The 121,896-nt window shown below is 42.3% G+C and overlaps 1 protein-coding gene and 1 long non-coding RNA gene across 2 annotated transcripts; both read right to left on the reverse strand.

The window, feature by feature from the left end:
* Positions 1-53,584: 53,584 nt before the first annotated feature.
* Positions 53,585-60,262, reverse strand: LOC135991713 (uncharacterized). The gene is made up of 3 exons (XR_010606541.1): positions 60,186-60,262; positions 59,052-59,164; positions 53,585-53,643 (listed from the first exon to the last, which is right to left on the reverse strand). It is a non-coding gene; the product is annotated as an uncharacterized LOC135991713 (long non-coding RNA).
* Positions 60,263-65,407: 5,145 nt separating this feature from the next.
* Positions 65,408-117,556, reverse strand: IRS1 (insulin receptor substrate 1). Its single transcript, XM_065640246.1, has 2 exons — positions 112,829-117,556; positions 65,408-66,577 (listed from the first exon to the last, which is right to left on the reverse strand). Exon 1 carries the CDS (start codon positions 116,449-116,451, stop codon positions 112,852-112,854), a length of 3,600 nt encoding a protein of 1,199 aa, XP_065496318.1. The 5' UTR covers positions 116,452-117,556; the 3' UTR covers positions 65,408-66,577; positions 112,829-112,851.
* Between the last annotated feature and the right edge of the window lie 4,340 nt (positions 117,557-121,896).

A 121,896-nucleotide genomic window follows, 5' to 3' on the forward strand; every position in this document is an offset into this window, starting at 1 on the left:
GAGAGGTCCATTCATCCCTTGGGTACCTGTTTGACATGCTGTGGCAAGCGAGAGGCTGGGAACTGATTCCTGTGTAGGCAACTCTTCAACTTCCAGCCTTGCAAATGAAATTCACAGATGTCAGGCAGTGCTTTTTTCTTCCCTTTGAAATACTTCCATGCCTTTCCCTTGTGCTTAAGTCTTTGTAGTCCCTATAGCCATTTTATAGTCCAACAGACCGGGTTGAAATGAAAAAATATGATGGAGAGACCACAGTTAACACTGTCCATGACCATGCTTGATACAGATCATGGCCCTGCTCCAAGATATGGAGCATGTTTCCTTTCTCAAGTACCACTGTTATGGTGACTGGGACTCCTGGCAAGCCATGAAGGAATCTAGCTAGTCAGAATGCTTTAATGCTGTTTTAGGACCATAAAGAATCAGAAAGTTCTGCCAATATTATTTTTTTTTTACAATTAAAAATAAAAATCTGGACAGCAACATTTCCACACAGGCTCTATTTTTAAAATGTTCACTTTTCCCACCTAATGATTAAGCTCAACAAGGAAAAATCAGAGAAGATAGAGAAGCTAGGTTTGAAAATTTTCTGCATATGGAATAAAAATTTCAAAAAGTTCCAGGCTGACTGACATTGCCATGCTAGAAAAATTGAGAGAGAAATACAGGCCAGCGTGAACTTTAACCTTAATACTACTGCAACTTTATCCACGTATTTTACCATGGTTTCCTAAAGAAATGAGGCTCAAACAGTCACATAAAGCCAGCTTGTCTGTGTCTGATTATAAATTCCCTCTCTTCCAGTAACTTCTGAAGCCATTGGCCAATTTTAACCAACTTTGCCAGAAAAGCAGAGGTCTCAGAAATAAACACCTCGCATTTCTAACAAGCCGATAAGTAACACTCTCAGAAGAGCAAGGGCTTTCATTACACTCCCACTAGGAATAAGACATGTCCTGGAAGCTTAGGGGCAGCTTTCTGTTATCTGTTTCACACAGTTCGGATAGGTGGTGAATAGACACAATGTTGGCAAACAGAGTAGCTACAACAGGCACTCACATTACATTACACACAAGACCTTGGCTATCTCCCATCAGCTAGACGGAGACGAAAACAACGGAAGAGAGACATCCAGTCTGGTAAGTCCAGCAAAAAACTGTCACTGATTTCAGCTAGTTGGGCACAATGGGCTCTCAGTTATAAAGTGAGCAACTCCATCCGCTTTCTAAGGCATGTCAGAGCTGCGGGGAGATAGTCTTGCGTGAAGCTTTCCAAAAGCTGCCTTCATTTGGTTCCATGTTATTCTGCAGCACAGACTCAGCAAGTGCACTTTCTGAGCTTGACATCTGTGCTTGTAGGAGAGGGAAGCCAGCACTCAGGTATACACAGGTGCTCATGTTGTAAAGCATGTGTCTGGAAAGCTGAGTGTACAAAAAAGAAGTGCCCTTTGTGCGCTCTTCTGGGAGCTGGGAGCCACATTAGCAGCTGCACAATGGAGGGAGATTAAGCAAGATGATCAGATAGGTCAATTAGATGTAGAAGTAAGTGAACAACCTCAATTCCAAACTTTCTGTAGGACCTAGGTTCTGAAAGAGCACAGAGCTTCACTGGTCCTCCTGTTTATTTGGAATTATGCAGGTTTTCCCACAATGAGGATTTTCCAGCTTTCCTATAATCAGTGTGATGCGCACTCTCTTATGAGGCAGTTGTTTCCTGCTTGGTTAAATAGGCTCATTATTTATTATAAATTCCACGTGTTTGCAACCACAACCAACTGATCTCACCCCTTGCATATAAATCTCTGCGGAGTTTCATCAGGTGTAAGAATTAACGGGCTCTACACTCACGTACAAAAGGGAGAAGGAATACAGAGAAGATGAGCATCTTCCACCCCCACCCTCTAACCACACGCACTCACACGGCTGTGCCAGACGGCACTGAGCATCCTCCCACCCACCGCAGCACATGGCGGCAGCGTCCGGGCCCCTCCCGGCAGGTACTTGAGTTAGCTAGGACTTAGGATTCTCAAATATTTCCACAGCATGCTGCAGTCACATCTGTGATTTCTCCCTCGGTTGCAAGAAAAAGTTGCAGAACAGGCCAGCAATCAGGCCACAAACAGATATTAATTCGAGAAACAAAGCTGAATTATTGAAAGTATGTGCTGAAGTTGTAGCAATACAAACAGCTGTGCATGCACCTCTTCCTCACTATATTGTGATTTCTTTCTCCATTCAGTTACACGCTTCTCCTGGGCCCTCCCACACTGGATACTTACAGAATCCCTTTCTTACCTATCTGCACCTTCATTTACCACTCCCTCCCTGCCATTTTTGTGCCTCCCTGCTCCTCCATCCAGAAGTCCGTCCCATCCCTGAGACATAGCACTGCTCCCTTTGTACCCAGAGTACCCAAGCTCTGGATTCCCCTGTCCCACTAACTACACCAGGCATAGGAATTCTGCTTTGAGATTATATACCTATTGCCTTTTGCTACCACATGAAGGAAGAAGTTTCTCCATCCACAACTTTTCTATTTAAAACGTCCCTGTGTTAATCTGGACACAGTTCACTTGGGACTAGTTAACCTCTTGTTGGGTTGTCATATCTCAGACAAGCTTTCATATTCCCTTTCCCTGAAAGCCAAACAGGCAAGTCAACACAGCTTTAGGACGCTTGAGAAAGAGCGATTGCTAGTTATGATTCTGCCCTAACGGCCCTCTCAGTCCAGAGGCCACCTCAGGCCATGGTGGCCACTTATAACCAGGATTTGACTTCAGTCAAAATTATGCAAGTCACTTAAGTTTTGCAAAGAAAGCCAAAAAAAATCACCAACGCTTCAGCACAGCTTCCAGTGAAAAGGCACGATACTGTTGCAGCATGTGAACAGTGAGAAAAGCTCCTTGTCAGCAGTATAGAGGTGGGGAATAGCATCGCCCCCAGGGCAAAGGCCTCCACACCTCTGGCATACTCCCTCAGAGAAAATGTGCTGTAAACTGCAGTTTCAGAATCAACACATCCCACCCTTTGTGACCCTTCACTGTGTTGCTGGCTACCTCATTTCAATGTCATCCTAGCTCCGTGCCAGCAAGTGGGGTTCAAAGTACCCTTTGACCACTGAGAACTGCTGTTCCACACAGACTTTACATCAACACAGACCTTGATAGAAGCTGCTACTGCAAACTGAAGATAGCACCTCCGGAGATAAGAAGGAAGAAAGGCTACAGGAAGAGCAGTGTGCAGTTTCTGGTTTTATAATGAACAAACAGCATGTCTGATTAGATGTTTTTTTTGAAGAGACTTGCATCTTTTCTGCATGCTTCCCTAAAGCAAACAGACTCTGCTGTAGAGGAAAACCCCAGAAAACTGCCAGCCATGATCTCTTACCCTTACAAAATAATAGAACACCGGAGCATTGCACGGTCTCTGTTTTCATAAACGCAGTTGTACAGCTGATTTACAAAACATAAAATTAAACTTAATTGTGATTTCTTTGTTTTTAAATGGCAGGATTTCCTTTGCAAGTAACTCTAGAATAATCAAGCTTCCAGAGCTTAGGAATGGCAATTCTTCTGCCAGTTTTTTCACTCTCCCAGACAGTATCTCTTCAGATCATCAGGATCACTGTTACTCATTCCTGGGTAATGTTATATTTTGGGACACTGCCCTGTCTTGGTTGTCTGGGCAAGGCTGAATCTTCTGTGCTCTAAGAAACAATCCAAGCCCCTGAATGCACTGCAAGGCAGACAGGTATTTAAAATCTGCTAGAAAATTCTTCCATCCTGTACAGATTACCCTAAGTAAATATTTATTTAACTTACTAAAGTATTACAGATAATCACTATAATTTTCTTTAAAGACATAATTTCAATTTCCATTTAAAACCACTTTATTAGTTTACCATTTAAGACATACTCAGCTGAAGCATCACATAAAATTGCTAGTGTAGATGCAAATGTCTTCTTCTAAAAATTGCCAGATAACACTGATTTGTAATATAGATGCATCAAACGAAGAGTGGGAATTAGTAGTTTCAAAGTATTTTTGGCATGCTTTCTTAGCAACAAAATTTGTTTTATTCCAAAAACTAAAAAATTGTCCAGTATTTATTCTTGGATACAGTGGGTTTTGTTTTTTTCACACTTTTTGCATGAATGAAAGAGATCTGTTACATGGTATTTCAAGACATTAACAATATCTCTTCCACAAACATCAACAGCACTGGACAAGAAAACCAACTTTTCCTCTGAATTGTATGCACAGAAGTTGTACAAACCTAGTAGGAAATCACCATCTGAGCCTGCTTGGCTCCTCCAACATTTCCTAGGACACCAACGCTTAGTACAACAGGAATAGAAGACTATTGTTTTTCAGGATATATTCAAATGTAACAGAGCTAACATGTTATAATTGCTCTAAGTCAGAAGGATTCAAATAACAGAAAAGTGAGGAGGCAAGTGAAGGCAACCGAATCCTATCACCAACCCAAGAAGTTACAGAATACAGTGTTCATTGGACTATGCACAGATCTGCTGGAAACGGTATCCCAGAAACAAGTATTTTCCAAGGGACTTTTAAGTCATACAGGAGCCAGTGATATGTGGTAGCAAAAAAAGCCTCCAAAACTACAGGAGGAGCTGATGATGATTATACTAAAAAGGAGTTAATTTAAAAGGTGAGAACAGCAGACAAGTTATTTATCCAAGATCTTTTAAGTCAGTACCATAAGGAACATGAACATGGAGTACTCTGTCTGGAGATGTATTAGGTCCAGAAAGGAATTTGTTAGTATTTTACATCTAAAGCCTCAATGTAGAGGATTGCTCTCTTTGGCATCTAGTAAAGTCATGAATACAATAAAGTTCAGAACTTTAATGAAAAATCAATTTACCAAATCACAACAAGAAAATCTATAATGCGGTTTAAAAAGAGCTAAACGCCTCTGCTGTAAGCACATGATAAATAGCAAGGTATCAGACGGGGTCTACCGAGATTGCCAAAGTAGCAATAAAATAGTTCAGGTGTCCTTTAACCCTCATCTCTCTCAAAAAGAATATGAGGCATCTCATAACATTTGCAGTGGGTATAAGGCAGGGATTGCAAACAACAGCAAAACCTGGCCTTGCAGTAAAACTTTTTAGGAAACACTGGCCCTTTTCCCAGAAGAGTATCATGATAGTTTAGTCTCTGTTCTTCTAATGTTCTGTTTTCCAAAGCTAGAACAAGAGAGAAAAGCCTCGAACTATCTGTGAGGATCAGGGGCTCAAAAAAAAAATTATAAGACACAATATTTGGTTGAAAAAATAACTTTGATAGAAAATGCTTAATCCACCTCATAATAACATTGAGGCACTCAGTTTCACTCAGAGGAAAAGCTGAACCAATGAAACCCAGTGGAAACACCTGGTCAGAGTCCCAAAGCCTGCAGTGCCTGAAGATGCAGCATCTGCAGCATGAGCTAAAGCCACAGACTAACTTGCTTTTTTAATGTTGAGGCTACAGACACACCTTTGCCATGTGAGAGGATCAGCCGAACTGATTCATCCCAAGAAGATGGGCTGGATGGCCAAGCCTGCAGCACAGTAATGGGGAAACATTGTTCCCCTGTCAGTGAAATGTTTGGGGTTTTTGTTCAACACAAGTGTTGATAACAGCATCTACATCTCCAATAAACTCATTCAGAACTGTTGGAATAGTTGTCCATAAAATGGAACAAAATCACCCCCAGCAGAAGCAGATGAAACTTCACCGAAATGGTGGCAAGTGCCCCTTAAGCAGCAGTTCCAGCACTGATGGCCTCAGGGATGACACATTTGCTCACACAAATCCTACCAGAAACATCTGAGTGGGTTGTAAAAATACAGGCGAACAAGACAGTTTCATTTCAATCATACCAATCTTCCCCTGCCTAATTTTGGCTCCTTTCTCTCAAATTTCCCAAATTTAGGCATTTTATAATAACTCTAGAATATAAGTAAGCCTTTTGGCAAGAAGTATGTTCTTCAAATCCCAGTCTCAGTGTTTGAAACTATACAATCCTAAGACCTCAATCCTACAAAGGATTCCATGCTGTGTACTTCAAGAATTTTACTGCTTCTTAAGGCGTCCTTAAAAATGTCTTCATTGTTTAAAATACCTTTCCTCATATTCCAGTTTCTTTACCATGCTACTGCTTTCTCTGCATTCCAGTAGAAAACGGCTCTCTATATTCCTTTTCCAGAGGTGTGGAACCTATAACAATTACCAGTTTCTGCTTGTCTCTGTTCTGCCTCATTTTTTCCTCCCCTGACAGGGGAGGAAAACCTGTCCAATGCTTAAACCAGTTACTCAAAAATAAATTAAGTGCAATTTTTTAATGGGTACTCATTTGAGGAAAAAAATTATTGCATTCTAATGTTTCATTTGATGCAAAGCAAGAGTATTTTAATAAATAATTCATATCGACAGGACACAAAATGTATTGGCCTAATACTTTTAGAAACACGAATACAATGAGACAGGATGTATGCACGCACACATGTACTCAGCTGTATTGTATTTTCAGAATCCCATTATTACACTATTCCTTATCATCTCTGATCTATGAGAGTTCCTGCCTGCACGAGGATCGAAGAGAGATTTCTTGCTAATGTATCTCTCAGTAAATTAGATAAGGAAAAGCAGAAGAGAGCATACCATATACTCCTCACTCTGTAACTTGATCAGTTATGCAAATACAAGTAACACCAAAAAGTAAATACTTATGAAAAATTATCATCTGCAGTTCTGTTCCTTTCTAATTTACCCTGAAAAAAAAAATAGGATCCATGGAAAGAGAACTGCAGGCGTGGGTCTATATTGGATATATATGATCAAGCAAAACCTGCAAGTTTTCTATATGGCTACAGTTCCAAAGCACTGTCCAAGAGAGAAGGTTGAAATATAGGCAGTCCACAAACACTCCTAGCACAAGCAAGGATCCTTACAACCCACAAAACACATAAACATTTTAAAGCATTTAAAAATCATAGTGATAAATTCATTATTTCTGGAAGCATAAGTCAATACCTGGGCACCACTTGAATTCTGATACTGGGCAACAAGATAAGCAAGGTCCACAGGCAGAACAAGCATGCAAAGAGCATCAGTGAACATGGGCCTGGGAACAGGCTCTATAAAAGGAACATGGCACTTTGAAATCCTCAAGATGCTGATGAGTTGTGAAGCATATGCACTCTGCTCCCTACCCCCAAAACATAAAATGCATCACTAGACTCATTCCCAGTACTCACTTGGCCAATGACCTTGGTGAGAAGAGCGTTAAGTCCCTGTTGAAAATGCAGATTTGCTACAGAAACTCTATAAAAAGTAAACTAAATTTAAAAAAAAAAAAAGAAAATCTGTAGAAAAGCAAATGTTTCTTTCATCTGTTCCTATCTTCCTTATTATTCCAATGTTGGATGTAGAAGAGTAAATAAATCTTATTTTATATCTGTGACACAATTCCCAGCTGTGGTTTCCTCAAGCCCTTCCAAGGCAGCTCTTTTGGCAACTTAAAGTGATTTGGCATCATCATAGTCACAGAAAATATATTTTATTCCTGAAAGGATTATCCAAAGTTTAACTGGTTGTTAAAGCACCACATCCACTGAGATTTAGAAACTGAACCCTTAGAGAACTGATTCTCTACTGCCTGATGGACAGCCCTCACACACGTTACGGAAATTTCCTCCAGTAGCCTCTGTTTGGAAACTGCCAGCTTTTTTTCTTTTCTTCCACCCCACAAAGCAATTATCTCAGTGAGAGAGAGAACTGGAAACCAATAACTTATCCAAGTCACTTAATGAAATGATGGAGAGGGTATAGGATTCCTGCAATGGTTGCAGAGCACGGGCTTTCCACCACCAAAAAGCAAAGATACAGCAACAGGTATTGTGGCAGTTTTCATGACTGGGATGCTTGTTCATGTGAACCATACTAAAACTCCATTTTTAGGTGCCACTTAGACTCAGCAGCCATAATCCAGTTCTGAGTCTGGATCCTCCTGCGCTGAACCCAAACTACTGCTATGGGGTGAAATCCATTAAAATCCTCAAACAGCGTTTCCATTGAGACTGTGACGCAATAATATTTCCATTTCTGTATCTCCTGAATAAGGACCATTTATTTTTACAGTGCACCTCCAGCGTTTCCCACACATTTACCAGCTGAAGAGAGAAATGCTCAACCCCATCCTGAATTTATCATCACAACACCTGCTCTCTGTCAAAGCTCATTGAGGTCCCCAAACAAATCATCGTCAATGGGCCTCCAACTACTTTGCAATTTTGTGTTGCTTTTCAGCACACCAGGCATATCCCAAACCGTCTAACCCACAACCAGATGGTCAATACATAGAGGAAGACACCCACTGACTTTAAAAGCAAACAAACAAACAAATCAGAATTACCAGTACTTAGTGTTTGGTTAGTGTTGCAGCATTTAGGCCAGGACCTTTAAAAAAAAAAAAGCCCGAGAACATATTCACAATGTAGGAAGCCATTCCCAACCTAGAGTTTATTTCTGCCCACAGGTTGAGTGGGGGCAGGGGGACAAATAAATCTAAAAAGCAATTCCTCCCCGCCCTGCTCCACAAATGCATTATTCATAAAGCTGGGGATTTTTTTTATTACCTGGGGATTTCATTTTTATTATGTTCAAAGGATTGTTTCAGTGAACACTCACTCCCCTGCAGGCAAATAGGCAGGGTTTTTTTACACTGTAGTATAAATTACAGTGAATATCTAAATAATACCGGCAAAACCTCAACAAAATCAAATAGCCAAAAACATTAAGGACAAATTGCCCTTGCACAATTTATTCCATTGTTTGTTGGAACTCCATAGAGAATCTGAGGCCCCTGGTACAGTGGATCTAAATTGATTTATTCTTGCTATCAAAGGGGAAGTCCATAAACTACTCCTTTGCATAAGTTCGACCTACATTAAAAAAAAAATCCTAAGAAGCTACACAAATGGCTATTCTTCCTTAACTTCTGAACAGAATGATTTCTACAGAGAAGTGAGGAGCATTAAGATATATGTAGTTATTCTCATAAATCTGATAAGTGAAGAGAAGGAATAACCACATTTTAAAACACACGGAGAGAAAACAATGGTTTTTTACTCTCATCAGAACATACTTCTGATGCTACCTCTGCTTGTTGTAATCACATTTCCAGCCTGAATCACAAATAATCCAGTAATCTATCTTGCTCTGAACAGCCAAAATATTTATTTTTATTTGACCTCCTACTAGGTGCATTCATGGGAAAACAACTGGATTCTACTTGGGGCATGTCCATTTGTGCCTGTATCCCAGAAACCTGAAACTGGGCCAGCATTCTTCTGATTGAATAAAGCTGAGTTGTCTGGGTTTAATCTGTTGTCAATATGCCTCGCTTATACAGTGAAATAGTTTCTTGTTAAGCAAGACAGAGATTTACTGTAGGCAAGATATGGACTTCAAATGCATCTGCATGGAAGGGAAGGAAAGGAAAGAAATGTATTAATTCTTCAAGAAACACTGGATAAAAGTACCGTATACCTTAGCAGGAAGCTCTTTTTCTATGAATAATCATGATCTTGAGTCAACAGACTTTGCCTACTTAAGCTATCTCTCCCATCAGAATCCAATTATAGCAAAGCCTACAGAAAACAGGTTTGGCACACTTTAATATTTTGGTATTGATCTAATTTAGCTCTGGTTTTAATTACAGTGGGGAGCATTTTATCAAGAGATAGACCTCGTTTGTTGGACTTCGAATTGCCTTTTTCGTTATCGTCTCTGATCTCACTATCTGGGTATTTCTGCCACACTTATTGCTGCAGTTTTAGGGGTTTCACCCATTTTACTATAAACTTCTTTACAGGAAAGAAATCAAACTCAGCTTCTCTAAGTAAAAAGGAGAGAACTCAATACATTTAAAAACTAGGCTGGGGTTTCTGTAGCAACCATTCCACAGTGATGCAACTGAATTTGACATCAAAGAACAAATGTAGCAAGTCATCCTGACAACTGAAATACTTGCTGTAAGAGGAATGCATACATATATCTGGAACAAAGACAGATTATCCTAAGTAAAATGAGCGTTTTATTTAGTAATACATGTATACTGTATCATCCTACTTGAGGCATCTTTTCCCCCATCAATGTGCACAACTGCCACAAAAATTAGCTGAAGTTATCCACAGAAACTGAGAGAATAGACCTCTTTAGTTTTCAAATGTACAGAAGAATTATCTCATTTTCCATTTAATGACATACAGAAGATATATGGAACTAATTTTCTTTCTTCCTGCTGAATTTGGCTTTAAACTCTGCAGCTTTACTTTTTACATTCATCAAAGGGAATGTCATCTCTACAACCCAAAATAGTTACATGTATTTATAAACTATATCTAAGGAGTTACCCCTGCTTAACAATATGCACCTTTCAGCTACAAAACCTTAAAGCCTGACAATAGGAAAATTTTGCTACACTATGCTCCCAAAATACAAATTGGACACGTTGATAATCTGGAATGTTTGCTGAATTAAAGGGGGATTATGAAATCATAGCAGTGATTAGAATCATACACTGCTGAAGGCAGATAGCTAGAGTGTTGAAATTTCTAAAAAGGAAGCTGTCAAATAGTAGGAAGCAATTTGCAATGATCCATAGCTTTGTGAATAAAATCGCAAACCTAGTGCTCTGTTAAGCTCCAAGAAGTGATCAAATTTGAATTCAGAGTTTATAACTCCAAAACCAAGTCCATTTCATGGGCTGCCACAACTTCTAGGAAAACGTAAGACTTCACAGAGATAAAGGAACATTACAAACTCACTGTAACTGAAACACAGTTGCTGGTGTTTCTTCAAACATGATAAGGCATGACACGCAGGGGAGTCTGCTTTTAAAAGTCCCTGTTGGTATTGCTACATGTGAGATACAACTGTTCTGTCCAAAAGAGAAACATGCAGTGCATCCCTCTCCAGTCTGAACCACAAGAACTGTGCATTTTTTTTGCTTGAGGTAGCATATACCTGTCACTTGCCTCTGATACGGAAAAAGAAAAACTCACCTGAAAATTGCAGCTTGTGCTCTTGAGTCTATTTGTTGATGAGTTTTCCAGGTAATTTTTCAAGCCTCTCCCCTGCCAGAAAACAGTATAACTCAATTGCTGGCATTAAACAAAAAGGTAACTAATACTCATTTTACAGACACTGGGAACATCCCAAAGGTCTTGCACAAAACACACATGGTAAAAGGATCAACTGAATTTGGGGTTTATGTAAAAAACAAACAAATATTTAGAATGCAGTTAGAAAGAAACCTAGTTCAAACTAGTTCAAGTGCTTTTCAAATGTCATTAAAATAAAAACTTATTTAGATTGCAGTATGCCAAAGATCTTGTCAGCTACACTGGAAAAATGGATGCTCTCCTGTATAACTAATGTACCTGTAATAAGATGTCAAGTGAGCATTAGCCCAAAAGAAAAAGCTTATTCTATTCACAATGGTCATTTGTGCAAAACTCAATCTGAACAGGCTTCTGACAAGAGACATCACTTAATGATTCAAAGTTACAGTTTTAGCATACCTGCCTCCTGAACAAGGAAACACCTTCAAATTTGATCCCTTAACTGAAGAACTTGAGCTGCAACAACAGTGAAAGTGCCACGTCAGCATGTGCAAGGCTTCATCCAAAAAGAAATTATTTCCCTGGAGCACATAGCAGGCACTAGCTATGGTGGGTGAAGCTAGAAAGAGGCCAAAAAACATGCTGCAGCCAAGGTTTCTGACTCCAGTTTTTAGCATTATATACTAGCCCAGGCAGCTGCTTCCTTCCCGGCTGCCCAGCTTCTCTGGGCTGTCCTGAGTCAAGGTGGGCACCTCTCCCAGTGGCGTTAGCAGGCACTGCGGAACCCTCTGGAGCCTGTCCTAGCCCACAGGCAATTACCCTGGCACCAGGAATATGTTGTAGCACATTTGTGCCTGATTCGGCCCACAAGCTCCGATCTGCAAGTAAGCTCAGAACAAACCTATCTCAACTCCTCCTGAAGTCCAGGGTAAAAATCTCACTGACTCCCCAGCAGCATTCTCCTCAACAACCTCACATGCATTAAAACACAATTCATCTTGTTCACCTGAGGCCCTGAATTGCATGAACTCTGCGAACTAAGGTATCGATTTTCTTTGTGAAGTTTGTTTTGAAAGGCATGGGTCTAAGGCCCAAGTGATCTGGAAAAAGCCATAAATGTAAGGCCACTGTAATAAAAAAATGCTGTGTAGAGTTGGGATACTCAAAACTTCAGTTGGACAAGCATCACACAGGTGATCATAAAGCCCTCTATTCCTCCACCCTACACGATTCCCCCCTACCACTGATCATCCCCTTCTGCCTTAGCTTAACTAGCTACAGCTTTGGCTGCCAGGGCCAGGCCAATCGGGATGCAAAAAATTATTCTCTCTCCTCCCATCACCTACGACATGGATGGCTGACTTGTGCAGGGAGAAATGTTGTGTCCAGCTAAAGAGCCAAGCGGCAAGAACACCAGAAGACATGTTTGGGTTACACTACAGTAGATGAGAACTGTCACACTCCCAGCTTCCTTGTCTTTAAAGAGGTAGAACACATCTCCTCCTGAGCCCCTTGCATTCATGGGAACTGGCCAGCATTCCCAAGAGCCAGAAAACAAACAAACAAACACACTGTGGCCCAGTTCAATTCCTGGACCACCAGCTGGCCATCCTAGATGTGAAGCATCAGACTCTTAGATCCTGTCCTCCATCTAGGATTCACTGACCTCACTCTCCATGAACTCTGCCAGCACAAGGCTACCAGGTGCTTTCTATACATTAACATTTGTCCTGTTGCACCTACACCAAGGACTACCCTCCAGCAGTGAACCCGGGCTATTAATGAGTGTAAACATGGTCTTGATAGGGTTGTCCCAATTTACATAAGGACATCAAGCCACTCTCCCTAGGTCAGTGGTATTTTAACATTTCAGCAAGTGCTGGATTTTAAGAGCCAGGATCCTGCAAGGCTTCAAGCAGTCTCAGAACTTCCCCGAGCTGTGAAGGGGCATTCCCAGCACCTGGCTGGCTCCACTACAAATGGTGTGGTTGTATGTGTACAAGGAGGGAAAGACTTGCCAAGCTTCCCCTGTGCTCACTTTTATTGCTGCCATGCCCCAGGTAATGCAAATGCCATGTAATTTGAGCATTTCTGTCCTTATTAGTTTACGTTCCCTATGATTTCCTTTGCATAGCTGACATCTTGGGTAGCCCGAGGCCTGCTTCATGTGCAGACTTTATACCCATATAACTAATAACGCGAGGTGAGTGGCTTTTTTATTTCAAAGCAATTCATTCAACACTGCCTCTCAGGCAGACCCAGCTACGAGGGTGCCTTGCAGCACGGCAATGTATTCCTCCTCCCACGGAGGCAAACCACGCCACTGTCCTCACAGGCCTGCAGCGTGTGTGCTGGGGCTTCGCAGCCCCCGCCAGCTGAGCACTTGCGTGAAAAAAAGAGCCGCAGTTCTGTCGATAAATAGTTTTAAACTACACATCCATAACCTCCACAGCAAAATGTGGCTGTGACATTTCCCTTTGTTTGCCAGGAGAAATCCCTTTGTGCCTTGAGGGGTGGAAGAAACAGCATTCAAAAGCTGTTTCCTCTGAGCCGGCCAGGCCCGCCAAGTGTGGCCCCCAGCCCCGCCACTGCCCCCCGGCCCCGCCGCTGCCCCAGGCCAGGCAGGGTCCCCACAGCCCCGGCTCGCCGGAGGCACGCACCCGCCGGAACGGGAAGGCCCTCATTGCACTCAATTGTTTTCCTGAATGCCTTTATGAACAACAGCGAAAGGAAATATTACAGCCTGGCCGGCGGCCAGGGGCCTGCTTGGTGCTGCAGCGCAGGGCTGCGAGCAGCCAAGGCAAACATGCTCCCAGCGCTGCCACAATTTTCGCCTGTGTTTCAAATTAACCGCTGCCTTTCACAGAGGGCTCTCTGGCCCTGGTTTCCAGACCAGGGGATCGTGGCCCTTTTGTTTCTAATACGGCCAGTTAGTTACAGCACTGCTGCCAGCTCACCTTGGCCATCCAGGCACCCACGGCTGGGCCTCCGCGCTGGGCCAGCCCCAGGCCCCACCGCCCCCCTGGGCCCCACTGGCAGGTGGGCAGGCAGAGCACAGCAACCAGCTGGGGCAGGGGGCAGCTGGGGGAAACCATGTGCCCCTCAGAGCTACATGCAATTTCACTTTGAATAAAGGCCCCTCTGCAGCTTAGGAGGTAGAAAAATAAAAGTAGTTTCCCTCCCGTTAAGTGCAGTGGGGCTGTGGGAGGGAGCACCCCAGGGCACAGCCAGCCACGCCTGTGGAGCCACCATGAACCCCATCACCCAGCCCCAGCAGCACCAGGTCCTGGGAGAGTCTGGCAGCAAGTCTGGACTCCCACGGTGGCCAATGGCTCTTAGTGCCAGGGGGAGAGGAGGATGAGGGCAAGTTAGAGTTCTCACCATTGCCGGGGCTGCCTCTACCCGCTCACCCCCTGCCCCACGCTTCCAGCGAGATACAAAGAGTATGGCTCCAGGGTGCCCCGTTCGACCCCCAAAACAGCCGTGTCCTGGTCACTGGCCAGCTGCCCATGGAGCAAAGCTAGGCTAGGATTTCACCTTTTGAGATGAGCACAGTGGGAGCGCATGTGAAAGCAGTTAACTGTGCAGCTATTTGGTCACAGGAATTTACGTGCTCAGCTGCCGAAACAGGAGGTTGTATGGTGAACAGGAGATGTTTAGTAGATTTGTAGCAATGGGTGGTGGGGCTTTTAAATGTGGCGATCTCTTTAGCTCCAGAACGAGAAACACAATGAGTTCATATCTCTAAACCCATTAACTTCAGAGCAAGTGCAATAGGGTAAAATCTGGCGTGGGGCAGAGGCAGAACCAGCCATGCTTTACTCTTAAATCCACTCATCAGTGGGATCAGAGTGGCACACAGGACGGCAGCTCACACACTACCAGGAGATCGGTTCCTCCCACCAATTTCCAAGCTCTACAGGCAAAGTTTGGGAATCACTATTTTACAAGCGTCGATAACTTCCAAGAAATCTTCCAAGCTCTACTAGCAACATGGTTTGAGTTTGCAAGAGGCTCCGTCACAGAGAGAGCTCTTTAAAAAATAAAAATTAAGGGGATCAAGATAAGAAAATAAATACCGCTGACCTAGCATTCCATTCCCAGGGTGAAACTCAGGCAAATCAAGCATTTCCTACAGCTCTTTGCAAACATTGCTTCTTTGGAGGTGGGATGAATGAAGCAGTGGACTGGGACTCAGGACACCTGGACTTCATTCCCAGCTGTGCCACTTATCTGCTGAGTAACCTTGGGATATCACTGTAAAATGACACTGAAGTCCTCAAAATCTATGAATGAGAAGTGTTGCGCAGGAACTAGGCTATTTCACCATCTTCCCACAGCACTGACATGCAATCCTCTGTCACAGCTGGCATTTCTGTCACAGCTTGCTTACAGTCCTAATCCTACAAAGAGTTCTCTGTGGAAGGGGCTTCTAATAGAGCAGTTCTGTTTGTGAGAAATGAGTCCAAAAGAGATGGATTAAGCCAGAGCCATACTCCTACCTGGATTTTTTATAGAGTTAAGTTCCATGTTACAAATTAAAATCCACAGAACCAAGACAGCATTCCAATTTCAGACACTCACTCTGTGGCACTGACATTGTTGCCTGTGTTTCTGAAGTCCCATTCACATGTGCAGTGATAGGAAAAAACAATAACAGTAGGTGATAACTAGATCTGTTCAGTCAGACGAAAGTACCAGTCAGATTCAATTTCTGTAGACCACTAGGACTTTTATGCCACTGGGAACAGTATCCATATGGCTGTAACACCAATTTCCCCCATTCTCAGGTAAAAGCTTCACAGAACCCCCAAAAAGGGAGAATCTGTCCAGTCCTGCCATGTGTTCTGCACTATAGGACACCTGTTTTCAAGCCAATCCTTGGCTGAAGCCAGTGAACCAATGTGCCTTATACTGTAGGACTGAGGCCTACATTTTAAAATCTTTAAGAGATACTTAATTAAGCTTTATCATCAGGACAGGATCAGTTTAACATCTGAATCTCCCAGGAGCCATATAAATGATTTATCTGTCTGAAGGCTTGGAATCCTACCTAGCCTAGGAAATGGAGCCTTGGACAGGCCATAGGACATATATCTTACCTTAAGGTTTGTAAAGTGCCCATTGCCAAGTTCCTAAATGTTGAGCTTCAAAAAGATCACTCAGAAAAACATAAGAATCACACTTATCTAACCCATCAATATCAAATCTTCATCATCTCTACCAGACTGGAATAATCAAACTCTTTTGTGACAAAACCTTTTTTTCTCTTCTGAAACCAATTCAAGCTTTTCATCGGTTTAAAAAGTGTGGTTCTGGCCAAGGTAGATAAGTCACCAAAACAGCAATGAGGGGCTATGTAAACAGTTATACTGCATTGTAGATAATTTTATCTATTTGCACAAGGTTATTTATTACCTGAACATCACCGGCATGTACAGACTGGATGTAACTAAATCATTTGACCATTTTTTTCCATGTCTGCAAGTTGTCCAACATTGCAAAATTCTCAGATGTATCATGAAAGACCATATAGGTCTACATCTCAAACAGAAAAAAGTCAAAATGAATGTCAGATATGTCAGATGTGCCTTCAGCTGCAACTCCTTCGCTGTAAGAGAGGATGAGTGCATTACTCATGTCATATCTTGTAAGTTAAACGAGCCTTTCATTCAAAAGCAAACTTTAAGGCTGATATGCCTTACAGAACACAAATTCTCAAATGTATAGATATTCACTGGTAAAATCGTGAGTCACAATTACTCCTTATATTACCATCTGCCCTGGTGGAATTTGAAGAAGAAAATACAAAGAAGGTCACAGACTGTAGGAATAGAAACATGTTCAGTTTCTTGTTGTGGCACTGTACAGGGCTTTGCCAAAGAATATACTCACACATGTGAGGTTGAGTATCTGGAACCTGTGAGATCTACAGGTCTGAAGCTGGAAACATCATCAAACACAAGGAACTCACCTTCCAGAGCAAATCCCCTACATGGGCTGCGCTTCTGCTGAGTTCCCAAAGTCTCCTGACGCAGGGCAGGCCACTATCGGTCAGCCTGAGATCTGAGGCTCCAAGAGGCATTGAGATCACATTCCCAAGATAGCCATACACCAGATGCAAGATTATATTCTTTAGCAAAGCTGCAGCAATACAGCAAAAATACATGTCATTCCAAACATTTCAGCCTCAACAGATATGTGTTTGTAGACCTTGGCATCATTGGAACATTTCCAGACTGTTCCACTCCCATCAGCTCTGTTCATCCCAAATCTCTGGATGGCACTACACCTCCGACATACAGGTACACACAAGATAAAGAGAGAACATTGGAATGAGGTTATGGCCCAAAGCTTCAGTGCCATGAATGACGGAGGCAAATGATTAGATTAGACCTGGATCCAGCTGTGATGTTCAACAGGTCCTGGCTGACACGTTGTACTGAGACGCGCTAATAGGCACAGGCAGATGAAGAGAGGCAGAAGAGGGAACTATGGGACTCCTCAGTAAATTCTTCCTTGCCAAGGTCATGAACAAATCACCAAGGTCATCCCTGTTTGTGGCGTATTTAGAGACAGCTAAAATAAGATGATAGGAAAAAGGCTAAGATAGAAGGTGTTTATGTTTTATTTGGAGAGTAGTTATAAAAAAAAACAGGCAAAGGGCCTTGTGGATCTGCTGATCAGCTCTTCCTATCAGAATAAAAAGGAGCTGTGGATGTTACCAGCCCAGACTAAGAAACATCTTTACCTTGAGGCATCAGTGCTCAGGCCCAACAGGGCATTTCAAGTGTTCCACTTAAGTACCAGTATGAAAAAGAAGAGTGATTGACGAGAACAGATTTTTTTTGGTTGCACATCCCAACAATGGAGCAAACTATGTAATCTTTACTCAAGCGAGAGCCACAGGCTTTAATTCTGCACATCATGGTAGACTGTAGTGAAGTAAAAGGAAATGTTCCTGCTTTATTCTGAAATGACAATCTGGACCTCATTTGAGAAGAGAGTAAAACATGATTAAAGAAATAAATCTTAAAAGATCATGAGGTAACCCTGCCTCTTGTCTACTAGAAGAAAAAAAAAAGGCTGCATGTTACATTGCAGATAGTATTTCATCTAATAAAAAAGTTTTGTTGTTAGCCCACAAATACACAGAATGTCATGGAGAAACAATTTGTTTTCCGAAACTGGTAGCAAGGAACAGAAGGAAGAAGAATGAGTTATTAAGCTTTGGCTTGCTTCTGTCATTGCAGGAAGGGAAGAATTGCCCAAGTCAGGGCTATTTCCTGGTATGGCACAGGGACTTTGATAGTCAGCTGGTAATACATTTACCAGCTATCTAGTTTTCCTAGAAGTGTATTGACCTGAGCTGACTCATCTGTGTCCCAGGAGGATGACTAATCATTCTGATTTACTATGCTGTGTCCTGCTAGCCATTTCAGCACTATTTACATTGGTGCCAGTACAATATTTTATACAGAGCCGACCAGGTTCTCTATAGGCACAGTTATTTAAACTAGATTCAAAACCAAGAAGAATTCACCACCAAGCATCTACGAAATTGAAATAAGTACAAAAGGACACTCTGGGCAACCTTTGGAAAAAAGCTGAAACTTTAAGGGGCAGGCAGAGTTACAGACAAGCTAATAAGCTAATTAAGCCTGAAGTTAGTTGATAATTGAAGGCATCTTCCAATGAATTTACAAAATCCTGAGGACTGCACGTAGTCTACAAAGAACCCACATGATTATTTTTTACAAGGAAGCAGTGAAGCACTGTGCTAAGGGTAACAATCTCAATTCTATTAAATTAATAGCTCTTGGTGTTGAACGCACTAGAAACCATGCTGTGGAATCTAGCAAAAAAAGGCCTCTTGAAAAAGCCAGCTAATAGTTCGGAGAGTGTGGGCCCACATGCCTTCATTTGGGCCAAAACCTTGTTTTAAATGAAGCTCTACTCCAAAAAAAAAGACCCATACTTGAGGTGGGCATCACTGCCCATATGTTGTTTACATGTGATACTGCTATCACCGTCAGGCAGCAGACAAAGAAACTTCCATTTGTGAGACTAAAGTAGACTAAGTAGAGGACTCAGCAAAGCATGAAAAAAGAGGTACAGCACAGCTGACAGAGAGCATTTTCCAGAAGCATCTAAAATCCACATGCAGCACCTCACTAACTACAATAGTTTGGCTATTCCCACTAGTATTACACTTGAGATTCCACACCGATTGTACCTTACTGATTTCCACACAAATTGTGCTTTTATTTTATTTTGCTTGCTTTGGAAGCTCAGCTTGGGATCCGAAAATCACTCTGGCAAATTTCTTTCTCCATTTCAACCCACAGTAATAGTTTGTGGGACAAATAAAGACACTGATTACATTTCTGCACCGGACTACCACACTGCTGGATTTCCTGCCCCAGAATTTTCTCTAGAAGTGGAAGGAAGAAGACGATTTTGCTTGCCCAGAACTCCTCTACTACCCAGTCTCAATATATGCACAAACTGTTCTTCTGAACTGGCTCTGAGCCCAAGGTGGAGAAGTATCACAGTGTCCTCCACTCCCGCCTCGGCACACCAGGGTGAGAAGTGCCATGGGAAGATGAACAGTGGGAAAGGGACAGAGAAGAGCTTTGAGTTTCTGGTGCAGGTAGGTGAACAGTGGGAGTTGGAGATAGGGAGGTCTCTGGAGCAGAAAAAGTTGGAAGTCAATATGGGCAGTTTCTGTTGAGGCACTTCTAACCAACCACCTGGTTAAACGATGGGTGCATATGCACAAGAGTGTCCAGCCAAGTCCTTTCACACATCACTGCAAAGCCCCTTCACACACCGTGTCTGATTCTCCCTTCCCAGCACAGCACATCCTGTCAGCAACGTGGCCATCGAGTGCTTCAGCACCTGTACCTGTGCTCTCGGTAACACCCCAGCAACCTCAGGCCAACGCGTGTGTAACAGAGTGAGACTTTGTGTTCACTTCTGTGCACAAAAGGGCACTGAATACCACCCTCTTTCCCAAACCCCAGCTCTGAACGGTTCTTCCCCGAACAGCTCCTATACAATTAGTAAGTAGTAGAAATGTCACTGTCATGGAAATCAGCAAGCTTGCAATACAAAGATGGGATGTACTGTGTTAAGGGCATCACTTCTCAGAGGAGAAGCACAACTTAACCTAACAATAAAAATTCCTTCAAATGAGTGGGAGGTGTAACAAATCCCACACAGAGCAGGGCACAGCACGGGCAAACACTGACTCCTCCAGGTAGCCCTGGATTTCAAGCACGAGGGGCTAACTCTTCTGCTCTCTTCGAACACATTAGTCAGAAAGTTCTTTCAAAATCACCTGAGTAGGAGTTAAGTCTGCTCTCTGAATGTGTTCTAGGCAAGAAAAAGAACTTCTGGGGATAAGTATCTTCCTCAAAAATTGGAACAATAGAGAGTAATCGCACCAAATCCCTATCTTAACCTCAAGCCAAGGGTTTTTATTTTATTTTGCACTTGTTTCTTTGAGGTCTGCAAGGAATCAAGGAATCCTTACCTTTCCCCCCCACTCCCCCACTCCCCCCCCCATTCATTTTTCTGTGCCTCTGCACTTTCTGCTTCTGGCTGACGGTTACAAACATACTTCTAGAAAGGCTCCTTTGTTCATCCTACCTTCTATTTCTGGCCAAAATAGAAGCAAGAATTTTCAAGCCCAACAAATTCAGAAGAGTTTTCTTATACTGATCAACACATTATGTTGTTCACACAGACTTTTTACACAACACTTATTGTTACTTGCATAGTCAAAAAACTTCACAAAAACAGATTTTTCTAAGCAGATCTCTTGTTTATAAATTAATATTTAAAGAGAATAATAAATTTAAAGAATGTGCCTGAAATTTGTAACTTTACACTCGTTTCTGAGAGAACTGGTTTGCTTATAGTGGCTTCCATGTGGAAAAAAAATACTGATGCAAACAAATGTCTGCCAGCTGCACATGAGAAACACTGTTTTATTACACTGAACTTTGTATTATTAGTGATGTTTCTAGTGACATCTTCAATCACTAATAAAAAATAATTTGTATTTTCTCAACTCACTCTCATGAAATGGTCTTTTCAAGTGGATCTGTCATTGTGGTTTCCTGGATTTCTTCAGCCTTGTTGGAAACCTTGTAAATTCCCATGGCTCATAGTAAGATAAGGAAGGAACTAAAAAATAGTAAATACCATTTCAGTGGTGTAAGCCCTTTTCTGCTCTTTTTTGGCTGAGAGTGCATTTTAGGAGATTATTATCGGCTTTTACACAAACTTCAAAACAGTTCCAGCTGGGAATCCTTCCGTATGTCCATTTTGCATCCTCAGTTAAACTCCCACCAAACCAGTCTTCACTAAAGATATATACTGGTAGACTAACGATTGGCTGAATTAAGTGGGTCTGAGCTGCTAGTTTATTTTACAGGAGTACTTGACAATATCAATACAATCAATGAATGAAGCAACGGGAAGGAAAATCACTCTTTAATATCGCATTACTTCCTACAGCTACAGAACAGAATGTGTGAAAGAAACAATAAAATAAAATCAGATCATCTATTTCTATGTGCAGTGACCAGATATTTAATATCTGCTATTTTTTTAATATTATTGTAGATGCTTTAAACACTGAAAACAAAGCACATACAGAATATTTTTACTACACAGAGGAACGACTGCAGGAATACCAGAGTGCTGAATGCTTTCTCAAGTTATACTTCTTTTTGCACTCAGACCACGTACTAAAATTGCTTGTGCTGCTTATTGTTTGTATTGCTGCAGATGAGATCAGAATGCAATCCAGCACAGTTGTGGAGAGCATGAAATACACAACAAGGACTATTAGTTACTGAGTCCAGTTTCACTTTTCATAAAGCACTTAACTGTCTCATATGCTGTAAACAATCCCATGACTTCTGGAGAACATGAATAATAGTGGAAGAATCCTGCCCTGTGAACAGAAGACCCCAGATTTCGCTGCAGTTGTTCCAAGAAAAGACATTGGAAAAAATTCTGACTGGCATAATGCTGTTAGAGGAATATTGACACTGAGTTGACCTGGTAACAGCACTCAGAACTGGAAAAGAGATTTAAACGGTGCATTCTGGTGAGGGGTTCAAAAGTCAGAAGTCATAAACCAAAATAATTGTGTATACCGGAAATTCAAACTATTTCACCCAGGGTCAGAATAAAGAACTCATGGAATTAGTTGCCAAGTATGAACATGGAAACAAGTACTGCAGTCTAAGTGGCCTGGAGACATCTTGGCACTTTTATGGAGAGAGAAGGGATTAAAGGATATAGTGACAAAACAAAAAACTAGGGGTTAAGAGAAACTTAAGGGGGGACAAGCCTATGAGGTCAAGTGGCATTTTCCTCTCCAGACGTTTCTTTTATGTCATTCTTCCCAAAGACATCATGTCAGATTGAATAAACAATCACTAAAGCTTAGATGAGGAATGGACTTCTACTGGATTAAAACAAGGACGAAGCAGCACTATCTTTTCCTTTGCTCCATAATAAAAGTAACTGCTAACAAACAAGAACAGACTTCTTTATCTACATACAGTGCCGTGCATTTGACCCACTCAATCCAATGTAGCACATAAGGTTTTCTCATATCAGCCTCTTCCTGTAACCTTATCTTCTCCAGTCCCATCAGAATACCACAACAGACTAGATAAAAAAATTAAACTGAAATAGCTTCATGTCAGAACATGACACAGCTGTCTAATGCACACTTCATTGGTGACACACTTCTTGAAGACCAGTAGTATTCCTATACTACCCAAGACATTTCAAGTATTAGCGTGGGCACGTCATATGCAATTGCAGGATGCACATGGAGCTAATGTAACATTGATTTAAGTGCCAAAGCACTAATAAAGGCACTATTTTAGACTTTTGTACCCTGCTCTCTTTTTAGAAGAAAACCTGTTCCCAGTAAGAGGTTGCATCAGATATGAAACCATTTCAATTGGAAGCTACATATCCATATAAAAAAAGATGTGTAAAGCAAGGTGTATTTTTCATTTAATGTGCCAGGTATTAAAGCAAGACTGTAGTAAAAGTTCTTACTATCTGACTCTTCTAGAAATTGTTCATAGAAGTGAATTAGTTCTTTTACGTTTTAGCTGCTTTCCTTTGCCTCTTGCAGATGTTGACACAAACTGCAACAGCTGAGGCACAAAGATTTCTCTAACCAGCTTTGTACTGGTCTGTGCCCAGGACATGTGAGAAACTCAACTATTCTGTGACACTAGCTCACCGCATTGTGCTGTGTCCCAGTTTGTTGAGTTGGGCTCTGATTCCTTGGTCTCCAATGTACCTGTGAAAATAATACCCAAGAAGGAGAGTAGGTAGATTATGCCGAGGTGACGCTCATCATAGAATTGTGAGTACACTGGCAAAACTATCTTGCAACCTGACTTTCCTAAAGAGCATAAACCAAATCTCATTTTCCAGAGACAGGCCCAGCTGGATACACATCATCATATAATCCCCCGGCCATTTCTTTTCCAGAAGGTGTGGGGGGATCCCTTTACTGATATTATGTCAAACACACAGTTATGTCTCAGCAGACTCAATAATGCTTAACTGGGTTGTCTCCAGATCTTGCTTGCTGACAGGCTTCCTCACAGGCAGAGGCACTGAATAGATTTTGTACCTTTCTAGTGCTGAGGAAAGTCCCCGAGCGAGCCTGATGCATGGCAGCAGCCTGTCAGGCCAGATGGACAGGGATTCTTCAAGCAATACAGGAGCTTGGCTGGGAGCTGATTCAGATCAGAAGCAAGTCAAAGCAAGAGAGCGTGGGGCAGGCTCACATTCAGGCAAAGTGATTTGTCCAGAAATAAGAAAGAAAAATGTCAATGTTTTTTGAATTGCAGGGGGTCTAACTGGAACAAATCTTGGAACTTTTGGAGCATCTCAATCATTTTATCAGAGATCCAGTCGTTTTTTACAAAAGACCTAAAAAAGGTGCTGTCTTACGCATTTTGCATAGAAACCAGCTTTGTCAGCTCCGATCCTGGGTTGTGGCATTAAAGAACATTCCTCTGACTCTACCCACGGAGACAGCTCTGTAACAGCAGCTTCCCAAAACCTTTCAGCTTTCAGTTACCACTAAAAACTGATGTCAAAATCTTTGCAAACTGTTTCATTAAAATAGGCAAATGTTTGTTTGTTTTTCCTCTTTCATCTTCTTGAAAACATTATAGAATCACACTTTCTTAAAACATCTCTGAGCTGCCCTAGAATTTCAGCTAACCTACATTTGTTTCTATCCAGTGTTAGTCTGACATCCCCTGTCTCCTCTGAACCCCATAGTACTATATAAAATACCTTCAAAACTTACCTAGGTTGCATATAACAGAGAAACTTGCTATTTTGGGACTGATAAAAAGATAATTCAAATTGTAATTATTAACCATTTACCTCTCGTAAAGCTTACCCTTTACAGAATAAAGCCATTTTCTCAAACTTGAAATTTGTTTTTTTAAGCCTAATTTGGCTTCTAATTTAATCTGCAATTGATTACTTCCAATATTCTGAAATCTTAGGGCATCAAAACTCCCCCTTAATTGAAAAGAACAATTAATTATAGCTTAGTATACAATTAGAAGCTACAAATTGGTAATATTTTGTCTTCTGAGAGATAACTGCTATAGAGACAGAAACATATTTGTGGATGGATACTTCATAGAAGTAGATGCAAGACGCAGTTCACCTGTCTAGAACCTGTCCAGTCGTGATTCTAAAAAAAATTACACACAGATATCCAGGCAGAGATTGAATAAGTTGAAGAAGGTAAAGTAAGATTATCATCTCCTCCTCCTACTAGTGTGATTAGGCGCACTACATGGGTCACAGACCCCACACATCCTACAGATTATCCATCTGACAACGTAAGGCCCCATAAGAGCAGCCTGCAGGACGCCCAGCACGTTGCTCCATACGCACCCTCCATGCGCACGGTCTGTCCAGCGGCCGGGAGCATGGGATTGCCTGTGCCTGGGGAGCCTGTGGGGGCTCAGGGCTCAGCACAGGGCAAGTAAATGGAAATGTGGGATTTTTCAGTGTTAGCTCCGATTTCACATGATGTGTTTGGGGTCTCACTGCTGCATAGGCTCACTCCTACCTGCTCTGGTTTGCCATTTTGGTCCAGGATTTTGTATGCTGTCTAGAGATATGTCGTTAATGGAACAACTCTCACGAGCATTCGTCTACATACAAGATCAGTGCTCGAGCGAAACAAGTTACTATCCTCCCCATACCATTGCTATGGTAAAGCAATTTGGAACAAAGGATTGGAAGCTCATTATTCAATAATGAGTGTCATTCAGATTTCAAATTCCGCCTGGTTCTGTTAATTACATGTCAACGATTTTTTTTTTCTCCTTTTCCAACAGAAAAATAAGGTGCTGCCACTGGCAGTCTGCCTGAAAGGTTCAAATGTCAGGGCAGTAATTTTGAATAGAATGGATTTGATTCAGCAGATGCAAGAATAAAAACAGCTATTAGAGATTCCCTGATAAGTTGCTGTGACAGGGAAAAGCTTAGGACTGCTTTCACCCACCTGCCTGTGTGACTTTGGCTCTGTCCTGAATGGTACAGCACAAAACACAACACCAGAAGTATAAAATACTTGGCCTAAACTCTCTGTGGCTTTTCCTTTGGCCAGGACCAATGGTTTCTCCTTCACTTTTTCAGCTGAGGGATTGACAAGGGAGTATCATGGCCCCGCTTTGGCCAAATGCTGAACACAGCGCACAAAGGGGCAGAGGGTGGTAGGCCAGAGCCAGCAGGACACGATCCTCCTGCATCAGGAAGGAAGCCCAGAAAGGGTAGTTCTGCTACTGTGAGGGAAGAACTGCAATTTTTGTATTAATTGCAGTTAGGGGGTCAGGACAAGGCTCAGATCAAGCTGCCATTGAGCAACTTGTCCACTGTAAGAGCACACAACAGTGACTCAAGCTTCTGACAACCCAGACGTATATCTGACTTCAGTACCTCACTGATGCTTTAATGCACTTTCTATATTTATCTTCTACATGGCTTTTAACAGCTCGTTCTTGTCCAGGTTATATCAAAATAAATTTCAAACACAGGAATGATTCTGCACTGGATAGCTAACACTACTTCTGGTTTGCTACTTCTGGCTGTCAATAAAGGTCTGAAGAGTCACTGCTTCTTATCCCTCCTGAAGGCTCAGAGACACACCAGAAAAGCAAGTAAAATTGCAAAAAATAAAAGAAGAATAAAACAAACATACCAGCATACCCCACAACTTTAAATACTGGAAATATGCAGAGACCAAAGAGAAGGTTTTAAGTAGCTGGATGTTATTTAGCCCAGACAATTCAATATCATACAGCTTCAAGTCATATAACTTCTCCCGTAAACAGAAATAAGTGTCCCATGGCATTTCACTATTAACAGCATTTAAGAAAAGTACAAGAGAGGAAGTATCCCCAGGGGAAAAATTCCCCTCTAAAATATGTTCACCTTTTTCAGCATCTCTTTTATCTGACAATTTATGAGGACAGCATGTAACCTGACCTGCCTCTAAAGAGAACACGTTTTGCCACACATTAAGTAGCTACTTCTGATGAGCAGTAACGAAGAGGTGAGGAGCTTTCTCTCCAGCTCCTCCGGTACCGTGGGCAAACAGCCTCTGAAGACTCCCTAGCAGAAACCTCCACCCAGGCACAGCAGAGGGCCCAGACTGAACAGGATCACAGGGTCAAGGATATTTTGCCTCTTTGGACCTCACCTTCCCTACTGTAAAAAATAAGAAGAGGCATCCTGACCTTCACTGTAAAGCATTTGAAAGAGAGAACTGGTAAACAAGAATTAGCCATCATTGTTCAGTGAGGATTCAAGGAGAGGGTGAAACCAGGGTTATAGAGATAAATGAGATGACTTTAAAATTCTTGGAGAAGACTGCCCCAGGAGAGGGATATTTGAAATAAGGGGCTCTGTATTCTCTCCCTCCTCCCCTGGGTACAATGGCATCAGAAAGTAGCAAAGATACTGATTCTTCCTCAGACCTGCATGTCTTCACCATAGCAACTGGTAACTAAATATTGTTAAATTAAAAACAGACTGGGACAGGTATGTCTCAATAAACACAAAATAGTCATGCTGTTTGGCCATTTTGTTAACCACTTCATGTTTCCTTAATACAATCACTCACAGGCTGCCTGATATCTTTAAATAAAGAGCTGTGAAAAGCACCACAAAACCAAAAATAGGACTTTTAAACAGTTTAAAGCTTTCCTGGGAAAAGTACCTAGCTGCATGAGACCAGCTCATGTGTCCAGAACTGTCACATGCATAAAGAAGGTCCTTTAAACATTGAAAGAATGTGTCCTGTCTTCCACCATTATGCATTTTACTGACCTCTTATGGCTGCCTTCCACTATTTATATGCATGTGTTTTCTACCTACCATTGTCAAAAATTCTTCCCCACCAATGTTTTCAGTTCTCCTGCTATCTTTCGAGACTTCTGCCCTAGCCGAGCTGTCATGCTAACCTGGCTTTCCAAAGGTGCTGCCTGCAGCTAGTTCTGTGCAGAAAAGCCACCAGCCTGGAAAAGCAACAGGGAAGGTTCAATTAAAGGCAGTACAGAAGATGTGCTTCATGTGTGACCTCTCTCCTGCTCTCCAATGACATATCAGCCTCCTTGATTATTCCTACAGATAACAGCAAAACCAACAAATGACACAAGAGAAAACGACTTGTCAAGATAGATCATGACCTGTGCCACCAATTTCCCTATTAAAGGGATGGTTTTGGTTTTTACTAGCACTTATTTTCCACTAGGGATGTAACAAGGCTCAAAATTCTCAATCTGTTTCTGTTGTCAGGAAACTTTTATTTCTGTAGTGGCATACAAGATTAAAAACAAAATTAATGACTAAAATCCTTTTGCCACCTGAAAGGACAAAATTTGCAGTCGAATATTTCCAGGATCTTTGATTTACACCTCTGCCTCCCAAAATGTGTTTTCGCTTGTCTCATTTGGGTATCCTCAGGCTTTTCCAGGCTCTTTCTATCTCTCTTTTTCTTTTTTTCCCCAGACATAACCAAATGACACAAGGAGAGCAGCATAACACTGTTCCCATAAAGATGAAAGCCCCAGGAAAAGTGGTGTATTTAACACCTTTCAAACAACCTAAAGAGCTTGAGAAGATGAGGAGAGAGAATTCTCTGTCAATGCATATTGCTCCACAGAGACCTTACAGCAGCCTTCCAGTACCTAAAGGGAGGGCTACAAGAAAGCCAGAGAGGGACTTTTAACAAGAGCATGTAGTGATAGGACAAGGGGTAATGGCTGTAAACTGAAAGAGAGGAGATTTAGATTAGATATAAGGAAGAAATTCTTCCCCATGAGGGTGGCGAGGCACAGGAACAGGCTGCCCAGAGAAGCTGTGGATGCCCCATCCCTGGAAGCGTTCAAGGCCAGGCTGGATGGGGCTTTGAGCAACCTGGTCTAGTGGAAGGTGTCCCTTCCAAACCCATTCTACGATTCTATAAGGAAAATCAACTAATGACCACTGGCCTTTAGGCTTACTTGCTTTGGTTACAGGCTTATACCACTGTTCACCCAGCATGGTCTGAATTAAATTCCAGGTAAAATGGTCAGAATCCTTCTGCACAAGGTCTTACCCTCCCGAAGGGCACAGCCTCTGTCTACTCATCCGTACGCAGATTCGCTGTACTTGGCTCTGTACGCAGAGTGCTAAGAAAGTAATTTCAGAAACAGTGTTCTAGAGTTCTTAAACAAACAGTATACATTGGAATAGTTACTGCCAAGGATTAAAATAATGCCACAGTGATTTTTTCCAGGCACTCAACAATACAACATTTTTTTCATTCAACAGCCTTTCATGTGACACTTTTATATAAAAATGTTTACAGGAAATAGCAAACTTCCCTTTTATTCTTCAGGTTATATGTATCTCCATAAAATGCAAATGCTGAGTGAAGTCATTGAACTACCTGACACTTAAAAATGAACACATCTAAGTATCCTGCTCAAGATCAAATGGTGGCTCCCAGCAGCTAAACAGGTATTTCAAACACTGGATAACTGATTTTCCTCCTGGCCTCCAACTGCCACTTTTAATGGGGAGTTACACAGTGAATCTTTATTAGCAAAGACTGTGGGCATTAGCGGGTCAAACAAAGGTGCTTTCCATTTGCACTTGTGTAGTGCCATGCCCAAGCCTTTACCTTTGTGCAGACTTTTACAACTTGAAATGAGGACTGGGAACTGTCACAGAGACAAAACACATCGAGGAACACAGAGTCGTGCAGCACACTGAAGTCCATGCACTTTCTACCAGACCTGTAAGAAATCTGGCAACAGCTGCTGGGGAGTGCCAGCCAAAACAACAGAATCCACTTCTGCAAGGGCAGAAGTGACGAAATGAAAATGTTTCAAATCATCAGAGAACTTCCAGAATTCTCCCATCTGAACAGTTCAATAATGATGTCAAAAAGTCTTTGCATTCAGTTTTCCCTTTCTCACATCTTCCCTCCAAAGTTTTAGGAAGGGTGTTTTTCCACAAAAGTGAAAGGCCAGAAAGTCTCAAAAATCAATTCACAATTAACACCTTCAGCAGCAGCACATACAGAGAGTGGCACACTGAGCCTCTGGCACAACAAACGGGAAGTTCCCAAAGCCGAACTCAATGGACACTGTCTAATGAGGCAATTTCTGTGGTAGACGCTTAGATTTCCTTCTGTGCTGGGCAAAAGACAACACGAAGCCCCTTCAGCTGAGTGCAAGCGACTCGTAAGCAAGCAGCAAAGCTTTCCTAAAAACCAGCTTTCCTAAGAAGGACCTATAATTTTCCTCTTTCATTCTTGGCAGAGAGTTGTCAGGGCTGTGCTCCCCTTCCTTCTGTCCTTCCTTGAATATGGGGTGGTTTTAGTCAAGTGATTCTATCATGGTCTTTTTCCTCTCGTTAAAGAAAAAAATCCAACCTGTCAGCACACTGACTGTAGTCACCTGTGAGAACAGTGAACAGGAGCAACTCAGGACATGCCATGTTGCTTGGCCAGCTGATGAGGAGGCTACATGCCCTCAGGCTATGCTGGCTGCCCAAGGTGCGTGTGAGTGTGCACCACAGCACTGCCACTCAGCCTGTCAGGGACACAGGGGTACTGGTACTCCAAGGGATACAACTGCTTGTGGGGTGGCATGTGTACTGGCTGCGTGACATGATGTCAGCTAAAAACTTTGGGACAGGAACCTAAAAACTTTGGGACAGGAACAATCTGTTGGGGCAGGAATTTCTCCCATGTCCTTTGCCAGTGGAGGAAATCCATCACCAAGCTACGCAGAGGGTACAAAGAAGCTGCAGGCTCTCCTCAGCCTCTTTCCCTCACTGCCAACTGTGGGAAGGGAGCAGTTGCTAGTAAGAAAAGGGGCTTAATATTCTGCCATGTTCCTTATCATGGCTTTTTCCCCCTAAGGCCTTGTCTCAGTTACTACGGGAGTAAATTGGCAGTTAAGAAATGCTGGCAGTTAGGAGTCCTACTGCTGTAGGGCTGCTCTGTTTCTCAGTTTAAATAGTCAGTATATGTTACATTTACCATCAGAGCTGCAGTCAGCCACAAAAGCTTCACTTTCAGCCTCACAGCTGCAAGGGGAGATCCCACACGTCTATGCAGAGGTGAATTTCTGGAGGGGATGCTGAGGTATCTGCTCTTGTGTCTCCCTGAGAACATCCAGGCAAAATACAAGGTTTCCAGGTAGCTGGGATAGAATCTGGTTCTTTTGCATAACAAATCCAACTGATCAGCAGTATGAAGTATTAGACATTTTAAATTGTCAGAATTTATCCAAATAAGATGGTGTTAATTTGAAATTACTTGTTCGAAATCTTCCCTAGATCAGAAGCCAGTTAAGCCAGGACCCAGCCTGCATTCCTGCTTCAAAGCTGATGATACTAAAAATGGAGGTCCAAAACCAAATTAAAAACCACCAACAATAAAATTTTCTACAAACCAGAAACTGCTTTCCACCACCTTGGAATGTGTTTCATTGAATGTAAAAATGAGAATCTTGGCAAAGATACCAGAATTTTATCACTTATTTTTTCCAGAGGAGTCCTGCAATATTTATTACCTGCATAGGATGAGCAAAATGGAATTCATTCTAACATTTCATCCAGAAGAGAGTTCATGAGAAAGTAACAACATGTTTTTTAATGAATAGAACCAACAGAAATGTGTTTGAGACTTCGCCAATTCAATTTTTTTAAAAGCTTATCCATTTGCAGTCATTGTAAACTTCATTTCCTCACACTCAGGGCGTGCACCTGACCACACAACCATACTGTACTTTGAAGTAAGGGTGAGCCTGCAGTCAGACAAACAAATTGCTTCAGCTCACATCTCTGTTTCTGGCATTTTTGTCTTTCTTCAAGAAACAAGTTGGATAAAAGCAAATCTCTTGAGGGGAAAAATATGTTTCCATTTAGTGAGGGACCATCACTTTATCCATCCTCAGTCTGAGAAATGAGTAGCATTGAGCTCTAGGACAAGAAAAGGAATGCACAAATGTTGAACTATGTGATGAACAGCATTTCTATTGGAAGGCAGGAAGAGTACCAAAATGCAAATAAATGACCTCTGCAGCCCGCATGAGGTGTAGTGCATGGGGTTTTCAAAGCAAGCACAACTTGGGTGTACAACAGGAAAATCATAGTTCCTTTTGAAATAATTCCCAAGAAAACCGACAGGACTTTTAGAGCCGAAAGTCCCACTGGGGGAAAAAGAAGCACCGCAGGTTACAGGAGAGATTGAGAGAAGCCAGGTACCAGAGGAAGGGACCCAGCACAGCTGTCTGGATTCAAGCAGGCTCTGTCATACATAGTCACATGTAGTCACCTGCCCTTTTGAAATCAGCCCCCATTTCCAGCTAGAAATGGGCCTCTGGGATGTAAGAGGGGAAGAGGCAAGCAGACAAGGAGGAACTTCCCTCCCCCTCGCCTGTGCTCGCTGGGTCTGCAGGCACGAGCAGGCTACAAGGGCTGTGAAGCAATAAAATACATGACTAGCTGATGACATGGTAGAGCTTAAAAATAACATTGCTGATTGGAAAACGTCAGTGTCCACTATGCAGGACACACTCTTGGGGCTAACTGCAAAAAGTTTCAGAAGTTCTCTGTGGGGGGAGTCTTGAAAGGTGGATAGCAACAGCAGATCACTTGGGGAAAAAAAAAAAAACAAACACAAAAAAGATTTCTAGGTTTATTCAGTCATCCTGAGGGTAGGCTGAAACTGGCTGCTACCTCAGAGCTGCAAAGGGATAAAACACTGAGCTCTCCAACATCTGCATTTCTACAGATAATTAGACATTATTAAAGTGTTTAACTATACAACAAAGGAGTTCAGGAGAGCCAGAGTGTCCAGGATTAAAATTGTTCCAGAATTTGGGCATGGTATACGGCTGAAGGAAAAGCCACTTCTACACAATCCAAAATACATTGTAATAAAATAGTTTGGGAGATATCTTGCTACTTTGCATGCACTGAATAATGGGTAGTTTCACAACTTCCAATGCCCATACTTAAGAGAAGCTTTTACAAACCAAATTCAATGACTTCTGCTCAAGGGACTCTCTTGCAACACTGCGGAACATGCAATATCCACAGGTATTGCAACATCTAATTGCAAAATAAAGGCTGTTTCCCTCTAAACCTCCTCATGCACTCCTTTCAGCCAACGACGACAGTGTTACACGGGGATAGTTTTCTCTTGGGTTAGCGAGCTGAATCAGCTCAATAATCATCTGACAGGCGCCCAACACATTCAACTCACGGGAAACAGGAGAATTGCAAGGCCAGGAGCTAAGAAGGGGAGTAAGGCCTCTGCTGCCAGTAACGCCGAGCTACTTCTCGCAGCTACTTCTGACGCTGCAGTGATACTCACAAACTGCTCAGCTGTCCCCTTGGCTAAAGGAGAGAGTTCTGCGAGTCAGTATTGTGCCCAGGACCTCCAGCATGGACAGGAAAGCGATGCTGCACTCATGCACATTATGGCCACAGTTAGAAAGCTCAGGGAAAGGGGAAGTTGTCACGAACATACATTGGCCCAGAAAAAAACAACTATCTGTGAGTGACAAGCTAACAAAGGGGCCTTTTAAATAACTTAAACTTGGAGATCAAGCACAGCAGTTTGTGACCACTGACCAAAGAACAGTAGGTATCTTGAAACAACTTGACAATGCGAGGTTTGCTGGTACCTCTTCCCTTTCCGCCATGTTCTCAGCTGGCCCCTATGCTCTGATCACCTTTTCCATGCACACTCTCTATTTTTCCTCTATATACACTAGCCAACTTCTACCTCTTTCTCCAGCTTCCATGTCAGAATCACTGGGAATGAAGCATCACTGTGCCTGATTATAGAGAGACAAAACGTGCTACTGAAACAGCTGATGTGATAAACTGAACTTAGCCCCTGGTGATCGTAGGAGAAAAACCATATCTTTCAGAAGAGTTCAGAGTGGGACCCAGCTGAAGGTCAAGGGGCTCTGGAGGATCCCCTCGGTCCATGGGTCAGTGACGCAGCCAGGCTGACGCTGGCCGGCAGCTTCAGGACTCCCGTTCCCCCATGCCGTTACCCTCCTCTCTGCCTCCCAGTCAAGGTGCCGCTTGTGCAGCCCAGCCCATTCTGCGGCAGGAGCTCCACTAATTATCCAGTTCAGCTCGTTGGCATGGCAGAAAGCTTAACTTCAGTTGTTAAAACTTACAAACTAAGCAGGCTGAGCAGGCCATGGTGGTGCACCAGAGCTGATGCAAGGAAAGCAGCAGGAGAAGGCAGTGAGGGACAGGAAAGAGCAGGATTGCTGCCTCTCACCTGGTAAACTGAGTAACACCATCAAACCGCACGTGACGTCTGCTGGTGGAGCACGTACCGAGACTCTCTTTATATCTCTGCATAATTCTGTCATTCGGCACTCAGGCACTCTCAAATAAGCGTGAGAGGAAGAGGTTACCTGATCACAGAATCACAGAATGTCAGGGATTGGAAGGAACCTCGAAAGATCATCCAGTCCAATCCCCCCGCCAGAGCAGGAACACCCAGATGAGGTTACACAGGAAGGTGTCCAGGTGGGTTTTGAATGTCTCCAGAGAAGAAGACTCCACAACCCCCCTGGGCAGCCTGTTCCAGTGCTCCGTCACCCTCACTGAGAAGAAGTTTCTTCTCATATTTACGTAGAACTTCCTGTGTTCCAGTTTGTACCCATTGCCCCTTGTCCTATCATTGGTTGTCACTGGGAAGAGCCTGGCTCCATCCTCATGACACTCACCCTTTACATATTTATAAACATTAATGAGGTCACCCCTAATACTTGATCAATCAAGTATTTCCTTCAGCTGCAGTTCTTTTTCCTACAGGAAGCCCTGGCTTGTACAGGCCACTCAAGAAGCAGACATCAAAGGACTCCTCTATCACTTAGGGTAATAGACTGTACTTGAACTCTACTCAGTGAAGTGAAACTTCTTAAGCTGAGAGCTGAAGTTAAATTTGTTATTCCTGGCTAAGAGCCCAAGAGGAAATGGACCAGGGCAGAAGTTTGTTTGCTAGATAGCAGTGAGAGATTGACACTTTTATAATAACCCACAAAAGCAGGGAGAATAGAAAGAGTAGCTGAAATTACTGATTGTTCTAAGATCTACTCTTAATGCTGTATTGGTTATGAGACCTCCTTTTAGTAATTGGCAAATAACGGAAAGCAGAAAGCGTGAAACATCAGTAAGAAGGAGTTGGAGCAAAGATTTTGCATGAGGCTGATTTAAAAGAATAGGAGGAAAAAGCACATAATCAGCCACATTAGGCCCTTTGCACACAGTAGTTGTTACTTCACAAACAGATTGGGATCAAAGATGCTCCTTCACCGACGACACACGGTACTGACAGCCAGTCCTGTCCACACTTAGCATTGCAGACCATTGTGTCCCCATAACCCGCCCATCAGTGTAAAAAAGGTGCTGCAAGGAGCTCTTGGTTGTTTGATAACATACACTACAACATCAAGCTAGGATCCTACTCCAGGGTGCTGTCCTGTAGATCTGCTTGCCAACATGCCCAGAGGTACGTAAGCTCATGGACCCTCTGCCATCCTGTGGCAGACAGCCTCAGCCAAGCCAGGCTCTCAAAGCTAACAAAATGTGGACCTTGGTTAACAGCAGCAAAAATTGTTTCACCACACCAAAATTCTTTGCTATGTTTCTCGAAATAACTGCACCTGACAGTCACACCTTATGCAAAAGCATCACATGACCTTCACCCGCTCATCTTCCAGGTGGAGCTCAATTAAGATATCATCTAAATTAGAAATCTGAAGTTGCATTTTGACTTGTGGATTAATGAGGGCTACCTTTGTATTATATATTAACAGTAAAAATATTCCTTTGTAACGTGCTGTTTCGGGATCTCCTTTAATGTCAATAACTTACAAGCTGCCGCTACCCTGCACAGGCACTGGCAGGTCCCAGAGTACACTTGGCACATGGTCCTTTCCTTCCATGCGGACATGGGAGATTGGGATCCAATCATCAGGCCCTCCACAGATGCAGAAAAAAAGTTTTCAGCTAACTACAGATATTCCTTATCCTAAAAAAACCCCAACCAACCAACGAAGCCAAAAAACAAACAAAAACAAACAAAACAACAACAACAACAAACAACCAAGGCATAAGGAAGCATCCTATGGATCGATGTGAGGCCATAAGCTGCCAAACTGACCCATACTGGGTCTGCCACACAGCACAATAAAAGATGCAACTTGAACATTGTCCAAATGCATTTCCTGTAGTTTCTGCCTGGGCCTTGGAGAGATTGTCTCTTGGGAAGGAAAGATTAATCAGCAAGCATTTATCCATAATTACGTAAATAGGCTAATTGGACAAATTTAGTAAAATAAGAATAGCTAATGAATTATTTTTGTACCATAAGAAGACAAAAAGAAACAAAAAGTAAAAGAAAAGAAAAAAAAAAAGAGAGCAAGCACCCTAAAGAGAAACAGGAAAGCATGAAATAATATTTTGGCTTTCTGCACAAGAACTACAGAATAAATCATATGTTGTTGATACATTGCTTTCGGATTCTCACCCAATAGCTATTATGATCAAATCTACAGCAACTATGTATGTAAACACAGAAGGAACAGGGCTGGTGGAAACTGTTTGGTTCTTCAAAGCCAAGAGAGCTGTAAACAGGTAACATCTTTACCTTTAAATTAACAGTTTTGGCTAATTGGGCTGTCACTTTCCCAGCTGCAAATCACTGAAGCATTTGCCTCCTGAGCCCAGGGAAAAACCCTCCAGAGACCATGAGTCAGTGAAAGAAAACTGTTTTGGGTCCCATGGCAAAGTAAGTACTTTGGACTCAAAAATAGATACATCTCTTGTGGGAAAAAAACAGCCCGGCTCCTTCCTCTCCCATAGATAATAATGCAAAATGTCAGATACCTCACAGCCTCTGTTCCCAGGAGATCAATAGCATTGCAATGATTACTTTGGTAGTTTTTTCCTTAAAGGTTAACTTGTGTCTAATTGCAAATCGTGACCCAACAGCCACCAAATACAGATCACTGCTTATGGGAGGATGAGGCGTGGGACATAAGGCTGCGATCGGTGTTGAACTGCTACAGCTGCAAAAAGCAGCAGGATTTGGGCACTTGGAAGATACAAAGCTGGGGCGGGAAGGCAAGGCCAGGAGATGGGACAGGCTGGGTGCAGGGGAGGCAGCAATGCCTGTGTTTAGTGCAGAACAGCAATGGGCTCCAAAGCAACGGGGAGGAGCCCACGTGCAGGGAAAACCTACCCGCTTGCTTGTGTTCGCACTTAGGCAGCAGAAAGCCCCTGGGATTCATTTACTGTGTTGACAGTACATCCTATAGGTTGAGGGCTGTACAGAGTGACAGTGGACCAGTGTGCTGCTAAATCTGGTTGGCTCAATTTGGGCTAAAAAAGTAATGTGGAGTGAAACCCCTTTACTCAAAGATAATATTCAAGGGTAAAAAGTATGCCATGTATACCTTCTTAATTCAAAGGCTTTCAAGCAGTGGGTTCAGTGACCCTAGTGTAAGAGCACCTGCCACGCTTGCACATTAACAGCTCTGACGGTGCCGCAGAGCCACAGGAGCTGCAGTGCTCTTGGCCGTCCCATCTGCCACGGCACAAAGCAGCACAGGTGAGCCCAAGCCCCCTGGAAAACTGCAGTCCCGGCGCAGCCAAGCAGAGGGTCCGAGATCATCACACAGCATCGTTGCAACACCACTGTGTCATGTCACAGCATTGCAACACTGCGTAAGGCCACAGCTCATCAGGTGCTACTGATTCTCAACCCTTCTTGGCCCCTCAGCACTGCACATTACACCTGTATTAACTTTGTGCTGAGTTTGCAGACAGTGATCTCTGGACCACAGACAGAAGCATGGACAGATGCAAGGACACTTCCCAGAAGTTATTCTGCTCCATTGTTCTCTTTTCACTGGATAATTCCTACATTAAATGCCCAGGAAAAAAAAACAAACAAACAAACAACCCAACAAAAAACAAACCACGCACACACATCCCAGACAGGCAGTTAAACTGAACTCCAGGCTGTGCGCTACCACAGCAGGCTCTGCAAAGCTCTTGCAGTCCCAGGGGAGTTAGGAAAAGGGGGAGGAAATATCACAAGAGGTGGCTTTGCTTACATCATTGGCACAGACACACTTGTTTACATTGGATTGGCCTCATCTAAACTTTGCTGGAGGTTGACCATAATATTTACAAGCTAAAAGAACAATTATGTAGCTGAGAGCAGCTAAATGGAACAAAACAAAACCAGAGAGGCAGAAATCATGTCATTTGCGAAAGTCAAAAAAACAAACTGAGCCATCAGACCACACATCCTCCCCACGCTATATAAATTTACACCGCAGCACTATTTGCGTTGCTTCACTGCAGTATGGATGTTCTTTGAGTTTATAAACACTTATGGTACTTATGTGCTCCATGTACTGATTTGTACCATAAAAATTTATATGAAAGGATATTTCCTATGCCTCATCTGTTTGTTTACAAAGTCCACCTTTAAAAGACCAATATTCTTTCCTTTGGGGCCTGTTTACAGCCTGCACCTGTGATGGTTTCTTCAGTTTGAATCTCATGGGCTGTATTTATTACATAACTGTTTTCCCTCTCTTAGACACCATTAATCATCCCTCTGCCAAGATCTTCTTCCCACACCAGGCTTTACTGTACATTCCTTGCATTTTCGTATGATGATGTCAGTCCAGAAGTGGAATAAAGATAAGAATGGCTCAAGATTTTCCAGCAAATGATCCCCGTTCTCCAAAGCTATATATAAAATAAAAATCTCACCATGGAATTCGGAAAGGACCAGGTTTGGGGATTTGTGGCCCTCTCATATTCCATTTCCTTATTTCCTGAAAACTAAGAGAACATATGCAAAATTATTTTGGAAAGATGACTGCAGAAATACAGAGACCAAAGCAAGCACAACATGGCTTTCTAATCGATGGTAAGCAACTAGGCAAGTATGCAAATCACATCTGCAAATGTTTTGAAAATAGTTTGTCAACTATGCTTGAAAAATTATGAAATTTTTTTCACACTTTTCAATGTTTGGAAAAGTGAGATTGTTGCATACATTTAACACTCTTTTTTTGCTACTGTAAATTATTTCTTATGTTTTAGAATAGCAAAAAGAAAAGAATGCTGAGACACAATTTCCATTAATTTGCATGTTTCAGAGATAGGATGGAGTCTGAATTTTTTTATTATGATCTTCAATTTTTGAAAGGAAGAAAAGCCTAATAATCTGGCAAATCACTATTCTTGGGCAAAGACTCAACCTCCTGTGGCTTTATTTGACTGAAATACTCAGAGTAGGGAGCTTCCAACTAAGTAAAGATCTCTGCCCTGTTTTGTTATAACACTAACACTGTAAAGAGTCCGTGTAACATCATAGCAACGTATCACAAGAGCTGTGCTGTAACATGTCTGCCTGTCTAATATCAGCTTATCAAATACCTGGGCAGCTCTGCCCTGCTCTTGAAGTGAAGAAGAGAGCTGTTTAGGCAGAACAATATTTGTTTTATTGACAGATTTTACTGTTATCTGTTACCCACCAGTGGGCTTCATTTGCAGTTTTCATCATAGAGTAATTGCTTATTAGAGACATTAGCAGGTTATTTGAAAACTATTATGCTAATAAGGAGCAATCATATTAGCAAGGTGTGCTCTTTACAACTTTATTTGTTTATCCTCAGGGACTAAACTTCTGAAATGCCGAGCCTTTTGTTACATACTGAAAGATGGCAAATTAAAACGTCTTAAGTTTTTTTTCATGTCTGAGAAATTCGTCCAATAATAATCAGTAGTTTTATTGCCATCATAAATAACAGGAGCTGTCTCTGACAGAAAGACATTCATAGGATTGAAGGCCTTCTGTACACAAACATTTACTTGCTAAGCAGCCTGGAAAAATTATGTTGCTGCTGTATTTGCATATTTTCTTATTATAAATGCTACCATAGCTCTAATATAGCAACTCTAATATAGCAACAATTATTAAGCCCAAAGGAAAGGAAGAAACTAATTGTAACATAACTTCTAAGACTCCAGGAAAGCACCTGTTTCGCTTATCCCTTGAGCTTTAGGGAGTTTCTGACCTCGAACTCACCAATAAACTCTTTTTATGATAACCTAGATGGGACTAGTTATATTTACACATCTCAAGATGTCTAACAAACCAAAAAGTGCATACAGCACATTCGGACTCTTGCGAGAAAATGCCTTCACCATTGGTACAGCTGAAAGTTTTTGCCATGCTGTTGCTGTTTATTACTTTGTTGTGCCGGGGGTTATTTTTACTGTACACAGCATACTTTTCAGGCAAAAATTAAGAAAACAGCCTTGCAATGCATACTGCCCACAAGCATAAGAGAGCTGCAGTGATTCCAACCTGACTACAAGCCAAAGCAGCAATGCTTATTGTTATTTATATTGCAGTAGCACACAGACCCAAATTTGGGATCAGAGCCCAGTACTACTAGGTGCAATGTAAACTTGTAGGTGAAGAACATCCTGACCCAAGAAGCTCATAATCTAAAATGATTTAAAAAACAATCAATGATCAAAAAAAATCAAAACCCAAACCCCAACAAACTATTCAGGAAAAAAAAATACAGAAAGTAAAAAGGAAAGAAGTGCAAGCAAACAGCAGAGCAGGGGAAGAAAACAAGGAAAGAACTGGCATGGGGACTAACCACACACAACTCTGCTCACCTCCTGCCTGCTGGATCCCCTCGGCAGTAACTGAGTGTAGGATGAGGCTTTGCATTAAGTAATCAGACAAGTCTGTGTAAAAATTGCAAGGAAATAGGCTGGATTTTGTTATGCAAATATACAGACACTAAGCACTGTAGGTATCATGGTGTATTTTCAACCTCTCTGTTTCTATGTACATACAGACCCACATGTGTGCTCATGTATGACTCATGATATAGTTAAGGTTAATTCAATCTCATTGCAGTATAAGCAAACCACTGAAAAAAGAGGTAACAATGAAGAGAATCAGACATATTGTATCAGAATCACATCTGTCTGTGGGCTGGAGTCCAAAGCCAGCAATCCCAGTGTATTTTGGAAACTCTTAGACCTGAAATTGGGTAAGCACACCACTACCTGAACTTTCACTTCATTGACTTCAGATGAGGAACGAGGGGCAGAAGTAGATGAATTCTTAAAGCAAAACTAAAACTCTTCTTGTAGTCGTCTTTATAACAGTAATGGCAAAGGAAAGAGAAATATGTAAAAGGCACAATGCTTTGTTCTGAAGCCTCAGCCGCTCTTCAGAAGAGACCTATGACTTTACATAATACTTAACAAATCAATGCTTGCTTCAAAACATGTCTTTTGACAGTAAAACTTGCAGATCTGGCAGTCTCCCAGTCCTAGTGCTGCTTTTGTGCCAGAGAAGTCTCTCCGAGTAAAGGCTGCTTTACTTCACAGCAAGTCCAAAGAGCTCCTAGGGCTGAAAGCCTGCCTAAATATCTGTGTGCTGGGTGCCCTTCCAGCCAGCCCCTGCTCTGCCAGGCACTCAGTCCCCTCGGCCATGCCAGGGGATCCCCTTCTGTGCCACAGGACTACCCTGCATCTGGAGTGTCAGGACAAAAGCCAGTTTTAAACAGCTGAGAGCACACAAGAGCATGCAATGTAGCCAGAGATTTTAAGAGATCATTTCAGCAACCTCTTAAAACAGGTCTGTGCCCATTAAGGTTCATTCTTCAAGTGTTTACTGTAAATGGTGTGCCTGTGCATACACTTCTTACATGCACTTCAGCAGGACACGTGGCTCACAACACACGATCCAGCAGAACCAGGAGCAGGACAGTCCTCTCTGCTTATCCCCCCCTGCCCTGGATTTTGCAGGTTGCTTCATTTCACCCTGCCAGGACACAAGGGTGGCAGCCTTGGGGCGACAGCTTCCCAAACTCTTCCTCAGATACTTACATCAGCTGGCAGAAATTCTTCAGAGATGGCAAGGAGGCTAGATATTTACAAGGGGTGTTTACTTTGCTGGAACAGCATATGCAGTCAGCTGCATGTTCTCTTCATCAAAACGTCTTGTGATCTGAATATCCTTAGAGCAGTCTCCTGTGTCTCTTGTCCCTCTTGATCATCTTAAAAAAAAAGAACACTCTGCCACTTTATGGTGTGGTCTTACAAGCACAGTCTTGTTTGCTAGCGCATAGTGGGAGTACGGGATGGCTTTATGAAGAGCTATCTGTTCCAGCAGGTTTATATTTGAAGGTGACAGTAATGAATGGGCTCAGCCTGTTCCACACCAGGACGAGGTGAGTCCTGGGCTGAGACAGGCAGTGTGGTGAGGCAGATTTGTGTCCATTTCTGCTCCAACACCAGAGGTTTAAAGCCCTTCTCTTGGGCTCTCCCTCACTCCAGGTTGTTGCTAAGGGAACTAGCATGTGGGGAGTTGTTTTCTTTTTCCATCTCTAACCTATCAACTGTAGCTCTGGTCACAGTCTAACTTAGGAGAGCTGTACTAGCTTCACACACAAATGACTACAAGTGAAAAAATATCAGAAATGCCACAGCAGACTGGAACAGATGAGCTGAGACTTCATAACGTGCTCAGAAATACCTGAGGGAAGCAAAGCCAAGCTCAGAGAGCTCCAGAGCCCCACGCTCTGCATGTGTGCCACCAGGTCTCACGGCCAGGGTGCTCAGGGGCTGCTGCTCTTGCACAGGGCGCGACGGAGCGGGAACACCTTCCCGCCTCGCACAACCACCAGCAAAAGCAGCTTCTTGCTCCTCTGCTTTGTCTCTCTGCAGATGTTAGATGGAAAGGCAATGTCCCACCAGTGATGTTGGTAATCTGCTGGGACGTCCAATGTGTGAAGCACGACATATCTGAACAACTGCAATGAGCCATCATGGCATACCTCAGAATTCAAAATCACAATTTTAATTTTTGCCCAGTAAAGTAAGTCTTCCACAGAATATATTGCTGAAATTAACTTCCTCTTCATCCTCCACACTTTCCATTTTCTTTTTTCTTCCCTTTTTTTTTTTTTTGACTAAGTCATTTCTAGTGTGCAGCCAGAACGTTGCAGAGAAGGTGGAGATTTTTTCTAGCTGTTAGACTGGACCACACTTTGTAGGGCAGCCTGCAACCTCTCAACTCTGGCTTTGTGTTACTGCCCTGCCTTCCTCTTGGGGATGGACTCAGCAGCAGTGTTTGGGTTATGCGCTGGATATAGAATTAGTTCTTCTCCACTTTTCTGTTCCTGCAACTCCATTAAATTTCCACTGGGTATTTCAAAATAACATTATACACATACATACACACACACAAACACACACATAAAACAGAGCTCTCAAGAGTTTGCATCCTGAGAGGAAGCCAGCGTTGATTTCTTTAAACTCAGAGTGACTCCTGACTTATGAAGGAGGTCATGTGTCTGAGAAGCAGCAGTGGAAATTTGTCTTTCAGTGTTTCCTCTTATCACTCATCAAGGTTCTGGAGTACATTCACATCTCTCTAAGGGCCCTGAAGAAGCTTTACTGAAAAGCCTTGTTCCCATTAGCAAATCTGTGAAATTGTCTGAGAGACTGACATATGGGAATACAGAGAGATGCATCACATTCGTTGATCCTTGCTACCCAGCTTCCTAGCTGCAGCGCTTAGCTCCCATACAGCATCACTGGGTGTTAAAGCCTTGATATTTTATCTACTCTTTCACTTGTCACAATGCAGAATAAGTCTGTGAAGTATCAATATTTTTAAGCAAACACATGAGCTCCCAGGACTGAAGAGAAATCTGGCAAAGGTGAGACATGACAGTCTGGGTGATGGCCTGATCTACCAAAGCGGTGAGGAGCTCAGGTAGCACACACACTGCAAACGTGCCCCTCATGTCCAAAAAAAAAAGAAGCTACTGACATAAATCACCTTGTTTGTGAAAATATTCTGAAATGACATCATCATTCTCTATATTAGAGAGATAAACTATCTAGTTTCTTCAGCCTCCCTCAAACTTTATCACAGACACAAAGAAAAAGGAAGGATGACAAAAAGAAATCTACCTGAGATGCCACCTATTTTTAACTGCCTGGACCTCTGAGACACAGTTCATAAATTTCTCCTCAGCACCATTCCCCTTCTTGAAGACACCACACTCAGGCAGTAAAGTATGTAATTTAAGTGAGTGTCAAAAAATTGACAACTCTGCATTTCTGGAAGAGTTGAATATGGTGTTGGGGCAAAGGCACAAACTGGCACCCAGGTCAAGTTGCTTGTGGTGGTGGGTTTGTTTTGTTTTGTTTTTTTCAAGGTCAGAATTGCTTAAAGGGGGTCTCTGGAGATGAAGCATGGAGACTTGACTTGAACTAACTAGGACTGAAAGAAATATATTCAAAATATACCTATACAAGGTTTGGTTGATAAACTCCCAGGACAAAAAAGGCCTTTGCTCTTTGCATGAAGAAAAAAAGGGCAGGAGTGGGGAACAAAGGCATTTCTATTCGGTGGGTGATGGGACAAAAAAGCAATTAGAAAGGTTGTTTTTACTACTGCTTTTAAATGTCAGAGTTTCAGAGGAGAAGGATCCTTGTCTTGTTGTTCCAAACAGCTGGGGCTCACGAGCAAGAACTCTGTATTTTGTCCTGGGCAGCAGAGTGGTTTTCAACACTGAACACTGAATGCTCAACCTCTGGTCACCACTTCTGCTGGCACCTGCCAGAAAAGTACTGGCCCCAGTACAAACTTCTGCAAACAAAACCTCTGAAACAGTGACAGCCGCAAGTGAGCATATTATAAACAGTAAAGAAACACTGAAAGGTTCTTTTCTAACCAGAAAAAGCTGTTGTCAAGTGAATTAATTTCCCTGCTAAATTGTATAGTAAAAAATAAATTGCATGTAAAGATCACATGACTGGGAAGGAAAAGAAGCCTCTCGTTGAAAGCTTTCATTTGCCCTTTATCACACTGTTTTGCTTGATATTCTATAAATAGCTCATGTGTGCTGTTTTTCCTTTTAGCTTCGTAACTATGAACTGGTTGCTCACTGGCTTTGCAGAGTCTGAAGAAAATCTCCAGAGAATGCTGTAAGCGTGTTTGATAGAAGCTCACAAGTGGATTAATTTCAAAACAGGACTCAGTTGGCACATTTTAAAATATGTAATAATCAGAGCTGTTTGTAATAGATTCATCTCCTTCTGCAGTAGAAATCAGGAATCTGAGTAGCTTGGTTTCTGCAATCTGATTTTAGTTACAGTTAGGCTGCAATCTATTTTTAGTAACAAACTGTTTCCCTGAGACAGATTCGGCTGCTCATTAGCATTGGGAGTCTTCTCTACAAAAAAAATATCTTGTGAAATTTCCTTTTAGCTCTGACTAGACCTAGCCGTTAAAACACAAAGTCAGTTCTGCAAAGAGAGAGGAGATTTTACTATCCATCTTGTCGCTGATGGAAGATAAAGACACTGGAAATAAATTGTCCCTTTTCCCTAGATTTTTCGCTTACTATCGGCACACAGTTTCCTTTTAAAAAGGCAAGAAAATCTGTTAATCTGATACATATGTTAAGATCTGAAGGAAAAGAAGCATAATTGAAAAATGGTTTGCATGAAAAACAGTAAAATAGCAGTTGTGTTGAATTTGTGATTTTACACCACTTAACTACTTCATCAAAACAGAGGCTGGGGGAGTCCTCTGCAGTGACCCCTCTAGATGGGTCAACAGGCAGGCTGGGGTCCAAATCATCGCCTTTACCAACTGGTCTTTCCAGAGGGAGTTTAATCTGCTTTGCTTCCCATTTCACCACCGGTGCTGGCCCCTGCTGCTGCAATAGCAGCGTGTTTTGACATATTAATCAGTATTTTACAGGCCACTATCTCTGCGCCACCCGTTCAGGTAACCTCCAGGCACCCAGACTTGGAAGGCTCTGATTTCCAGCATCAGAAGTGCCAGCTTGGGTCAGGCCAAGGGCCCCTCTCGCCTCCCCCAGCACCAGGAGAGCTTGTAGCCAGCCAAGCCCGTAGGCCACGAACGCCCGTTCTCCCAATGTGCTTGGTTGTGCTCATTAGCTCTTAAAAGTCACCCACGGCAAGCAGAAGAGATTTACTTTGGCTCACTCCTATGGGTGATTAAAAATACCTCCCCTACAGCACACTGACAAACACGAGCAGATGGTGATCCTGACACAGAGCAACCTCTTGAGTCATGGTCCTGCAAAACACAGCTCCTTGTGCCCTGAATTCTGGGGTAAAAGATAAACTTGCTTCTGCAAAATATTTGCTTTACTAAGATGAATTCTACTAGCTGCTCAAAGGAGCTAACTCTAAAACCGCCAAGTGTCAGAGTTCATGTGTGCCATTTGGCAGATTTGGTGCTCTGTGGGTTTGTTTTTTTCTAAATTCTTTAGCTACTTTAGCTACTATTAATGAAGTGTCATGTTAGAAATTTTGCTCATTTAAATTATTTTCAAGGTAGTCAACTTATTGGAGTGGATTCCAATCTATGCCTGCCTAAAGCTTCAAGCACTAAAATGTCCTGACAGTTCAAGAGTTCCAAGAAGTTGTATAATCTAAAGAAATTACTCCTAACTTCTTTGAATTCCCAAGGGAATGAATAGATTTCCATACAATTTTTGAGAAAGATTTTTTTTTTCCCTAAGAACAGTGTTTATTCTGGTTGTGTTCACCATTTTCATACCCAAAACCAAGAAATAAACCCCACTTTACTTTGAAGTAGGAATGCGATCTTAACTTTAATTGTCATAGTGTTACAAAAACACCAGTGAAACAGATATGAAAATTGCCCAGAGCAATTGGTAGAGCCTTTTCAGAAGCCAGTGCAACAAGTCCTCCAATTCACACTTATTTACACACACAGCTGTCACGTATATGGGTATGTTTGATTTTGGAAATGCATTTGCTGATGTAAGGGATGCAGCCTTCATAGATTTTTTCACTGAAATCACACTAGCTGATTCAAAAATTCTTAACACCCTTCCTGTAACTACCCTCAGCCCTTCAACCTTGGGAGGTTTCACAGCTAATTGCCCGAGCCAATGCACTGACTTGAGAGAGAGGTCTGCAAATCATAAATTTCAAAGAAAAACAGATATCATTTTATATTAAATATTAGCGATCTTGCAGGCAACGGCACCCTTCTGCTTTGGATTTGCCTTGTTTTGGTTGCCTTCATCCTAACTGCAATGTTATTCCAACAGGAATTTGAGTGCTTAGCTTCCCGGTGGTAGTATCCATAGTAGCACCACAAACGGCTCTGCATTCCTGGCATATTTGGTGGCCTGCATCAGCCCCCTTTGGAACAAAAGCTCTTGTTTTGGACCCATCGCTGTACACTGTTGCCTGATCTGTCTGCTTCCTTCTGAACTTCTAACAAATGACAGATCATTTTGTAGTTTTTAACAGATCTAGCCTCAGGAAAGTCATCTGACATTGCCTAAATATGAGCTATGTTTTGCATCCAGGTTTGGTTTTGGTTTTGGGTTTTTTTTCATATACATCACATTCTCCAACAGCTTAGTACCTAAAAGACAAAGAAAATTAGACATAGACTCTAGCTATGGGAGGATTTTACTTGGAACAGAACCTATATATGTGCAATTAATGCAAGTCTAGGTGTTATTTGAACCATTCCAAATGCTAATTAGGAATCAACATACACAACAACTGCATACACCAGTTTCATTTGCAACGTCTGGATATTCAATATGGCCTGCCTGTTCACAGGTCTAGTATCTCCTGCAAAGAAACAGTACGTCTTTCTGCCCACACACAAGCTGCAATGCTGGCTGCAATGGGGCAGAGGACGGGGTGTCTTCCACATACTCCTCATCGCAGACAAGCAGGGAACAGAAAGGTGAAAACCTTAGATACAGTCCTGGTGACTTTCCCTGCTTGCTAGGCAGACAATTTTGGTAGGAACAGAGAGTAACAATTCTGTTTTAAAAAGCAAATGAACAAATTTAATCCCCAAGTACCTCAAGTATCAAGGCAAAATGTTCCTCCTCAGAAGAAAAGAGATCTTAGAAAAAGAAATCAGATAGGGATATTGAAAGAACATCCATTCCATCCCAGGTCCCAAAGTAGGAACACCTATCTCCATGTCATTTCTGAGAGGTATTTGTCTAACCTGCTCTTTAAGATCATGACAGATTTCATAATCACCCGAACAAACTTTTCCAGTGCACATTCCACCCTCCGCACCCACCCCCATTTTTTTAAAATGCTTTCTTTGAATCTTTTCTACTGCAATTTAGCTCTATTAATTCTTGCTCCTTCTACTGCAGAGCTTTTACTCTCTGTAAACAACATACTACTTTCCTTTACAGCAGCCTTTTCTGTATTTGGAGACTTCCGTAATATTTCCTTTGGTGTTTTATTTTCTACACAATCCAAATTGTTTCCGTCCACCTTCTAGGTTTGTTTCCTAGTCATTTGATGATTCATACTTCGGAGCCTCTCCAATCAGTCCACATCATTCTCGAATCTACCATTCATCTCGGATGGTCCTCAGGGGACATTATTACCACATATGAAACCACGTTTTTCCAGTCAGGTTTTAAAATGACATCTATTAAGCTGAGGGTCGTGTCTTCAGTGCACAGTTAACTTGAGTTATTTGCACTTGAGTTAATATCTCCCCAGTTAGCCTCACGTCACAGAGTCACAGGAACAAAGAAGTGGAAGGAATCGCAGGAAATCGTCTAGTCCATATCCCCTGCTCTGAGGCACAATCAAGTGCCATATTATCTACACTGTTTTTAAAAGACTCCAGCAGCAAAGTCATCATGACCTCCCTAGGCAATCTTCAGATTAGAAATTCTAAATCCCCATCTGCCCATTCATCCTGGGATGCCTCAGGGAGTTGTGTGCCCACCTTACCACGTTTTCACGATAGATAAAACCAGCCTAATTAGCTTACGAGAATGTTGTGTGGGACTGTGTCCTGGCTTGTTTTTGGAAAAAGGTTCCACAAGATCTACTAGACCTGGAGCACCAGTACATAGTGGTACCATGATAGTTATCATATTTGTAAGGACGAGAAAGATTTTTTAAAGTATCATCTTATTATTTTTGCCATTATTCATTTTCAATACTGAATAAGCATTAGCTTTCTCTAAATTCTCCATGGCTTCCTTCCCCTCAGCTGCCCTCGCATTTTCAAACATAGACAATACATTTACTCTCTTGACATCATCAGGAGACTCCACATTTCTTATAGAGAATGACAGATGGCTTAGTATTTGCAAATTTTTCATACTATAGGATATTGTATCAAATCCTGCTGACTTGCATAATCTGTCTTACCTATCAAGTATACATGACCTGTTCCTTTTCAGTCCTACTTTTATTAAAATTAACTGTTTTAAGCATCTGGTCATAATTCATCTTTTCTGTGGTGGTTGAAAGGAGAAAGACATTAAATAGATCACCTATTATTTGGTCATTTCCACATTAAGTAATGAACTTCTACTTCCTTCCACCTTGATTACTCAAGTGTTTCCTTTCTATTTGTCCTTCCTTGACAGTTGCAATTCAGTTTTAGCCTGAGCTTTCTGACTTTTCTCTGTGTGTCCCTGAAAGCTGTCATATCAGTTCTCAGCAAGTACAAATGCCCCTTTTCCATTTTTTCCCCCCCAATGGAGTAAGCCATGCTCATCTCTCACTGCTTTCCCTCTCTTTGGGATCATTAGCCAAGAGGACTCACACTGCAAAATAACCCTTGCATTGCACAGAGGGATTGGATTACAGTGCAGAATAACTGTGTTAGCAGCTGACAAACCACGTTAAATCAAGCTGTGGCCTATGTGACCAGACAAGCCAGTCAGTTCAAGTAAAAACCACCACCATCTTCATCTTAAAGGCTTCTGCATTTGGACAAGACTTGAGCTGGGACAAAACTGAAGTTATGACTCAAACACACTCCTTAGTCAAGGCAAGCCGAGAGACCACTATGATGAGACAAGAGCGGATGCTTTCCTTCAACTCTGTTGAAATAAAACAAAAGCAACAGGTTGCACAGCAGCAACGGAGACCTTGCTGCCTACTCACATTTGAGCTCTCATGAGAATGAAAAGGAGGAGAAAGTTTGTCTCTCTGAAGTTGCTTCTTCTCTGCTTTTACACAAGATCCTCTGTCACAGAGGGTGCACAGGAATGCTCTGAGCCCACAGAAAATCTTCACCTGTTAATGAGACAAAAGGTTTCAGGCAAACTCAAATGAAACACGACAAAGCATAGTAACAGATGTTAAATAGGAACAAGGTGCAATAAATGTTCTGCAACCTTAAATTAACTATCTAAGAGCATTGCAGGCATCTTGCCGGTAGTTCTGCACTTCACTTAGCTCCTCCAGTCATTCAATCCTAAGAGCTTCAGTGGAAAAGAAAATAAAGTCTTCAATCCTTAGGGAAAAGTCACAGTGTATCTCTAGAAAGCATGAAGCTGCAAATCTGAAAAGATGCCAAAGTTGACAGTTAACTGCCACATACTACTGAAGTCTTTTTTTCCCCCTTTTTCTTAAACTCTTTCTTCCTATTGCCAGGCCAGACTCAAGTTTGGAAGTCAGTGAATGAATTCCACAAGTACTACAGTTTGTACTTTCTCAAACAGTTTAGAAGTGGAGGTATCAGATTTCACAGCTCTGTGAGGAGGCTGGCACAACTTCAAAGCCCTTCTGAAATATCTGTTACTTTATTCTGAACAGACAATAGCCTCTCCATAGTGAAGGCTGAATCAGTCCTTCCCTTCCAAAGCTGATTTTGACACAGCTTCAGCAAAGTAACACCAACATGTCTGAAATTTCAAGACTGTATGCCAAGGCAGAACTTACCAGTAAACTCTGGAGCAAATCAGAAAGCATTTGAGATCTCAAAATTTTTAAAGAGATCTTGAGCCTGTCACAACTCAAAAATGGGTTGGACTCAAATCCCATATTGGCTTCAGTGTGCTAGTCCCAGTGGAAAGCAGGTGCTTTTGACAAGCTTTTTTGGTTATTAAAAATAGCTCTCCATTACGTTATAAAATCTACATAATTTTTAATTTTTCCCTTGACTGTAGTTAAATTTTAAAGAGACAAATATATCAAACCCAGAATTTATAAAGACAGGTCTCATAAAACCTTCCTATCCTGGATTCTTTCAGATACAGCTATTTTTAAAAGACATAATTTTTTCCTTTCTCTTTTGATATTAAGCAAAGTCAACTTTCATGGATTCCTGCATAGATAAAACATGCAGGATTTTGTATACTTTTTGCCAATCAGTTTACAATCAAAGCCTTTCAGCCAGTCTCAAGAATGGTTGCAAACGTCATCTCCCATAAAAGCAAGGGCACACCAGAGAAATGGATTTTTACTAGGAATAACAAAATGAAATAAGAAGTAGGAATAGATAGAAAAATATATACGAATACATCAGGAGTAGCAAAACTGACTAAGCAAATACTGTACTGAGAATACCCTTCTAAGCTCCAGGTCAATGGAAAATTTTGATTTACAACTGTATCATGTGCAACAGAGCTGCTACAATTCCAGACATGACAACTGGGTGATATATGTCATTTCCCATGTTCTTATATGTTCTAGTATTTCAGTTATTAAATGACAAGCTGAGAAACAGTAACATAGAGACAAGTGATAATAAAGCTGGTGAAAGGATGGTCAAAATTTGTCAAAGTGTAATGGAAACTATGGGACAAACAAAACATGAGCTGCATTGATGCTTGGAAAAAAACCACCACAAACCACTTGAGAATTTGAACCAAGGACAAAATGAAACACTAGACACATTCATGAGGCGAGATGGCTTATATTTGGATGATCCTTGATAGAAAAGCTTCAGTGAAAGGGAAAGGCCAGCTGAAAGCGCAGCAGTCTAATGCTTCATCATTCCCTCTCCCTCTTCAGAACCTACAGGAACAAACTCCATACAGGGGAGAAACAATCTCAGCATTGCTGCTTCATGGTAGCTCTCCTTGCCGAAGAACAAGGGGAAACAGCAGCAAAGTTTCCATGGAGTTTATCAGGAAAAGGAACTTACCCTGATGACTTAATCCCCTTTTATCCTGTTGATCTGGTGCTTTGCACCTGCACTGTGCAGTCCAGTCCCTGGGTGACAAACTGTTCCCATGGCTTTCCTGCTGCCACCGCCCTCCTCACTGCACTTGTTTTATCAGAGTGTTTCATTCACAGAAATGAGGGAAGGTGACTTCTCTCATAAATTTGCAGCTGGCTTTATCAGCTTGTGCTGGTTTTCCTCTGTGGGGCTGGGCAGGTTTTGGATGCTGAGGAATCTACCCTGCTCTGTCTTTCCCACCCATGACTGACATTAACTCTATTAACAAACTTCAGGTAGATTATGAGAAGTGTAGAATCTGCCTCTCAGAGCCTCAGCCTTTAAGCCACTTAAAAGACATGAGCTGTTCTCAGATGATGCTACCAAATTTGGGAGTCTGATTCCAGTACTGAATGCAAAGCTGATAAGCCCAATATTCAGTCCATCTCTTCCCCTTTCCTTTCCAATCATCTCGACACGTAACCTTTATTTTTTCCTAACTTCAAATGCTGCAATAACACTTCAAGCTAAACTACCCAAACACTGTAAGGTGAAGAATCAGCTGTATGTTCTATGAGGCATCCTACAGTAACAAAATTCAATGGCAAAATGGAAGAAGAAATTTTGATGGAAATCTAGTTTGCTTTCTCTGATAAGTCCTCAAAAACAGCAACAGGGGAAAAAAGTTAAAAAAAAAAAAAAGAAAGAAAAAAAGGAATTATCTTGAGATGACATCTAAAAACTAAAGTAGAATCTAAAAAGATAGCAGGTAACATACATCAGCCACAAACCACAGTACTGGCTGGAGTTTAAACTTATTTAAACTAGGTATTCTGTCTCATCTCCAAATGTAGGGCCTATGGGCCCATATATTTTTGAGCTAACTTTGTCCCATGAAACCATTCCCACCCCAGGTCAGAGACAGGCATTATGGTTGAGCCATGTTTCTAACAACACTGTTTGGTTTGGCAAGTTTTATTGTGGTTATCTTGGCAAACAGATAGTTTAGCCTATACTATTTATTTGGTCCCAGTACATTCCAAATTATTTTGATGTAACTTCAAGGGTGATGTGAAGGGAAAGTCATAGCCAGTAAATCACCTGGCAAGTCCCATAAAGGACAGGTCTCAATGGCCTCACCCTGACAAAGAAACAACACTGGGATGCTGATCTGTTACAAATAGGAAATGCTTACAATAAAAGCAGGTTTTCTTTTTATTGCAAAAAAGCAAGGAAATATATACAGCACAAAGAATAGTAATATGACCCTACATCAATGCTCACCATAGAACAGAAGGGTCATAACTCTTAATAGCAGTCAGCACTTAAGTTCACGAAGTTATTGAGGCGGTTCTCACAGCATTCCTCTCTCCTCTTTTTAAAAATTGCTATTTATGTGCATGCACAAATATGTGCACAGACACACACTTTTAAGAATGTAGACTATTAACTTAAAGGCAGGAGTTCACACCAAGCAGGAGGAGAGAGTTCCTTCTTTATCAGCACTATCTCCTTTCAACAGAACAAACCAGAAAAAGCACTGCAAATCATAATATAATAAAAAGAAGACAGATTTAAATCCCCAAATGATGCATGGTAGTTCACACAAACACGATTTGTTTGGTTGGTTGGTTTAGGTCTGTTGCTCTTTAATGCTGCTGTAAGAATCACAATATTTTTCCTGAAAATACAAATTTTTTGCAAGTAATTCACAATATCCAGTAATGATATAAATCACTTTTTATAGTCCTGAATACCTGAAGAAGTTAGTTTCAGAAGCACAGACGTAGCAGCAAATGGCTGGGTTCTCAGAAATGCACCATAACCTCAGAGCGCGCTGTAAAAGAAAGCATCTGTCATTGCCTTGCACTTGTGGAAATCAGGCCGATTCTAAAGGCTGGAAATAAAAAATAAAGATACTTTCTATGTCTGTCACATTAAAGTAATTCCTAATTAGTTTATACAAATCTCACCACTTCAAAAAACAATAAATAGAAAATTCATAGTGTTTAGTTCTGATTTGTATCCACATAGGTTTTCCCACAAATGTTCAGATGCACCTCTCCAGCTTTTAAGCTGTCCTCAATAAGAAATGCAGACACGAAATACCTGCTTTTCATCATCCTCCAACCCAAATGGTGACTATTCAGGAGTTAAGAATAGCAGCAGCAAGCTGATAGAAAATGAGAAAAAGGAGAGCATTTGAAAATTAATGCTCAGATTCACGGTATTATCAGAATAGGCTGACTGACAGCTATGATAATCTTACATACATCTATAGAAAATTTCATTATTTCATTTCTTTCATTGTACACTGTATAAGTAGGAAGAGGAATTAATATGCAATGACTACAGTTAAATGTAAACATTTGGCCTCTTGATTTCATAGACATTCTTCAGAGATATCATCTAAATGGGTAGCCAGATTTATCTGTTTTTGTCTTTTCCAGAATAGATATCCCTCAAATCAAAGAGCAATAGAAGAGGACTATCTAATTTACCAAGCAGTCTGCTATAGAAGCAAGACTCATACACTGACCTCTTTAGCACTGATAGGGATCCAGGATGGCGATCACCTGCAGGGAAATAACTCTAAACTTACCTTGGTTCAAAGAAACTGCTGAACTGTATCCTACCTCACAGAAACAGGACTATTACTGAAACTGAATCCTGGGTGAATATTCAACATACTCTGAAACACAAATAACTAAACATTTCCTCCAACGGATATTAACCTTTAAATACATTCCATAGACATGTGCACCACAACTACAACATAAAGCAAACCATAACTTGAGCCCCATAAAACACTATCACTTCATGTAATCCAGTAATTAATAAATGCCTACTAACAGCTAAAGCTGTTGTGGGATAAAAACATAACTGAGTTTTCGAGGACACTTTGTGACTTTTGGTGAGCTTGCGGTCACTGCTGTTGGAGCATTTGTTGGTTTTACACACAGAAATTCATATACACACACACTTTATTAGACCCAGTCACTCTCTGATGCTTTCCCCATTTTCTCTTTCCTTATCTTCTACAGTTCCGCCTAATTCCCTTTTTCCTTCCTTCTTTTTATTTTCTTTTCAATAACCTTAGGGTTTTTTAGGTCCTTAAAGAAAGAAGAAAATAAATACAAATAATTTACATTAACCTCTGCACAGAGAAACAACGTTGCTATGGATGCTGTCGTTTCCTTCTAGCAAGTCACTTTCTTTCAACAAGCTGCACTTCACCAAAGGACTGAAAAAACGCATCTTAAAAACTAATTAATTAGCTTCCAACAAATTATTTTTTTCTTTCTGTACTCTTAAAGCTTTTATCTACGTTTTCCTCTTTAACAATAAAATTGTTTAAAGTCAAATTGCATTTCTGTAGGCATGGATTTGCCAAATCTTTCGACACAGCCCATGCCGGATGCAGCAGCCGATAGGATGGATCCTGCCTGGGAAGCTGCCACGGGCTCCAGACAGCGTTTGAAGCAGTTATGCAATGGATGCCACAATGCCCAGGCAGCCAAATTATCCCGTCTTTACAACTGAGCTTTTTGGTAGATGGCTAATTCACACAGATCTGTGCTGGTGTCTGTATATAGAAACTGCATAACTCGCTAGACAAGGCGCAATTGACTATGTGCTCAGAAGTTACTATATACCGACCACAGAAGTGGCCATTGGGAGTAGTTCAAAATGTTTTACAAGAACGCTTTGATGCTATCCAGAGCAGTCCTACAGGCCAGTAGCTAAACTATAATTATGTTAGCTGGATCGGAAAGTCAGGGTTGCGTTGCAAGAATTCCCTTCTCAGTTCACCCGTTCCAGACCTTGATCAAGGCCAATGTACTTTTGGGAAAGTTCAGTTGAGTGAAAATGTAAGCCTACAGCTGAAAACCTCTTGGTTCAGTTTTTATTTTAAAATCTAGGTCACGTCACTCTAGGAGCTGTGGCAGATGTTCCACACAGGTGCAGAGGACGAGGGGGATACTCTATACACAAGAAGGTACAAACAAAGAAATGTTTACAAAAATCTAACTGTACCTGTTAAAAAAATATTAACGTCAATTCATTATAAGCTTTGTCTCTGGCCTGGCTACCATCTGTGACAGGGATTTTGTTATGCAGTGAAACAAGAGCAAAATAGAGATTTAAACACTGCCTGGAGCACACAAGCCCTATGTTTATTCCCAGAAACATATTCATGAATTATAAAACTGAAAGAGGACCACTTTGACGGTGAGGGCTGCAGGAATTTACTTAGTCATGACATGTTCTGCCTGCCACTGCAACCAAGGCAGGCATTCAGGAGCTTGCAGACAAATTCCCATTTGTTTTACTCAAGTATGTTACCACCGTACACCTGAACACCCATCCTAAACTCCATGCGTCAGGGAGGAGTGATTAATTGCACTCAGGTGGCATCATACAAGAGCCGGGCTGGCTGCAGCCACTGCTGGGGCAGCAGACCCATCACAGCACCCTTGCGACACCCGTGGCCCACGGGGAGGGCCACCGATCGGTGACAGACAGCAGTGACCACCAGCTGAGCCCTCCCATGGCGTGGTGCACCTTGCTCCTGAGGTCACTTCTGCTGAGAGAAGATCAGATAAGGCCATCAGCGGAGGATCATCCCTGTGGTGTGAGCGGGGTTTAAGTTCAGCATCCATGCTCCACTCTGATCATACCACTTCTACGGGCAAAGATCACAACTGTGCATTTTGTCAGGCTTTTTCCAGTCTTTGTTGGTTATGGTTTTTAACCCACTGCTTCCCTGCATAGACACACGTCTCAGCTTGAGCCTAAGGACTGGCTTTCAGCTCCTTCAAATTTTGCTGGCGTGAGGAAGAGTTGCCTCCATTCTCTGCTCTCTAAACTGGTTCTAAACCAGGGCATCGACTGTAAACAATAATTATAATCTGGAATGTCTTTATTTGCTGTGTGCCTCATGATGTTGGTTTATGGAAGTGTGTGCACAGCATACTCCCACACCAACCCAGGTACAGTTCCCATTATCATACAAAAAAAGCCGGCAGGGAAGCATGATTTTTTTCCCCTCATCCCCTAACAAAGAATCTTTATGTCACTGGACTCCCATTAAGTAGCCTCATTTTAAGCCTCACTATTTAAACAAAACACAAACACAAACCAAAACTCTAATATCTTATGGACTGCTTCATATTGCAGAGAATTATCTTCAGCTAATTCGGTTCCCTTTCAGAAATGAACATGTTCTTTTTCCTGTCTTAGGAAGTCAAGATACCCTATTGTGTTTGTGTATTTCAGTTCACTCTGCCAATTTTGGCAGTGACAAAGTTGGAGAAGTAATTTAAAATTATGATCATATGGAAGTGTTATACTTTACTGCAGCAAAATGAGCACTCCTGTTTTAACTCTCCTGACCTTTCATTTCCTGTGAAGGGGCACAGGAGGCAAAACTTGTTTCTGAAGGCATGGCCTTAAAAGTTCTCACTGTTTTGGTTTTGAATTATTTTCCTTCATAACAAATGAAAATGCATACAGTGTTACACTTAGAGAGACTGCAACACTGTGATAGCACCAAACAGCTACACTGAAGGTAGAATTAGACTAGACCACTAAGGCTGTTAAATCAAAGAAAGTCAAACAAAATTTATCTTTGTCAACCTTAAAAAACAATAGAGAAGAAACCAAGGAATGCAAATGATAGGCATGAGAAATCTGACTCTTGTTTGCTGGGTAAAGTTTGCTTTGAAAAAGAATATGCAGAAATACTGAAAACAACAAAATATGCAAAGATGACAAAGGGAGAATTTGAGCACATTGGACTTGTCATTTATTTCCTTTGAGTTTCATTTATTGTTTCCTTCTCATTACAGCTATTGAAATACTTTTTAGGGAAGTATTATAACATAATGACAGTTACTATGTGAATTGCAAGTCGTTCATGGCTTAACTCCTCTTTTTAAGAATTGGCCCTGTTTTCAGACTAAGCATGTACTTCCTGTGTTTTCCCAAAATAACTTCTGGCGAACAATGGAGCTAGAAAAGCTGCTGATTGCTGGAAAGTGACACTTGAAGTGTCTACACAAAGATCAAATAGGAATTTATTATTTGAATAAATATAAATATAAATTCAAACAGGTGAATATTATTATTTGAATGTCTATAATGATGTGATCAATCATTGATTCTTCACTGACAAGCTTCTCAAAGTGGTTTCTGCTCTGCGCCCACACAAATGTAATAAGCAGCAAAAAACACCAACCAACCAACAAAAACCCCCAAACAAGCAAACAAACAAAACATACCCCAAAAAGCCATTAAATTCTTAAGATATGTTGATCACAGTTGTCCTTAAAAGATCTAATCTATTCGGCACCGACTTATATTACTGTTACATTATGACAAATATCCTGTTAAGAAAATGGACTGACAAACCCACATCACTGTTACGACAATGTTATTTGCTTTGCAAGGATATGCAATTATTTTACAGTGATGGACGTTTCATTAGGAAACAATTTCACTGCACTGCCAGCTAGCAAGGTGTGTAACACATACACTGTGTGACAGAGACTCTTTTTGGATCCCATCAAAAAGAAAGCAGCATGTTCCATGAGCCATTAGTTTTCTAGTTTCTTGCTTCTTTTCTTCTAAAGCCAGAATAAGTTTAATAGGTTGCTATGTCTCACGCTGGAAGGGTCTGCCTTTTGAGTAGTGTTGTTACCTGCACAATCATGTTCTAAATTGTATTTATTAAATGATTAAAAAAAAAAAAGAGTTCACTTTTTATTTTGGAGGTCTTATTTCAAGGGAAATCACTCCACACATCTAGTCAGGAATAAAATTTCTGAACCAGGTAAAAACCACACAGATGGAGCCTTTTAAAACCAAAATAATTCTATAATGTGGAAAAACAGTCTTATTTCCTCAAAAAATTTATGTCCCTCTATTCACAGTAAAATTGGAGAGGCTGCAGTTTCAGGATCCACTGCTTTCAGTGGCAATTTCAAGTTAAGGATTTCACACTTTCTCCTTTTCTTGGGTCACTTAAGTCCAAGTCAATCCAGTGACACTGCTCACAGTATGTCTCCAAAAAGTTTTCCTGGCATGTTGTGGTACTGCAGTAGCAGCAGGTGTGCAGAGGGCAAGGTTTCATTAAGCCAAGGCTGTCCCCAAGGTCAGCATACAGCAGCCAAAGAACATTCAGGTGCTAGAAGTGCTTCACAGAAAGAAAAAAACAGTTTCAGGAACGCATGAATAGCTCACCAGTAAGGTGAAGAGACGAGGAGCTCGGCAATAAGAAACTCCCTCCTTGAGATGTCCATGGGAAGAGGTATTAAGAGGAGGAAGACGACTTGCTCACTGTGACCAAGAGGCTTCTGTTTGGACAGGGCACAAAGTCAAGACATTAGTGGAGAAGAGCATCATATCTTCAAGGAAACTAGCTCTCACCATGAAACTACTGGAAAAACAACCACAGACACCTCAAAGCACATATATACTTGTACAGAGCCGTTCTTAATTTAAGGACATAGTTGCTTTAAGCTTCTGTATTTAGTTTATAGGCTTTGTGTAGTAAAGATCACTTTAATGAATTTTCAGCAGGTACTGCACTGGTCTTCCTGAATAGCAGTGGTTTCCTGAGTCAGGGTCAAATGTGGTTTCCATTAATAGATTACAAAGAAGGGGTTTTGGGAACTGAAGACCTGGCTTAAAACACTTATTTTCTGGTGAGAACCCCTTGACTGTGTAAAAGTTATAACGAAACTCAAGAGTGGAAGTGACTGCTGGACTAAACACAGAATGAAACCTTCCAGCAACCAAGTTTTCTGAGTGAGCACGATGATATTAAGAAGAACAGAGGAAGCATTGAAGTGGACGCTGAAATCCAGAAAGATAAGAAGGGCTGGATAGCACTACTCTTCTGCGATAACAAAGTTTACGTAGTTTCTTTCCAAGCATTTTTATGTTGCCCAACACTGCAGGAGTCGAGTACTTCTTATTCTTTACGTACTCCTCCATACAACTTGGTGAAGAAGGTAAAAATAATTTTCATTTTGCATACGCAAAACTAAGGCAATAATATTAAAACATTCGTCCACATTCATACAATGTTTCGGAACAGGTAAGAACAAACAGCTCACTCATGTCTCTGGTAGCTCTAATTTTAAAAATAACACAGCAGGCAGAAGTCTCTTGATCTTTCACATACATGTGTCATGTTCAGACCCTTCTCCTTATCTTTCACCTCAGATGACAACCCTCAGGATCAGCCACATGACTGGGAAACTGGTGAGGAGCCAACAGACTGCCAGGCCACTTCACACGCGAAAACCTGACAAGGAAGAAGCCCGGGCAAATTGTTTCCTGGCAGATTTAGGAAAGAGAAGTTCAGATTACCTTTTCCTGTGGGATCCCGCTGAGATGGCACTGACCGGGTGGTTGAAGGAGATGGACTGCATGACTAAGGGACGCTGGCAAGAACTCCAGCAGCAGGCTGCATTACGGCAGTCACGGATGCACTGTGAAGAAGCCGAAGTTAATGTCAAACAGGCCAGTGATAAAGGCACAGTGACAGTACAAGCAAGATGACTCTGCCATGTAGCTGAGGAAAGCCAGATATTGTGGTAAAACAGCTGGTGAGGCAGCACAGCAACACCTTCCTCCTCTGAGGAGGCAAAAGCATGCAGACAGTGCATGGGGGCCTTCAGGCTGCTCTGGAGAAAACATAATTAATTCTAGTTACCGAAACCACAGGAGTATCTAGAAGTTGTTAAGAGGACAACCTTTTTTTTCTGAAGTTAGTCACAGTTGTATTTAAAGGACAAACACTTTTTGGCCCTTCACGGGCTCAATCCACATTTTGCGTTGAGACTGTGACCACAGCAACTGGACACTCACCTTACTTCCATGAACCCTTCAAAAACAAAAGCCAACGACTTCTTGTTGGTTTCAGAAGATACGGCCTAAGAAAAACAGAACAATGGCAAGTTTGCCTTGCACTCACCTCAGCTGACTGAGAATCAGGATGTCTGAGAAATTTTGTTGCTGTTCTCAAACTCCTGCCTTAATCAATTTCCAAACAGCAGTTTAAAGAAAAATGAAATGCTGTTCTAAATTCACCAGCTGAAGGTGAAACAGTAAATTGATACACGGTTATAACTATCATTTCTTCTTTCAGTTAATGTTCAAAAAGCAGAAAAACAGAGCACTACCGCTACGGTGAGGAAACCTAACAGGGCAGTACCACTGTCCACAATAAACTGAGGAGAAAATTCCTCACATTTCAACTTTACTGTATTTTATTGACAATAAATAATTCATGGCATAACTGACATTGTATTCAGTCTAATTAATAACCCGTTATTAAAAGAAAAACCCCCAAACAGGAGAGTGAGACGCGGAGGTCTCCCTTCCCAGCTGAGCAGGAGGGCCCCTCAGCTTCCCCACCCCCAGACTTTCGGCTCCACCTCCACACCTGGAGGGTTCAACCATGACATCAAACAGCCAAATCGTGCCACACGGATTGTGAAATTTAAAAATAGAAGCATAAAAGCAAGGCAGAGATTGTGACTGATGCATACAATATACTGCAATGCCACAAGCCTTTGGATATTCAGACAGGAACAGAGCTGTAAGGCAGAACTTTTCAAAAAGTACTGGAAAAAAACATCAAAGACATTATCTGGTATTTTTAATTTTTTATCAATTCTGTGGCAGCATTGTTGCTTTAATGATTTTTCCTTGCAACACTCTACTGTATAAAAATATGGCAGGCAAGTTCTCCAGTCAGGTCTATTTCCTCTAAATAATCAGTGCTTCAATTTCTACAAGTAGAAGGATCCTTGCAGCCAGAGGGATACCCACCCAACAGAGCCTTGCTCTAGGTTGTGCAGCATTAGGGGCATTCCCCAGCAGTCACTTTTCCATGACCCTTGGGTAATGCAAAGTACCAATTTTCAAACCATCTACCAATTCAGATCAGGAGTTGAGAACAGCACAGAACCTTTTACGGAAAACATCTCGCCAGGGAGCTTTGCGAGGCGCAAGGTGTTCGAGTTCCCCCTCCCTCCCAGAGGCCTTGTACCCAGCTTTACTCTGTCTCACAGTACAGAGGAGAGTTCTTGGGTTTTTTCTGTAACATCTGAGCCTGCCCATTGCAGGCATACACTCACATTTGATTATCTCATTGCTGATAGTCCAAATGTAGAATATAAAACTCCACCCTGACAGAATTTTTATACAGAAGTTAGAATAACACCTGTTTTCTCAAGTAGTCGTTGATTAGCCTCCACCTTTTGCTCTTATATATAAATGTTCTTTCAAAACATATATTTGGAAAGAAGCCAGTATGACAGATCACGGTCCTCCCCATCTCAGATTCCTCATTTCGCTTTTGAGAATAGTATCACCTTAGAGGTACAAAGACAAAAAAAAGAAAGAGCTCTTCTACAAACCGAAAGTCCTGAATTTTCTTCTACTCTTTTCCATTCTCTATCCTACAGCCTGAAGAATTTCACACAGACATCCGACAAGTTCACAAACAACTTATTTATGGTATCTTCAAAGTCACAGCTTAATGAAATTACTAATAAGCAGGTAAACACAAGGTGAACTGGACAAGGGTGAATACTGTCACTTTACACCAGTGAACTAGCCTCAAGGCTTGCAAGCTGAAAACAAAAAACCGAAATAACGAAAAACCAAACATCGGCTGCACCCAAAGATGGGTTGGAGGTCACACAAGAGATGGTAAAAGATTCACCCTAACTTCATTATTTTCAGTATCGCTTCTTTAAACTATGCTATCTTTTGTGAATTAAGCTGCAGAATGAAGCACTCAAACATCTATCCAAATTGATTCAATTAACAGTTGACACGCTGTACTTAAGCTGCTACCAAGTACTAGTTTCAGCTATTCATTTCAAAAGCAAACGGGAAGGCTGCTCATATTGCTGCATTAATCTGTTGCTGCAGAGTCACTTTATGTAGCTGAAATATGGCACACACTAAGTTGATAGGACCCATTTAAGCACATACTACTCATTATACAGCCCTTGAGTGTAATAGAGGGCATGGATAATAGCTCCAGCCAAAAGTCAGCTGGGAGCAAGATGGACACGGATCCTCAGTTCTTAAATATGCCGAAAGTACAGCTACAGCACTAGAAAATGCGTATAAACAGGGCCTGAATTTCCTTCTTGCTTTCTGAATGTGTACTTTTGCTGGGAAACAAACAACACTATAGGAGACATATAACATTTTACATACTACTTAAAGAGGTTAATATCAAAGACTAGAAGGATGAAAATTTAAATATTTAGAGTTCCACAACATACATGTCAACTCAGCATCAAATTGAGCTTGAACACAGCAATACTTGCAAAAACCCAAGTGTAAAGTCTTGCTTGTGCTCCTGGAAATTGCCTCAAATGGTTTTTCCAACCCCTTTCATTTTCAACCAATAGCACTAATAAATGCATTCAGTATAGAGTTTTTGAAAACTGAAGCTGTCCCAGTAATGGAGCCAGAAAATAACTCAATAACCAGAAACTTGCACTTGAAAAAAATTCAAAGGAAAATAAACTCTTGAGCATCTGAGTTTTACAAGCTGATATAGGACTGATCCCATTTGCTCATTCTCAAATTTAAAGAAATGACAATGTGTTCTGTGGCAGACAGAACAAAAGAATTCATAAAAGGATAACATAGGATAGTACCATATTTTTGAGGCATTCATGCTTTAATTTAAAAGTGGTTGTTTCATAATAGTCTATTTATTAAAGTTTGCAATTTAGAAGAATAAAAATCTCTGCAATAAAAAAATAAAGAGTTTCAGGTTTGGTTATGAATGCATTTTGCTTCAAAAGCCTTTTCAAAACATTTTCTAAACAGGCATGTTTGATTTCACTAGGAAAAAGATAATGATTAACATAAAAACAATGCACATTAGCATCATTAGCAAGCTGTTTGTCTGGCCATACATTACGATTAACATGAATGGAAACCCACCAGATCAGCACTATCCTCCCCCCGCCATTCCCTTCCACAGTGACCATCACCAATTCCTACAGCTTCTTAAAATTCGTATTTTATGAATAAAATTTCTTCACAGAGGTATCACTGTGAAATACTTGTACAGGATTAAATGTATTCACTATGGCCTTTTAAAACTTAACAGTAGCTTCCAGTACCTACAAACCTATTATTTCGGTAATTGCTAGAGCATTGAAATTATCTGAAACAATACAAAGCACAATGCCCATAAAATACTATTCTATCCAAGGCATTTTAACTTCAACACCAGCTAATATTTAGCAATGAAATCAACACAGTGAGCATTTATGTTAATTCATTAAACAGGAGAAGGCTGTGGGCAAAGGGGTTTGGGGTGAGTTTTTATGGTTTTACTTCAGATCATATGCCAAGTTTTCATTGCAATTAAACCCCATTAAAAAAAAAAAAAGGATCTTAAGATAAAATGGGTAACTTATGAATTTAAATACTGATCTGATGCATGTGAGTCTCTTTTTAAAGCAAGCACTGTCTTCTTAGATATTAATGGTTCTCTGGAAGAATACACACCAACGCTCATCAAGAGCAACAGGATCAACCTGCCCTTTCCGACATAAAAACGAAGCAAAGCCTCGCGTCTTTTACTGACTGGTATCAGCCTCTTTGGGAGGAGACCGTTCTGTCAGCACAGGGCAGGGTTTCCAAAGGCAGCACCTGGGCAGCCGCGGGTCCCTCTTGGGCTGCAGCCTCACCTTGCAACACCCTCGCATCTGCCAGCACCACTACTCAAGCAATTATTCCCAGTGATCTGGAATGATTTAAGTGTTCTTATTCTCCAAGTCCTTTCTGAGTTGACAGGGTCCAAGTGGTTGTATATGTGCAATAACACCAGCAGATCTAAGGGAATGGTGAGCCTCTCGCAAAAAAGAGGTGAAAAATAGCTGTGCAATGGCCCCTTCATCTATACTGCAGTCAGAAGAGGACATTATGTTAACCACAGCCTAACCCCAGACACCATAAACATCTCAGGGGAAAGAAACCCCTTCTTTGAGGGTTTGACAGCCTACCTGCAAGGACAGCTGGTGCTTTGAGCACCTGCCTTTTCCTGATCAGAAGAATCCTGTCGAATGTGCAGTGGTCCATGGAGGTGCTTGGCAGGAGTAGGAGGAGGGACCAACAGGGACCTGACATGGCTTCAAGTTCAATTATCACTTCAACAACCTTTCACTGGGAAATCCATGATCTCAGTATTTTTCAGAGTCCCCAAAGGAATTAAGGCTCTGCAAAGGCTACACGCACAAGAATTTCTATCTGCATAGAACCACAGTGGAGCACAGGAGAGTCGCAGAAGAATTCTTCCTCATCCTTCCTCTCGCACCGATTTCCAGATAATCATCTGGGCTATTCTTTTTAAATTTTATGCTGAAGTCTTGGTATGGCTTCCAGTGATTTCACTTGCTGTGAACTCTTCCACTGATTTAGTGGAAGCAGGGCTGTATCCTGAAGATTCTCCAGAAAACTGAAACAAGAGCTTTAGTGAAATAATTCAAGGAAGCGTACTCCCTACTACACCTAATTACACTTGACTTTATTCTTAAGTTACGGTGATTCATGGCCATTCTCAATTACACACAATGGAAACACCAAAGAAACATGGTGGAACAATTTGAGATATTTGAGACAGTTTACCAGGAAAACAAAAAACCCCAAAAAACACTACAGTAGATAAAACAGTATCTAGTTTATTACATATAGAAAGAGATTTCCAGAATTTACAAACACCCACATTTTCATTCCAGGGAGTCAATTTCAAAAGCTCACCCTTTTCTGTTTTCATTTTGTTTTGTGGTTTTCTGTTGGTTGTTTTTTTTTTTTCTTTACAATATATACAATGGAAGACTTTGATTTATTTTTTCTGATTTTTTTTTGTCAGTTCCTGTGCAACTGATGAATTCAAGTTGACATTTGTAAATACCATGTACAGTAATGTTTGTCTTCATTGTAGTTAATACAGACTACTATTTTACAAGGAGTACAAAATTATTTTTCTTTTGGAAAGAACTCAGCTCAACATCAGGGTTATCTTACAACTGATAGTATCAGTAAATATGACTGTACAATCAAGGCCCAGGGACCAATGACTCATATTATATTATTTTCTGAATTACAATCTTAAAACAAGAATAGTACCCTAATCTATTCTTAGAAGCCTTGTTTTAAGTAGGTTTCCCACTCTGTTTACAACAGAATATAGTATACCTCAGTTCCACATCAAAAAAGATGTTCTGTAGGAAAACTTACATTTTAATTAAAAAAGTACATGTATAAATCAAAACCTATGTTAAATATTTAATACTCTTCAACCAACATTAAGTTTTGTATGCAATAATTTACAATGATGATTTGTCATACAGGTTTTCAGCAGCAAATGAAGTTGTGTAAATGTGCTAGTAAAATACCCATTCTCACCATGACATAGTGGTGGGCACATCAGTTCTTTGTGGCCAGCTAAGTCCTTATGGTAGAGGATGAAGTAAGAGACTCATTGTCCAGGTGTCACAGTGCTTCTGCTTGGCACAACACGGGATGTGCAGCTCAGTCAACTAACTCCTGAGGTTTGTGTAAAGTAAACAAACTGAACTGGATGCATCGTACCCATTTACAGAGGAAGAGGAGGAGGAGGAGGTGAGGTCCTAGTTGTGATAGCATGAAACATTTATAGTCTTGATACCCATGAGTTAAAAGAAGGATTTGCTGAGGTTGTATAGGTCATCATTCTGAAATTGAAAGAGAAAGAAAATTAGCGTCATGGGCACTTTAAAAGCTTTTCTGTAATTACTTCCCTCCCCTTCCTTTTCTTTTCCTTTAAAAGAATTCTCATCCAAACTGAAAATGTTAGTACCTTGAAAAATTATGGCGTACCCAGTTGAACTGTACTCACGCATCTGAATCCCAAAAGTATTTAAAACAGATGTTGGCAATAAAATTCAAAGCAGTCAGAAATACATTTAAAACTTGCAAGAGATTCACCTAAGCAGAAACAATTTAAGTGTCCATACTGATTAACTCTGACAAGCTCCTGTGTCAAGAGAAAGAAAAGCTCAAACCATCAGGCTGCTGTTGGCGCTTTTACCCACTACAAAGAAGATTCATTAGATATCAAGTCTCCTTGTAGGGCCTCCTGGCCACCTGCAAACGCCACGGCTTGCATGAGAACGATGACCAAGGAATGGAGCATTAGGGGTGCAGCATTACCACTCTCTAGTGACAGTAAAATTACAAAAAAAATTGTATTCAGAAAATCATGTTAAAGTCCCTAAATGTATCTACATTTTGCTTTTCTCTCAAAGAGAGGACTGGGTGTATCCTGCAACCCCAACCATGCCCAGCACAGGTTTACTGGGGAATACATGTCAGAAGCTGCCTTTGACCCTGTCCCACCATTCTTCCCCAACTCCTGCCTCCAGCCTCCCTGACCTAGCACACATGGTGCAACTCGCTCTGTCAACAGGACCTCTCAACTCTGCTTTTCAGCTGATTTTACACAGGCAAGTCATCAGTACAAGGACTCTAATGACAAGTGACGCGGTGCACAGCTCGGAGCTCTCGGTGACGACCTGCCTCCTGTCCCACCAGCAATCCAGAGGCAGATGCTTCAGCCCCAGCGGGGCAGTGTCCCTGCTGGAGGACACGGGGCTGAGGCCGCAGGCCGGGGCACCGCAGGGTGCTCCTGCAGCACCCAAGGGCCTGCTGCAAATGGCTGCAGGGGCACAGCGTCCACCGCCCGCCTGCCGTGGCATCGGCCATCCCCAGCCACCAGCATTAGCCACCAGCATCAGCCACCCCCCGGCCACCACAGCCCACAGGCTCGTCCTCCTCTCTGCACACTGCAGTTGCACACGGCCATACCCACTGGGGACTGAACGACATGAAATGAATACTGGTTTTGTTTTCAGTGGGGTTAGAGGACTACCATCATTTACATTTCAGGAGTTTCGCCTAAAATCGGATGAAGCAAGACTTAGATTTCACATAAAAGCGTGTCTATTTCTATATTCGATATTAACTATGCTCCTGAAAAGATGGGTAAACAGTGTGTTTTCCTCAGTACAAATAAAGGCTTCCCATAGACACGCTGAAGTAAAAAAACTGAAAAGACCTCCTGTCCTATATTCTTTAATTGCCCAAGAAACAGAATTTACTTTGTGTGGTCCTTCAAGTGAAAGGAAAGCCTATCCCTGCAAATGATGTGTGGCATGCTGTGAAAACTCCCTGGAGAATTATCTCACAGATCTCTTATTTACTTTCAACTTTCTTCAGCACTCACATTGCGATCTACTGGAATGTTCCTACCCAAATATCTATATACAGCTTCACATAGCTTTGAGCTTTCAACTACGTTGGACCTAAAATTAGCCAGTAATGCCATACTTTATTAATAAAGATGAGCGACAAAGGAGAAATGTCTTCATTTAAATGGAGGAGCAAAGTGTGCGTGATTGGCGTGCCGCGTATCCAAGGTGGGTGTTTGGCCCCGGCTCCCACCGGCAGGGCCGGAGGAACAGGTGGGCGCCCACCCACAGCCCCACCTGCCCTGCACGGCCAGGGCAAGCAGAAGGAAAGCAAGGAACAGCTTTTCTGCATCACTAGGCCTTATTCTGCTAAGAGATTTTAAGTACATAAATAACAACTTGCAGTATCAGGGCCAAGTATTACACCCCTTCACTAGTATTCAGGTCATCTAAACTGAAATACATCATGTATTAAACAAAATGGCCTGTCCAACCCAGTTCCTCACCCATTCAATCAATATGGTGAAGAAGTCATTGCAACCACTACTAGCAGGCATTTATTCCTGGATTCAGAAGCCAGAAGAGCAAAGGAAGAGAGGGACTAACAAGTCTGTTTGAAAAAAAAACAACACTTCCTAGAGGAATTCACTAAGAAAATAATACTGAGGAACCCACAGTTGCAGAAACCCAGACACTCACATTTCAAAGTCCTGCATGTGTGTAAGAACAGTGAAAAAACACAGCAGACTGAAATATCCAAGAGTTTGAGACTTGCGGTGAAAAGCCAGAATCATGTAGGACACAACCTGGTACCGCTGCATTTCATCCACAAAATAAAAATGGTGTAACTGAGAATGACAATCCATGCTAATGTTACAGAACAGTGGTGCCTATTCTGCCGGCAAACAGCCATTTGGAGAGCAAAGCTGCTTCTCCAAGGTCACTGGAAATACAGTCAACCTATAAGGCCTTGGATCCAGGGAATTCTTGTTTGTGTGTAACTTACACCCAAAGGCCCCATTCTCAATTTTAGCATATAAATGCTCTTCGCTGGACTTAAAAGAATATTTCTTAAATTTTTGACAAAATAACCTTCATCTCCTCTCTCCTCAGTGAACTATTATAGTATACTTCAAGGCGAAAGTACCTTATTGAGAATTGAAGTCATCATCTGGATACCTCATTGTTTCTTATCAACAGCCATCAGCATTTCCTTAACAACATATAAAAACAGTGCAGAAGTGTTTTAATAGAGAGTGCTAGGACTGCAGCGAGCTGAGGTAAGGATCATTAAAACTACTGACATCACTGTTGGCAAGCAGAGAAAAGGGAAAACCTGTGTTTAATCTATTTCCTATTCACCACAAGTTTCAGCTGGAGTCCCCAATAATGCAGTTTGTGGTTGACTTTATGGAAAAAATTAGTGATGCAAGAAAAATGTACTGAAACAAATAAGCATCTTTAAAAGTTACTACAAGGTACCTTTGACAAGCAGTCTCTGTTCAACATCTGTTACAACACACATGCAGATAACACTCATGCACGTTCCAGCTGGCAACGCCTTCTTCTCAAATCTATTAGTCCAGGCTGGATACGACACAGGTCCTATTACAGTTGAACTCCCATTCTTAAATCCAGTAACTAAAAATAAGTTGATACTTCATTTTATTTCCATTATTGGGGAGCTGGAGAAGGAGAGAAGTACTTAAAATTTGAACTCTCCAAGAGTGGAGTTTCTAGACAGTCTAATAATATATCTTCCCTGAAGTTAAAGGAATTTGCATACACAAAATAGATGTGTTGTTAAAATATACTTAAAGTGTAATCCTTACTCCTTCCTTACAGTCCATGCTCTTTGCAAAGTAACTAAGGAGGAACAAATACATCGAAAGAAATGAAAGTGAAAACTCAGGCTATCTTCAAGCAAAAGACTTTCCAATAGCCAGCTTAACTTCTATTATTTGCTATTAAGGGCCAATAATGTGTCTTGTCCCTAAAACACCAACAGAAATGTCCTTTCAAAGGGTCACTTCACTTCAAAACAAGTAGAATGACGTGGAGTTGCTGTTGAAGCTCCTCAATCATTTCAGCAAATAAATGCAACTACTTTGTCACTGATTAACAGGGCAGGACAAACCCTGGCTCCCAACCAGCAAACCTGCTCAGCGCACTGTGACACCTTTCCTGTGTCAGCTGGACACCTGTTTACGAAACAACTCTACAAGTAACAGAGCCAGGTCAATGAAAAGATGAGTCCTGACTGAAGAAAATGCAGATTTTTCCAGATCTACTGAAGGAGGATCATTTCCCAACTCAGCCATCAACCTTGCTAAACCAAACGTATTTTCCAAAACTGCACCTACCCCGCCAGCGTCTCATTTGAAACAATGAGCAACTAGGACTGGTTGAAGTCTCCTTGTCAAAGTTCCTAGTTATAAATAAAAGATTTTAGAAGTAAATGCATTTGTTGTTTACTTTAGGTTCACCCAGAGTATCCTCTTCTGTGTAGATTAAACGGTGATTTACTGCAAAATGAATGCATCTACCTAGGAAAAAAAAAAAAAAGCTCAGTAACAAGGGCTGAAAATAAAAAGATAGCCATGATGAAAATACATCAGCGGGCTTGTGCAGAGTCTCACGAGTCGAAGTCTGCATGCAGCCTGGGCACCTTTTGTCTGGGCAGGTATAACCAAGTGTCTTTAAAAATGTGACACAAAGTAAACACATTAAGGACTCCTGAAAAACTCATTTACGGCTCTTGTCTTGGTGACATTTGCATGAGTCACCACCTAATTACAATGAAATAGTGCACACCTACGTAAAGCTGAAGTTATCCACATGTTTTTGCATTAACCATACCGATGATCATAAGTAGTGTCTGTTTACATATTTCTTAGCATTACCAACATGTGCACACATATGGGAAGTGTCCCATTCAGATAAATTAAAAACATCAACCAACATTTAAACTAGCTCAAATAACTTCTTTTCAAAGAGATGCAAATATGCTGTACAGTTTCCCCAATCTCACATGGACCATTGGAAGAGTAAAGGATCGCAAGCAGAAACAAGGGTTGCTCTAGTATGTTAATTGCAGCCTGGATACTAACAAAAGGAATTCAAAATAGAACTAAACAAGGTAATTACAACATTGCTATTTAACTTGACAAGCTATAATCTACATTTAATAAGCCTAGATAAGCTTTTCTTCATTGTACTCCAAAATGTCTATTTCAGCTGTCTTGTGAACGTCGTAAGAAGGGAATTACTGACGATTTGGTTTCACCAAGTGTTTTCCTATCAGGCCAAGTAACTGGATTTGTTGTTTTCATCCCCTTTTTCTTCAATCATTCACTGATGGAGATACCTAAGGACCAGTAGTAGATGGTACAGTCTTTCTGCTGTGAGTTCAGACAAAATTCATTCCCTTCACGTATAGCACTGAAAAAAGTCATCCTCACCGCACAGGAAGATTTTCCTCTTTCCCCCAGAAACAGCAGCTGACCTGTGTGCTGTTAGATGCACTCACGCACCCGCAGCTTGTTAGCAATTTAAACATACACAATTAAATTGGACCAAACTTGAGTGCATTGAAGCTGTGCTCATATTATATCAACTAAATTACATCAGCAGTGGAGCTTGGCAACACGTAACACTCAGTGTAGCTACCACATAATCCGAATAGATCTCAGCTGCTGCATTTTCCTTTTCATTATCCTTCTGTGAATTTGTATTTCACATGCCTTTCTGGCAGCATGGTCTGGTTCCCCATTCCTGCTGCCAAACGTTGTCACTTTCTCCTGTGCTTTCTGACCTGACTTTATAACGCTCATTTTCTGCCAACTACCGTGAAGCTGTTCTCGTGATACACGCTAAATTGTGAGAGTTCCACCTGAAAGCAAGGATCCACACCACTCAGCTTAGCTGGAGCCATTCTGCTCCCAATGGACAAGTAAAGGGAAAAAGTAGAACAGACAGAAGAAAAATGGCATTTAAAAGGAAGCCCCGCAGGGGGATAACCTGGCCGGCTGACCTTCTCTTTGAAATTTTGCCAGTGCAAATTAAGTAGCTCGTCTGCAGCACTTCTGGCAGCAGCGTGGGAAGGAAGCTCTGCAGTGATTTGGGATGAAACACTTCCTCAATTCCCAACAGCAGCGCATTAAATATCAAAAAAATGATAGCAAGGAGGTGCTGGAAAACACATCCTGAAAAACACACCAGGAAAATGGATGAGGGGATAAGAACAAAACAAATATCATAAAGCTGACAAAATTGTATTAATAACAAGAAGTTTGGAAAGCCAAGGTAGAAGCAAGGCATCCATTATTTTGACACTGTTTGCTATGCCTCAATACAAAACCAGTACCGTACAGCAGATATAACAGTAGAAAATTAGAGGTAGTGCTTTAATAAAGTAAAAGGAAAAGGTCTCTGGTAAAAGGCAAAAAGCCACAGAAAAGTTTGCTACAACTTAAAGCTGGACTAGAAAAACAATCATTTAACCACAGATTTTGCTTTTCACCAGGATGCCACCATCAGTCTAACATCCAACGAATTACATCAACTGCTTTGACCCATTGTTTTCTCCTTTGTAGACCAAGAAGATAACAAATCTTACAAGTCTACAACATCTGACACAGATGTTTCAGCAAGAATGTATTTTCATGTACATCCCCATACATTCACAATTTATTTCTAGTTTCTAGTAATTTGCACTCATTTGACCTGACCTTTTTATCTCCTCTTTCTCTGCCATAAATTGCAAAACTTCTCTAGGTGGAGTCATATGGCATTTTGCTCTTCACAGCACTTCAAACCTGATGCTCGGAATCCTCTGACACTTCATCTGACAACTGGAATCCAAAGCATCAGCCATGCTCCAAAGTTCTTCAAAACCAAAGTGCTGTGGTGGGGGTACACAAACCAGGGGCAGGTGGCCAAGCACAGAGCTGGATGCAGAAACACCTGAAATCTGCTTCTGGCTTTGATTTGCTATATAGTTTTACTCAAGTGACTTCACCTTGGTCTCACATAAAGCAAATAAGACATCCACCCATCTATTCTCTACCTGAAATTCTCTCAGGAGGAGGAAGAACTTGTAGTAACTCAAACACACATGGTCACTATAACATCTAAGGAACTGGGTTTGTGCCATATCTCAGTGTCTTGACTCTGAGAACTGCAACCTGGCAGAAGAGTTCAGACTGCGCCAGGGCCAGACAGCCGGGTGGTGTCTGGATGGTGTCCACACGCCGGCAGATGCAGGGCAGCATCTGGACAAGGTGCTATAAATAAAATATCAAGCCAGCCATACAGCGATGAGGATAAAAAGAACTGAAAAAAATGCTTCATTCCCTGAACACCACTTACAAACTGAACAAGAATATATTGTACGTGGGAAATATTAGTTTCTTACTACATGGTCTTAAACTACAAGAATGCATAAGGGTGCATTGATACAAAAGTATCAATGGTTAAGAAAATAAATAACATTTCAGAACTTCGTGGCTGTGTAGATTGCCAAGCATTATTCCACATTAAAACAGATTTATAAAATTAAGTAAAGTCTACATGCAAACAGAATTTTTAGCTGGAAAAAGAAACAAAATTCAAACATAAAAAAAGAAGCCTTTACTGGAAGAGCAAGAGCTCTACCCTTTTACTCCCACTGATTTAGCAATCAAGATAGTCTGGACTGCAATGGGATTAACCTCAAAAACAGCGCTGACCACTTTAATGAGCTCGGAGGTAGTTCATGGCTAAACTATTCATTGTACCATTTAAACACTGAAATACTTGTTTGTATATAGATTAGGTCTTCAAAACAATTGTCATCCAATTTATTTCCAGAAACCATAGTAACAAGAAAATAGTAAATAGAGGGTGATGAAAGGCCACAAAGGAAATTTAATTCTGATTCAAAACAATGGAGTTATCTCAAGTTTGAAGAATATGGACAGAAGAAGCAGCATCTGGCAGGCTCTGGGGAGGGGGGAGCCCTATTCGGATACAGCTGTGAATTAAATCCAAATTATAAAGACCAATCAGACAAACCAAGTCTTTTACTGCTGTTTCTTTAGATTTTCATTCAGTGAAATCCTAAAAGCCTGAAAGACTGCCAATATTATATTTTAAAGTTACTAATATCTTAAATGGACTAATCTTCACTTGTTCAGTTGCCATGATTTCAAATGGGAAACTAATCAAGAGTCACATCAATTATCTAATATGATTTTAACACGAATGTAGCATTATGAAACTGCATAATTACACAAACAGAAGTGAAAGTACATAAAAGTTTTTCTCATCTCAGAATTTGCAGTCAGACATTTTAATTTGATAATTCTGACTTGAATTCTTAAAAAAAACCCATGCCAAGGGGAAATTGCCCATGTAATAAAAGTTTTTCACAACAGTATCAGTAAGAATCTCATTAGATGATAGCTATTGTATTATTGTGACACATAAATCTTCCATAAGTTGTCAAATCTAGTATTAAGGATAACCCTTTAGAAGCTATTAGTATAAGTCAATTGCAAATTAAAAGTACACACACTACAGATTAAAGTCTTAGCATGCACACAAAAAGGATCTGTACATGATACCACATCTCATTAAGATGTCTTGGTTAATCAGTGATTGAAAACATCCACTAAACATTAACCCAGACAAAATATATCAAAATTCAGCCTTATCCCACTGTATGGCTGCACTATATAATCTCATAATATGGAAAGTTCTCCATATTCTCATAACCCACGAGACGACCGTGTGCCAACAGTCAGCCAGTCTTCTTAACCAAGAGAGGAACTTTTAACTGTCTGGGACTGCCGAGAGCCTCAGCAATTACAAAAGTAATTGATGCTACATTTAAATCTCTCCCCAAAATAAATTATATTAATCATCCTTTAAAATCAACTTAATTCAAAAAGTTACTCAAAGCACACATACTCAGAACAAGATCTCTTCCTAAAGCATGAAGTAGTTTAATATTACGCTAGTTAAGCTCAATAATGGTATTAAAAATGGTTTGACAAAATAGTATCTGACAAGTAGTTATTCAAACTGCTAGTCTTACTGACTGTAGTAGTGTTTAGATCAGTGTTGATGATGGAGCACAGTTTCCTTCATGTCCAAAACTAGGCACACTTTTGGCATTTAGCAGTCCAAAAACTGAAATGTGCTATAAGGAAAAGCAAGCAGGATTAGGATACAGGATGACCTTTGGCATGCAGAAGTAGAGGTTCTCAAGGCAGATTACTGAGTTGAACATCACCTTGTGCTTCCTTTCACCATCAGCTCTTCCAACAACTGCGTATCCCACTGCTGAAGTCAATCTTATGGTTCAGCCACACCACGGAAAAGCCATTGACTAAAATACCCCCAAAATAACTACTCTAGGCACATAAATACTCTGTTTTTATCCAGAATGACTGCTCAGCAGATTGCCCAGCTGGCAGCTAAACATAAGCCGGTCAAAGGGCAAAGACGTTCATCTGCCACAAAACAGAAATACAGTCAGCACAAAACCCAAAGACAGTGAAGTGACGGAAGAGGAAAGGGGGGTATGGACAGCACAAGTAACATGGTCACCCAGAAGACAAAATATGTCCATGCTGCACTCAAGAAACCTTTGCTTGCACTGGTTTCTTTGATCTGGTTTCCTAAAGAAATGTAGCAGGAGCCGAGGGCCAGCTCAGAGGTGTAAGACAAACCCAGAGCAGAGAGGGCTGAGTTAATTACACTGCTCACAGATCAGCTGTTTGTATAAGAGTCTTGCTTGGAGCAGTGTTTTGTCAGTACTGCTGCTGTTATGCTATTCAAAGAATGTATTAAATTCTTAAATATTACATGAGATTTAATGGATTGTGTATCACATGTGGGAGGTCAAACACAGAGGATAATGCTCCATTCAGCCTTCTAGAGATAACCTAAAAACCAGAAGCCTGCATTACACTTTAAGGAACAAGTACAGAACAAACATATGCCTGAGATGGGAGAAAGCAGCTTGAAAAATAGAGGGAAATCATAAAATAAATTTAAAAATCATATATATTTTTTAAAAAATTAAAAAACTGGTGGTTGTGACAAGCAACAGTGCACTTTTCAAGAAAGTTCTCGTCACTCTGATCTTTGTTACAAAGGCAGCCCAAACTACAATCAGACTGCAACCGAGCAGCCAAGCCACTGATGATACCTGGTAGTAACTTACTGCCAAAGCCAGTGCTCCACAGTACGGAAGTTTTAAAGTACAGTCCCTTTTAAAACCTTTTCTGCTTTCAGAAGCTATCTATACGAAATTCTCCCTGTATCCCTTCCCTTGTCCAACACAACATTGCATTTGGTTTTTAAGTTCTTGTGTGTGTTTTGAAACTCCCTGCAGCTCCAGTGGAAGGAACTCCGAATGTCCTTGCTACAGTACGGAGAACACACGAAGAATGGCAGAGAGCATCTTGGCTTCTACTTTCCATCCATATTGTCATGCCAGAGCCAAAAACACTCTAAGTCTAATTTTACATCCAGTTCCCTTAAAGGAAGGCTTTAATTAAAATAAAGCTAGTATTTTTGTTATAAAACTTCAATTTTCATGGCCTTTTGGGAAAAAAAAATGTACACAGCACGGCAACCAAAGAGATCTCAGTCTACACTATTTTGTCCACCTGTTTTCCAATAACAACAGATTTTTCATATTATTGAAAAGTTTTTTTGAAGCTACATTTCATCATACCTTAAAGGAATTTTCCAACCTAATCGATTCCATGATTTTATTATTTTAAATCACAAAAGGAACAAAATAAAACAGCTTTGCAACTATGTTGCCATATGGAAAATACATGTATCTTGCAGCATAGCATTTTATCAGAAGGTATATTGTTTTTCTGTACCATGAGCTTTCTACTTACCACATGCACTGTCCAAAACGTAAGAGTGTAACACCACTGCCTGTAAGTATGAACAACACACAACAAAGAGCTGAAGTTGGCTATGGTAGCATGAAAAAGGAAGTTGAATTGCACTACTGAAGGAAAAAAAACCCAAACCAACCAAACAAAAACACAAGCAAAAAACCAAACCAAACAAAAACCCCACAATCATCAACAAAACCTCTGAAACCAGGACAGTTCCCCACCTCAGTTAAAAAACAAAACCAAACACCCAGCCCCAAACTTCCATGTTGTCAGACATGATTCCCAGTTCAAATTCTGAGGACTCTTAGAAATAAGAATCATCCTGGAAAAAGGAGAAGGGAAAAACAACACTTATTTTCTACAGATAAATACATCCTACATCGGTAATGACTGTTTTCTGTTACATTTTCTGCAGTCTCAATAATTACATATTCATCTGTCTTCAAAAACATTCCTTTCCACTTTTCAAACTTACTTCTAGTTATCAACTATGAATAATGCTTAATGCAATGTTTAATTTTAATTAAGAATCATGACAATTAGAAGTCAGAGATTCTGCAGCATCTGTGGGCATCTTGTTCTACAGAGACAATAGGAAGAAATACAAACGCAGGAACCTTTTCTTTCTATAAATGGGAGTCCTGGTATTTCAGAAAAGTAAAACAACCTTTCAAACCTTCTTCGCCTGTGATTCTCTTCTAGCTAAAAGTCCTAGTTGCTGGGAAAAGCTGCATCAGGGTCAGTGGCAGCACACACTGGGAGCCACAGCTTTAATTAATAATAACTGAAAGCTGTAGCAAGTTCTACTGTAAATGCAGCTTGGCATTTTTCAGTTACTTGCAGTATTGACATAACAAAGCATGGCTTTCAAACAAACACAACACCTGAAATGTAGCAATTACTTCCTTCCAAACTTCAAGGTCACTTCAAAATCTGCAAAAAATCAGAGCTCTCCGAAGTATTGGCTGGAAGGGATGAAAAAAGAACGGTGTTCTCATCTCACTGAGGATGGTTAAACTCTTCTAGATAAAGGTTTCCAATAAATTTCAACTAGAGGGGACTGGTAACAAGCATGGGAAATTTCAGCCTTAAGCAGTGCAAGTTGTCAAAAATAGGAGCAAATTAGATGTTCTGCTATTTTACCAAACAAAATATAGACAACACAGACATTCACGACTTTTTAATGTGAAAATCTTGTAACATACATTTTCAAAAGAATAAGCAACTTTGCTAAAATACCCTAAACTTCCTTATAGGGCACAACGTAATTATATGAAAGCTAGCTCATCTTAAGACAATCAGATTTTTGCTAGCACGACCTTTGCAGAACTGTAAACACAGCTTTTTATTAAAAATAACACAACCCCCCTCTTTCGCTACTATTTTCATTTGTCAAGTGTCCAAGTGTCTTCCAGATGGACTTAAGAATACATCCACACACGATTCCAGATTCTTATTTCCCTTTCGGTGCTCAGATGCCTCCTTGTTGCTGCTATACTATTTCTCAGCTTAAATACTCAAGAGAGGAGCAAACGACCAAATTTTTCTACACTGTTCTTTCAGTCAGAGCAATCTTACGACAACAAAAAGTAATAATATACTCAGATATGTGTAAGATTTCAAAGCTGTATATTTTAAATGTTGAACTGGCCTCTTCAGTTGTGTGACGTATATGAAATACAGAAATATTAACCCACTTCACTAAACAAAGCCATGCTTCATCGAAAGTGAGATCACAAAATTAATGGAAATATAAGAAAAGAGAACAAGGTTTTGCAAACATCTCGCAGTTGCAATTTCCATGTAGAGATTAAACCAGGGAAGAACACAGAAGTCTGCTGACATTTTGCTTTAAACAGTTTAAAGAATTTTCCCTTCACTTAAGGGTTTATAAATCAGATTAATTTACAGGAAAACAATGCTGCCATCTCCATTTACAACAACCCCCAGACTTAGTAAGCAGTAGTAACAAACAGATGTGAGCAGAGAGCAGGTACCTGAGCGGTGGTACCTGAGCAGTGGCACCTGAGCCGCGGGAGGGCAGGACGCACCGCTCCTCCCGCTCCCATCCCCCTGCACCAGCTGCTGCTTAGGACCTCAACCTCTTAGTGCAAGCATTTCTATAAGCCAGTATTGCTTTTCTTGCTTTTATTTAAGAAACCAATATGCAACCGTAAACAATATGTTCATAAAATTATAATCCATATTCTGTAATATGTAAACAAGTACCCGTTAGAGGCCACAGCTGAGCAAAATATTAAATAGAAACAGAAAACAGCTACATTTTCCTTTTGTTTATATTTCTAAAGCGTCCACTCCTTAAAATATTCCCCACACAAATCAAAACATGTTGTGCCCGAATGAAGGACAAAACAACGGCAGGATTTTTAAAAACACCGCATTTTCTGCAGTACTATGCAAATCAACCTTCAGTCTGCAGTGTGAGTGAGGAGGTCAGGCACTTCAAAGGGCGCAGCACCCAGAAAGGTTCCTGCTGGCAGGGAGCAGGGACACCCCCCGCCCTGCACAGGGCACCCACACCACCACCCAAACAACCCTGAAACTGCCATCATTTATACCTCTGTGCTCTTATGTGAGCTGGCCCACTTTTTGCCTTCGTTTGCCACAAAACACTTCTCATCCCTCTCCCTCTCTCTATACGCTCCTAGGTACACACACACAGATACACACAAGTATATACATATACACACATAACTCTACATATCCAAGCACTCTTGCTTTGTTAATATGTTAGCATCAAGCAAGATTAATTTCAGCATTTCCTTCAAACATCTACGGTATGTGCCAACTTCCATGTCAGTACCAACCACAGGTAAAAATTATGTGCACTGATTTATCGATCATTAGAAAACAACACACTCAAAACAGATGATCCAGAAGCTTTCAAAACACTCATCACTCTTGTCCTGAAGCAGCTTACGGACTAATCTTTTGAGAGATAAAACAGAAACACTAAAATCACTTAACAGTTGAGGGACAGTCTGTGTGTGATCAACAGTGCTTCAAAATGTATGAAGTACTTTGAGCTCACTTACCTTTGCTTCCACCTGCCACAAAACAGTGTTCAAATATGATGCTGTAGCCTGCACTATGGCAGTATCCAAAAGAAGTGAGGTTCGGCAAGAGGCTAGGGTTCCCCAAAAGGTGAAAACGGATGTGGTTACAAACCCACAGATGTAATCTTCTGTATGTCTGCAGACTCTCGAAAATAAATCCACACAGAACTTGAAGCTGGGATATCAGACATTTCAGAAATAATATCAATTCACTGTTTGCAAACCTACCTGAAGTCAACAGGAACTTATGATTTTTGTTCCTGTGTATCCCCAAATTACCTGTAGTTGCAAACAATATCTCAGCTACCACCTTACAAAAGAAGCTGCTGCTAGCAACTGACTGAGTTGGTAACTCACTTGCAAACAATGTTTCACAAACAATGTTTCTAGTAGTTTTGAAAATTTTAACTACTTGGTAGAGTTTTTATTTTAACTTAATTAAAAACAAAAACTTCAAGCCCCTCCATCTTACAGGCTATAAAGACTACATGAAAACAGCAGCCATTTATAAATCGGTGTAACACTGGTATACCAGGAGGGAACTCATTACTTGCTCTGACTTCGAAAAGAATTTATCTGTTGTTGGGATTAAGTTACATCAGGGAGGCCCCACCAGCCCCTTGTCACCTTCTGTGGATCTGGCCCTTCTCCAGCTCGGGAAGCGAACTGAACTCCTTGTGCCACAACATGCAGCTCCTCGTGCAGCAGCTACTTCAGTTTTCAACTTATCAGTTGCGTGGTGAGAAGTCAAAACTATCGGAATTATTTAGTTTTTAATTATATTATCGTTTGTGAAAAATAGTGATTATAATTTTGAAAGGCCATTACTAAACACATTTTATTCACAGTGCAGAACAACTCCAACCAGTCCTCCACTTTACACCTTTGTTTCATCATCTCATGTATACCTCTCTTCTGGAAAAAGCAGGTCCTTGGGGTCAAACCACCAGACAAGCACAAAGCCCAAGTCTACAATACCCAGTTAAAGTGGGGTGCATATGCGCATGTGCCAACAGGCACACTTCAGCAGCCGGTAAACATCTGGACATGAACCACCGCACAGCAGCTGTACCAAATCAAATTCCGAAACCTTGCCGCACCTCCTATATATTTTGGTATGCACTAACAATTATTTCTACACTACAACTGAACAAAGATCATATAAACAGAGCGTAACCAAGCCAGATAGCTCTTCCAAAGGAATAATGACATTAATGTTTGAAACCTTTAGCATCAGGTTTTCTAATACAGTGTGTAATCATCAAATAAGGGAGTTTCTTCTTTTTTTAAGCAAAAATATAGTGTTAGTTCTGTTTTATATATAGCAAGATATTTATATATTAGTAACCACATATAATAAAGAACATGTAAGAGTATCATACATGTCACTAACATGACCATCATGCTGCAATTTTTCTAGTTACCACAAATATGCAAACATTTGCAAGAACAACTCTAAGTTATACTAAGAAGAAACAACATGAGTTCATGCCACTACGAAACAAAGCATTAAATACGATTCACACCAGATAAGTATCTGACCCCCATGTACCTTAACTTTCCCGAGCAGTTCTTCTGCCAAGCAACTGTTCACTAATGTTCCGTGATATACCTACACACATCTGCCAGTAAGTGTGCTTATAAACCGAATGCAACACTTCAGAGAGACAGCTATAATTACTCCAGATTTCAAAGCCTGTCTAACAGCCTGCTGGCTCTTCTGCCTGTCCCTGCACATCAGTTGGGAACCGTTGTTGTAGATGTATCTATATTTGTAATTTTGGAAAGACTACAACTAACTCTGAGATAGTCCAACTGAACTGCAAGTTAATTAAAAAAAAAAAAATATTGGGATAAAAAGATGGAAACTTTTGACCTTCACTGTATTTTGTTTTCACACCATCCACAGAATATTTTGAAGGAATACAACTCTTTTTTTTTCCCATATCAGCCAAAGGCCCTAACAAGGCACTGAGAACAACTACCAATATAAAACATCACAGCCATACAGATATTTTCATTTTTCTTAAAATTCAAAGTCAAGCCACCATGTAATTATATTGCTCTCTTCCATAATTAGAAGATATGATAAAAAAAGACTACATCAAGCCAGCAGGCAGCCCCAGCACAGAGCAAGGGTGTGCTCGCAGCACAGCTGCCTGTGTCTTTTCCCGCAGAGCTTCCATGAAAACCAACCCCGGCAGGTTCCACTGCTGGCTTCTTATGTCAGACTAAAGTTAGAAGCCAAGTTCAGCACTACTAGGGGCTGGGGGGGGCAAGCGGGTAGGGAGGGGAGTGGGTAGGGGGGTGTTAAGACAAGTGTGTAGCCAAGTAAGAAGATGCAGGGGGAGCTACCCTTCTATAACTAGTCTAAATGCCGATTATAGCAGACAATTTGAGCTAAATATAAAACCCCACAAATCTCACAGTTTGAGATAACTTCCAAGGAGGTGTTAAAGTTAACTTTGAAACTAAACAAGACTTTTCATAACAGACACATTATTGCAGAACACCCAGGAAAGGACAACCATGCCCGTCAAGGCACCTCGTGATTTGTGGGGAACAGGGAGGCTGAAGAGATTATGTGGATACTTCACATATTTCTCGAAGAGTAACAGAAGGAATTCTCTGCTCAAAGAACTTCAGGGATGAGAGCTTGACTATACAAAGTATCAAAGGCAATATTTAGCTAGCAGCTTCAGTAATCTCCGCGTGTGTCCGGGCTCCTGTCACTCCTAACTGCGGCGGCTGGATTAGTGAGGCTGCCATGGGAATCCCACGATGTTTGACGTTCTGCAGCACCAGTCACCTCCACCAGAGAGAGGACAGGGATCCAGCCTGCAGACAGAGGCTTGGAGACTTTCAGCACTTCATCCTTTTATTAAAATAATTCCTCCATTCTAACCTCAAATGCAACAGATAGGCTGCCATCCCTGCACTAGCCAGGACTTAGACCAGTTTAGATTACAGTTTATCAGATGGTTTTCTCCCATTCTAATGGGCTCCTTCAACACTCAATCCAACCAAGCTGCATCTTTTCTGTTCATGGTGACGTACTGCAGCTGGCAGCAGCAGCTGGGGACAGTGGGTCTGTTTGTCCCCTCTTTCTGGCTTGTTTGGAGCTGCATGTTTTCCAGCGCATCTCCGATGGCTGTTGCTGATGGCAGGATGCGGCTGCCCAAGGAGCCTTCCCGAGATGCTCTGTTACAGCAGTTACCTCATTATTAGAGAAGAGTATTTCAGACAGCTTTCGACAGCCTCTCAAAGCTAGATAGCCAAGCAAAGCTGCACATCCAGCTGCCAATAGGAACACGTATATATTAGGAAGTTGGATTGGATTTCAGTTTCTGCTCTAGAAATACAGTTGGAAAAACTCCAGCTTCCATAGAAACAGATAAACTGAACAAAGTTTTTACAGTTTTCTAGGCTGTGAGCTCTAGCTCTCTTCCTTCAGACATGATCAGGCTGCAACGTTATCTGTAAGCGTCCAGCCGTAGAAGAGTAATATCTGTGCTTTAAGCAGCAAGGCCACTTGAGTGGATATTGAGAGCACTGAATTCAGCACGGTTGGTGTGCAGTTTACAGCTTTACTCAGCCAAAGAGAGCCCCAGCACCTTGCACCTCCTCCCCTCTTGTGCTGCATTCGTTAAATGCTCTCGGCACACTCAGACACGTACAGTCAGCTCTCCTTGATCAGATGCCATTGACACGTACTCGTATGCAACAGAGGGGATCAGATGGGCCTCTGCACCCTTCCTTGTGCCACAGAGCTGGGCTCCATGTTACCCCCAGAGGGTGGCCAGCCACCACCAGAACCCTGTCCCTGCGCAAACCCAATTGTAGCAATATAATATTTCAAGGAGCGGCAGAGCTGCCAATGGACCAGCGAAGCAACCTACGGGGCTTTGTACTGTGGCCTTCCGTAAAAAACCAAACAGGTTTGCGGAAGACTTCATTCCACCACTTCCTTCACTCCTTACAACTGATCATTTCCAGGGAGCAAAAAGAAGTCACAGAACAAGCTACATCACCGTCATCCTCCTTCCCCATCACTAAAGCAATACCATGGTAAGAGAGTGGGGAAACTCAGTCTCTCCAGTCACTCAGGCAGGCACATCCTAGAAAAGGACAAAAAGCAAAGGAGGTTTTATCAATATATTTGTTTTTCCCTGTTGCATGCCGTGACTGCAACCAAACCAACCAAAACCCTAATACTTCTAAGCTTGGGTCAGTGCTCATCATGTTACCAACCACTCTGTTTGTATTCTTCCAGTGCTTTTTTCCCACCCACAAAGAATGGCTTTTAGATCACCTCATCAAAATCATTTAATGCGAACTAAAAGATTGTTATTAATTACTAAATAATACAGTATAGATATTTAGGAGTGTTTTCACTGCATTGGATGAAAAGACTAGACTCTCAAAAATGGACAAAAAAGGTATAAAGCTGGATCAACCAGTAAATATTGAAGACTGTTCACAGAATAGTAAATATGGACATTTATTATGTAAGTATTTCATAATTTAATAAGAAAGTATTCTCTTGGCCAAAGAAAATATTCTCTTGGTTTCTGTGTTGGTTGTAGGTTGTTGTTTTGCTTTTTGGTTGGTTGGCTTTGGTTTTTTGGGGCATTGTTGTTGGTTGGTTCATTCTGAAGTTATTGAGCAAATTTACTTTATACACTTCTATTCAGTATTTAGAAATAAAATTAAAATTCACACGCCCCTCCTTCCCCAAACAGAGGCTCTTTTTCTGTATTCTAAATAGAAGTGTATTGCTGAGATTTACAGTTTCTTTCAAGACTTTCATATCGTTTAGGATTAATTTACACTTTGAGCTATGAAATTTTGCTGCAGAGGCATGGGAATGGAGAGAGGGGACAGGGAAGGCAGGAAGAAAGCAGGACAAGCTCTCACAGGGCTCATACCCTCTTCCAAGACATCTATGCCCCAGCAAGAAAAATTCAGATGGATCCATCCACATGAATAATCCCTCTTGTTAGTATAGCCTTCTTAGTGAGAGATTCTAGAGCAGCTTGACACTAGACTAAGATGAAGCTCAACTGTGTACAGATTTAGATATAACCTAGCTTTTTTCATTAACAAACTTTTCTTGCAGGATAAAATACATTGCAGAACATTACATTAAAAATGGGACATTTATTTCCCTTGTAAGAAACTGAAGTTAAAAATAAAACAAAAAACCACCACTTTGGAAAGGAATGTCCTCAACATTTTTTCTATTTTTCTTATGCCATTTTTAGCATTTGTTAAGAAAGTTATTTTTTTAGCCTTGCAGTCTCTCCAGTCTTAAAATTATGCAAAAACTCCAAGTTCTCTTTATTAATCTTTTAGATGATTTCCACCCAAATTAATTCTAAAAATATAACAAAGAAAACCACTAACAGCACTAGGCTCACCGTCTTCCAGTAACCAGTGGTTACCACCCTACAAGCCACTGCTATACTGAAGTTAACTTCATGAGGATTTAAAAAAAAAAAAAACATATTTACTGGAAAATAGTGTAATATACTATCCTAGACTCTAACAAAAGAACTACTCACATTCTTCAGATTATAATTCAATGCCTTCCAGCTGTGGGTTTTGCTCTCACTCACAAGGAAGGTCCACCCACTATTTGCATCAATATGCAGCGTTGGTAACTTTGAGATGAAGCAGGGGATGAAGTACTCGCATTTCTCAAAGCACACTGGGACATAACCAAAAACCAAGGAATATGTCACACCGATGAAGTGATTAAAAGTGTGTTTGGAGTCCTGTTGCATAAACAGCAGTGTACCTGCTTAGCACCATGAACTGAAGGCAGCTAAGTCTAAATAAAATCTTATCACTAGCAGCTGAGCAGTAACCTCTCCTTGTAATCTGGAAGGAAAATTATGAGTGTGACCCAGATGAATCACATTCCCAGATGGACTTCCCACTATTTTTTTCCTGGCTAGAAAGAAGGAAATTTTTTCCAGCTTACTATGAAGCAACAGTCATCTCAGCTTCCAGTACCGATGAATTTAAGCAAGTAGATCAAGAGTCTCCCTTGGAGATGCAGTTTACTGAACATGAAAAAAAAAAAAAAAAGAGAGAAGCTTCATGACTCCCATCCAACCCTGCCATGAAGGAGAAAATAATTCTGAGTGAATGACAAAAAGATCCCACGAAACCTGAGAACTCAGGAATATAGGATCCAGTCTGACCCCAGTTGGGTCAGACTGATGATTCAGCTAGTCCAGAATACAGTCAGTCCAAGGGGGCAGAAAAGGTGCTATTTAGAGAGAACCCACAAACCATGTTGTGTGGTCCATTCCCCTCACGCTCTACCTGCTGACCAGGAACTCCCTAACCCTGCTTTGAACCTGCCTACCTGCCTGTTTTCAAAACATCCTCTGGCTGCAAGTTGCGTAAGTTCAATACCTGCTATGTAAACAGATAGTTTCTTTAATCTGTCTTAAACTGATTCCCAACCAGTTTCATCAAGTGTCCTGTAATTCTGGTACTGCATGGTTTCTGTCAACAAGAGTCAGTGCTCACCTTACCCACCAACTTCATGATTTTCTAAACCACGATTGTATTGCCCCTCTCAGCCTCACGTCTTCTAAATTAATCCTTTTAAAGGACACAGCTGCACACCAGGCAGTGATACCATCCCCTTGGATTGAGGGTTGCCCCTCTCTGTACCGTCTCTATACTAAGGGTACCAACTGCACCTTCTCAAGACACGGACACAAAAACTGCACTCAGTGCTCAAAATGTGGTGGGCATGCCAGTGTTTTAAATACTGACAAAATTATACCTTTTTCTTGTCCTCCATACCTTTTTCTGATGATACAAGAAGGCCCTGCCGACGGTTTTCTGGCTTTTTGGTTTTGCCTGTTGCTGCTCCACATTGCAGAGAGATTCTGGAGAACTGTTAATGACAACCACAAGGGCTCTTCTCCAAGTTGCAACCCTGAGTTCCAAGTTCAGCATCACACAAGCATGGTTTAGTATAATTTTTTCCTTACTGGAAAAAACTTACATTTAAAAACCTATGTGTACCTATGCTGACATTCATCTACCGCGTTTTTGCCCACTTAGTTACATGACAGCCTTCTGGAATTCCTCAGCACTGACACAGCATCTAGCTACCCAAAAGTAACAGTAACATCATTTTTCATCAGAACTGGAATTATTTTGAGGTTAGTGCAAGTTTAAAAAAAAAAAAAAAAAAAAAAATCAAGCTATTGGTTTGAGTGATGTCTAGAAGCCATGGGGAAGGCAACTGAGATCAATCAAGCCCACTAGCGCTAGTTTTATCATTGTGGGAGAATTATCAGAGGCAGGAGATTTATTCAGCAGGACAGAAATGAGGTGCAAAATTTAACCAAAACAAACAAAACCAAACACCCCCACACATCACACCTCCATGACTGATGATGGAGAACAGTACAACACCTGCAATGGATTGTTCATAGAATTGTAGACTGTTCACGGATGTCGCCACTTGACCCCAGTTACGGAGGAAATGAGATCTCTTGTAACGCCAACCCTGGACAGCCAGACAGCAGCATTCCTAATGTTGTTTTGTATCTGACAGCTCCCAGTCCTCACTTCTACCTCACATTGAAGAATGACTGTCCAGGAGATCTTCAAAACTACCTTTTAAAAGTTAAAGTAAAAATCTAACTAATATTGGAGAAAAAAAATATTCTACTTCAAAATCATACTGAAGATTGAAGCAGGATTCTTCTGCTAAAGAATTCTGTATTTGGGCAAAGCTGAATCACCACAATACCAACAGAAATTAAAGAAAAACTTACTCATATTAGAGAGCTACCACAGCTTATCACAGAAGAAAATTAAAGACCAACTGTAAACGAAAGCCTCAAGAACTTCTGTGATTAATATAATATCTTAAGAAAATAAGTATTTTGGCTCAACTGCATCCTGAGCAATGTTATACCACCATGTGAATCATCACCTATCATGTGCAGCATTGCCAAGGGCTGTCCCCTAAAACATGTCACAGAACCTTCACGTGCTAAAAGTGGCTGATCTAAAGTTAAAAGAAAAAATACTGGTAATTTCCATTTCTGGATATGACTGCAGTAAAACAAAACCAAAACAACAACAACTGCAAAAATTATCCCACACCTTTATTCAGACTCAAAAGTTAATTTTACAGGAGAAAGATTTCTTTTTTTGCCAAACTTAGTAGACCTGGCAGTCTGTTTCAGGTTTGTTGACACAGACTGCTTCCTAACAAATATCGTATTTGTTTTGTATTTTTCACCTTCAAAGGTGTTTATACATTGCATGTAACAATTAGCATATAATGTACTTACTTTTAAAATGACCTAAGCCCGCCCCAAAACCAAAGAACCCACCTAACTTCCAGATTACAGAGCGCAAATGAATTTCCAATTCCAACAGATTCAAGTTTGAAATCTACTTTCTCTGTCTTCCCCCTAATGTGTGTGTTGGGATTCTCTGAACGTTTTGCTCAGCAAATCTGTTTTCAGAAATTCCTGTTATCTAAGAATCTTCCACCTGGGATCAAGTGACGGATAGGTACTGACTTCTGTTTCATGAAATTGTGAGTGCCAAGCAGCCTTGCAGCAGCCCAGAACAACCACTTCGGGAGTACCTGGTACCAATGGGGTGGTATCTTCTGCAACTGAAAGCACTGCACTTCTGTCGAGGGTACTGACGCCTAGTCTGCCATTTATACTCCAGAGCAGCTTCCATCATCTTATTTTCCCAGTATGAACTTAAAATAGGACATAATTAATAATAAAAGGAGAAAACCTATAAAAGAAGAAAACCTACTTTTGGTTCTCAAACCAAACTTTTGTGCACTCTTAAACAGCAGGTTTTTGTTTTGTTTTCCTACAAGTCAGTTAGTCAGAAGTAACAAAACATGCCCAGTAATGAGTATGGCAAAGTCACGCTAAATACGCAGAAGCTTTTGAATGTGGTTAGCAACGACCGCAGCAAGCCCTCCCTTCAGCATCAAGACCGTCCAGTGCAGAGTACAGAAGTTGCGAGTGTGCAGCCATGCAAAGCGACATCGCTGCTCTTCTCAGCTCTACTCTACGAGGCACCTGCTGCTCCAGATTCTCCACATATCTGTCACCAAATAAGCTGGATGACAAAAAACACTCCAGGAGAAAGAAACAAAACAAAACAAAAACAATCTTCCACTCTTAAATGAAAAGTACTAAGTGACTTTTCTATTAGTAACCCACTTCCACACAACAAGAAATAAATTTCTTTCTGATCCTTTCCTGCCTGAAAGCTGGAGTGAGAGTTACATTTCAGCTTCTCTCCTCTTCCTCCAACAGCATTAGTGGCCAGGGGGCTTTTCTGAAGGAGTCAGAGCTGCCTTTCAGTTTCCCAAGCAAATGACAAAGGCAAACCAGCCTGTGGAAGGCGCGGGAGAGTTCAGAACAGGAGCAAATTAAAGGCTATCAAACATGGACAGCATGAGTAAGTTTGGGGAAGAAGAAAGAAAAGGAAGGACTTGTGTAATAAGGAATTTTACAAGGTGGATTTTAACGTTGTTGCAGTGCCTACTCAAGGGAGAATAGCTTGAAGCGCTAAGATGCAGGGTTCTATGCATTGCAGCCTCTCAATCTTGACCACAGAATCAGCAGCTCCAAATTCCTCTGGTAAGTATCTGGAAAGAGCAAGTCAGCTGCATTACTATTTCTTCACATAATCTGTTTTTATGTTCCAATTCTAAATAGAGAATGGTATTTGCCTCAACATCTAAGTAAAAAGAATTTTTAACATCATGAAAGGATATGGTTCTCTTAGGAAAAAACCCAAACATTCCTACCTATATAAATTTCTGTTTTCTACTTTCCATATAATTTAAATAAGCTTTGTGCTCAGAATAAGTCTGTTTCCATTTTTAAACAAAAGGTGCAAATAGTTCATTAACATGAAGCCATTCTCAAATGCTGCTCCTTTCATCCTACAAATTCTTTCCTACCTTGTCCAACTCCAGATGTTCTGTGTACTTCAATCACACAAGACATCAGAAAACCTTAGATGCAATTTCGTAAACTGAAGAAAACACTAAAATTCCACTGAAAATTTCACATTGTGTCTGTTGTCTTTTCCTTATGAACAGTTTAAGTCTTAAGAGGCAAGTCTCTGAAAACTTAACACAGTTTCTACTTCAGTTCTTCAAGTTTTATTTTCTTTACAACTTTTGTATGTAGAATCTATTTTCAAAACATTCTGAAACCTGTATACACAACAACAACTTGCTAACAAGTAAGTTGCCAGTATACACATATTTGCGATACTAGCACATGCTAACTCCGGTTTTTGGTTCTTTACCCTGCACATCCTGAGTTCGATTAACTTAGTAAAGCTGAAAAACACTACCACCATCACATTTACCTTGGCTTGTATATCTAGTCCTCCTCTAAAAGCAATCCCCTCACATAAGTCAGAGGCGACAAATAACATAATTTATAATCTGTTTAAGACAGGCAAGGGCTATGTGTCAAACATTACAGGTCATCTCTCTTGTCCAATTCTCTGCTCTATTCATTAGATCAAATCTTTTGGTTTCTCAAATCTGCATTTGCCATGAAAAACATTAAACTCCCTTTAAAACATAGAGTACTTAATAAAAGAAAACTGAGCAGCTGACAAATGAAATTAAGATACTGCCTTAAAGCTGTGCTCATAGCTTTGATACTTCTTGTTTTATACCTCTATACACAGTGGCAAAGAAACATTCACAGTCATTTTACAGGCTCTGAAAGGCTTCAGTCAGTCTCAGATCACAGACTAAATATCAGGATGGAAGATGTATTTATCCTCAGCTGACTAGTAGTGGTTACGTGTTTTCACTTATATCTGTTCTATTCCATGTGAGCCAATTATTAATTTGAGGTTCCCTGGACTGAGACTTTCATCTATTAAGGCATTAAGTTATTAAGGGAGATGAGACACATGATGATGACAGGTTAGTAGTGCACCTATGATGATTATCTGTTATCCTACATCTTTTATGAATTGTTCATACTTGACTACAAGGTAATAGACACAGTATAGAAGACTAAACTTAAAACAGTTTAATCCATGAATTTCCAGCAAGACCAAACTACACCATTCCGTCAATCCTTTAAGAGTACCTTTTAGGTAAATGATAACAGGTTTTGCTGGTAGGTCAGTAAATCCTAGTTATCAAGCCTCAGGAAACCTATGACACATTTATGGAGACTGCATAATAAGAGATATGCCAATACATGTTGCTGAAAAGATGCTTCTGCAACTGAAACAACACAAACCCTTCACGTTACAGGCACAGCTTGGCCTACAGGCGCCAGTGGCACCGATCCTGCCATGAACTAAGCTCACAGAGGTGGAGCGCTTCAGTCTCCTACTACAGAGAACCCTGCCGCCTTGTTCCAGTGCAATACAAGCCACGGGATCTGCACAAACCAACCGCAAGATTTGATGGTCTAAGGAAGCGACGTTTTGTAGCACGGGATAGGAATTCTAGTACTAATTGAGGAGTCTGAAGAAAAAAATAATTACAATGTAAAACAAATTGCTGAGCTGCAAAAGAAACAGTATATACATTGCCAGTGATAATTTTAAAAATATTGCACAGGCACTGTTAGAAAGGAAAGTTAATTTAGTGCTTATGAGGACTGCGCTCACTCAAGTCTTGTGCTGATTCAGGAGAATGCAATCTCCCACTTATCCATGGAACAGGTTTTTCTCCAACAGCTGATTCCTCCTACTTGCTCAAAGCTCTTTCTGGCCTCTCTATCAGCAGCAAAAACAGAGCTGTCGGTTGCCCTGGCAGCCAGCTTTAGCATGTAATCACGTTTTAAAAATCGTAACAACTTAGAATATTAACATCATAAACCTCAATAAAGAGGCTCGGAGGAGAAATCAAGTGGCGGGAGGCGCAGAGGCCACAGAGGCCGCAGGTTCCTGCAAGGGCCCAAATTTGGCCCCAACCCCTGCGCTCACTGACCAGGCTCGGGGCAAAGGGCTGTTACAAAACCCAGCCTGCATAGGCACTGAGGTGTTTTCTTCACGTTTAACCCTTGTAAGTGACACAATTCCAGTTTAGGATCCAAGCCAGTGGAGCAGGTAGCACCAAAAAGGATTTTTGTTCTGCCTCTCAGTGAGCCACCTCAGCCCTTCCTTTAAACATATCCGTGAACAAAAAGCAAAGCTGGGCAGCAAACAAACCTCATCTAACAGCTTTTCTGTGCTTCCTATGGTGTCTGTGACCATACAGTTCTTGAATTGAGGCATTTAAAAGTGTCTAACACCACCACAACAAAACACATTCTAAAAGTAAATATCTGATAATTTCTAAGCCAAAAAAAAAAAAAAAAAAAAAAGGTTGATCTAGAAATATTTGTAGGTTAACTTAGAAAGGCAAGAAATGGGACCACAGCTGAAGTAAAGGAAAAAGGAACGCTGCATAGAAAACTGAGTCTCCATTAATTCCCAGCTTTAAATTGTCCCCCACAAGCGTAATGGGTAGATTCTCTGTTAGTTCCTCTAAAATGGTTTATCAGACCGATACAGGCAAAGAAAGCTGACATGTACCCTCCAGCCCCTCAGGCCATCTACTCACAAGACACAAAATAGCCTTCTACTGCTTCTCTGAACACTCTGAAATATTTTTCCATCATTTACGTGACCTCATCTTTAAGGACACTTTTGAAAACAACATTCGATGCTTTCTGACTCACAGCCAGTGGTTTCACTGGCAGCCAAACACGTGCACTCCAAAACACTCCACAATCTAAATTGCAAATACAGTACAAGTATATCAAGTTCCCTTTACAGTTTACGGCTTCATATGTGAGTGGAAAAAACACTTGGAAATAAACAGAATCAAAGCTATACCCTACCTTGTGGAAAAGACTCAGTTATACAAGGACTGTGAATGTTTTGTCCAAAAAGATAGCCCAACTGTCTATTTGTGCTTCAATAAGGCTAAGCAAACAGCTTTCAGCAAGAAACAGAGGGGATCTTTTACTGGCAGTGGGTAAAAAACCTAGTAAAAATTCAAAGTAAAAGGAAACACAGAGGGGAGGAAAAAAACCCAAAACCTTTTATCCCCTGAAATACAAGATGGAATAAAAAAAAATATCTTCTGTTTCAGAATGATGGGTTTGGCATCAAAATTCATAATTACCCTTGTATCTTCTCTCTCTCTTTTGCCTTTCTGAAATTCTAAGCTGATTTGAGAGCTCTCTGAACTTCTTCCCCAAGGCAAAGACACAAAGCAAATTTCCACTGGAAAACCACCCTGCCTCTTCTGCATGGCAGAGCACAGCTGTGGAAGGAAAGGGTGTGCTCCCTTTGAAGTCTCATTATTAGCCGTTGTATCTGTTAAATATAGCTCTCCCTCCTGCACGGCTCGAGTGATCGCGCTGTGCGTTTCGATGCCTCTTGCTTGTCTGTACCAGTTCCCTGGCTTGTGCTCTCTCTCAAGTGCCCCCAAAAGAGGAACCTCCCAGGCTATCTGGTTTCATCATCCCTGAAATCACGGAGGATTTACATTTAGATGACTGTGGTCATCAAATTTAAAGGGTTAGAAGCTCCTTCCCCCTCCTCAAAATGCTAGAGTTCCAGGTTGTTTTACGGGGAGTGACTCGGGTCGGTCTCAGCTCTGCCGCACAGCGAAGCAGGGGCACGCGGAGCTCACAGGGGGTTCGCAGGGCACACTACACAAGCCGTGTAACCATCGCAGGGAAAAAGGTCATTTCCCATTTGCTTTTCAACAAAATATCACTTGACGTTAAAAAGGATCCCACTCCTATTAGATAACGAAAGCCATGCCTTTTAAAAAGATCGCTGTTAAAACAGATCACAGGGCAATGAAAGCAATCACACACGTGATTCAAAGTCAAACACAGAGGAAAGGAAGCTGGTGTACACATAGTATGCCTAGTTACAACTTTCATGATGTAGGCTTCAAAAAATCCCACTGCACTTCTGGACAAGTTTAAGCAGAAACAGCTATCAGGATGGAGAAGAGGGAGAAAGCCTGATGGCTCGAGTTCTGTGAATAAGGTGAGGCTTATTGATTTGGCGTTTATGAAGACTTTGAATCTCAGCAGTGGCAGAATATGTTACATATTTGGACAACGCCCAGCCAGCGCTGTACAGGAACGGAACTGATAACCAGCGATAATGGCATAATTCATATTGTTTGCACTGCAACAGCACACAGGAGTCTCAGTCACAGTTGAAGGCCTCACTTTACTGACCGCGGAACAAATAAAGTAAAAATGACAGTCCCTGTCCCAGCAGACCTATAAGGAAAGAAAAAAAAAAGAGACAAGTACATACATCAGAGCACAAGGAAATAACACCATAATATTTCTCAACGTGTCATGAGCTGCATGTACAACCTACCAAAGGCCACAGTGGGGCCGTTTCTCATTAATGAATGAACATACGGTTGCAATTGCATAACTATTCAACATCCTTCCTATATCCACATCAGAGAGCTACCACCCCAACTGTGAGACCTTTAACTACATCTAGCAGACTAGTGCAGGACACATAACATTAAAAGAGAGAGTGCTTGGAGCTGGGCTTGGGGGTTTTCATTCCCCCTCTTCTCTTGAAAGTCACCGTCATCACAAGCTACAGAAATACATCCTCACTATTACGAGGCAGCAGTTTAGCATTTGGATGGTCAAAAGCTGAGCAATGGGTTCGGTGGCATGCCTTCTATCAATTCCTTCATCGCCAGAGGCCTTAGATGATGTGGATACTGCTTCCAAGCTCAGCCCGCTGAGCCCATGGCAGAGGTCAACTAACAGGTATCCCATACGTGAATCTGTAGGTTTCTCCTTTCTAACCAAAAATTTCACTAATTAACTTTGGTGTTTGGCAGACTGCTCTTTATTTGGCTTTCCTGAAAACATCCAGAAGGTTTTTCTTTGAAGTTCATTATTTTTCCCTTCCTCTATCTTTCTAGTCCTGAAACATGAGGAAAAATCTTTATTTCTCCTTCTTTGAAAGAATGCCTTGAGTTTTAATGATTTAATTCCTGTTACAAAAAACGATTAAGTGCACACCTGTTCCTAACTCTCAAACGAGTCGTAAGATGGTAAAAAGTAAAAATCAAAATACTTGCTTGTAGATCTGAGGAACAAAACCTAGAATCCGTCTTGTGGCACAAAAAGATGTGTCCCCTTCTAGTGCTTAACAGCGAAGTAAATTACTGATCTATTCCCTGCAATTCAAAGTCATATACTAGGCAAGGTAAACTACCAGTTCATCTGTTGTGGATAATGCCAGGCTTACAAAATAAGCCTCAAACATTTTATCTGTTCTACTAACTAACTGTTACAGGGAGTTCAGTGTAACACATTTCCCAAGCAGCAAGAGATTGTATGCTTCCACAAGCAGAGAGAAAACTGATATCCTTTCAGGACAGCTATTCAAGAGAAAACAAGCAAAAAAACCAACAACAAACCCCTAAACTCACTACAGAATTCAGCACAATCACTTCCATTTCTATTAATAACTGGAATCATTCTTAAAAAAAACACAAAACAAAAAAAACCAAAAACCAAACACAGAACTCTCCATAGCCGAAAGAGAGAAAAATTACTAGAGTAATTAACACTCCTAAGAACAAATTCAGGTCTCTAACCAGAGGTGCCCAGTGCCATTTTGGTACCCCCGACCGAGCAGGTACGAGACAGGACCATGTAAGGAGATGCAGACCCTTCTGGAGCTGGGGCTGAAAGCTAAACAGGAAGCCCAGGAGCTCCTAAAAAATGCATTAGACTAACCATAAAGGATGAGATTTGGCTGCTTAACATCAAATGAGTTTATACAAAAACAAAACAAATGAACCTTTGTGCATAAGGCTCACTTCCAGCCATTAGACTTAGAAAGTTTCACGATCCTAACGCAAGACCAAGCTCCTTCTGCTGTACACCACCAGTATAATGCCTCAAGACAGTTATCGTCCTGCCCCAACAAAATGAGCACTCTGAAAAATGAATGAAAATGTCACAAGCAGAAAATTATCATGGTTTCATGCCTACTTGAAGCCAGTATGAGCCTGTCCTGCTGTTGCCTTAAGTGTTCCCACCTACTTTACACAGCATCCCCTCCTTTGCCCAGGCACGGGGGACTGCACAGCAGTATGATGAATTGGATCTGAATAAAAAAATTATTTCTCCCCTGTCAAAGCCAGGTTACTTTTAGCCTGCATTAGGTCCCTGATGTAGCTGCCTGCTCAGCTACAGGAATGCTTCTACACGGATGAAGGAGGTGGCAGCATGGGAGTAAGAATACTTCTTCAAAATGACAGCCTAAAAAGCAGCAGTGACAGCATGGTGTACAAGCACGCCCGACGCCTCGTGCAGACACTCATGTACGAGCCCATTCCATGCTCCAAACTGACAAGGCACAAACTCTCCCTTGTCCAGAGACACGTCTGTAACCACACCTGCCCAGGAACCCCTTCTGCCTGGGAAAGAGGAGGTGCAAATCAGACAGCGCGTTCAGCTCAGCGACCTGATTCAACACAGGAATGTAATGTCATACGTTGTGATCAGAACCATAAAGGGCTTACAGGGAGAGGGGGACAATCTGGTTTAGTCAAATGGAACCTGAGCTGATGACTGAACCTTGAATAGCTGTTCATACCTGTGGTCCACATAAGTAAACAAAGTCACTGAACTTACCCTAGTTAAAATTTTACCCAGTTGTTAAAAAAACCCACCCAAACAAACAAAAAAAACCCAGCCACAAACAAACAAAAAACCCCACCACACACAACAAAAAAACCAAACTTGATCTGCTATGAAATGACTCTGTGTCTCCTCCAAAGGTCTCAGTGAATCTTTCACTTTATGTGATCATTTTCTTTTGCCCAGACCAGTCACTATTATGTATAGTATTCAAATACTTGTATTAAAATGATAACTTTCTTAATTCACACTTTTTGCTTCTCTGTGCAAGGCTGTACATAGGTCAGCCTTTAATACCATAGCATTTTTTTCTTGCTTAATCAAAGCCTTGTGTGTGAGGACATTAACGCACAATAACTTGGTATTATTCAGTCAAATCAGAACACCCTATGTTGAACAAACAGAAGTATAAAACAGATTTTACAGATCTATGACATACACATCAGAAATATTTTACAAGTGATTTTCACTTTAAATCTGATTAGCCATTTTCTCTGGAAAACAATGCTCTTGGGCAGATTGGCTTAAACAGCACAAGGCACACAACCCTCCAATGCACACACACACTTCCGCGAGAAAGAAAGAACTAGAGAAAATAAGAGTTGAATGGCATACACTATCGGCTTTTAAACACTGACAAAGAACCCCTGTTAAAAGAGCATTTCTGAATATACGGCAGCACTAGAGCCCTGCAAACCCCACCTACCTCCCTCTACTCTGTCTATACTACCGAGGAAACTCCGCTCCATTGAAGTCAATGGATGTTTTGTTACCAGTTCTTAGATGATAAAATACCTTGAACAGTGTGCAAACACGTTAGCAAAGTCATCTCCCTCTGCTGCCTTCGGGATAATGGTACAAAGGACTACCAGGCTTAAAAACGTAACTGTGGTACAGAGAAATCAAATCTAAGCCAGTTTTTCCAAGGCACTGCAATTCAAACTGTAAACGGACCCAACAGCAACAGTGGACAGAAGGAAGAAACCCTGGGGAGATGTGTTTCAAGCAGAAGGTGAAGCTGCTTCAAATGCCAAATGTCTGGGCTGGGTGGCCCTCGGAAAGGAGATGCCACCACACAGCACAGGTGAACTGAGCTTGCACTGAACATCTGAAACAATACATTGAACATCTTGGTCCAGTTTTTCTTATGTCTGGTTTCCATACCATTGCTAATAATAAACTGCCAGATGGCAACTGAAAAGAGTGTGTGACCTTCAGCTGCTGAAACAGAATGGGCTTGGGGGAATCCTGCCATTGACAGGCAAACACATCCACTAGAAAATGCCAAACATTTGCACTGCCAGAGCTACTCGAGGTGGAAGAAAACTACTCATTCACCTGGGGTGGTAGATTTCCACGAGTCCGTGAAGAGGAGGAACATAACCTGAACACGCTACGTCAAGCTCATGCAACACAAAATTTAAGGTTCTTTTTCCAAAGATGCAAGAAACCTACGCCTGTGTTTTCTTCCATGTTTTTTGGAAACACCCATGGCATACCTTTATATTAAAAAGAAAAAAAAAAAAGGAGAAAGAACTAAGATTCCCTCACTTCCTTGCTCAGAAAATACTCATTGTTTGGATGAGCCACTAAATTAACCTCAGCTGTAGAGAAAATGACTCATTAAACAGAACAATCAAAAATTTCACTGGAGTGGCGTGTGGGAGGAGAGGTAAGAAGGAACTTTAACCTTCCCCCTCTCCTGCCAAATAAATGACACAGTAGTTTGGGAAAAAAAAAACCAAACACAACACAAAAAACCTCCAAAAAACACCACCAAACCAGACCACAGTATTATTTCTTAATAAATAAGGCTTAAAACAGAAAGCTACAGAAGACAGAAACAAAGGAAAAAAAATGCCAAGCTACAGATGACTATAGTAGCTCTTGGAACATTTTAATCCCCCAACTGTACTCAAATACACCTGGAAACGTTGCACGGCGCAGCAGAAAGGCAGAGCAGAGCTGTCTTTGAGAGGGCACTTCCTAGTGTGGATAATAATGCTAGAAGTTCAACAAATTGTTAAAAGCAAGTTTGATTTTACAATCATGCATCTGCCGGACAGCACACGTTCCGTTTTGTATCAGACCACAGGGGACAGCGTGCAAAAGGTTTTTTGATGAAAGAACAAAAAATCTTCCTCCACAGACTCATCCGAGTTGCTATGAGATCAGTAGGAAATGTTTCAGGGAAACTGATGTTTCTTTCTGCTGGAGTCAGTTACTTATTGAATCCTCTTATAATCGCTAAATTTGAAGGAGAACTGGGGGCAGAAAGGTGGGAACCCTGCCTGTTTCTCATATGACACCTTGAGCAACTACACCAGAAGGTCTGAAAGACAGCTGTCTGAAGCCATTACATGTATTTTTCATTTTCACCTGAAACTGTTTTTCACATACATATGACCTTGTCTAAACCAGAAAAGCTAATTTGTCAGTGTGGATTTTGGTTTTGGTGGTAAAGGTTTGTTTGAGAAGGTGACTAACACAAAGAGCTGAACTAGTGTGAATACTAAAGCAGCAGGTGCAGATTTGCCAGTAAAAGATGTCTTTTCTCAGATACGGCTTACTATTTTTTACCTGAACCAAAACAAGCTATAATGGAGAAGTGGGTTTTTTTCAACAGCATAAATACATCTATACTGCATTTGCATTTAAAAGTAGTACCTCCAGGGTGACTGAAGAAGCAAAGCCATTTCGATAGAACCTCTCTGACTCTAACCCAGCAGCTCTGCAAAGGCTCCTGGGCTGGGAGTGCAGTGGGTGCTGGTTGGGAACCCACCTCGCTGCAGGCGCAGTGTCACAGCACTTGTGCACACAGGCCACTTCAAACAGGTTTTGCAGTTGGCAAAATGAGAACCCAGACCAGAAGCAGCAGTACAAGACAACTGTGGTTTCAAGGCACTAATCACATAAAGTGGGGGAAAAAAGTTTAAATGCTTCCTGAAATATGAGGTTCTAACCAACCTAGGAGCAAGCTGTTGCCTAGAGAAATGGTTCTGCATTCCCTCCTAAACACATTTCCAAGTGCTTCCCTGCACTGTGAGCAACCACAGGTGATGCCAAAACCAACTCTCCATAGGAGTACATGGTCAAGGAGACAGCAACAAGGTGGCCTTCAATCACTAAGCTGATGGCAAAGCATTCTGCTTCTGAAGTGGAACGATTATCCACAGTTATCAGAGCTCTTTCTGTCATATGTACGTGCATGAACTGAGCCTAAAGACTCGGAACAGAGACAGTCGCAGCAGTGGTAAAGGTTTTAAGTATGACTATGGGATATGCAGATAAAGCCAGAGATGTGAAAACAGATTCCAGACAGTGATTTCTATCACTCTTGACTTCACTAAAACAAAACAAAAACCTTCAAAAAATTACAGTGAAGATTAATAAGAAGCTGCTATAGGAGTGTATCAGTTAAAAACACAAACAGGTTGCAAAGCTCCAGAAACAAATGGAGTCCTATAACACAAAGGCTATCATTAAGTGTTCTGTAGTCCTGTTTATTCTAAGCATATAGCAGTCCTACTAATAGTCTTTTGCTTTTACCTGTTCCTTACATGTAAATGCAAATGCTGAAATGTGACCCAAATCCATAAAGCACAGTTAACATCACAGGAGTTATTTGATAAAGGAATAAAAGCTGATGAGCTACTCAAAACAAACACAGAAGTAAACAAGTTTCAATCCAGACAGATCAAACGTCTCACCAGTCTTCAGGAGAAGAGTTTTTGGAAAAGATTAAATACCCAAGGTAGGAGATAAATTAGATACTGAATTACAGATCATTTTGTAGCACTTTAGAACTAACTCATCACTGTAGCTAATTAAAATTAATGGGAACTTGCTATTAATTCAAACAGAACAGTGTAGTAACAGCTTACAGAAAAAAAAAAAAGGAAAACAAAGGTAAAGGGACACATTCTAAAATGAGGTATGTTGCCTTAGTCCCATCAACTTCAAGTAGACACAGCAATTTTTATCAACTGAAGATTCCTTTCTTTTCCTGCCAAGATGAGAAATGCTTCAGAACACACTCATGTAGAAGGATCATCATTCAAACCTTTCTCCAAAATACATTTACACAAATGTTACCAACAACTTACACAATTTTTTCCTCTAACAACTCTTGGCACATCACTGCTTTCCACTACTGCAATCCCACGTTATCAGCATAAGTAACTTCATTCATACCTATGTTTAAAATTTTAGAACCACCTATCGAGCTAGGAGATTATGAATCATTCAAGCCATTAAAACCCAATTACATCATCTGAAATCTGAGCTTCAAAGCATTATTCCAATTTCTCCTTCTGCTCACCCAGCTCCCGTACCCCTTCGAACACAACCTGACCTTCTCTAACCTAGAGACACTTCTCTCACAGAGGACCCACTAACTGGCCAGCCAGTTGACACAGCCTGCCCACCACTCTCATCCTTCAATACATTTAACAACCAGCTCTGTACCTGTCACTTTGTCCTCTCACCCTCCCAACCTCCTACCATTTCATGAACTGTCTGTTCCTCCTCCTCTGGATCAGACCAAGTCCTGTAACCAGGTCTCTTCTGTGCCTACACTTTATTTCTGCGCGCTGGTATCAGTTCAAATATATTTAATTATCATGTATACACTGACACTTGGCTTCACAGTGGATTAATTCAAATTAAAGTGATTAAAATAATCAAATTTAGATTAGCACATGAAGAAACTTAATTTTTTATGTTCTTAATGGTCATTCGCAAAGAGCGATAACCACTAAATCATGCTGATCTGCAATATAACCTTTTAATTTAGCATTTGGTATAGTCCCTAGTTAGACAATACCATTAGTGTACGTATATGCAGATTCTCGACATAAAATTAATGATCAATACAGGTCACTATTTACTAGCTGGTTAAATTTAATATTTATGACTTTTCAAACTGTGTTTGAATGAAAATCAGGATGAATCTGCAAAATAGTATGTTCTATATCTAGTCAACAGTTACCTAAAAACGAACGAAATACCCTGAACACGTAAGGAAGTTGCTTAACAAAATAAATCTTGTATTTAAAGACTTTTTTTTTTTTCCCTTCTCTTTATTTAGTAGCCGAAGTTGAGTGGGCTTGGCTACTAAAACGTCAAAGTTTCAGATTTAGTAGAGGTTTTTGTTGTTTATTTTTTGCTTTTATTCTTACTAAGAAACTTCCAAAAGGAAATCCATTTTCCTATCTTTTCAGCTGATCTCACTCAACTCTGAATAAACTAGTCATGTCATTAGGCTAGTCACATGCTAAAATTAAAATAGATTTCTCTGGATTTCTACTGAAGCAGCTGCTTCCAAAATGAGTTTTTTGCACTTCAAACCCCAGTTTTGGATGCTTCACCAATCATGTTCACTAGAGCAACTGTTTTATTTCCTCTAAACACTTGACAGTTATGTTGATTGCAAGGTTTGTCTTAGTTTAGGTAATGTTAGTACAGGACAATATATTTAGTTCTGAATGCTGATTTATTTTTGAGAAAGAAGTAAAAAAATTACTTCGACTTGAACCACCCCACTTTCTCAACCTCAGCTTGCCTTCTCCAGGTATGTGCTACCACCATCTTGGGGTCAAAACAGAATTTAAAAGAACTGTAAATATTTGCTCTCTTCATGGGAAAGCACTACATAGAGAGGAGGGGGAAAGAGGGGATGTGCATATAGGGAATTGCAGCAGAATAATTAGAGTGTTTTATCAAGCTGGTAAATGCCTGTGTAGGCAATCCCTTTGCTCTAAAGGGTATTTCCTAACTAAAAATATGCACCTCATTTTCCAGAGTCTTCCTACTGAAGAAACATCTCCCACCACCACCAAATTAGATCGAATTGGGTGGCTGGCTGGTTTTGTTGTGTGCATGATAATACAAAGACTCTCCAAGTTCCTGCTCAACAAAGGCTTGTGTGAAACAGGCTTTGAAGACACAATAACATTCCTCTTGCGAGTTTCAAGCCCAGAGGCTAAAAGCACCAAGTAACTATTCATTCTTCCATCTTGAGACACATTCCTAACCGAGTTCAAAGGCCTGAAAAAACATGCCCTAGCTACGTGCCTGCACACCTTCTGAAGGGCTTTTCCCTCCTATCAGAGTTTGCTCGGGAAAGAAGTTTCACACAGAGAAGAATTAAATGTATTTGAGAGTTTTGTTTCATTTTTAAGAACCCTTAAATTGTTTGAAGTACTCAAGACCGTCTTGCATAGAAATCGATCAGCTATGTTAATCCATTTAAGAATAAAGTTTCGCCATTTACCTGTTTAAACTACAAGGTCCATACATAGCGCACCGATGCCAGCAGATCCCAGTTCTTTAGCTGCTGCTGCCAGGGAGCAGCCGTGGGAGGAAGGACTGTGTGTGCACAGCAGTTGTAAGAGCAAGAGGGATGATTTGGAGCTGTTTGGTTTCCATCACTGCTCTTCTGTTTAGTTTCATCTGCCTTTGTTTTCATCTCAAACTGGTAAGGCAGATGTAAACCACACGTGGCTATGCACCCATATTGAGATATCCAAGGAATTCAAGAACATTCTGCATCATGTCCACCAGATGATGATAAAGTCAACAAAATACAAGATTATTTCCAAAATACTGACACTAAAACAAATATTAACTTTCGATGAGAAAAATATTTACAGTTTTCAACCTACAGCTTCCTAAATAAACTAAATTCCTCTTTATACACGTTATTTTGCTGTTTCTCAGAAATCTGTATGCCATTATCTGCAAAATGAGGAAATACCAACAGTTACTAAATAATACATCAGCCTAACTATAGTTGCCATTGACTTGTATGGAACCAGCACAGAGGAACAGGAGAAGCAGGCAGGCGAGAGTAAAGGCAGCTGGGGCCAGACCCCCCTTTTCGGTAAAGCGAGCTGGTGAAATCTGCCCAAACATCTCGCAGGACCACACCCCAGATGTGCCAGCCAACCTGCTCTGTGAGATTCCTGAACAACATACAGTAGATAGCAAGTTTCCTCTGTTTGTAATGGTTCTCCATACACCTAAGCTTTAGAAATGCTAAGGTTTCCTTACCTGTATTTCATTTTATGGATGTGATCAAGCAATTAATTATTTAGTACTCGTGCACTTTATTTTTCAAAGGACAACTATTTATTATTCTGCAGTTTAGTTGCTGCTACTTAAAAAATGAACTGTGTTCTGTAATACAGAAAACCAAAAGTGGATCAAGTGCTAAAAATACCGTAACACAGCAAAGCATGAAGGGACGGCAGACTGTGCCTGTGCTTTGCAAGCAAAGAAGTCAAAAACAGAAATAGGGTAAATGTAGCAGGTTAAAGAGAGGCAATATTTTCATTTTTAGCAAAGCACTTCCTACCTGTACAAAATATATTTTCATCCTCTTAAGGATTTCAATTAGCCACTTGAATTTTCACCAGATGAAACTGGTTGTCTGAATTTACCATTACTACAAAAAGGTAAAAATTGTCCATTTTTCCTTTCGTGCAGCCGTCGTGCAGATCTTTGTTCCTACCAAAACAAGCAATACATTACCTTACTGACACCTGTGAGCCATTTCAAATGCTCTGGGCAAGCCAAGCTGTCCTACCTCTTTCAAGGACTGTGCAGCTGGGCTATCTGCTGTTGGCCACTTCCATGAAATACAACTGTACTACGAAAGGAAAATCCTCATGGATGTATTCCAAAGTAGAAAAACAAACAAACAAACCAAAACCAAAACAAAAGAGAACACTGTCTTAGCCTCAACTGACTAAACAACTTGTTAGTCTATTTCCTGATTATTCCACAACATTCTGCTCCATAAATGCTACATTTCGCTATTTCAAAGTAACAAGTAATTTAGAATTACAGGAGAGGAGTCGGTAATTATGACAGCACAAACCCTTCTGAGGAAATGAAAATTAATCCCATCTTTCAGAGTGTTCAGCCAACATCTCCATCATGTGCCTGCAAGAGTCAGAAATGGAACAGCCATCATTTCAGCAGAAGTGCCCAAACTGTACTTCTCTGGGTATCACCATTAGAGGACAAGTACCATGAAAAAGCCCATTGTACCACATCAGCATGAAGGCTCTTGCATATCACGCGCATCACAGCCGATACCGACTCCAAACACCCTGTCGATCACTTGTATAGGAATCATCAAACTAAGCTGGGAAGATACTGGAAGTCCACAGTCTCCCTGTTCCGGTAATTTTCAGGGTATTTCAGCAAAGTGACTGACGGTCCCCTATGCTGGGGCACCAGCACTGCCCTGGGGTGCCGCACACACAGGGTTTCTGAGCTCCCAGGCTGTCTCTGAGCCGAGAGGTCTCCCCCGCCGCTTGTTCCCTGCTCCTCAGGGGTTAAAATCTCCTTTTCTAAGACAGCAATCTTCTCTTCAAAATGAAGGCCAGCTCTGCTCAAGATGAATTACCCTCCAGTGTTTTAATCTAAAAGATTCCCTCGCTGATACACATAAGCTGTCACTCTAGATGTCTTTTTGCATCTCTTGTTCACAGCGCAGGGCACGGGAAGCTCGAGTCAGAGCTGCAGAAGTCACAGCTTCAGCCACGGCACTTCCAGCTCCCACCTCCCTTCCACTCCTCTGCTGTCACTACAAACCGATGGGCAGCGAGAGCCCAGCTGAGACATGCTGTAAAAGGAGCAACAAACCCCATCTTCTACCTCCCGACTCCACTTCCTGGGGTTCTTTCACTGTCTCGACCAAGACACGTCTCTTTTCCACAACTCTAGGGCCAGCATTTAAACACGGACGTTAACAGTGACACACAGCCACTATCTCATGAGGAAAACGGAGGGGTTTCTGGTTTAAGTCTACGATTCAGTGAAGTCAGGGCAGAAGGAACCCATACAATCCCTGGTTTATTCTCCTCCACTCCACATGTTTGAGCATTTTACTCCTTCGGGGAACTGTGCCATTGAAGGAAATCTCCCATGCACAGACTAGTTACGTATTTTATTGACTGGCAAAGCCAGCTTATGGAGTTCCTGCCCCATAGTTATGTCTTAACAAATATTTGTGCACCGCACTGAAAACCAGACCACTGAAACTGGAGAAGAACCAAGGCTGACAGATAATTCACATTTTTTAAAGCAAGCTTGTCCAATGCTTAGGTGCCCTTGTGGGTTACAAATATCCAACCTACAAAGATGGGGAGGGGAGAAGAAACAGAGTCAATTAAAGCTGTAGATGTTCCCAGACTACAACCTTCCTGCATTTTATAACATGTATCACCAGACAGTTCAAATGTACAAGTACACTTCAACAGCTCTACCAGCTGCAAAGTGTACAGTGTAATTCCATTCTTCCTGAAGCGTATCTTATTTGAAAATTTAACACGTAAAAAAATGGATTTTTACAACAGTGGACAAAATGTACCCAGGGAAATCTTCTGTGATACACCATGGGAACGGTACATTTCACCTTGCAGCTCAGGTGGCTGACACCGGATCTTCTAACTAGACTCCCAAATTATTACAAGCAGTTGAACAAACACAAACTTTCACCGGCTCACCTACCCGATCAAAAACTACTCTGAAGAAAATACACTTTGCAATTACCCAAGGTTAAATCTCTAATAATAGTCTTCAGAGAACATGACCTAGATATGTCAAACATGATCAGAGAGATATATATCAAGACATCTTTTCGTTAGTTAAGAGTGCCAGGTTTATTTAAATCTCCTTTATCTGTTCACACCTTGGCTTTTGTTAGATTCCCCATCATTTCTGCAAGCAGAAAGTAAAGCTGTTAAACTGAAGAATCTTTTCTTTTTTTAAGTTACCAACGTCTCTTCTTTACTACCTCTATCTCATGTATTCAAAACAATAATCATCACGATCACCATTTATCAAAAACCTAGAATGATGTAAAAGTAGAATAATGCCATTCACTCTTATGAACAGGTACTCTAACATATCAGAGTGCACACGGATGACCAAAAGCCTGCTTCTAGCATTGACAAATTGGCCATTCGGATGTATTTAATATTAATATATTTGTGTTGCAGCTCTCACCACAAAGTGAAAAATATGAAATCTGCTGTAACAAGCCACAATAATTTTGCCATTTGAAATTTTCTCTTACAAGATATTCTTTAAATTAAATAATTTTAAGGGAATCTATACTTACTAATCCATAAGATAAATTATGAAACTAATGAACCTCATTTTTAATTAAATTTATAACTGTCCAAGTAGTAGAGTGTAAAGAACGACATACTGCAGTTAAAAAACCTGTGTGAATGTAGTTCTCCTTTCATTGTATGTATTTGATAAAAACAAGGGGGTTTAATGTTAAAATTCATTCATTCTTATTTACCTTGCACTTAATTCAGATTCCTACCTGTGGTTTACTGCTGTGGTTGTGACAAGGATGCTACAGGACAAAGAATTCAGGAAAGAAGAACCAGAGAAAAATTCTGCTTACCTTACTACACATATCACCCTGTTAAGGTCAGCAGAATATCCAAATAATATTAAAAAATCCAAGAAAGGAACCTGTGTACCTCCTAAACAGACTGTCTATCCCAGTAATAAAAGATCAAAGGAAAAATACAGAAGTAAAATCACCTTCAGAAAAGTGCAGTCCATGCAAAAGGAGCGCCTCTAGAATAAACTCTCTGTATATATCCAGGCCCTTTGCATTTCTCCACACTCATCCTCCAACTTTCACATGCAGCCATCGCAGCTCAAGTACTTTTCACTTCCAGTACTTGCACCATATATTTATGAAGTCATGAAAACTGTATAGTCCTAATGAATATGAAAATTTCAGCTACCATAAAGCATTCTTGAAACAATGCAACATACTGACGGTATCAGTCAAATAACATTCCTGCTCCACAGCTGCTTGCTGCATTTTATTTAAAAGTTGCAATTCTCTATTTATGAGCGTTATCTAAGGAAACATATGATCTCTCCACAACTGCTAGTTAAAAATGAGCATCATCCTTGCCCTGCAAAGTCCTGTTTCATTTTCGAATTTAAACCACATTCAGAAACCAGTTTAAACAATGACTAAATATGAAACCTGTGTGCTAAAGAAGTCCAGATAGTACTTCGTAATCAACTGAATTGGTTTATAAATCATATACAATTCCAATTTTTAAGCCAGGAAAACAAAAAAGAAAAGTCCCAAGAAACTTGTCATTAAAATCAATGTGGAGGTGGGGGAATAATCAATACTACAATTTAATGCAGCTAGATTAAAGGAACTGATCCACTGTCTAAATTACAAAAAAAATCCAACAAACCCTCAAAAAACCTAAAAACATTAATTATACGGTTGTGGTCTCATTAAAGAGGAGAACTGCTAATACACAGGTATGTGGAGACACAGGATCAATCTCGGCAAATAATTAGATATGGGGAAAAACTGGTGTGTGCATAAGTAAGAAATGCACTGTTTCGTCTAAACTAACACCCATAAACCATGGAAAACTTTTATAACTTCCTGGTATTTACCATGGTGCTGGCCCAAAACTACAGTAACTTCTTTCAGTTCTGGAAACAACCTCCTCAAAAAAACTTAATTTAATTGTACACATCTTCTACTGAAAACTATTAAAGAAATAAAATAAAAAGCAAACAATGTCCCCCCCCAAAAAATCCAGGTATATTATACAAGAATTACATGAGTAATTTTCTGTTTACCATCATGTATTTTCACTAAAATACTAACACTAAAACAAATGTTTAGCTCTTCCCCTCAGAAATGCTTTAACTGGAACCAGACAAAAGGCATAACAACCATACAGATGCCATTGCACTGTATTCCCATTGTAGTGTATTCCATTTTCTTACATCACCAAAAAAACCCAAACCACCCATGCACTGGGTAAAACAAGCATCATTAAAGCTGCGAGTGAGCCGAGTTTCCACTTGCTCGCACTACACATATTCTATTTGATGTTATTAGCACTCACTTTCACGAGTTCTTAGACTCATCAACAAAATGGAAATGAGGCAGGGGAGTAATGGCTTTGCTTTGAAGCTTTGGAGATCAAAGCCACATACCTGGATTCATGCTACTATCCTACTACAGCCTTTCCTGTTTCTCCGGAGCCAATGTCTAATAGTTTCCTTTTTGGAATATTTTTTGACTATGTCCTCAGAACACAAGCTATCAGCGGTTCATCTTCAAAACCCCTGCTCATTCTAGAAGCCCTCTCTTCTCACAGCAATCCCCAAAGCAGGATCCACAGCATACCCGCAACAGCTGCTCATCTCTGCATGCAAAACTTTAAGCAGGAGGAAAACACCTTCCAGCAGCAGGGCTCTCCCTGCACCCCAGCTCTCGCCTCACTGTCTCCGTGCCATGGGCTGCTGCTTCCCAGCATGATTTGGCCACTGCAGCAACGTGGCCTTCCAGCTACAGCGTGAAAATGCACCCACCAGAGGATCCAGGCACCAAGGAGTCACGGGCCAGCCCGGGCACACGCAGCAGTGCGCAGCGCTCTGAAGCAGAGGGAAGCGCCTGGGCAAGGAGCAGGCAGGACTGTGCTGAAACTGCTGCACTGTAACAGGATAACAGAAGAGAGCTGGACAGAACAGGGCAGGGCCAGCTGGTCCCAAACAGCCAAGAATATACGACAGGGGAGGCAATGGGATTGGAGAGTGCAGAGGAATGCTGTGGGTGCAAGAGAAATGGTTTTTAATCACCTTTGGAAAGCAACAGGATTATTTCAGCCAGTATCTTTAATGTCACGAGAAGTAAGTACATTTGAAAGAGGTTAAAGTATTTCAGATTATAATGCCTGAGTAACTTGGGGGCGACTGGGGCAGAAGACAGTGGAGCAGGGAAGAGGAGTTAGCTAGCTTGCAGCAAAGCAGCAACAATCATTTAGGAGATGAATGGCCAACATTTGAGGCCCTTGTCTTGTGGTCTGGAACAACAGAAAATTCCAGAATGGATAAAACAAGAGTTATCCAGACAGTTTGGGCCTTTGGGGTGGGGTGGAAGGCTATTCTATGGAGAGGAGGAAGAAAAAAAAATCCACAACACATGCAGTCCCTTTGCCAGTTCTGAGATTAAAAGTGTAAATAACCCACAGGAGAGATGGGGAGCAAAGAAAGAGTACTTAACACAGCCTTCCCCGTCCCTTGTTCTGATACCTGCAGCTTCATCTCTCCTTTCCCAGGTCGAGATGTTCTCTCCACTGTACCTGCAAACATACCAAGGAGGTTTTCTTTCCTCTTGCACGTTGCTCCTACACCAAGAGAAGAAACAACAACGGCAGCCTCCCCACTCTCAGCAGAGCCCGAGCAGCCTCACCTGCCAGGAGGAGCAGGGGGAAGCTGAGGCTGCGGCAGCACTGCCCGCTCAGCTGCTCCTGGGAAAGGGCCGGCAGAGCTGCAGGGAACCAGAGAACCCTCACTGCACACGGAGCTTTCAGGAGAACGGCTTAGCTGAAGGTGCTCAACAACTTTTTTTGTCGTGTGCAAACAGACTGTTTGTAGGCCTGTAAATCACTCACCTCCAGGCAGATTCTCCCAAGAATGGCATAAGGCATAACCTACATGGGCCAATTCCCCTGCCAAACTTAAGTTCCACCTCCAACACGAAAAAGCACGAGGACAAATCAAAAAACAGCTGTGAAAATTATCTAACGCAGCCAAAAACGTGGTTGGTTTTTTCCTTGACACAGTCAACAACACATGAGCTAGTCACACTGCATTTTGCGAGGAAAGTTTCAGACAATGGCGAGAAGTCTAGCTTGGGAAATAAGAGTCCAAAGGGTTAATGTTTGAGAAAGCTACAAGCAACGAACACAGCTTTATAGTGGGAAGGGAAAGGGAATAGCCCTGGCTACAAACTCCCCATATAATGATAACCTGACTCTTCCCCTGCCTCCCAGAAGAAGCTGTGCTTGCTCAGTCCAATCCTAATTTTGGGAAATAAGAACTGCCATCAAACAGCAATTACTCTGTTAGAAACTTTCACAACGCTGTTCTGAAAAACATCTGCATATTTTTCGGCATGTTCTTATATCAGGTCTTCCACGTCCTCATCCTCCACTCAAAAGTACAATCACAGCAGGTATCTACCTACCACCACGACAGAGAACATTGCCACAGCTTTTATGTTAAAGATGACACACAGGATCAACTAAGTTGTCTACAGCAAAAGTAAACAGTGTATTTCGAAAAAAACTGTGTAAGTAAACAGTTATGACCCTGCCCCTCCCAACCTGCATTCTCATACTCTTGCCTATGTTTATAATTTCTCCACATGCTCACAGAGGATTTTCTCTCACATTTGTTCCCTCAATCTTAGCATATAACAGGGGGGAAAAAAAGTGATGCTCCTAACAATGGGACTTACAGCACAATACGCCACATCCTCTGGCAAAAATCTCCTCCCAGAGAGTTCGTAACACCAACGCTGCCCTAGGCAGACACAGATTTCTTAAGTAAGGAGAAGGATCTCCAAGAGAGTCTAGACAGGCTCTTGCAAGCACACCCCAGAATAGAGAAAGGGCGTGACCATGTAAATCTGCTCACAGACAATGTATTGTGACAGCCAGCACACTCCTGTCAGATATCCACAGAAATAATCATTTCCTACCTGTTGCCATTTGAACCAGGCCAGCAAAATCCGCTCTTATCTTAAACTTTACCTCGAACTTTGAAATTACCCTTGTCTTCATAGGTCACATAAGATTAACACCTAACATTGCATTGCTCTACCCAGTTAACAGCAGCAACCGCTAAGTAGTAAATGAGAAGAGACTGTTTTGCTTTTTTTCAGGTTATAAGGATGCAAAATGTATAAAAATGGTGAACATAAGATCCCAGGCATCCTACCAAGACCAGCCCTCAGCGTTTCCTTGAGCTGAGTGAACAAGCAATACAAATAGTAAGTTTATTACACTTATGAAGTAAAAGGTGGTATGAAAGTCACCCCTAATGCTGTTACTCATATTCATAATAACTACTTATACTACTGCGATTGTTGCTGCTCAAGTATGTAGAAAGCTGCTAAAAATCAAGTGTAGCAACAAGATTAAGTGGGTAACTATCTACTGCTGGTGCTTGTCTGCACCAAAACAACCTTCACCATTCATGAAAGGACTCACACAGGTGCACTGTACTTTGTGAGCTCTAAACAAGATTTGTTATGTACAGCACGAAGGTTCCATGTAGCAGAAACATCACCGTGCTTGCAACAATGCTTCTACTCATCCTACACGCCTGTAATCAATGTGCAACAGCCTGGCAGAAGTTTTTCCCAAGTTAAAAATGAAAAGCTTCAAGGAAAAATAGAACACATCAGTCAATGTCAAAGACACAGTTCACACAGTCCATTTCTTATGCAGTTTGTAACACTGTTGTGAGCATGGGACAGCCGTGCTTAGCATCAGCTGAAACACAAGTGACAGATAAAATGCTCTGAAGGTTTTGAAATTTGTTTTCAAATTCAAAGCACCTTCCGAACAAAACTGAGCTAACACTCATCACAGCCCCAAGGCAGATGCCGTTACCCGTGTTTTGAACTTGGGAAAGGAAGAGCTGGTGTGGCCACAAGAGTGATTACTGACCAAACCAGGATTACAACGGGAGTTGCCTGTTTCCAGTTCCATGCTACAGCTAACTCACTTCTCTTCCCCCCTCCCCCCCACTTTTGAAGCACACCTAGGTCTGAAAAGTAAAGAAATGTGACAACAGGGTAAGCACAGTATTGTGTCCCCATCGGAAAAGGAGCATCCAGGTGTGCTTTGGAAACAACCCCGCCCATCCGTGCAGGTGTGAGCCAGCGGCTGGGACACCCGCAGGGACGCTGTGCTCCCGGATGCTTCTGCCACTAAAACTTGCTGCAGATACTAGGGCAAAAACGCACGACGCTACTACCCTAACGTGTCACAGCCACCGCTGCTCTCCCGGAGCGAGGACACCGCCAGCCCCGCAGTGCCCACGGGAGGGGACGGCAGCCAGCAGCCTTGGGCCGCCGCCCCCCAGCCCTCTCCCCTCACAGAGACGCCGGGGCCGTTCAGCTCCCCGAGCGGAGCCGCGGCTCCCCCGCCCCGGGCTCACCTTCCCCGGCGGGCACCCGACTCCTACATCTCCTCCCGCTTCTGGAAGCTGATGCTGGCGTACGCGCTCAAGTCGTCGCTGGCGTGGCCGCCCCCGCGAGGCTGGCCCGGGGCTTTCGGCGGCGGCTGCTTCCCCCCCGGCAGAGCGGCGCCCTCGGCGGGGGGGTGCGGGTGGTGGCGGCGGTGGCTGCAGTCCTTCACCAAGTCCAGGTCGATGTAGTTGAGCCCGTTCTCCAGCGCGGGCGCGGCCCCCGGCTCCCGGCGGGCAGCGGGGGCGCCGGCCGCCTCCCCCGCGGCGGGCCGCAGCCAGACGTTCTCGAAGGAGGCCGAGCTGTGGCGCTTCACCTCCTCGGCGCCCCCCGCGCCGCCGCAGGGGAAGGGCGCCCCGAGCCCGCCGCTGCCCGCCGCTCCGCGGGCGGCGCTCGGCGTGGACGAGAAGGTCTCGGAGCTGTGCCGCCGCCGGCCGCCCTGCGGGTCGGCGCGGATCACCTTGGCGCTCTGGTTGCGGCCGGGGCTCAGGCTGACGCGGGTGAAGGCGCTGCCCGCGCCGGGGCCCCCGAGCAGGGAGGAGGAGCGCGGAGGCGCCACCGACAGCTCGGCCGGCGGCCGCGGCAGCTCCGGGGAAGCCGTCGACGCCGCCGCCGGTGGGGGCTTCTCGGCGGCGGAGCGGCCCGCCCGCACGTCGGCGTAGCTGAGTAGGAGGGCGGGCGAAGACGGGGAAGGGCTGTCGGCGCAGTCCGAGCAGGAGCCCCCGGCGGCGGCGGCGCCCCCCAGCTGCATCGTAACGTAGTCCCGGCCGCCGGGGGCCGCGCCTCGGCCGGGCCGGGCCGCGGGGGCCGCCCGCGCGGCGACAAAGGCGGCGGGGCAGGGGGCCCGCGGGGGCCCCAGCTCCATGTTCATGTACTCCTCGGCGCCCTCGTTGCCCGGCGGCGGCAACCCCAGCCCCAGGGCGGCCGAGGGGAAGGCCGGCTTGTCGCCGGCGATGAACTCGATGTTGACGTACTCGCCGGGACTCTTGGGCTCCGGGGGCAGGAGCAGCGGGGGCTGCTCCCGGGCCCGCGGCAGGGTGCTGGCCTTGGGGCCGCCCAGCGACAGCCGCGTGGGTCGCGCCAGGCGGCCCTTGGTCTGTACGGCCGTGTCCACCTTGCGCGGGGGCTGCGCTTGCAGCGGGGGGCCGCCCTCGGTGCCACCAGCACCAACGCCACCCAAGCTGTCGCTGCTGGTGGAGGAGGATGAGTCCTCGGCCGCGTAGAGGAGGCGGCCAGAGCCGAGAGCGATGCGGGGCTGGGGGCTGCCCTCCTCGCCCACCACCGCCGGCCCGCTGCCGCCCCGCCGGTGCACGTGCTTGAAGGAGCGCGGCAGCGAGAAGTAGGAGTAGATGGGCTTGTGGTGGGCCGTAGCGGCGGCCTCCTCAATGCCCGGCTGCCCTGCACCCCCGAAGTAGCAGTCAGGTGGGGTGCTGGTGGTGGAGCCGCTGGCTGGGGACATGTTGATATAGTCACTGCCGCCACAGGGGAGCTTCCCTTCGTTGCTCTCCACTGAGAGTTTCGGGTGGTGGCCAGCGCCATTTGTCCAGATCTTGCCGTAGCCCGCAGAGCCGCTGTCAGGGGAATAGCTGCTGCTGGGGGACATCATCATGTAGCCATTGGAGTCCACCATGGCTGGAGGGTGGCGGCCTCCCCTGCCAGGGTTGATGATCTGCTGCGGGGCTGACACACTCTTAGGACTCATGGGCATGTAGTCACCACCCTTGGGAGGCCCCTCACCACTGGGCACAGGGGCTACGCCAGGTGACATGGGCATGTAGCCATCGTCCATGTGCGGTGCGGAGTTGGTCCGATGATGGCCACTGTCCAGGTGGTGCATCTCCAGACACTCCTCTGGGTAGGAGTGAGTGGGCACAAAGGCTGAGTGCCGGTAGGAAGGCAGCCGGCTGCCGCCACAGGGGTAAGAAGGCAGCATCTCCGTGTACTCCTCAATGGAGGCCACTGATGACTGTGAGGGTGTCTTCTGGTGGGAGATGGTGGGCGAAGTGCCTGCAGAGTGAGTCCGCTTCCTAAATGCCTTCTCCAAGTCAGCAACCTCCTCGCTACCACCTCGAGGTGTACTAGGGTAGCGGGGCTGCTGCTGCGGGTGGCAGGTGCGTGGGATGAAGTGGCCATTGGGGGCTGCCAGGCTGCAGCAAGAGGGGGTAGCCTTCCCCCCCATGCAGATGTAGTTGAGCTCTTCATCGCCCCGAGCTGGTGGGGTATGTCCCAATGAATCTGGGGTCACACTGCGGAAAGAGCTGCGAAAGTCACATGGGCTGGAACCATACTCATCAGAAGAAATAAATCCACCATCGCTAGGGGAGCCAGAAACCGAAGCACTAGACCTTCGTGGAAACAGGCAGTCCGAGGTGGAGCCGTGGCCACTAGTGCTGCTGGATGACAGGCTGACGGGACTGGTGGCTGAAGGAGAGCAGCGCGAGGAAGGCATTGGGATGGACCGGCTGTGGTTGAGCGGAGGATGGAGCCTGGAGTTGCCACGGTGTCTATGCGAATGGGTCCGGTTGGCACTGGGACTAACTGGGCTACCATCCACAGAGGCAGGCCTTGACATCGTGCCCTCCCCGTCACTTGACGCTCGAACCCGGAAAGAGCTGGGTTTGCCACCTGTACCTCCACCCCCACCACCAGCAGGAGAGGTGGCCGTGACGCTCTCAGTCCTGGACCGGCGACTGAGCCCCACTTGGCTGGGTGGAGGGTTGTTGACATGGTGCCTGCTGCGAAGGGGCACAGAGATGGGGTTGGAACAGTTTGAGGAGGACTGGCTCTTGCTGCGGGGCCGGAATTCCTCGCTCATGGCTCGCATGGCCTCCAGGATGGTTTCATGCATGTTCTGCGCCACCACCGAGTCATCCACCTGCATCCAGAACTCACCGGGCCCAGTGACAGCCGAGCGCCCCACCTCAATGAAGAAGAAGTTCTCAGAGTGACCACAGCGGCGGATGTTGAGCAGCTGCAGCACCACAGCAGCCGCATCTGAATTCAGTTTCACAAAGCTGATGGTCTTGTTAGTCAGGCACAGGCGGTAGATGCCAATCAGGTTCTTTGTCTGGCCTAGGCCCTTAGGCTTCAGAATTACTTGCCAAACTTCCTTAAAAGCTGGGCCAGGGGCTACCTCACCATAGCTGTCCTCACCTGCTTCCCCCAGTCCCGCGTTGCTGCCTCCAAAGGTGACATCGCTGTGGTGGTGGTGGTGGTGGTGATGGAGGTGGTGGTGGCCCTTGGCCCTGTTGTGCAACTGCAGCAGCGCTTGGTACCAGCTCTCCTGTTCAGGCTCGCTGTCAGCTGCAATGGCAAAGTGCTCGTCCTTGGTGTAGAGGGCCACCAGGTGCTTGTTCTTGGAGTCAGCCCGTTTGTTGATGTTGAAGCAGCTTTCCAGTGGGATGGAGCGCTTGGGGGCCCCTGACTTGTGTCTCCATTTCTTCTCATTCTCGTAATACTCCAGCCGGGCGGGTCCAGACTCGCTGGCTGCCCTCAGCACGAAAAAGCGTTTATGCATGCTCTTGGGTTTGCGCAAGTAACCCACCTTTCTGACATCTGAGAAGAAGCCCTCGTTGTTATCTGTGGGGCTAGCCATGATGAGAGGCGGTGGAGCTGTTACTGCAGCTAGCAGTCCGCAAGACCTCAAAACAGCCAAGCCAGTCGGAAAAGGCAACCACCTAAAATAAAATTCATGCAACAATTAAAAAAAAAAAAAAAAAAGGAAAAATAGCTCAGGATCCCCTTTTGAGAACGGGACAGGGGAGGGACAGAAGCAGGGTGAGAGCAGCTGTTCAGTGGCAGAAGCAGCTTCCAGCACCAAATCGGAGTTTGCGTTGCTGTTTATGCCCAAATCGCCCTTAGATGGGTAAGCGTGCCCTTAAAAAGTCCAGTCCCGATCAGTCCAGACGAAAGTCTCGTCCCAGGAGCAGCCGCCGGGAAAGAGAAACGCATCTTCCTTCGCAGGGTCGGGCTCCGGCGGGGCCGGGAGCGGGCGGGGGTCCCTTCCTCCGCTCCCCGCACCCCTTCCCCGTCTCAAGTTTGCCTCCGAGAGTAGCGATTTCTGTTGCAGATTAAATATCCCCTTGGGGGCGGAGATTGTTTTGCAAAGTCCGGGGTTTGCACCCAAAAATACACGCTGCTTTCCCCCTCTCTTCCCCTTCCCCCAAAAAAGAGAAAAACCAAAAAAAAAAAAAAAGCCTCCCACAACACAATCCTCCTCTTCCCCAAATATCAGCGCTGAGCTTGCTGCTGCCGCTCGTGTGCGCGGAGGCGGCTGGCGACCCCATTCAGTCCCATCTCGTTAGGCAGAGAAAGTGCCATTTCCACACGCGGCAGCCCGGCAGCGGCGGGAGGGGAGGCAGCCCGAGTGCCGACGGAACATCCTCTCTTCCTCCTCCTCTTCATTCCAGTCGGCAGCGCCTCAGCGGCCGCCGGCGCGGCCCCCTCCCGTGCCCCAGGCCGGCGGGGGAGCGGGCACCGCCGCGGCGACTCCCTCTCCGGCGGCTTCTCCGCGGAGTTTCCCGGCGCCCCGCACCAAAACAGGCGGCGGGGTCCGCGCTCGCCCGTCCAGCCCCCTCCGCCCGCCGCCGCCGCGGCTCAGGCTCACTCCAAGGAGAACAACACGTGACGGCGCCAGTGCGTGGACCATCCCCGGAGCCGCCGCCGCCGCCAGGCTCCCGGCCAGCCCAGCGCCGCGGCCCCGCGGCCCGCCCCGGCGCTCCCCGCCCTCCCTGCCTGCCCTCATTCAGCGCGGCCGCGGGGGCCGCCACCACCGGGCCCGGCCCCGCGCCGCACCGCCCGCCGGGGGCCGCGCCCCCATTGGTGCCGCCGCCTGTCCGTCACGGCGGCGGCGGGGGGCGGCACCCGCCAGGCCGAGGCGCGGCGCGTAGTAAGGAGGCGTAGACGCCATTCAGCGGCGTGTTATTTATAACCGCCGCCGGCAGCCTCTGCAGTGGCGCGGCGTTCGCCGCGGCGGGCCCGGGGCGGGGAGCGGAGAACGGCCTCCCGCCTCCCTTGTCGCCGGCGCCGCACGGCGGAGCAGCCGCCGGCGTTAACCGCCACCCCTCGGGACGAGGCGGCCGCGCAGGGAACGGGCCCGGCGCCGCTGCAGCGGCTGGGCTGGCTCCTTTCCTTCCCGCCCGGGGCCGAGCTGCTGGGCGTGCGTGCCTTTCCCGCCCGGCTGGGGCTCGTTCCGCTCCTCGGCAGCCGCTTCCGGCGAGTACGTGTCCCCGAGCGGCGCGTCCCGTGCGGTCGTTCGCCGCGTAAAGCCCCGGCGAGGAGCGGCGCTCGGCGCTGCCCCGCGGCGTGCGGCTGGCCGCCCGGGGAGGGGGCCCCGAAGAGCCTTCCCCACGTAGCGTCAAGCAGTTAACTGTGTTTCCCCGCGTCATTATATGCTAAATTAAACTGAATAGTCAATGCGATCTGCTGTTTACAGGGCTGAAATGTACCGTACGCATAACTTCTACCGCTTTAAGTAGGAAACAAGTGTTGCGAGCTAAGTCTGAAAAATAAATTGCTCAATGCTGCCATCTCCAGGACAGTTCAAAATGGTCCCTGTTCATCTCTGCATTTACGAGAGAGGACCTGCTTCCACGTTTTACCTTCTGGGGTCGTTTTGTTTTTCCCAGCCCCATTTCTTCTGCTTGGCGATCCCGGACACCCCCTGCAGTGCCGTGGAGCTTTAATGTGCCCTTTGCCAGCACTGCCCTGCCAGAGCTGGCTGCTCCCCCGCGGTTAGCGGTGAAAGCATGACAGCAATGCTCCTGCCTCCTCTTAAGGTTGAAATGCAGTATAAAATGATAGTTTTGTTTGGATCTACGGAACAAATAAGTTAGAGGCTTTTCTAATGCATCTGCATTACAAAGCATGTTGTCAGGGAGATTGTGGCTGTGCAGTTGAGACCAGAAGTTAGCTGGTCAAAAGGTGAAAAACTCCCCTGAAATGGTTGCAGAAAAACATGGAGAACCTAGAGAGCACAAGAAGCAGCATTGCAAGCCACCACCTCATGTCATCCTATAGTTAACACCATAAACCACAGCACTGTTTAAAGGTGGTTACCAAACACAGGATGACAACTTGTAATGTAGGAGCAGAGTCTAGCTGGTAAAACACAAGAAATGAGAATAATCCACACTATAACAATAATCTCTATCATCATCTCATTCTTTCCTCCACTTCACACTAGTTTATCATGACAAAGCCAAATTTTACATTGGAAATAAATGTTATACATACCTTGAGATAAACCTTACTACAAAACAAACATATTTCCATCTTTGACACATAGAACGCCAGGAAGTTGCTCCTGCCTCCCCTGTCATGGAGCTGCCAGACAGAACTGCAGCCTTAAGGCATATTGAGATCAGCTACCATGGCTGTCATGAATGACAAGGCATGTTTTGGGGGCAGAGGGCACCCTCACCCCACACGCATGTTACACTGTACATGCTCAGAAGGTCCTGTGGCAAGAGGACAGCTCCTAAACCTCCTCTCCCTGTCCCTCCACAAGCTTGGGAACCCATGTTTGTGCACATAATAGACGTAGCAACTGTTTTTTAACCAAGTATTTTGCACATAGTAGGTAAGGTTATTAATATTAAATAACAACTTGTATTGGCTCAGCCCCATTCTTTCCCTTGGCAAGTGATACACATGTAAGTGGAATTATCTCAATGGAGAGTAATAACCACCCAATTTGGATTGTGTTGCACAAGGGAACATGGATTTGAGGGTAAAAGCAGGAGATGGTCCTAGAATCAGAGAATATCTCAAGCTGGAAAGACTCATAAGGATCATCGAGTCCAACTCTCTGCTCCTCACGGGGTTACCTAAAACTAAGCCATATGACTAAGAGCATCATCCAGACACCCCCTGAACTCTGACAGGCTTGATGCTGCAACTACTTCCCTGGGGAGCCTGTTCCAGTGACTGAATGCCCTTCTCAGTGAAGAACCTTTTCCTGATGTCCAATCTCAACTTCCCCTGGCACAGCTTCATTCCATTCATAGCATGTCATGTCCACAGTGCATGGGTATTTAAATGTGCTCCATTCATCTTGGGAACATGGTCTTCAATAATAACTAATTTCGCAGATACAATGAAATTCGGTTGTTCTTATCTGCTTTTCAAGGGGATTCAGTACATTTCCCAGAAGTGTTTTCAAACTTTATATACAGATTCATGTCCTTCATCCTAGTAGAAATAAAAGGCAAAAACTAATATTTCCAGCATATTTTGAAAACTGTATTTTTAGAGATAGTTTGCATCAACCAGGTCACATCTTTCTTGCTCTTTGAGTTCCAAAGCTCTAAAGTACTGTACTTCTCTGTAAGGTGCATAAATGTGCAAACCAGCACACCAGAGAAAATGCACACTTGCTTTTTCTATTTAAATACTCCCCCTGCTTTGATAGTGAGCTATTGAGAATTCAGGTTGTGCAATTAGTTGAAAAGGGGTTCACATACTAGAATATCCTGGCAGAAAAATCAAGACATTTCATTCCCTATATAAATACCCATGGCTATCACACATCGCTATCTCTCTATATGAGAAATTCAGTTTCAACAAATATGAATGAAATGTAGGTTGCTATTTTAGTATCCATGTCCAAACCCTAAACTCCATACAATCAAGTTTCTGCAGTAACCTTCATCTCCATATTCAGATCACACACCTCAATATACTGAAACTAACCATTCTTTTGGAGACAATATATTCCTTTACCTTATCTACATCAAATTAGAACAGAACAGATTGAAGTTCCCATTTTTTATCTGCCATAGTAAGTGGCTGAAGATGCATTTAGCATATGGTAAGCCCATGAGGCATAAAGTGCTCAAAACAATTAGTTCCTATTGCGTCACTACTGAACCTGGCAGAGCAGATAGGTAAGGGCCATGATAAAAGCAAAACTTGTGTTTTGGTAATGCTGCATTGGCAGAATGGCATCTCAAGAACGCCACTGTGAGCACCCAAAAGTAATTAAACATGTAGTGCTGCTCTAAATTACAAAGACTAGTTTCTCTTGAAGCCACCTTTACCTATTCACATATAGACTCTCAGCTAGCCAAAAAAAAAAAAAAAAATTTGGTTAAATGAAAAATGGAGTGAAAGTTGGAGTTAAGACTAAACACATGCCCTTAATGCAATAAGAAAACACCAATTTTCATTTATCTTTTCAGGTGACACCCATACACTGTTTGTGGGGGTTTTTTTTCCCTCCACTGTCAGCTGCTTTTATTGCTCCTTTTTCCAGCCTTTCTCTCATCCTGACACACCTCTATGCACCTCGGTCAGTTTTTTACGTACCTGACTTCTGTTAAAAGGGCATTAGTCTTGTTATTATTTTCTTCTCAACTTTTAGGGTCCACTGAAAGTCTCACTCAGTAAGACAAAAACCAAAAGAAACATTCCCCAAAGGTAAAGTTTCATCACTGTAAGCCTGTAAGAAAAGCAGCATGACACTTTTTCATCAGCTTGGTCAATTCACCCTCCAGACCCAATTGACTGACAAAGTTTTCGTGCAACCCCCACTCCAGCTCTTCCTAAAACACTTGATCTCATCTTCCACATCCAGCTCCTCTGTTAAAATCATTGTGAAAAACTCTACTTCTGGAGAGAATCTTATGAAAAAAATAAACAGGTCAGGAAATCAAAACTTTCTGAACATTTTCTTCTATTTCCTTCTGAGTTTGAGTCAAATTGTCCAGGAGGAGAAATGAGTCACTCTGCAAGGGAAGTGCAGCTGGGTGCCAAGGGGCAGTGACCTCCCCAGGGGCAGCCCACTCCTGTTGCACACAAACAAGGTGACCAGAGCAAGCCAGTGACAGAAACCAGGATCACACAACAAGTGAGCTTGCAGGGGACCTCTGGACATTGTCCAGTCCACCCTCTGCCCCCATTTTAAGCAGCGTAAAGCACAGCAAGGTCCTTGTCCAGTTGGGTTTTGATTATCTCCAAGGATGGAGATCTCACAAACTGTCTGGACAACCTGCTCCAGTGTTTGACCAGCCTCACAGCAAGGAAGACTTTTTTTCTTACA

This window comes from Caloenas nicobarica, chromosome 8, assembly GCF_036013445.1.
Source record: "Caloenas nicobarica isolate bCalNic1 chromosome 8, bCalNic1.hap1, whole genome shotgun sequence".
NCBI classification, from domain to species: domain Eukaryota; kingdom Metazoa; phylum Chordata; class Aves; order Columbiformes; family Columbidae; genus Caloenas; species Caloenas nicobarica.

Coding starts and splice junctions, on each gene's coding strand:
- IRS1 (XM_065640246.1), bottom strand. CDS start 116,451: ATGGCTAGCCCCACAGATAACAACGAGGGCTTCTTCTCAGATGTCAGA.